The sequence below is a fragment of the Jaculus jaculus genome, chromosome 4, assembly GCF_020740685.1.
Source record: "Jaculus jaculus isolate mJacJac1 chromosome 4, mJacJac1.mat.Y.cur, whole genome shotgun sequence".
Taxonomy (NCBI): Eukaryota; Metazoa; Chordata; class Mammalia; order Rodentia; family Dipodidae; genus Jaculus; species Jaculus jaculus.
In genome coordinates, this window is record NC_059105.1 from 78,516,672 (window position 1) to 78,660,850 (window position 144,179).

The 144,179-nt window shown below is 38.6% G+C and overlaps 1 protein-coding gene across 6 annotated transcripts; it reads right to left on the reverse strand.

The window, feature by feature from the left end:
- Window positions 1–21,171: 21,171 nt before the first annotated feature.
- On the reverse strand, window positions 21,172–98,333 carry Tank (TRAF family member associated NFKB activator). Of its 6 annotated transcripts, XM_045148340.1 has the most exons (10): window positions 98,171–98,274; window positions 95,667–95,778; window positions 71,607–71,688; window positions 71,374–71,521; window positions 58,552–58,663; window positions 56,867–56,985; window positions 30,943–31,019; window positions 30,011–30,129; window positions 23,945–24,525; window positions 21,172–21,551 (listed from the first exon to the last, which is right to left on the reverse strand). In XM_045148340.1, the coding sequence occupies exons 4-10, from the start codon at window positions 71,470–71,472 to the stop codon at window positions 21,375–21,377; spliced, it is 1,284 nt and encodes a 427-aa protein (XP_045004275.1). In that variant the 5' UTR covers window positions 71,473–71,521; window positions 71,607–71,688; window positions 95,667–95,778; window positions 98,171–98,274; the 3' UTR covers window positions 21,172–21,374. The 6 variants fall into 6 exon arrangements, with proteins under 6 accessions (XP_045004275.1, XP_045004276.1, XP_045004274.1 ...); XM_045148341.1 differs by lacking the exon at window positions 71,607–71,688; XM_045148339.1 differs by lacking the exon at window positions 95,667–95,778 and having other exon boundaries at window positions 98,171–98,242.
- Between the last annotated feature and the right edge of the window lie 45,846 nt (window positions 98,334–144,179).

Below are 144,179 nucleotides of genomic sequence, written 5' to 3' on the forward strand. Positions count from 1 at the left end.
TTAACCACTGGAAAAAAAAACAAACACCCACTTCTGTGATAAACCAAAATAAATTGCAGACATACTAACATATTCAATGTATAAATTAAAAATTATATAAAGGAGAAAATACAAAAGTGAGTATCTAACCTTTTGTGAGAAAGATTTTCTAAGTGTAGAAGCAAGAGTAAACTTTTCAATAAAAACAGCTCAGAAATAATAACTAAAGAATGAAAAAGGGCTGGAGAGATTGCTCAGCAATTAAGGTACTTGCTTGCAAAGCCTAAGGGCCCAGATTCGATTTCCCCGGGACCCACATAAAGTCAGAAACAAAGTGACACGTGCATCTGGAGTTTATTTGCAAGTGGCAAGAGGCCCTGGTGCACCCATTCTCTCTCTTCTCTCTGTCTCTGCTTGCCAATGAATATATATATATACATATATATATATAGAACAGGCTGGAGAGATGGCTTAGCACTTAAGATGCTTGCCTGCAAAGCCAAAGGACCCAGGTTCAATTCCTCAGGACCAATGTAAGCCAGATGCACAAGGTGGCATACGTGTCTGGAGTTCATTTGGAGTAGCTGGAGGCCCTGGCATGCCCATTCTCTCTCTCTCTCAAATAAATAAATGAATATAAATAAAGCATTTTATAAAATAAATAAAAAGAATGAAAATTTTGAGTTTTCTAATTTCCCATAACTCCACTCCTACTTTCTTTTGAGCAGCTTTCTATTTTATTTTTATTTATTTATTTGAGAGCGACAGACAGACAAAGAGGCAGATAATGGGCAAACCAGGGCCTCCAGCTACTGCAAAGGAACTCCAGATGCATGCGCCCCCTTGTGCATATGTTTTATGTGGTTCCTGGGGAATCGAGACTCAAACCAGGGTCCTTAGGCTTCACAGAAAAGCACTTAACCTCTAAGCCATTTCTCCAGCCACCCCCTCTTTTTTTCAAGGTAGGGTCTCAGGGTGGCCTCAAACTCATGGTGATCCTCTTACCTCTGCCTCTTGAGTCCTGGGATTAAAGGCGTGTACCACCACGCCCGGCATAGCTCTCTGCTATTTTTAAGTCTTTTTTCTCTTTAGTGCTTCAAACTCTACAATCCCTATAATAAAAATTCTCTAAACTTAAAATAAGAAAAAGTCAATAACAAAATGTGATAAATTAACTTAGAAAAAATATGTGAAATGAAGTTTTACTACATTTAATAAAGATAATATGTTTTTTCTACCCTTATTATATAAGAATGCTCACAGGCTAATTAAAAATCCATGAAAGAAATGGTAAATAAATATGAAATGTATTCCATTTCCTCATTTTATTTTTGGGTTTTTTTTTTTTTTTTTGAGGTAGGGTCTCGCTGTAGCCCAGGCTGACCTAGAATTCACTATGTAGTCTCAGACTGGCCTTGTGCTCACAGTGATCTTCTTACCTCTGCCTCCTGAATGCTGGGATTAAAGGCCTATGACACCACATCCAGCTTAATTTTAAATTTTTAACTGTTGTAAAAAGTGTGCATATTCATAAGGTACCAAGCGATGTTTTGGTATATTTTATAATTATTGTCATATCCATACATTCTTGTATATTTCCATGTTTGTAAGGCTCTTTGATTTATGTATCAAAACTGGTAAAAACAACAGTAAAAATCTTCTAAAAAATATTTTATTTATTTATTTATTTGAGACAGAAAGAGAGGAAGAGGCAGAGAGAAAGAGAGAATGGGTGCACCAAGGCCTTTAGCCACTGGAAACAAACTCCAGATGCATGTGCCCCCTTGAGCATCTGGCTTATGCGGGACCTGGGGAATTGAACTGTGGTCCTTAGGCTTCAAAGGCAAATGCCTTAACCACCAAGCCATTTCCCCAAGCCCCCAAACTTTTTTAACCTTGAAATTTCCATTTAAGAATTTTATCTGAAAGAAATAAATTACAGATATATATATATAAATATTTGTTTAGAATGTAGAAAAATTAAATGGGCTGAGTATGTGTCTTCATTCTAGAGCACTTGCTTAACATGAGCAAGGTTCTGAGTGATCCTCAACACACACACACACACACACACACACACACACACACACACATACTATACACACACACACACAAAGAGAGAATGAAAGTGTGCTATACAGATATACTTTAAAAGATTAACTGAGGGGCTGGAAAGATTGCTCAGTGGTTAAAGCCACTTGCTTGCAAAGCCTGATGGTCTAAGTTTAATTCCCCAGAACCCACATAAAGCCAGATGCTCAAAGTGGCACATGTGTCTGGAGTTTGTTTGCAATGGCAGGAGGCCCTGGCATACCACATATTCTCTCTCACTGTCTCTTTCTTTCTTTTCAAATAAATAAAAATATTTTTTTAAAAAAAAGATTGTGATTCTAGTAGAATTACAGTGATTATCATTTTACTTTTGTTATTTTTAGTTTATGAAATATTTTTGTTTATTTATTTGAGATAGAGATAGAAAGAATGGCACACCAGGGTCTCTACCCACTGCAAACAAACTCCAGATGCATGCGCCACTTTGTGCATCTGGCTTACGTGGGTCTTAGGGAATCAAACCTGGGTCCTTTGGCTTTGCAGGCAAGTGCCTTAACCACTAAGCAATCCCTCCAGCCCTATTTTTAAATTTTTAACTGACGTAAGAAGTGCACATATTCATAAGGTACCAAGTGATGTTTTAGTATATTTTATAACTTATTATATCCATAATTTATAGAATGAATATGTATTACTTTTGAAATAAAAATATTATAAAAATAAGATTTTTAAATGAATGTGGTGAAGACATTATATATGTTTTTCTTCAGGTGATAAGTCTTTTTGCACTATTTTAGCAAAGTCTCAGGTAAGTTTCTAGGTACCATAATTTAAAAAAGCAAATTATCAGATTAAATTTAGATATTGATTTAAAAGTAACAAATATTAAACAAGTAATATTTTCATTTTTAAAGTGAAATGAATGACTATTGTAATAAAAAGAATTCAGTTAGGCATATATATTTTTTTCTTTCTTTTTTTTTTTTTTTTTTTTTTTTTTGACCTGGAGTTCACTATATAGAGTCAGGCTGGCCTGGAACTCACAAACTCACAGTTATCCTGCCTTGGCATCCCAAGTACTGAGATTAAAGCATGTACCACCCAGCAGAAAGAAAGAAAGAAAGAAAGAAAGAAAGAAAGAAAGAAAGAAAGAAAGAAAGAAAGAAAGAAAGAAAGGGTGCACAAAGGCTTCCAGCCCCTCCAAACAGAACTCTAGATGCATACGCCACTTTGCATCTGGCTTTCTGTGGGTACTGGGAAATCAAACTTGGGTTATTGAGCTTTATGGGCAAGAAACACCCTAACCACTTAGCAATCTCTCCAATCATCTATATGTATGTGTATGTGTGTATATATATATATGTATATGTATATGTATATGTATATGTATATATATGTGTGTGTGTGTGTGTGTGTGTGTATGTATCTATCTATCTATCTATAGCTTTTGAAAAATATATTTATTTGAGAGAGAAAGGAGTGCCAGAGGGGGGCGGTATGGGTACCCCAGAGCCTCCTGACATTGCAAATGAACTCCAGATGCATGTTGTACTTTATGCATCTGGCTTTACATGGGTATTTGGGAAATCAAACTCAGGCATCAGGCTTTGCAAGCAAGCACCTTTAATCACTGAGCTGTTTCTCCAACCTTATATCTTTAAATAAAAATTAAGTGAACTTTTCTTCCACCAAGTTATAGCAGGTAATATAGCGTTGTTTTTAAGTAATAGAAACACAGTTTCAATTTCATCATTTAATACTAAACAAGTTTCATATAGCCCAGGCTGGTCTTGAACTTTCTAGGTAGCAGAGGATGGCTTTGAACTTTTTTTTTTTTAAATTTTAACTAAACACTGTATACATTCAATCAAAAACAGCCCCGAGTATGTATGCAAGAGTAGTTATTATAATGACCAGATCCTCTATCAACAAAGAGGTTTAGATTTCTGGTCTGTTGAGGGATCCAAGTCAGCTTGTGACCAAGTGAGACCCTTCCCTGGTGCAATCCCAGTTACCTTGGGTGATTTTGGTCTCGGTCAAGTTGCTGCCTGGGTCGTCGGGCTGCTGTCCTGATTTCTGGAGCTGGGCACTTGCTTTTCCTACGGGGCAAACTGAGCCGCTGCTGCTGCCTCTGCTGCTGCTGTAGCTGCCACTGCTGGAGCCACCACTGCTGCTGAAGCTGCTGCTGCTGTGTCCACTGCCGCTGCTCCCCCTGAAGCTGCTGCTGCCGAGTCTGCCGCTGCTGCCGCTCCTGGGTCTGCTGCTGTTGGGGCCGCTGTTACCGGTGCTGGAGCCGCTGATGTTGCTGCCAAACTCTGCTCCTGTTTGGGTCCCGTTGTCAGCCCAAGTTGGCATGGCTGGGTCCCAGGCCGCTGCTCTGTTTGCTGGAGCTGGGTTCAGGCGGTGGGGGAGGGGAGGGAGCCGCGGCTGCTCTGGTTGTATCGCTGTTCCACGTGTGCTTCTACCTCGCCGTCTGCTCCTCCGTTGCTCGCTGCCGCTCTCCCCTCACGTTTCCCGAGTTGCGGAGAGCGAGGTGTGAGGGGAAAATCCCGCACCTGGCTTTTCCTGCGGCTAGAGCTGAGTCTGGCAGCTTTCTGGTGCGCCGCGGCCATGGCGGTTGGCCGAGCTGCCAGAGCCGCTTTTCCCGCCTGTGCAGGCTCTGGATGCTCTGTAACTCTTCTACTTCTCCGCTGCCGCTTCAATTTCCTATACACCTCACTTTTTAGTAAAAGTGTGTATTTTGCTGAGTTTTTTTGGTCTTTTTCCTCCCTAGGCTGCTTTGGCGTGGTACCTACGCCGCCATCTTAACCGGAACTCTTTTTTTAAATTTTAATTTTATTCATTTATTTGCAAGCAGAGAGAGAATTCCAAGAGAGACAGAGAGAGAATGTGCATGCCAGGACCTCTAGCCACTGCAAACAAACTCCAGATGTATAAGCCCCTTGTGCATTTGGCTTACATGGGTCCTGGGGAATTGAACCTGGGTCCTTTAGCTTCGCAGGTAAATGCCTTAACTGCTAAGCCATTTCTCCAGCCTGGCTTTGAACTCTTGATTGTTCTGCCTCTACCTCCAAGTGCTGGGATTACAGATGTGTGCTACCCACTAAGATTCATTAAACCTATTATTTACATATTATAGCCTATGCATAGGAGACAAAGAATGTCATCAAAAATGATGAGTAGCCTTTATAGAAAAGTCTTCATTTGTTCTTTCTAGAAAATGCCAACTTGAGGACAAACATGTATACATATTAAGTGTAATAAAATTATCCTGAAAATAATGGAAACTTAGTAAAATAGTGAAACATAAAAAAGCCAACTGATATTATCACTGTTGCTTATATGTCTTCTTTCTCTTTCTTCTTTTATTTAAATTAACCAAATAAATTTTAGACAAATCTCAACTGATTTATAGGAAGCTTGAAAAGATTCTTGAGTAGCATATATTGTACGTGCTCTTCTGTTGGAACCTGACGTGTCTAGCAGTATAAACAACAACCTCTATGACAAGGGAACAGGAGGTGACAAATCCCAAACAGAGCCTCAAGAAGATGTGCAGTTCATTTCCCATAAACCACATTAAAACAGTCTCCATTAAAGACCAGGTGCTGTTCCCAGAGGAGAAAACACTGCCCTCCAGTGGCCTTCAGTGCCGAGATAAGAAGAGTTTCCGGTACCATAACTGCAGCATTTGTATGCAACATGCTGCATTTATCTAGACTCACTTCTGGCTATATTTCTTCAGCTAAAGCTCAAGTCTACAGCAGAGCATAAGGACAGAATCTCCAAGATGAATTCCAACGTAAATGTAGTTACTGCAGGCAGGTGGAAATGTTAACTGGGTGTATTTTGATTTTTTGACCCCCAAAGCTGACCATTTCTTTGACTCTCACAATTAAATTGTGCTAGCCCCCTATAGTTTCTCACTTCCCAGCTAAGGAAGAAGAGATTTCATCTCTGTGTTTCCCTTGTTGGCCAATTTTTTAGCTAAAAGACATTTAAAATTGTACAGCAGGCAGAACCCCAGGGGACTGAGTAGTGTTCCAACATCTTTAAAGGCTTTCCATCACTTGAAAAACCAAAATTTTCCTCCTGTTTCTTAAACTAACCAAAGTAGGCAAAAGCAATTTTAAAAGTCTTTGTGTCTAGCATTGGAACTTTCTCATATTTCACACCATTATATAAATGTCACTCTAACCTATATGTATCACAAATGCTACGCTAAATTAGGGCCAAATTTGCAACCTAGTTTAACTGGGTTTCCTCTTTTTGCAAATGCAGTTTTTGTATCTGCATTTAGCAATGCATACAAAACTGGCCGTATAGCTAACTGCTTCAAATTGCTAAATTTGAGGATGAATGTGTCTTTACGCATGTGCCAAACAATGCTGTTTCTCATCCTATCAAGACTACCTAATCAGGTGGACTTCAAGTGCAGTGCTAAAATCATGGACTATTTCTTTACTTAGATTTCAGAAAGAAAACATGGAATTTTAAGAGGGAAAGAATTTTCAAACCTCCTTCAAGCCTCTATGCTTCAGTTATCACAATGGAACTATAGCACATAAGACCATGGTCTTTAGAGTTCTTGGGGCTCACCCAAGTACTAGCTTTACATCTTAAACATGGCATCATTTTCCTTCACAGTAAGACAAAGCTAGTAATGCTGGTCTCATAGCTATTAAAACTGAGTAAGGGGATATAGGTGATATGTCTAGTATAGTTTAACCAATAAATTCTTTTGCTCAATCACCATCCCTTAGCCAAATAAATCTCATAGTGGCATGGTTTTCTGAAACACATCCCACTTGATCATATTTAGTAATGAATCTTCATTCAGTTTGCTACAGAGAAAATGTTCTGAATCCTCCAGATATGGTCTTTAAAACAAGTGCCTTGTGCAAAAGAAAATATTTTAGCACCATATTGCTCAAATATAACACCTTTAAATAGGAATCAAATTTTTCTTCTTTTCACTCACACAGAAGGTTATATCCATTAGATATTCACCTGGATTCACAGAGCCCTTTAGAATTTTAAAATGACAAACATTACAATTATAATTATTATAAAAATATAATATTAGACATGTTTGGGCATATTACAGTGAGTTATAAAGTTTTTGCTCTTGAGAGTACAGAGTTCCATCACCACCTGTTCCAGTTAATTCAGTTTACAACATGTGTATTTCAGACAGAAAAGTGCTTCCTTTAGGAGGTTAACTCACTAATCTCTGAGATGAACAAAAACCCATGTATTTTTTTAAAAGATACATTTTCTTTTCACCAGCTGTGGCAATAAGGCTTTACTGAGCAGTGGTCTCACACCATCGTCTCCTCCCTCTGTGTATATCTGTAATACCACAAAACATAGGGTTTCTTTTTCTGGATAGGTTAAGTATTGTCTTCACTGACCACATATCTTATTAATTATGTCATTATGGCACTTCATGTTATATGGTATAGAATCTTTGACTACACAAAATGTTCAAAGTGGCTCTCTCTTTCTCTTGCTCTATCTCCTTCCCCACCCCCACATTTTTTTTGGGGGGGTCAGTTCTCACTATGTGAGTACAAGCTGGCCTAGAACTCTTGATTCTCCTGCCTCTGTCTGCAAGAGCTGGCAACACAGGATCACAGGTGTGCACTACCATACCTAGCTCAAAATAGTTCATATAACTCAAAACTCAGAGTCAAACTACTTATGATTTCATATATGATGGGGCTGGAGAGATGGCTGAGCGGTTAAGGTGTTTGCCTGCAAAGCCAAAGGATCCTGGTTCCATTCTCCAAGACCCACGTAAGCCAGATGCACAAGGGGGCATATGCATCTGGAGCTTGTTTTTAGTGGCTTGAGGCCTTGGAGTGCCCATTCTCTCTCTACCTTAAAAACGAACAAACCAACCAACAAAAAATCCTTTAAAGTCCTAGTTGAATAAAGCCAAGTAAGTTACAGTTAGATATTGCAATGACATGTGTATGCTACATTGAACTCTGTGAATAAACATTTGCTGTATAAGGATAAATGTAAAGAGAACTGGAGAACTGCTTAGTGTCAAAGCACACACTTAGTATGTGTGAAGCCATGGGTTCAATCCCCAGCACCAAAAAAAAGAGTGTTAGGGGGTGGATAAATTTTGGTATAGCTAATCCAAATTAAAGTCAAACTTTGTATGAATTATGACAAATATTCTGATAACTATTTTAAAAATATATTGGTAACAGCATCAAAATAATCTAAAGTGATACACTTTCTGGATATATTATTATAATTCTCTACCTTGACAGATGACACTTTTAGAACATTCTAAATACAATTTCTTGTATATGCACTAAAATAAAATGTAACAGATAGACAACTCACCATAGTATAAGTAACATTCAAATTTAGTAATTTATTTTCCAGGTGGAAACCAGGCTTCTTGGAAGACTTCAGACTATGCCAAATGGTCTGATTTTACCACAGAGGTAGGCACTAGAGGACTAAATTTACTTCTGTGTAACTTTTGTTAACTGCATTTTACATGCAAATGTCTACACAACCATGTTAATGAAGTTATAGAAAAAGAAATTTGGCATTCCCCTTTTATGTTTTATCCAAAAGCAACTTTTCAATTGACTTGCTCTATTCCCCCCCCCCCCAAGGAAGGGTCTCACTCTAGCTCAAGCTGACCTGGAATTCACTCTGCAGTCTCAGGGTGGCCTTGAACTCATGGTGATCCTCCTACCTCTGCCTTCCAAGTGCTGGAAGTAAAGGCATGTGCCACCATGCCCAGCCATAGCAATTTTTTAAATCATTCTTGATTTAATCATAAGAAAATGAAAGTCTAACAACATATTCACAAATCAAGAAAAACAAGGCTTATGCAAAAAATTTAAACTTGAGACTCTTCTTCCCATACAGTTAGTCTTCTGGACATAGGTGCTTCTGCTGGAGTCAGAAAAAGTCAACCCTGCGTATTACAAGATTACAATTCAGAGTCAGTTATTTAGAGGAAATTTTTTCCTTCTTATCAAGTAACTGAAAGTTTTCTATACTCCATGCTTAATTCACCATCATCCAAAAATCCTTTTTATTTTTCAGGAAATGTTAAATGTATTTAAATCATGCATGGGTGTACTTCCTCTAAAAATGTTGACTTCCAAGCTCACAACCTGTGTTGGCAATGAAAACATACAATATTCTTTCAAATGGAACACTAATAATCCAAAATTTGCCTCAGATTGGAAGTGTCCTGAGTATTAAAATGTTTTTTAAATATATTTTATTTATTCATTTATTTGAGAGAGAGGAAGAGGCAGATTGAGAGAAAGAGAAAATGGGTGCGCCAATGCCTCTAGCCACTGAAAACAAACTCCAGACGCATGCACCCCCTTGTGCATCTGGCTTACCTGGGTCCTGGGAAATCAAACCAGGGTCCTTAGGCTCCACAGGCAAATTAAAAAATAACGGCTGAGCCATTTCCCCAGCCCCTTAAAATGTTTTTTTTTTTTTTAAACCCAATGATGTAGTTGATTTGCAATAAAAAACAGAATGCAACAACACTAGAAGTGTAAGGGTTAAGAGAAGAAAATATAGTTGAGATTCTGCATTTATGGTACATATAGGCAGGTGTAGATAACAATCTTGCCTCATTACATCAAGAAAAGGAAAGTAAAATAAAACCCCTTCACATATTAAAACAAATCAGTATCGTGACCCAAATTCTTAGAACTTTTAAATGTCTATAACTTCCCAATATCAAGGTCTTGGAACATCACAGAATTAAAAAGACCTTCAACCGAGGTGTGACTAATGTATTTGTCTTGCATGGGTGAGGCCCTGGGTTCAATTGTTAGCACTGGGGAAGATAATTACAGACCTTACCTTTGAGGATCAGAGAGAAGAGAGAGGAGAGAGGGGGGGGGGGAAGGGAGAGAGAGGGAGAGAGAGAGAGAGAGAGAGAGAATAGCCAAAGCACTGAGAAAAAGCTTGGTGTGATATATGCCCAGGACCCTTTGTGGGTTGTTGGCCTATTCTTAGTCACGACTACTGAGTGACTATATCAGACAGAGATGGTGTGTGTGTGAGAGAGAGAGAGAGAGAGAGAGAGAGAATATGAGAATTGAATTGGGGTGAAGTAGGAGAAACTAGAATGCTGTTAAGAAATTTAACAAACCCATTTGATTTTTGAAGAAACATTTGAGTGTTGTGTTTGCATATGCTGGGCAGCATAAACCATAAACCTTGCTGATTTCTGTGAACTGCTGCAAGAAGCATATAAATAGTGTTGCTGTCAATGGGAGGAAGAGACAGGCAGAAATCAATTCAGAGACAAGCAGCACCTCCAGGACAGGAAGTTTGTTTCCAGTACAAGCTGCAGAGGATGATGACATCCAGAAGAAAACGTCTTTTTCACAAGGTTGCTAGAGCCCTTGCTTTGTCATCTTTGTGTACAGAAACACTGATACTGGAGAGGACTTAATCTCCCCCTTTCCTAAAATTAAAAATATAAACTCTTTTTAGTTATTTTTAAACTTCTCATGGAACCCATTGTTTTGTTCCAGGAAGCAGGCAAAACTCAGCAAGACAACAAAGACTTGATTTGCACTCAAGAACAAGTCCTCTCCAGAGGGTAATTAATCCTTAGTCACTCATCTTAGAAGTCCCAGTTACAGGGCAGGTTAATGTTCAGGTAGTTCTATTTTCTTTAAAATTTTTTTAAACATTTTTTTTGCCGAATGTTATACTATTAATTGCCAATTTGCATATGTGTGCAGCTGCTGTTTTGGCTCTGAACTCAATCTGATAAGCTTGCTGGAGGTATCGCAGAGCACTTGGCAGCTTTCCTATTTGAAAAGAAAGCCTCTCCCCACCACAGAACAGCTGATCGTCTATCAGCGATAGACCCTGATGGCGTGAATTACAATTACACTACTTTTCACACTAAATCTGGGTGATAGCTACTTGGAAAGAAGTTTCATCATTTTTTACCACAAACTGGAAAAAGAATTACATGGTCATGCTGTGCTTTTAAAGGCAGTTTGGTTCACTTTTGTCTATTTAACACCTAATTCCAAGAAGTCCATAGGCATCCAGAGATCTGAATGGCGTGTAATGAATTCACTGTTTAGATTGAAGATTTTTAAAATCTACCTCAAATTACATTTATTAACAAGGCGACCAGGAAGTGTTAAAGTTGTTAGACGCTTCATTTATTAAATAATTTGTGGGTATTTTCAGTTGTCATATCTAGAGTCATGGGGTTTGCTTATTTTTTTTAATTAGCAATCCAAAACAATGCTACTGCAGTTTAACAATTCATCACATAATCTTGGGCTTTTCCGTTCAGCTGTTAATGTTAGATAATTCAGATTGTTATTTTGATCTGTTTATAAATGATTTAGGTTGAGGAACACCGCAGCCGCCCAGGCAGATCCTCACGGAGGGGCATTCCGGAAAACGCATTTGGGGAATTAGGTTTAACAAACAAGGGATAGGAACCAGGGCACTAAAATAGCTTGATTGATTCTCATTGGTTATTTACTTCATTATTAATGTACCTTTCCTTTCTCTTTAGAAAACTGCGGGAGCCCTTCTCTGTCAAAATACATTTATTCGACATCTCGTTTTCCTGGGGCCTTCGAAAGAAATGTCTTTCCTCTTGCAAGAACCGGCCAACTATCAGAAAACGTGATACTCCTAAGCCACCCTCTTCTCACCCTCCTCTCAGTTCTCCTCCCTCCCGTCTTGCCATTCAAATCCACTTAACAAAAGTTAAACCCACCTCAAGCAGCGTATGTGGAACACATTAATCCTGACGTAGTTAACCTAAGAGAAAAATAGATTTTGTTTTCCTTTTTTTAGTTGCTAGCTTTATTAGATTTCTCACTCTCACAGATTATCCGAAGACTACCCATTGATTGATCGCCCGTAGAGCTGCATTTGGTGTAAAGAAAAAACTCACAGCTTTATTGGCTCCCAGGAGACAAAACAAACAGAACAAGATATTCATATTAATGCAAACAATGCCAAATGAGGGAGACAATCGCCACTGGGCCAGCGTGGCTGGAGGCTGGAAAGGCCTGGTGCTGGAGCCGAGGTTCCGGCCTGGCCTTGGCGACCCCTGCGGCCTCCCGCCGGCCCGAGCGTGCTCGGCTGGGTCCTGCCAGCCTGGCCAGGCGCGTCTCGGCCTCGCGGACCCCGCGGAGACCGCCGTCCAGGCCTCTGGGAAGGCCTCGGCCCTCGAGCCTCCGCAGTGCAGGGCTGGGAAGGACCCACGACTCCCCTTCGCTTTCTCCTTGGCCTGTCCACAGGGTCCGGGAGCCTAATGCGTGAACCTCAGTTCCTTTTCAGCTAGGGCAGAGGTGAGTGAATACAGCTCCTGTGCGCCTGCTGGCTACCTGGGGCAGCCGGAATGGACAGCCAGGGACAGCCAGCGGAGACAGGTGCGAGGGGACTCTGGAAGCAAGAAAGGCTATGACACACATCCTGTCTGTTTTTTTTTTTTTTTTTAAAGCTTACATTATCACGGAGGTGACAATACAAGTTCATATTTAAACACAGGACTTTGTAGCATCAGACGCCAGAGTGGTATGCACAGCCAATGCTGAGATGTATTTACGAGATCCTACGACTTTGAGGAATGGTGAAAAAAAAAAAAATTCCAGGTTCATAGCTATTTCCCCAATCCCCAAACTAAGGAAGAATCTGCCAAGACTTGGTTGAATCTCTTCTACACTCAATGTAATGTTAAAAACAGGGTTGCCCAACAGCATAGGGCATACTTGTTCCCCCACCCCAAATTATTTTTTATTATTATTGTTTTCGTCTTTATCTGAATTTCAGATTTACTGGGCATCTTGTATTTTTATTGGTGAAACCCATGATCCTTACTACAAAACTACTGAAGAAACCATTTTCGAAGCAAGGCTCATTTTCTGCTATAATCCTGACGTTTGTGTTTGGATCCTTGCTTTCACAATGAGCAGCTCTATCACATACTTTCCCAAGCGTATTGTAGAGTGGAGGAGCAAGAACGAGGAGCAGCATGGAAATGTCCATAGATTTTAGGAGAAAGTGGGGGTGCCATTGTTACCTCCTCCTAACAAAATGGCCTTCCTTAAGGCTGCTGGTTCACTGGATCTCACCTATAGAGATGCGTGTTCTGGCCAGTAGAGGGTACCATAGTGTGCCTGTAAGCAGTGTCAGTTACAATGGAACCCATGTCAGGGTTATAAGTAGACTTCCTAAGCCTTTATTACAGAGCCACATTTAGGATTAGCATTTAATTTATTTTGAAAGGACACAAAGTTCCTACTTGAAAACGTTAAAGGTGAAAGAACAAAATCAGCTTTGAATGTTACCAATGGTTATACATCTTATCCAATGTCTTGTAACTGCTGGAAATGTCAGTGGTAAAAACTCAGGAAGGACACTGAACTCCCCCCACCCCCACCCCTGGTGTTTGTGTGTATGTGTTCACAAAGCTGCTTCGTGTAGGATCCTGCTGCTTGCATTTTTCCCCAGCCTGAGTTAGAGAAAGCTTTTTCCAGCAAGCTTTGTCACCCTTCTGGACACTTAAGATTCCCAGTGAGCTCGCCAGCCTTTTAAGCCAATTGCTTGAAGTTATATGAATACACCCACACAGGATGCCCCTTTACCACTGACACTTAGTGCTATTTAACAACTGCAAATAGAGAAACTATTTGTTAATGAGAGTTGATTCACCAACACTGAGAGAAGACCTCTCCTGAGTCAGGCTGTCTCAGACAATCAGGCCAACTGGAGCCAATTGAAATACTTAGTTTGGTTGACTTACTGCATATTTCAGATCAATAATTTCAGAAAATAGGCTTCTTCCAACTCATACCAGCTTGCTTTTTTGTTCTTTCCCCAACAAATTGTAACCCTTGAATTAAGAATTTGAATTATCAAAAGTTAGCATGGTGATTTGGGGGTTATGGTGATGGTTAAGTGAGAATTTTAGAGATTACAAATTCTTTTTATAGCCTATCTTACCTGACTTTGTCTTCCAAACTACAAAACTCCATGTGAATACTTGCTCTGTCCTGACTTGTGCCAGCCTGAGAAATGCTCAACATTCATTTATGGAAGTTCATCTTCCTTCCAGCAGAAACGCACAGGGTTCCTTGTCAAGTCAGTAATAAACTGACAACGCTTAAATAGTAAACCCCACCAAATACCAGGGTCAGGCTCCCTATACTCTTAGCATCTTCCTATAAAAAGACTGGATGATTTAACCTTGCAATTTCAGGGGGAGAGTATTCTTTTCTTTTTAATTATTAAAAATTTATTTTAAGAAAAGGAGGAGAAGGGTAAAGCTCCCAAGCTGAGTAGCTGGGAGAGGGTTTAAGCAGGTTGTCCTACTTTCTTTTTTCTCTCTTTGAGGTGAGTAGGTCCTAGGGAGGGAAAAAAGAGTTAGACTGATGGTCTGGAGAACCTGAGTTGAGTCATAGCTTCTTAAGTATGTTTAAGAAATTCATTTGTTCTCTTTAGCTATAGATTTTTTTCTTTCTTTCTCTATTTGTCTTCACAAAACGAAAGATGAATTAGGGCATCTTTCAGACATTATACTTTTAAAACTATTCTTTGAGTTAATTACTAATACCTTTCTAGACTCCTTCCAACTAATCTCAGGAAGACCGTTTTTGAATGCATTTACTCATGGTAGAGATCTGAACAACAAAGGACATACAGGGAACACTCTAGGGTATCCAGGTTTTCTAGAAGGCCAGGGGACATTCACACGGGCTAGAGTGTTAAACATGAAGGGGTTCCACAGTGAGGTGTAGATTCTCTGGATAGCTGTGAGTGGCTTAAAAATACCTAACCTTGCTTAGAGAGGACAGAGGGATAACATGCTTGAGAACTTGCTTCAGTCCATTTCTATATGTTGCAATAAAATGAGAGTTGAAGCTATTTAGTAAAAAGTACATGGCATCGTCATTTTGAATATACCCATGCTTGGGACAGCCTAGCTGTATGAATTCATCCAAGAAGAGCCCTGAAGCTTGAGGTTGTTGACAATATTGTTGTAAATGGTTCTAGAAATGACCTAGCAATTTGCTTCCTTATACTTTATCATTGATATAGAATGATGTTTCTTTTGATTTGAGGCCCTTCTTGAACCATAAGCTCTAACAATCTTTTGCTAAACAGACTTCATTCACATTCTGAATCTGGTTTTTGTCTCACACATATTAAATTTTACAAAACAGAAAGAAACAATAGAGCTTATTAGGAAAAACTTGTTTTGAATATCAAATTAAGCATAATGGAAATAGGCACATGTTTTAGCATGGTTCTCCCCCCCTTTTTGCCAATTGAACATTTACATCTTTTTCAGTACTGTGATTTTCCCCTTAAGTCTTAAGCTGGCACCCTACACGCTCAACAAATGAGACTTACAGAGAAATCTTTGTAAGACTGGATTCCAAATGCACAGCTTTCTGAAGAAGAGTTTTAGGCAATCACCCTTAAACTGCATGTATCTCTGTGACTGAGGTGTTCTAAGAAGCTAAAGAACTACCTAATTTCAGAAACTTTAAATTCACGGTTGGTGCCTACTGGCTTCAAAGTATGCCTTGTTCTCCATGATCCTGTAAATTCAGAGGTACACCTTACTACAAAGTTTGTTATTAAGGTATATGCCCCAGGTGGAGGCATCTTCAAAGCCAATATATTTCCCTTATAACTGGTGTCAAATTGATGTATATATTAAAAAATCTCAGAAAATGATCTCAAAAAGGAAGTAACAGCCCAATGAGCCATATGTTCAGGGAACCTAACAGGTTTCCATTGGGACCAAATTTCACTTCACCTTTTTGTCCTTATGTGCAAATAAAAACTTATCTATAAATACACCATTAAAACAGGCATGCAAATTTGTTAGGTCTATAGGCTGAAAAGAAACCATATATTAAGCTCATAATATCCGAGTTACTGAAAGTAAATCATTTTTGTTAGGTATTAGAAGTACATAATAGGATCTAGAATTGAGCTAAATTTACTTGAACTCTGTAGACTCACAGTTGCAAATGTACTGCTTCTACATAGTAGTTCATGGAAAAAGACTAAAATATAGTTGATAAATAGCATATTTTTTATGTTGATGGAACATCTGAACCTCAAATTTACATTAATAAATGTAAACTTTTTTTTTTCCTTGCTGTTAGGTATGTTGCTATTTTAACAGACTCAGACACCAGGGAGTTTTCCAAATGCCAGCTGATACTGAGCAATGAAAAGTCTGCGATGTGCTAAGGGCAAAGGTCTGTTAATGGACTTCCAGAGAGCAGAAAACCAAAACCATTAATACTACCCAGCACAAAATACTTCATGTAACCCTTTCAAGATGTTTCAATTGAAAAACTTTTAAATACTTTGTATTATTTTAGTAGGTCCTAACAGTATATATATATTTTTTTTCTTTCATCAAGTAGAAAATTTGTATGGACACATCATGTGTTAGCACTATTTTCCTCCTCCCTGCCCCCATACTGCTGATGACCCTCCTCAGTGTGATTGCTGGTGTTCCCCCTCGGGTTGTTAGTTGTGAGATAGATCCTAATAATCTTGCACTGAGCTGCTTTATTGATATGCTTGGGCATATCCCAAAGAGAAGACGACATTGTGCACTTGTGTAATTTTTCATATGATTCGAATCAATATTGATGATAGAAAGATACTGAGATCACTAGTCATTTTCACTTTATATTTGTGTACTTTTATCATGAGACATTACCAAGTGAAGGGCGAAAACAGTGATATAAGTGGAACCCTTGTGTATGTAAGACTGGGCTTTATCAAGTCTTCACGTTTGGATTATTAAATACATGAACAATATTTGTGTAAAGTTACGCAAAGGTAAAAGTCAGTAGAAAAAAAATTCCACCACAAAGCCATCCATGGTTAGAGAGAAGGTTCATTATGTTCATTTAGCCTGCATTCTCATTCCAGTTCTCTTTTGCTGGGTCCATCTAACTCAAGCCATAATGATGTCAATACTTTTAATCATAAAGGGTAGTTAAGTTTATGTAAATCTGTAAGAGTAAAAATATCCTACTGGTAGGAATAAAAGTGTATTTTCAACTCAATAATCATCTTTACCGCTCAGAAAGTAGGGGCAAGCAGTGTGAAGACCTGGGTTGTGCCCCTAGGATGCCTCAGCTGGGATGGAAGGCTTTTTTCAGGGAAGGCTTTGTCCAGTGGATTCTTTGCCATGGGGTTGTCTTGACTCTGGCCAGAGTGCAGGGAGCCACTGTTGGAGAGCGGTGCCCCAGTTCTACCTGGGCCTCGTCACCCCGTTTGTTCCTGCTGTATGGGAAGGGCTGCTTTGCCCTCACCCGCTGCAGCCATAAGTTGTGTCTTGCGGGGTGGAGAGCACAGAAGGCCCTGAATTCTAGATTTGCGGCGGGCCAGGAGGCCAGGCCTTCATGGAGAGGCCCTTTCCCTGCTTGCTAAATGGGGCTCTGGCGGCTGAGGCACGGAGGGTTGGGTGCTGAGACTGGCTGGGGGCCCGACTTCACCGCCCCTTCGGGCCAGCGGGGTGCGGCTGCTCCCGGCCCCCAGCGCCAGGGCCGGGAGAGGCAGGGAGGGCCTGCAGGGCGGCGGCCTGGCCACGGCGGGGCGGGAGGTCTGTGCTCCACCCCGCGGGGTCTGTCGTCTCCGACCTTGCCCACCCGGGCTGTCCCTCGGCCATCTTGAACTCGCTTGGCTTGCACGGATGGACGCCCAGGAGAAAGCGAACGGGCGCTCGGATGCGGGCTCCCGGGCCTCTCCTCTGGGCCCTCCGAGCCCGGGACGCGGGTCCCACTCGCCAGCGGCGGGAAGGACGCGCGGGAAACCGAGGGAGCAGGAAGCGGGCGGCAGCGGGCCCGCTGGAAAGGAGGGAGCGCGGAGGAGGGAGGCCGGGAGGAAGGAGGGAGCGCGGCAGGCAGGCAGGCGGAGGGAGGGCTGATTAGCATGCAGCAGCGCTCGCGCGCCCGGCTCCATTGTTTTAACACCTCCCCTCTCCTCCGCGCCAATCTGTCACCGTTCAGCAGGCGAACGCTGCTGCCTCAAATGCTGCTCTTCTCAAATGAGACGGATAATTAGTTGCCCCGCACGAATGCCGCACTCTTCTCACCCCTGATTGCTATCACCTTCTTGCTCCTGGCAGTTTTGACACCTCGTAATCAGCCTGCTGCTTTTCTCTTTTCTTCCCGACTTCTGCTTCCCTCCCCCCTTTTCCTTCCTAGTTGATTTATTTATTTATTTATTTATTTATTATTTTACATGAAATCCCGGTGCCTATTTGGGCGAGCCCTCCGCCGAGTTAACCTTCCGCGTGTACATGTGTGCCCGTGTATGCATATGTAAACCAGTGTGCGCGCGCGGGGTGGGGGCTGGCAGTTTGCGGGGAAACACTGCTTTCACGACAATTTCCTCCTAAAGATATATTTTTGGGGGGGGGAGGGGGTGTAGGGGGGAGCTAGGGAGAGGGACGGGGGAATGAGTTAGGGAGACCTCAATTAATGCTTTAAAGATCTCTTAGAAATTAACAAACTGGGGAGTCTCGGAATCTGCTGTCAGCGGCGTGTTTTCCCCGCTCTCCTCTAACAAGCACTGACAGTCTAATTACTGTAGCTACAAGCAGCTGTCGAGGCACCGGCCCGGGAGAGGGGAGAGAGGGGAGAGCGGGCGCCCGGGGCAGGCGGGCGGGCAGAACGAGTGCTCACCGCCGAACCCCGCGCCGGGCCGGCAGCTCCCGCCCAACCCTCCCGGCCCGGCTTGGCTCCAGGAGCATGGAGCTTGGAAGGGCAGGGCCCGGCCCCCGACCGCCCTGCGAGCGCAAGGCGGGCCCGGGGGCCGGCATGCTCCCTTATTGTTTCGTATTTATAAAGCCTTTACCTTGAAGGTTAAAAGATGTGAAGAGGAAAGGAGGGGACTTGGGGGGAGTGGGAAGAGAATCTTTTCTTTCTCCTCGAGCTCTCTCCCTCCCCTGGTGTTGGTAAAATAACCACGCAACCCGGGGCTGAGGGGGCGGGGTGAGCCAGGCTGGAGTGTAAGAAAGCAGATGTCCCCGCTGGCAGCAGCCTCGGCCTCCGGGGGGAAAGCTGCACGGGCGGGGGGCCCTCCCGAGGACATTCACCTCCCACTTCTCAGGCATCCCGCTCACAACTGCCGCGCCTCGGCGGGGGTGGTTTCTTCAGACTCAGCATTTTGCGCGTGCAGCTTTCTTACCTGGGAGCTGTTCTTACCCGGCCACGCTTAGCAGATGCCTACGGGCAGCCCCTGCAAGGCGCAGTAATGAGAGACAGAGGGAGAGCCGGCAGAGGCCACTCCACATTTCAAGCTGGTGCCAACCTCTGCACTACAGAGAGGGACAGGCAGGAATCCACTCTCTGGTGGCCCAAAAGGGTCTCCTCTGCCCTTGGAAGTTGGACTTGGGCACCTCTGGAATTCCACAAAACAGTTCCCTGCCCTTACTAAAAGTGGTAGAGGTGGGAAAAGGGACTGGAGAAGAGGGCCCAGCGGTCCGCTTTGACTCACTTTCTGGACTAGTTTTCTTTGGTGGTCAGCAAACCAGTAGATGTCAAATGTATGAGAGGGACTCTCCTTCTAGACAAGGGGAGGGAAAAAGAAGTAATTCCTATCCTTAGGTATGGTGCTATTTTCTAGCTGGTACACACTGGGAATTTTTTAGTTTTAACTAGGTATGTGTCTGCAGGAGTGAGCGTGGAAGGCTGGGCGGGTGGGAGGTGGGGGGGGAGAGTATCGGATAATTGTCTAGGCATTTCCATTCAGCCCCAGTGGCAATGAAAAAGATGTACATGCCTCAGAACCCTTCACAGTGAATACCTAATAATGGCTATGTCACCTTGGTGAAGAAGATGTCAATGTGATGTGCTTGGCACCCTGAGAAGTCAAGGTATCACTCTCATTCTTCCACAAGTGAAGGCTCTTCACTGGGGACGGGGGCCTCCTCAAATTCCTCCTACCTGAACCCCTCCAGCCTAAAGTATGTGCCTCACAATGGCTTAAATTTGTTTGTGAGGTACAAAAATCAATGATTACTTCTTCTTTTTTTGGTTTTTCGAGGTAGGGTCTCACTCTGGTCCAGGCTAACTTGTAATTAACTCTGTCATCTCAGGGTGGCCTTGAACTCATGGCAATCCTCCTACCTCTGCCTCCCGAGAATGCTTACTTCTTAAAATGGGAAACCTCTCAATTTTTTAAAAACAGGGGAGTCTTAAATAATTTTTCAGCATTGAAAATTTGGTATTCTTTCAAATGTCTTCCCAGTGTCCATCATTCAGGCTGCTAATGATGAATAATAAATGTTTCAACTAGAACCCAAACGTTTCTAATCTAAATAAATACAAAAAGTCCTTACAGGCTGACTTTAATTATATTTGTTCTCATTAAAAGCAATTTGAAAATATTTAATTTGAAAGATAATTTTAAATTTTAAAGTGATCTACTAGTTTGTCCTAAGTGCTATAAACCCTGATCATCACCCTTCTTTCAGGTTAATAGAAAGACATATGAATTGTATAAACTTCCCCAAATGTGACGTTTATTCAGCTCAGAAACAAAAAACACTTGATGATCAAAACAGTAACTCAATATTCATTCCATCATGCAGCTATATACATAGTAAAAATTAAGCCATGTGTGCTTTTAATAGCCTAAAATATTTAAATAGTTATCCCGGTATAACAAATATCTTTGATTTGGTATTATATTAAGTGTTTATGTCATCTGCCATTCTCTGTACCTATAGATTTATTTAAAATAAACATTACCTGTAGCATAATTTAAAAATTTAAAAGAATGTCTATAAGTGAAATCCTAGAAACATTTGGCATCACCAAATTCAATAGCTCTCATGAGGTTCAAACACTAAGGTTGGGTATTTGACACAAACATAAATTATGATTATAGAACTCTAAGTTACACATAATTTTGAATTAGGTAATACTATAAACACAAGTACAATTAATTACCATTTTATACAAAATGATCTTTTAAAAGATAAATGAAAATGACAAGTTTAAAAATTCAAATAGCTGTGACATTAGGTTTTTTTTTTTTTTTTGGTTTTGCGAGGTAGGGTCTCACTCTGGTCCAGGCTGACCTGGAATTAACTCTGTAGTCTCAGGGTGGCCTCGAACTCATGGCGATCCTCCTACCTCTGCCTCCCGAGTGCTGGGATTAAAGGCGTGCGCCACCACACCCGGCTACATTAGGTTTTTTTTTAATAGATGATCTTAAATTTGATTACAATCATAGATATTTTAGTATTACAAACCCCAAACCATCACACAGAACTTGTTATGTTTGTCTGCAAATGTGAATCAAGTCTCCCCATTAAAGTGTGAATTAAGATGCCGGAGGAAATCCCCCCTGGATGTAATGGATGGTGGGAAAGACGTTTGACAGAATTCACATACTCGACGTATGAGGAGTTCTGAATCTGTGTCATTTAGTACCACTAAGTCACTGTCTTGGTTAGGAAAGGGCTTCCACAAGGGCTGCAGGAAACAAACAAAAACATTTTCTGTTACTTGTGTTTAAAATTAACTTACATTAAATTTTAAATCCAAATATCTGAATGAGTACTGTGTGAGCTTTTCTGTCCTATTTAATATGAAAACAAGTATCTTTTCTACAGAGTTAGCATGAGGATGTGGTTCAATTATTTTTTTTGTCCATATATACACAACTTAACTTTTATTAAAAGTCAAATCACCTGGAACACACACTCCTGAATTTCATCTGTACACACCCAAAAATATTTTTTGCACTAGCAATTTTAATATTCTGTCATTTCAAATGAAGTAGTTTTGAAAGAACAGTCAGTATTTTAGACTTTTGAATTAAGTTCTATATTTCTTATTTCATAACATAAATCTTCTTGTGGCTGAACAAAAGCCTGTCAATAGTTGCCCATTACAGAACTATGAAAAATTAATAATTTAATAAAACCATACCAGTTTTCACTCCTTTCAACTTTACTGTAGTTACCTAATTACTAACATAAACAGTATATTACTAATTGAAGCTTGTGAGTTCCAGGACATCACTGATTCAAATTTTACTGAAGTTTAAACAAGAAAGTATAAATCACTCTAATGGGAGATTGATATGGCTATCAATAGATAATTACCTTAAAGACAGTTTTTATTAAGACATATACAACACTGAGAAATTTCATGTTAGCTTCTGAAATTGGTAAGCCAATCTTCTATTACAATTTACCTTCATTGTTCACCATTAAGGAAATATTAGTTCTTCACAGAATTTAGCTGAGATCCCAATTACTGACTCAGCAAAAATAAAAACAGATATTCACATAGAACAAAAGCTGATAGCTCAGTGTCAAACAGCTGTTCTGTAGTAATGATTACTATAAAGTAAAAATAAAATATGTAACTTAAAGTTCACTTCAATCTATGAACAACTCAAGAATTTTGTGTTTATTAAGTGAACTTCATTAGTACTAACAAGAAAGTAAAGTGTTTAAAAAAAACCCAATTTTAAGAAATATTTTTATAATCCCAAACTGTAACATGGCCTTTAAATCAAACTAATTTCTTTGCTTTTTTTCTGCCAAAATATCAATTATCTAACCTTATGCCCCATGTCTTGTGACAGCTCAACACCAATTCTCTTGCATTTTTAAAGCTGAATACTTTTCTATCAAGTTGTAATCACATACCAGCTGTTTCCCTTGCTGCAATATAGGAAGTAAATGTACAATGCAGGGTGCCATCTACTGAAACATGAGTGCACAGACTAACTCGGAAAAGAACAAGCAAGAGACATAATGGAGAAAAGTAACCAGCACTAGAATTGATGCAGTTCACAGCTCCACAGGAATTCTACTTGCAATAAATGAAATTGTTTAATTGTTTCATTTAGTAGCAACTATAACTGAGACTATAATGTGAAATATAGCAGTGTAGAATTTGAGTTTATAATTAAGACTTGTCAGACACTACTAGGGTAAGACTATAGTTTTACTGAAGCTTGAATACACTTTCTTTACATGCTGACTATAAAGTACATAGCCGACAGCAATAATTAAAGTCAAAGGTTAATCAAGTTTTTTAAGTGTCAAAGAGAATCAAATGATTTTTTAAAAGTTATATTGATAATTCATGCTAATCTTTATTTTCAAAAGCTTCCATTTATTTTAACAAACACATTTTTTTATTTGCTTTCAGGTATTAAAACTTTTTTCCCTAACAAAAATTATCTTTCTGTGACAGAATATGAATCTGAAAGGATTAGAATGATGAGCTATAAGTAGTCTTCAAGCTCTAGAAACACTGAATAAGATATTTGATTAAAATCATTCATATGCAGGGATTATTTAAAAAATTTATAAGGTTGCCTGTTCAGTGCCAGATTAGCAACTTAAACCAAAACTAAACTCTATAGATCTATGCACTGGATCACTGAGAATATTATAGAAGTAGGCTGAAAAGCAGTTTATTTTGAATATTCACTGAAATTATTTACTTATGGAAAATTATACATTCATATGAGTACAACACATACAAACTTTTAAATAAAACAACATTTGTCTCACATCATGAAATTTAATAAAGAACCTTATTATAATAGTGATTAAACAAGCTGTGATTAAAGGATTAATAAAGCAATACTGTGTTAAATATGGATAAGGCTTACATGCATTTTTAATTATCTTGTAAATTTTATAATACAGCTTTATTATATTCATATTTTAAATTTTCATATCTTTATTGTAGGACATGCATATTTTACTGAAAGCCTTAGCTTTGGCTAGTCATTAATTTAAAATGGATGTCTGATAACCGAAAAGAGATGCGTATCTGTGCAAGTATGGCAAACTGTGTGTTCACACATAATAAAATATCTGTTAATGCAAAACAGTTACCTGCTGTGGTCCTCGGATGGCATTTCCTGGGGAGTCCAGGGAGGGGAAAGGTGCATCGAAGGGGTCCTGAAGTGGGAATGTACTGACATACAACGCTTTATGGTCTCCAGGTGGCAAACATGAGGCTGCGTCCACAGTTGTCCTGATACAAGTGTTTACAAGAGTGGAAGGTTTTGTTTTGTCAGTTGTTCTAAGGTTGTGGATAGCTGAAGCTATAGGGTCAATTCTCTGAAATTCAAATAAAGTTTCTTCTGTTTTAACAAAGTTTCTTGGGTTGTCTTGGGCCTCCACATTAAATTTTTCCTGGCACACTGCCTCAGCTGTGTCAGGACCAAGGATATCGGGTCTCTCTGGAGTGCTATGTAAGAAAACAGAATCACTGTCCATAGGTGGAAACTTGACATTAAATTTAGAAAGTGATTCAAAAGAGGTGTCTTCTTCATCTCGGACCAGTCCTTGTGGTGTGACAGATGTGGTGCATGGTGCACCTCTATTTATATCATCTTTAGCCTGAGGCTTAAACCACATTGCTTCTTCATCTGCTTTATCTGTACACTGGATAAGCACGGAGCACTGTGTTTCTTGAGGAAGAATACAAAAGGAAAACAGTCACATTTACATCATTTTAAAATCTGTTCAATCAGCTTTGGACAGATGAATATTATTTTTTTTCTGCTGATTTTTATAGCAACTGAAGATGACTGGGATTCTTATGTTTGCTACTGTTTTACACAGAAATATTAGCAGTCTCCAGCAGGTGAACTGGAACACAGCTTATTAGCTGCAATTTAACTACTTTGCTTTTTCCTACTCGTTTTTTCTATAAGCTTTGCATCTCATTCACAGTTACACTGCTCCACACTTTAACAAACATTTGCTTGTAGCATACACGTTTAAACATTTTGTCAGTAACAGAACTGTTAACTATGAGCTTGCTTGGACAAATAAGTTCTAAAAGGTGAAAGTCCTTAACAGTTATACATACATACACATATACATAGAATTAAGGCGCTTATTATTCACTACATGAATTTGGTCATTTATTTCCCCTAATCTCAGTGTGTGTAGCTAAGCATATCATGTAGTCATTGTCTACTCTCAGTAATACACGTGAAGAAGCCATGGTGGGTCAGGAAGAAAAAAAGACAGTGAAGGTAGTAAAAGGACTAAACTCTGGGATGCATGCTACGAAAACTATATGTGAATAGTCTCATACTTAAAAATGCCTCTTCAGCTAATAGGTATGTATGAGGTAGGTATCAGGGCCACTGTAGCTTATTTATCTAAAGGCTATTTTTTTCTAACAAATTCAGCTCTGTGGGACATAGTCAAAAGCTAGAAAGCAAGTAGAACTTCTTGGGAGTCATAGCAATGAGGTCCACAGATATACAACAAATTAATATGTGGATATGAGTTATAAAAGCAGAAAAGAAATCAACAAAAGCTGAATGCGAAATGTAGGGTCTGTAAGAGCTATTTCACATTATTAAAAACAACAAAATTAAAAGCATACAATAATCATCAATACACATTCCATGTTTATGATCCTGAAATATGAGAAAAAGAATTATGCTCCAAAATATCACATCAAGAATGCAATGATGTTGGTAATGTAGTTGTTTGTTTGAGATGGGATCTCATGTAGTCAAAGCTGTCCTTCAATTCCTGATTCTCTTGTCTCTATATCCTAAGGCTATAATCAGTGGTATATACCAAGAGGCCCAGCAGCAATATATTTCTATTCAGAAGATAAATTGTAAAAGTAGAGTTTTATAAAGATTGCCATTAATGAAGCTGTACATTGAAAAACATGGAGACTGTCAATGAAGTAGGTATAAGCAGATGGGTATACACAGCATCTTCCACAGTGCCTGTCCATGTTAATAAGCACCTAACAAATGCTAGTTCCTTTAGATTTCCTTGATCTTTGTGATCTCAGGACATCTCTCTATTTTTTGACATAGCACACTCCAATCCAAGTTATCTTCTGTTAAATATGATACATAGTTCAACTAGTTCACCCTATTATCCTCTACTCTTGCTTTCTCCCACCCTCTGCCTCACTGTTACCCAGACTGGCCTAGGACTCTCAATCCTCTAGCCTTGCTAGTGCTGGTTCTGTGCCTATAGACATGTATCACCATAGGCTTCTCCTTGCTAACTTTTATTTGTCTTTCCTATTTTGGCTTAAACAATTTCTCTGAATGGCTTGTACACGATGCTTAGGTGCTCCAAGGACTGAACACTATTTCCAAGTATACTTCTCTTTCTCCCATTAAAGCAAGCTTCCTTGAGGTGCAAACTTAATTGTTTAGCTAATTTCTTTGACTTCTGAAGATTAAAGTCCATTAACTTTCAAGTAGTCATATTTTTTTCTGGCAGTAGATGTGAGGGTGGCAAGAAATTCTAGGAAACAGTAATCAAATTCTGTAACATCTGAGGAGGAAAGACTTCTTCAATGATCTTCTGCTGATAATGGCAACCACTATTCACATTAACAGCATATGCATGTGCCATGCATCATTATAACTGTGATATGTGCACTAGTTCATTTAATACTCAGAATAATTCTGACTCAGGCACTATTATCCCCACTTCACATGTGTAAAAAGTAGGATGTAGAGAGGTTAACTCCAAGGTTACACATCTAGTGAGTGGTGGGTCTGGTATTAGTATTAGTCTGGTATTAGTATTAGTCTGCTCAGAACGATTATCTAAAATGAACATTGTAGTTCCTATAGAGAGAAGATCCCTCAAATTGACAGAATTATGCTTGGAATTACTTTCCTAACAGCCCAACTATCCCTGCAAAGAACACAGAGGGAAATAAAATAGCTGTGATGAGGCAGGTGTTTTCTTTCAGCATGGCTGGCTGCTATACAAACTCAGCCACATTAAAATAATTTGAGCTAATTTGCTTAATAGTAAATATCTATCAAAAGATTTAAATCTCAGATTTTTTTTTTTTTTTTTTGAGGTAGGGTCTCACTCTAGCCCAGGCTGATGTATAATTCAAGCTGGCCTCAACTCATGATGAACCTCCTACTTCTTCCTCCCAACTACTGGAATTCAAGGTGTGTGCCACCCCACCCGGTTTCAGATTCTTTCTTTTGTTTTGTTTTTGTTTTTCAAGGTAGGGTCTCACTCTGGTCCAGGCTGACCTGGAATTAACTATGTAGTTTCAAGGTGGCCTTGAACTCACGGAGATCCTTCTACCTCTGCCTCCTGAGTGCTGGGATTAAAGGTGTGCACTACCACGCCCAGCTCCCAGTTTGATTCTTTATAGCTACTAGGAATCCAAGTGGTAAGCAAACAGCTTTTCTATTTTGTGTGTTTCAACAACCTTTATTTTTTTGCAAGGAAAATGAAAAATTCTTAGATTTCCAAATTTCATTTATCTGTTTAGACTGCTTTTCAAAGTATTATAAACAATGACATAAGAAGACTTAATGACTATCCTAGTAGACCAAAAAAAAAAAAAAAAAAAAAAAAAAAAAAGGAACGAACCTCCTTTTGGACCAAACAGTTACTTTTTTCCTGAAGATATATTTGCCCCAAAATACATTTCTATGTTCATCATCCTCAAGGTTACTGCCCTAAGTGCATGAGTGGAAAAAAGATAAGAAGATGTAAAATTCTATTGATAATATTTTTCACATAATTGTATCTGCTTCTTTAAAAGTAATAACAGTCTTATTAAATACACCTTTTATATGTATGTATAAATCCTATTTAAAAATAGTCCATCTATGATTTTATTCATTGTAGTATACATACATAATTGGAACCCCTGAATAAATATCATTTTTTTCAAAATTTTTCTTCTTTCTTTCCCTTTTTGATCTATACTGTCATGGCATAATATTTCATATTTTGGTTTTGTTTGGGTCAAGCTAATTTATTTGATTTAACACAGATCTAAAAATTTTAAGAATAATGTTTTAATTACTATTTGTGACACAGTTAATATAAGGAATAAGAATAATATTAGGAGGCAGTTTAGTGGAATAGAAGTTGAAGTTAAACACTCAGTGTTGTAGTTGACAGATGCATACTCAGATTTAGACTAGTGCAATTTAAAAATGGTCAAAGTATTAAGCCACTGATAATAGGGTATGTTCTCTGTATAACAGAGAATATATCACCATTACAATGTTTTGATAAGATGTTGATGTTCAGAAAGCATGTTTATGAATTCTAGGTACTACATTTCACAGCTGGTTTACTTTAAATAAAACATTTCTTTAGACACACCTATCTTTAGTCTATAAAAATATTATTTTCTCATGAACATGACAAAAATTAGGAAGGATAAATCAAATGTTGTTTTTAAATTTTTTTCATTTATTTGAGAGCGACAGACAGAGAAAGAGGCAGATCCAGAGACAGAGAGAGAGAGAGAGGGAGGGAGAGAAGGAAGGAGGGAGGGAAGGAGGGAGGGAGGGAAGGAGAGAGAGAGGGAATGAGTGTGCCAGGGCCTCCAGCCACTGCAAACAAACTCCAGATGCATGCACGCCCTTATGCATCTGGCCAATGTGGGTCCTAGGGAATTGAGCCTTGAACCTGGGTTTTTAGGCTTCATAGGCAAGCATTTAACTGCTAAGCCATCTCTCCAGCCCTCAAATGTTATTTTTTGAGGAGGTAGGAGAATATAAGGGGGAAAACAAATTATGTCTAGTTCTAAAGATTGTCTTATTTTTGTCCTCACCACAATATATAACTTTCCTGAAAATAAATGCTAGTAATTAAAAAGTGAACTTATACTATAAACTGACATTAATAGTTTAGTTTAACTGGGCATGGATGCATACCTTTAATCTCAGCACTCTGGAGGCAGCGGTAGGAACTGCCATGAGTTCTACAGCCAAGAACTACAGAGTGAATTTCAGGTAAGCCTGGACTAGAGTGAGACCCTACCTCAACAACAACAAAAATAGTCTAGATATGAGAGCTATAGGAAATGGAAACTGATTTTTAATTAAAGGGATATCAGTCAACATTGCTGCAATATCTCTCAGAGTGAAAACTGTAAATCACATCACTAGGGAATTATCTGTAGTATATCTCAAATCACAAGGGTAAAAGAGAATTTATTATTATAAATGATCATTTTACTTTCCTTTTGTTTATAGAAGTGTTTGGTTGCCAGATTTTATTCCTGGTTTTTGCTGTTAACATTTATCACCACTACCAGTAATCTAGTCTAGGATGTTTAGGGAAAGGCAGTGCTTTTAAAACACACCGCAATTACCTGGGTGTGGTGGCTCAGGCCTGTAATCCCAGCAGGCAGATGGACTGCTGTGAGTTTGGAGACAGCCTCATTTACAGTGAGTTCCACAGAAGAGGAGTTTTATACTATTCATATTTTGTGCCTTCAATAGAACTGATACTCAGGACAAGTGTATGTGACATTTTATTCTTGAACCAAATTATCAGAAACTATTCATAATACTCAATGAAAATTTGAAGGAGTTAAACACAAATGTGAAAGGCTGGGGATATGGCTCAGTGGGTAGGGTAAGAGCACTTGCTGTGCAAACATGAAGACCTGAGCTTGATCCCCTGCACCCAGGAGTCAGGAGTGTGCAAGCCTGTAATCCCAGTACTGAGGAAGGTTAGGGTAGAAACAGGATTGTTGGGGCTCCCTGGTCAGACAGTCTGACTGAAAAACAGGGAGCTCTAGGTTCAGTGAGAGATTGTCTCCAGATGTATGTGCCACCTTGTGCATCTGGCTTATATAAGTCCTAGGGAATCAAACCTGTGTCCTCTGGCTTTGCAGGCAAGTGCCTTAACCACTAAGTCATAACTTCAGCCCTATTTCATATCTTTTCAAGATGATACTTCTTATTAAACTGGTATGTAATTAAGTCATTTAGTAAATTCCACACAATGTAACATAAAATGAAGACAGATAAAAAGCCAAGAATTATATAACATTATATATTAGAGAACTTAAACATTCAAATATAAGGGGCAAGATGCAGATCCTTTACCTTTAGTAAACATTTATAAGTATTTTCATATTAAAAATGAAATTTATTTTAAAATTATTAAGTCAAATTTTACCAGTTGCTGCAGTGTCTGGTATATTCAGTTTGCTTAAGTGGTCTTTTTGTGCTTTTGCTAGGATGCATATCCTATGAAATTCTTCTTTTAGATCCCAGAAAGTCTTCTCTATAATATCTCTAAAAACAAATCAGTATTTTAAAATTTAAGGCTGTAACTGCAAATATTTTCTGATTATAACTAAACATATACCACCAGTTTGTGAACCACAAATTACTAAAAAATTAAAGGCTAAAATATAATTTAAATTTGTAGAAAATGTCCCCCCAAACAACTCTAATAATTGAAAAGCCAGGCACAAAGGAAGTGAAAAGTAAAGTTCCAACACAAGTGTACTGCAGGTTAGCATATCTATTCATATTTCACAGGGATGTTGGCTGCCTTGTTCTCAACTTAAAACAATTCAATGCTTTGGCTTTTGTTCTTTGTAAACATCAGTAATAGAATATTAAATACTCTTCACTTTGGTAAGGTTCACATCAAGATTCATCTACATCAACTACTATGACTATAAGTAATAGTTTTTGAGAATTTAGCCTGTAGGTCTACTTCTGTTAACTATATGGTTTATTTAGGTAATTTTTATATGTAGAAACATTTCTACATGTGGGTCCATCCCAGTTCTAAAAGAAGCAACTATATTCTTGTAATTGTTAAAATTAAAAACATAAAGTAGCTGGGCATCATGGCACACGCCTTTAAGTACAGCACTTGGGAGGCAGAGGTAGGAGGATCACTGTTGAGTTCAAGGCCACCCTGAGACTACATAGTGAATTCCACGTCAGCCTGGGCTAGAGTGAGACCCTACCTCGAAAAACCAAAACCCAAACCAAACAAAAAAACCTCCCTCCTCCCAAAATCCCCCAACAGATAAAATGCTGCATATTTCAATATTTAGTTTTGAGCTGTAAAGTAAAAGGAAACAGAACTACCTTTCATGGGATAAAGGAATGCCAGGACTCCCTGGTGAGGTTTCTTTTCTAGAAGAAGAAATCTCTTGTCTTCTTACCTTAATGATAAAAAGGGTTATATTTTAAATTATAACCAACTCAAATGAGACTTAATTAACAGAAAACACAATGGGAAATTCATTATCTTCTTTATTAAGAAACAAATCCAGTCAGCTTACATGCAACTTCTTAATTACTACCTCCAATATTGTTAATTCAAGGAATTTTTCATTTTAGTTAGTCAAAACTACCACTTGGATCAGTAAGCACCTCCTAATCTCAAGGGCAAAAAATTTCTGAGTCTTTTGTCTTTTAATATTCTCTAATAATAGCCTTTACATATAAATCCTGTCTTTGTCTTTTGTTATAGATTCTTTGCTAAAATGTGTAGCTGAAATACAGAAAAACAACATTATTTAACAAGCATTTAAAAAGATGTAAAGATAAGGCAAGTTAATATATTTAGGCTGTTTCAACACAAGTTCTTGCCTTTCACTCCCACCTTGTGGCTTTCACTGGTATTACATTTATTATTACACTTAAATTTAATCAACATTATAGAGCATGTTGTAATACACTACAGATCATATGAAAAAGATATTTAGGCCAGGCATGGTGGCACATGCCTCTAATACTAGTACTAGGGAGGCAGAGGTAGGAGGATCACTGTGATTTGAGGCCAGCCTGGGTCTACAGAGAGAATTCAAGGTTAGCCTGGGCTAGAGAGAGACCTTACCTCAAAAAAATAAAACAACAAAAACCCCAAACAAAAAGATCTTTATTCATATCTACACAGTTCTTTGCCCCTTTTGAAGCTATAACTGACAAATGATGAAATTTTAAGAAGTCTTGCGACCATAATCATCAACTAAATTCAGCCAAACTGTATAATTCTTAAATTTATATTCAAACCAGAGGGCATTTAGCTATTTAACTTAGTAACTTTTAGAGTTTATTCTTAATATTTCTAGCTATTATCAAAATATTGTTTCATTTTATCATCCGAGTGTATGACTCTTTATATCTTGCTTTCCAAAAGATTTCTTTTAATTTCTTATGTTTTCCAAAATTAATTTATTTTCTAGTTATTTACTTCTCCAGCTTCCTCCCTTTTCTAGATAAATCTTCTAAAAAATAGAGTATTATTTTCAGTAATTTGGATGTCTTCTGGAGGGAAACTGCTTTACTGAGCTTCATGAAGTACTCACATAAGAAGACATTTTCACATTCAGTTTGCAGCCTAAAGGTTTTTTTCTTTGTCATTGGGTATAACTAGAACCTTCAATGAATGGACTTCATTGTGCAAGAGGACAAAAGGTAGTATTTTAAAGCTAGCCAGTCATTTTAGGACACAGTAAAACTTTAAGAAGATTACATTGTTGAATGTGTATCAACAGCCAAAGAGGGAGATTATGAGAATAAAAACATTTGAATTTAATGTTATACAAAATTCAATAAAGGATATTAAATGAAATAACTTTCTTAAAAATTAGTATTAGAAACTGTCTATTTTATTAGGAGCTAGAAAGAACTGAAAAGAACTTTTAACCTAGATAAATTATAGAAAGTGATAAAGACAGTATCCTCATTTCTAAAGTCCTGATTTTGACGTAAACTACGAATGATCACTTCTGAGAACGTTTAATGGGAATTGGGAGAGGTAAAGGGAAAAAATGGTAAGCTTTTGTTTGTTTAGAAAATGATTGATGGCAGCTTTCTTTTATGATGTTTAGATCTGGTAATGAGTGTAAACATTTCTTGAGTATACTGGCAAGTATATTAAATGAGAGAGCTCATTTAATTAAAGAATTTATATTAAGTACTATTAAGAACTAAGTCTTGGGCTGGAGAGATGGCTTAGTGGTTAAGTGCTTGCCTGTGAAGCCTAAGGACCCCGGTTCGAGGCTCAGTTCCCCAGGTCCCACGTTAGCCAGATGCACAAGGGGGCGCACGCGTCTGGAGTTCGTTTGCAGAGGCTGGAAGCCCTGGCGCGCCCATTCTCTCTCTCTCCCTCTATCTGTCTTTCTCTCTGTGTCTGTCGCTCTCAAATAAATAAAAATTAAAAAAAAAAAAAGAACTAAGTCTTCAGATTGTTTGAGATATATAAAATATATTTTTATTATTACTATTTAAAGTATTATCATACTAAGCAATATGCTAAATCTACTATCACTCATACCAAGACTGTTTCTTTTAATTTATATGCATTCTGTGTATTGAACTAGGGTCCTTGTGCGGGCGAGGCAAGTACTTTACTGACTGACCTTTCTTTGTAGTCCAAGATTTTTTTTCTCCATTTTTATTAACATTTTCCATGATTATAAAAAATATCCCATGGTAATACCCTCCCTCCCCCCCAGCCCAAGATTTAAAAAAAGTACTTTATTTATTTGAGAGAGGGAAAGAGGGGAAGGGAGAGGAGGAGGAGGAGGGAGGGAAAGAATAGGCGCGCCAGGTTTTCCAGCCGCTGAAAACGAACTTCAGATGCGTGTGCCACCTTATGCATCTGGCTTACCTGGGTACTGGGGAATTGAACCGAAGTCCTTTGGCTTTGCAGTCAAGCACCTTAACTGCTAAAACATCTCTCCAGCCCCCGCCCCCTTTTATTTTGAGGTTGGGTCTTATTCTAGTCCAGGCTGAACTGGAATTCACTATGTAATTTCAGGCTGGCCTTGAGCTCATAGTGATCCTCCTACCTCTGTTGCCTGAGTACTGGGATTAAAGGTGTGTGCCACCACACCTGGCTAAGATTTTCTTTTTTTCCATTTATGAGACACAATCTCCCTATGTAGTGCAGGCTGGCACACTATGGAGCCCTACCTGTCCTGAAACTTGAGCTCCCCTTGCCTTTGCCTCCAGAGTTCTGGGATTGCAGATATGTTCCATCACTCTAACCCTTAAGTACAAGCTTTAGACTTACTACTATTCAATAAATTTTCAAAATTGAAATGGATATCTCCTAACATTTGTTGGAAAACAAAAGGCTGAGCAGGTTTCTGATAAGATGTTTTGAGGTAGGGTTTATTTAGAATGGGTTTAACACACTGTCATGTTCCACTGTACCAATCTGACACAATTTTCTTAAGATAATCATTTGTTTTTAAGGAATTAGTATTGATGGAGTCAATGGTGACTCCAATACTCTTCCCAACTCGGACTTTCTTTTCAGCCTCTTCTTTGACAGAAGGTCTCATCATATAGTTTAGAGGCTGGCCTTGAATTCCAGTCTCTTCAGACCATCTCAGCCTCCTAAGTACTGGGATTATAGGCAAGTAATCACATATAGCTTTAATGTTATCTTACCTAATGAAGATTACTGTTTGCTGTGTACCACAGCAGAAAGAGATAATTTGTATTTTTCATTTTCACTTTCATTTTTTTGAGGTAGGGTCTCACTCTAGCCCAGGTGGACCTCGAATTCACTATGAAGTCTCAGTGTGGCCTTGAACTCACAGCAATCCTACATTTCTCCCCCAAGTACTGGAATTAAATGTATGTGCTACCATGCCCAGCTTCTTTTTCTTTTCTTTTCTCTAATGATTATTTATTTGTGAGAAAGAGAAGGAGGAAGGGCAGGAAACAGAGTGGGAAGTAGTATATGGGCATGTCAGGGCCTCTTGATCCTTACAAGAGACTTCAAACTCCCTGTGTCACTTTGTGCATTTGGCTTTATGTGGGTACTGGGGAAATCTAACCCAGGCCATGAGGCTTTGCAAGTAAATGCCTTTAATTGCCAAGCCATCTTTCTAGCTGTTGTAATTTTCTCTCTACTCTCAAATATTATTCAAATAGGTTATTATACTATAGGAAGATGAAGTCATTGTAAGTTCAAATAAGAAAGCAATAGAACTGTGAACATTATTTTATGAGATTTTAAGTGTTAAATTATTCAATAAATAAAGCATTTAAGTCCTAGTTTGGAAATATGGAACTTGTGGAATGAATGCTAAATAATTCTATGTCATACACACTTTCCAGTATGAGGCTAAGGCCTCAAACTAAAGCCATTAAGATAAGCCCATGTGAAACAGTTGGGAGAGGTGAAATGTCTCCTTAAATTTCTTCAATATGAATGGGGGAAATTGTGATTTGGTATGAACCAATTTAGGTTTCTTGTCCTAGTAGGCCATTGTTGCAGTCCGGTTCGCATTGCTGGTAGAAATCACCCAACCAAGAGCAGCTTCTGGGAAAAAGAGGTTTATTTTGCCTTACACGCTTGAGGGGAAGCTCCATGATGGCAGGGGAAAATGATGGCATGAGCAGAGGGTGGACATCACCCTCTGGCCAACATAAGGGGGACCACAGCAACAGGAGAGTGTGCCAAACACTGGCTTGGGGAAAGTGGCTATCAAGCCCATAAGCCCACCCCAACAATACACTCCCTCCAGGAGGCATTAATTCCCAAATATCCATCAGCTGGGGAGCTAGCATTCACAACACCTAAGTTTATGGGGGACACCTGAACCAAACCACCACAGCCATCCTAGGCTACAGTGAAACCCCTACCTCAAAAAAACAAAATAAATGAATAAATAAAAAATTTAAAAAATCACTTTCACTGTTTTTGAAACTTATGAACTAAATGTTAAAGGAAAAATTAAAGTTGAGTATTTCCTTACTCATTTTATGAAAATAAATAAAATGTATTGTGAAATCAAATATTGGATTTGACTGAGTTAAGAAGTCAAAAAAGGCAAAGAATAAGCGAAAAGACCAGTAAAATGACAAGAGAAATATTTGATAAGACTGAATAAAGAGCATTGTAATTAAGTTTTAAGACCAAAATACATGGAAATAGTAATTAGTCTGCATAAATTTATGTATGTGTGGCATCTTTGTTTCTTTCACCCTTGCTAACATTCCTGAAAATCGAGCACACAAGAGGAACAAAATCCTAAAAGTCTTGTCTGTTCTTCCTGACAGTGTGCTAGGCAAACCCACTGCCAGTATGGGAACAACTCCAGGGCAAAATGGGATCTATCCCAGAGTTCTGGAGAAAGTGGCAAGAAAATAAACAATATAAAAATAAAATTAAACACCCCAATTACTTCCAAGTTCTTTACGGAGTTCTGGTTTAATGTAAATCCTCCAAAAATATCTATCAATTCAATGCTACAATAAAACATGCACTTGAAAAGGTAAATCCTTTACCAGTATTTAGCGGAAGTATTATAACTTCAAATGTACTATCATCTTGAGTAACATTAATATTTTTTCTACTAACCTTTCCTTTGCATCTTTCACTTTCCAGTAGTTATGTTCTATACATACCTTCCTGAATTTACTTTCTTACCAGGTACAAATATTTAATTCTGGGGTAAGTTTTCATGTAAAATAGAAATTGCATAATTTTAGTGACCATTTAAAATAAATAACATTTCTCATATTGTTTCCCTAATATTACCTTTAAACTCATTTGGTAAAACCCTTTTCTACAACTACAAATTAAGTGTATATATTACTGTGATGATTAACCTTTGTTGTCAACTTGATGAGGTTTAGAATCACCAAGGGAACACAACTTTGCAAGAAAGTTTAACTAAGAAGGGAAAACCCACCATGATTGTGGGTAGCACCATCCCATGGACTGAGGTACTAGACATAATTAAGAGGAGAAAGTGAATTGAGCATTAACATTTATCTCTTCCTCCTGACTGATGATGCAATGTAATTAGAAAAGTTTAACGGAGCAGGGAAGACCAACCCTGAATTGTGGGTGCCATAATAGCATGGACTGAGATCCCAGACTGAATAAAAAGGAGAAAGTGAGTTAAATATCTGCTTCCTGACTTGCATTGATTATAGCCAGCTGCCAGGACTCCCCACCATGACAGACTGTGAGCCAAAATATATCCCCTCCTTCCTTCAGTTGTTTTGTCAGGTAATTTATCTCAGCAATGAGGAAATTAACTAATACATTTACTATGACCAAAATAGCTATTATTCAAGCAATTTGTATATGAGTAAACTAACAATCCACATAATCTTATATATCAAATGGCTAATTATGTATTATTGATTTATTTGAGGGAGTGAGAGCAACAAAAAGGGAGAGAGACAGAATGAATGAATGAATGAGGATGGCCATGCCACGGCCTGTAGCCACTGCAAATGAACTCCAGATGCATGCATACCTTGGGCATCTGACTTTATGTGGTACTGGAAAATTGAACCTGAATCCTTTGGCTTTGATGACAAGTGCCTTAACCACTAAGCCATCTCTCCAGCCCCTAATTATGTATTTAAAAAAAAAATTTGCAGACACATACACAGAATTGGCATGTCAGGGCCTCAGCCACTGCAATAGAACTCCATATGCTTGTGCCACCTAGTGGGCACACGTGACCTTGCGCTTGTTTCACCTTTGTGTGGCTGGCTTACAGGAGATCTGGAGAGTTGCACCTGGGTCCTTAGGCTTTGCAGGCAAGCACCTTAACCACCAAGCCATCTCTCCAGCCCCTAATTATGTAATTTTTGAGACAGTTTCATGTAATTCAGGCTGGCTTTGAACTAATGATCCTTCTCCTCTTCTACCTGAGTTCTGGCGTTATAAGCATATAGCACCACACCAGATTTATGAAGTGCTTGGAACCAAAACTACACCTTCATGCATGCTACACAAGAGCTCTACCAAGTGAGTTATATCCTCAGTCCTTAATGACAGCTTTTAAGTTTGCTTGAATCTTGGTTTGCTTTGGAGACCTCAAATAATTTGCCTTTAGTCCAGCAGTTAGAGTAGCTGTGACTAGAACATAAACCTGGTCTCATTTTCCTTCTTGGATCTTCTAACCAGAATGATAGCAGGTTTTATACTGAAATTTCAGTCACCACTGCTCCTTTACTACAACTATGGCCACCTTAAGGACAAAACCACTAAATTAGAAATTCATCCTCCCATGAATTGACTCCTTTCCAAAATATGCACTTTGGTCTCCAAAGTTCTCTAAGAGTTGTTTTGTCACATGTTCTTTGGAGTTAGTACCTGGCATCTGTAGATGATTGGTTTCTAAGGTTCTCATTTCTCCACAATGCAAGCTGAATTCCTAAACTCTGCTTTTAAAAATGCTTTCATTTTTCAGAGATTTCAGCATGATTTTTAAAAATATTTTATTTATTATTTATATGAGAGAGGCAGATAGAGAGAAAGGGTACACCAGGGCCTTCAGCCACTGCAAACCAACTCCAGATGCATGTGCCCCCACAAGGGGCCTCTGGCTTATGTGGGCCTTGGGGAATTAAATTGTTGTCCTTAGGCTTTGCAGGCAAGCTTCTTACTGCTAAGTCATTTCACCAGGCCCTCAGCATGACTTTTAAGAGATTCTTTTTTTATTTTTATTTTTGGTTATTTGAGGTAGGGTCTCACTTTAGCCCAGGCTGACCTAGAATTCACTATGGAGTCTCAGGGTGGCCTCGAACTCATGGCAATCCTCCTACCTCTGCCTCCCTAGTGCTAGGATTAAAGGCATGTGCCACTACGCCCGTGGGATGTCTAATAAGTACCCCATGCTAACTGACTGTGCCACTGGCACTCCTTAAAGATGTCTTAAAACAATAATCTGAAGTCATTGTATAAGCTCTTGTTCTGCCTAATTTGGCCTCTCATTTGGCAGCATTTATAGTACTGACCAGCTCCTCAAACTTTTTTTTGGCTACCAGAAGAATGTGAATTTTTTCATTTGTTTCAAGGTCTAGCCTAGGCTGACCTGGAACAAATTGTGATTTTTTTTTTCCTTAAGTTCTGTTACTTTCATTGTTTTTTTCTTCCTGGGTCATAAATGCACATATTGTCTAAGGTTGAGACTTGGATATATCACTCTTGTCTCATTACATACTTTAAGTTGTATCATTCTCATGTCACCTCTACTGAACAGTCATCTCCTAAAGTCTGAGACAGGCTAGGAAAATGCAATAGATAGAGATTTGTCACACTATCAAGGATAAATCCAGGGTTTATATGTGCTAAGCAGCTATTTCACAACTAACTGATACCCCTTAGTCTTGAAATTTTTAATAGATTAGAATTAAAAATATAACAGATAGGCATAAATAACTGGGAAAAACTTAGCAGTATAATTTTTTTTTTTTATTTTTTGTTCCTTCAAGGTAGGGCCTCACTCTAGCTCAGGCAGACCTGGAATTCACTATGTAATCTCAGGGTAGCCTTGAACTCATGGCAATCCTCTTATCTCTGCCTCCTGAGTACTGGGATTAAAGGGATGTACCATGATGTACCATCATGCCTGGCTACAGTTATCATAATTTAATGTACAATAATGTGATGCAATTAATAATAATGGGAAAAGGAATAGTGTACCACGACTTCATGCATTCACAAAGTTTTCTAAAGAGATACTAAAGTAATTTCAGGGCAAGTATTTATCTTACTGAGAAAAAAGAAACAGAATTCTTCTAATAGGAAATTACAACCTAATTAAACCAGTGGTTCTCAATACATGGTGTAGGATTTTGAGGTGGAGGGAGGGTCCCAATATCCTTTCAAGGGATTTTCAGATGGGAGAGGGAAGTCTGATATGAGCTCTGAGTGTCCTTGTACATGTCAAGAGTACAATGCTATATTCTTTATTTGGATTATTTCTCAGGAAATTACAGACAGGAAACTTGAAAGAGCAGGTAATGTCTTCCAAAGAACAAGCTTGCTTGTTCTGCCTACTATAAGTGAAAGATTCCCTAACTCAATTTTCTTATCCTTTACTTTAAGCCGCAGCATGTGCAAGGGTCCATCCTGTGTTATTCAGTACCCTCTAGGAGGGAACACACTTGCTTTGCTTATTGCTTACTGTAAAATGGAAGATTTCCTAAAGCCAGTTTCTCTCTCCTTTACTTTAAGCCACTGCATGTGCAAGCATCCATCCTGGTCTTCCTGGGTTACCCCATGCCTCCCAAGTGAGAACAAGGCAAGTATATTCTTACGGCATTGTGACAAAATGTCCATTTTCTCTAATCTGTTTTATTTTAACAGAACAGGTATTGATATTTACTATTACACTGCTGTTATATTTTATTGCATATATATTTTATTGCTTTGTAGTAAGGGAGGTAGAATAAATACCAAGACTGACATTTGTTAATAGCTCAACTATTTTCATAATACTATTAAGATGTTATTTGCATTTTTACTGTATTGACTTTTATTTTTCACTGATAATGCAAAAGCAATGGCGAGTCAAGCTGCTGCTGCAAAAGCACGCTACCTATTAACTGTTACTCTTCAACACCACAAGGAAGTGAAAAAGAAAAACCAACCAACAAAACCCCAGGCCATTTTCACCTAAGAATATCCTTGATATGGCAATAAAAGTTCTTTATTGTTTTCTTTTCAAGTCCACATCTTTTTACTGTTCCATGTGACAAAATGAGAAATATGCACAAGACATTGCTACTGCATACTGAAGTACACTTGTTCTCTTGGGAAAAAGAACTTGTACAACTGTTTGAGTTGCAAGCTGAACTAGTCACTTTTTTAATAGAATGCCATTTTCACTTGAAAGAATGATTGACATGCAGGCTATGGTTATTCAGACATTTTCTGAAAAGCAAATGAAGTTAGCCTGTCACTTTAAGGAAAACAAGTGTCAAGACTTGTTGCCAATGATAAAATTTGTGCTTTCAAGTGAGAATTAAAATTTTGGAAAACCTGTACCTGTCACAGTCAGCCTGACAGCTGCCCAATACTTAAGACTTTTATTATGAGATCACTGATGATGTTAGATATGATTTTTAAGTATATAGAAAGAACAAAGTCAACACTTGGAAGATCTGTAATGTAAAATTCAGTAAATAAATATTTTCCAAATGATCAATTCATGATGTAAAACCATATATAAATAAAATATAATGTAGTCAAAATATAAGACAGATCAATGGCTTATATAGCAGAGAAGTTCCCCAACAGTTTCATATGTCACACCACAGCTAACATTTATGAAACCATCACTTACCAAGTTTTGGCATAGTATCAAAGAATATTTATAATTGTTGGGCCTTCAGAGGCCCGGGCGTGAGCCTAGTGGAACTTCCTGAGCCTAGCTAAAGTTTGGCAACCTGTCTCTGGCCAGTTAGGACTCAGCAAGACACTTAATGGCTTCTTGCCTGCTACTTCCGCACAGGAGTTGGAATTATCATTTCAATAGTCACAGTTTACTATTGGCCCTTACCTCCCCCACATCCTAGAATCCCCGCCTTCATTCTCAACATTACATAGGCAACTGCTTGTAACAATAAAGCAAGTTCCTTCTTTGACAAGACTCGATTCAGTGTGGTTTTTCTCCAGTGACTAGGAGAAGTTCTGACATTCACCCTTCTTCCTTAACCCCTTGGGAGGAACCAGTAGGCCTCCCACCGGGAAGGAGCCTGGCATATAATTGCTAGAAAGGCTTCCCCTTTTTATTATCTATATATATAAAACTGTACTGCTAGCATAAAATAAACAAAAAGAAGGAAACAAAACATAAGAGATTAAATGTAGAAATACTTCATACCACTGGAAAAAAGTAATCTTTAAAAGAAACTAGATTGCTTTTTTTTTTTTTCGAGGTAGGGTCTCACTCTGGTCTAAGCTAACCTGGAATTCACTATGTAGTCTCAGGGTGGCCTCGAACTCATGGCGATCCTTCTACCTCTGCTCCCAAGTGCTGGGATTAAAGGCGTACACCACCACGCCTGGCTAGACTGCTTTTTGAAGAGTTCTTCCATACCTACTGGGGTTGACAGAAAAATAGCCTTTCAAGTTTTGGCAAGAAAAAAACCCAAGACTGGATAGTATATACTAACTCTATCTTTTATGGGGAGAGAAAGGGAAGGAGTGTGTATGTGTGTGGGGGGGGGGAGGAAGGGGGAGAGGGAGGATAAGATGAAAAAGGGGATTACATGGGGACATGAAAGGAGAAAATCCAGCCACACAAGAGATACTGGTTTATAAGTGGGAGGAGAACTAGGAAAGATGTCACGTTTCATTTTCTCTTTCCAAAAATGAGCTCCAGTATAATAGTAAAGCAAAAACCCTGAAATGATTACTAATGATTCTAATTAAAAAAAAACATAGATCCACAGCAGGTAAGGGTTAAACTGAATTTATTAATATGCTTTACATAACAAATTTTCCTCTTAGAATCTCTAATGCCTTTATTATGGTATTTTGGGAAAAACTGAACTTTAATGAGTGAACTAGATATATACAATTTATTATTTTCTTCTAGAGATTGTATAAACAAAAATTAGGCTTGGGCCTGGCTTAGTAGTTAAGGAACTTGTCTGCTAAGCCAAAGGAGCCAGGTTTGGTTCCCCAGGACCCATGTAAGCCAGATGCACAAAGTGGTGCATGTGTCTGGAGTTCAGCTGCAGTGGTGGGAGGCTCTGGCATGCCCATTCTCTCTCTTTCCCTCCCTCTGCCTCTTTCTCTCTGTCAAATAAATTTAAAAAAAAAGTGAAAAAGAGGAGCAATATGGAAGTGCTACATATGAAAAGAGGGTGTATTTGATCTAGAAATAAGACCAGGGGAAATGCAGTATTTGCTCAACTTGAGGAGACAAGGTGCTCCCTGAGGTACACCATACAAACATGTCTTTTTCTTCAGTTTTCTGAGAAAGAAAAATAGGTCCAGATTGGCATGTACCATTGTATAGCATGCACAATTATTATTTGTCTTATAAAAACAGACAGAAGTGAGCATTAAAGGAATATACATATTTTTAGATACTAAATAGCAAACAGTCAATCTTATTTCAAGTTCTCTTAGAAAATTTATGTACAGCATTATGTGTTTAGATGAAACAAATCAGATTTAACTTTCTTTCTTTCTTTTTTTTTTGGTTTTTGGAGGTAGGGTCTCATTCTAGCCCAGCTGATCTGGAATTCACTATGTAGTCTCAGGGTGGCCTCGACCTCATGGCGCTGGGATTAAAGGCATACGCCACCATGACCAGCCAGATTTAGCTTTCTAATAGGAATAAGTTGGTAGCTAAGTATCTTGATCAAAGGGAAAATCTTTATTATTCTTTTAATTAAGTATATACTTTGTATGGACACATCATGTGTTGGTATCATTATTCCTTCCTCCCTGCCCCCATTCCACTGAGGGGATCCTCAGTGTGATTGTTGGTATTTCCCATGGGGTTGTGTGTTATGAGTTGTGGCAGCAGCAGTCAATAATTATAATGGAGGAGGGGGAATGCTTCTGGGTATTCCCTCCCACCCTGTGGCTCTTACATCTTTCCACCCCCTCTTCTACAAAATTCCCTGAGCCATGGTGGGTGTGTCTTAAGCCTACTTCAGTGCTGAGCTCTCAGGAGCTGCTGAGTTTCTGCTTTGGTATCTGTTGAGTATGGGTCTCTTTTACCTTGTATGCTATGAAAGCAACACCCTTGCTCATTTCACCAAATTTAGTCAAATGATAATAATGTTTATCAGGGCTGGGTGTGGTGTTGCCTATTTAAAATCCCAGCAATGGGGAGGGAAAGAAAGGAGGATGGCTGTGAGTTCAAGGCCAATCAGACTATGCAGTAAATTTCATGTCAGCCTGGGCTACAGCAAAACCCTACCTTGAAAAACGAACAAAAAATATTTCTCTCTCTCTCTCTCTCTCTCTCTCTCTCTCTCTCTCTCTATATATATATATATATATATATATATACACACACACACACACATATAGATATATATAAAAGCATTTACCAAGTACTTGGCAACTTAAACAAATAAATTGTTGGGCTCTGAAAGGCCCAAGCGTGAGGCCTAGTGGAACTTCCTGAGCCTAGCTAAAGTTTGGCAACCTGTCTCTGGCCAGCTAGGACTCAGCAAGACGCCTAATGGTTTCTGGCCTGCCACTAGTGTGGCAATTATAATTACCATTTCAATAGTTAAAGTTTACTATTGGCCCTTACCTCTGCCCCCATCCTAAAATCCCCACCTTCGTCCCCAACATGATATAGACAACTGCTCAGAGTAATAAAGTGAGTTCCTACATCGAAAAGACTCCTGACTCAGTGTGGTTTTTCTCCGGTGGCCAGTAGAGGTATGAGTCATCATCCTTCTCAACCCCTAGGGAGGAACCAGCAGGCCTGGTTCTTCCCTTGGCACTACCTACCAGAGCGGGAAGGAGCCCCGCAATAAATATAGTTTAAGAGACTTGCAACAGAAAGAAAAATGACTAAAGTATTGAAAGAAGCTATGGGTTCCCAAACTCAGATGGATGGTCTTAAGTAGAGGGCATATAAAATACAAAGAGTTCAAGTATGATTGTGCAATCTAACACTAGACCTGGTAGCCTGAGATTTTATAAATCTCAGAAAGCAGAACAGTGATTAGGTTCACAATGCCTGCCAAATCTGTCATATGTATTAACTGAGGGAACATATAATTTATAAATGCTAATCTTAATGAACTATCTATAGAGAAAAACAACAAAGGTAGGGAACACTTTTTCCTATGAAGTCACTATTATGTAATTTAAAAATGGTTATGATAACTAAAACTTCCCAGCCAAACCTTCAGTTTTAGCCTTTTATTTATTATATAATATCCTCCAAAGTGGCCTAGAATAATTCTGATTCTTATGTAGAAATTATCATTTTCTTCTACCAAAACCAAGTAGAAAATTTAAGTTTATATATCTATGCAAATATAAGCAAGATATAGTAAATAAGAACTTTTCTTTCTCCTACTTCAATTAAAATTCAAGCCTCTTGGGTTGGAGAGATGGCTTAGTGGTTAACTGCTTGCCTGTGAAGCCTAAGGACCTCGGTTCAAGGCTCGATTCCCCAGTACCCACCAATGCACAAGGTGGCACATGCATTTGGAGTTTGTTTGCAGTGGCTGGAGGCCCTGATGTACCCATTCTTTCTCTTTCTCTCAAATAAATAAAAATTCAAGCCTCTGCTCAAGTCTACCATCAGCTTACTTGGCTAAGAATCTTTCTCTCTCTATTTTTTTTTTTTTTTTTCGAGGTAGGGTCTCACTCTGGCCCAGGCTGACCTGGAATTAACCATGTAGCCTCAGGATGGCCTCAAATTCATGGTGATCCTCCTACCTCTGCCTCCCAAGTGCTGGGATTAAAGGTGTGCACCACCACACCCTGCCTTTTTCTTAAATTTTGAGCCTTTGCTCAAGCTTGACTTCAGTAATTAGATCAGTTTTAGGTTTTTGTAAATTTTTAAAGGTTATGTTAGGTTAGTATAAACTGTTTATTTTAAATTAAGATCCTTTGAGTTTTTAAAACATATATTTATTTATTTGAGAGAGGGGGAGGGAGTGAGAATGGGTACACCAGGGCCTCTAGCCACTGCAAACAAACTCCAGATGCACGTACCCCTTGTACATCTGGCTTATGCAGGTCCTGGAGAATTGAACCGGGATCCTTTAGCTTTGCAGGCAAACACCTTAACTGCTAAGCCATCTCTCTAGCCCTCCTTTGAGTTTTATCTTGGCCATAAAATTATAGTTGGGATTTCATTTTTGTCACATAATTTGTTCTAATTATATAGCAGGATCAAATAGGATTAAGTTATATGATAGGATTGTACTTCCTATTGAGTTATTTTATCATGCTTGCTAGTTGTTTTAGGTCTCCAAATCTGTTTTCTTTTTAAAAAACACTTTATTTATTTATTTGAGAGAGAGAGAGAGAAAGAACGAGCAAGAGAAAATGGGCGCAATAGAGCCTCCAGCCACTACAAATGAACTCTAGATACATGTGCCACCTTGTGTATCTGTCTTACGTGGGTCTTGGAGAGTCAAACTGAGGTCTTTTGGCTTTGCAGGCAAACGCCTTAACTGCTAAGCCATCTCTCCAGCCTTAAATCTTTGTTTTCTGCTATAGTTCCTTAAAGGGGACAGATTGCTGGCAATGACTAGCAAGTATGGAGAAACATAAGTTTGATGAATACTTTTTGTCTAAGTGATTGAAAAGCAAATTTTTAGGTATCAGCTTTACTCAAATATGTCAGTGCAGTACATTTACTTGTGGTCGCTAGATACAGCAAATCCTACTTCCTGGATGATGGCAACTCCATAGCTACAGCATTCTTCCACTGTTCTAAACTACAAAACCTTGTTTCTCAAAGCTACCATATCTGCTGATTTAATTTGCAAAGTAGCTACATTAGAAATTTGCAAACTAACTGGTACCTTTCAGAAGCAACATTTACTCATCATTACTAGAGAGTGGTGTGCATGCATGTGTAGGCCAGAGGCAGATGTCGGGCTTCTTCCTCAGTTGCCTTTATTGTAAGAGATAGGATCTCTTCCTGAATTGAGAGCTCACTGATTTGGTTATACTAGCAAGACAGTGAGCTCCAGGGATTGACTATGTCCACCTCCCCAGTGCTGAGATTACAGCTGTACACTGCCATGCCTGGGTTTTCAGTGGGTACTGAGATCCAAGCTCAGTCCTCCTGCTTGTACAGTATGCACTGCACTATATCCACTGAGCCACCTCCCCAGGCTCTAATTTTTTAAAAATATTTTTAATTTATTTACAAGCAGACAGAGATAGAGAGAATAAAGACAGAGAGAATGGGTGTGCCAGGGCCTCCAGCCTCTGCAAACAAGCTCCAGATGTATGTGCCATTTTATGCATCTAGCTTTATGTGGGTATCTTGGTTGTTAGGCAAGTGCCTTAACTGTTGAGCCATCTCTCCAGCTCCCCAGGCCCTACTTTTTATTTTTATTTTTTTGTTACTTTTTATTTATTTGAGAGTGACAGAGAGAGAAAGAGGCAGATAGAGAGAGAAAGAGAGGATGGGCGTGCCAGGGCCTCCAGCCACTGCAAAAGAACTCCAGACACATGCGCCCCCTTGTGCATCTGGCTAATGTGGGTCCTGGGGAATCGAGCCTCGAACTGGGATCCTTAGGCTTCACAGGCAAGCGCTTAACCGCTAAGCCATCTCTCCAGCTCCCCAGGCCCTATTTTTTTTTTTTCCGTTTCTTTTTTTTTTTTTTAAATTTTTATTAACATTTTCCATGATTATAAAATGTATCCCATGGTAATTCCCTCCCTCCCCACCCCCACACTTTCCCATTTGAAATTCCATTCTCCATCATATTACCTCCCCATTACAATCATTGTAATTACATATATACAATATCAACCTATTAAGTATCCTCCTCCCTTCCGTTCTCCACCCTTTATGTCTCCTTTTCATCTTACTGGCCTCTGCTACTAAGTATTTTCATTCTCACGCAGAAGCCCTATTTTTAAGTTTCTGTCTAGTAAATGAAATGAAAAGCCACAGACACACATATAGAATAAATTAGATATACAAATACATATAATAAAAAATGAAGCATAGAACTACCCGTTTGGGTATAAAAACATGTAATTTCTATTTATATAGTTTTAAAATTATATAGTTTTTAAATTATATTTATATAGTTAAAAGTTCAAATAAACATATTCTGGATCATAGAGTATGAAGTGATTATAACATTCAATTAATGTCAAGACTTTACATAACCAGATTTAAAAAATGTATCTGGTATATAGCAGGAATTCAGAATTCAGAAAAACAATTCACCAAAATCAAGCTCTTTTATGTGTTCTATTTCTTGGACCTATACATATTTCCTTGTTATCAAAACCCTGCAGAAATTTGTATCACTTCTTACAAAAAGTGGGAAAGACAAGGCAAACAATATCTTTCAAATACTAGACATCTAGTTAGTATTTACTCAGTTTAGCAATCAAACTACCTCCTAGAAGCAAATATAAAAATCTCAGCACACATGCATGCGTGTGCGTGTGCACACACACACATGAAACAGAAGAAAAATATTTTAAGAAGGGCTGGAAAAAAAAGCCAGGTATGGTGGCACATGTCTTTAATCCCAGCACCTTGGTGGCTGAGGTAGGTGGATCACCCTGAGTTTACGGCCAGCCTTGGCTACAAAGTAAGTTCCAGATTAGCCTAGCCTACAAAGTGAGTACCAGGTTAGCCTGGGCTAGTGTCAGACCCTACCTTGGAAAAACAAAAACAAAAATTTCAAAAAGGAAACAAAAAGGTTGGGGGTGGGAAGAAGAAGGTGCTAGTAAGATGGCTCAGTGGTTAAAGGTACTTGCTTACAAGCCTGTTGACCTGAGTTCAATCCTCAGTGACCAGGTAAAAGCCAAATGCAAAGTGGCACAGGCATCTTCAATCCCAATGTGCCTATCTATGGCAATGGGAAGTGGAACAAGAAGACTATAGAAGCTCATAACAGTAGCAGCAATAGAGATCCTGTTTCAAAAGGTGGAAGGAGAAACAGCCAAAAGTTGGTCTTTGACCTCCATATGTGTGCTATGACACATATGCACTCCCCCCTATATAGACATACACACAAATAAATAAATAAGTAATAAATGAAACAACTTTTAAACTCTCCTTTATGGGGATCATAAAAATGCTATAGTATGTTACAATCCTGGTTAGAATGAATAATTAGTAACAACATACAACAGTTTCTTGGTTCTCAAAGTACTTTCTAGCTATCACTCTCTTCCTGTAAAATCTCTATTCATATTACTATCATTTAAACTGTTCTTAAGATGGCGGGTTACAATACTTTCTTTTCTTCTGAGATTAATCATAGGAATTAGAAGCAGAATTTACCATCATTACCACCACCATTTGGTGATGGGGAACGGATTTAAGGGCCACTGAGTTATACTCTAGCACCTAAATTCACTATTCAGTTCTGTCAAGTTCCTTTACTTTTCATTACTATTTATCATAATGTGAATTAAATATCACTCTTCTTCCTTACCCCTTATAATTGATATTCTCTTTTACACACTAAAATCTACAATACTCATGACACGTAAAACATATTTAAAACATTAATATTTCACTCTAAGAGATGGAACCTTAGCCAGGTGTGGTGGCACACGCCTTTAACCCAGCACTCAGGAGACAGAAGTAGGAGGATCGATGGGAGTTTGAAGCCACCTGAGACTACATAGTGAATTCCAGGTCAGCCTGAGGTAAAGTGAGACCCTACCTCGAGAAAAAAAAAAAAAAAAAAAGATAGAGATGGAGCCTTATTCTTTGTTCCTGGAGCACTTGGCCACTTACTATTTTTTAAAAAAAATTTTGGCTTATTTTTATTTGTTTATTTGAGAGCGACAGACAGAGAAAGAGGTAGAGAGAAAGAATGGGCACGCCAGGGCTTCTAGCCACTGCAGACGAATTCCAGATGCATGCGCCCCCTTGTGCATCTGGCTAATGTGGGTCCTGGGGAATTGAGCCTTGAACTGGGGTCCTTAGGCTTCGCAGGCAAGTGCTTAACCGCTAAGCCATCTCTCCAGCCCTTGGCGACTTACTTTTATGAACAGAATCCTGTGGAGGAGAAGGTATGTGACTTTAGAGACTAGATCACAGAAAGCACCTTGCTCTCTCTTCTCTTGGATTCTTTGAGAAAAGTTAGCTGCCAGGATGTGATTAGAAGCCCATATGGCAAGGCCTTCTGCCAGCAGTTATGTGAGTGAGCCATCTTGGAAGTGGATCCTCCACTGGCTAAGCCTTCAGAACCTTTTAATCTTTGCTATCTCCTGACTTCAACCATAAGAGATCCTGAACCAAAGGCACCCAGCTAAGTCACTCTTGAATTTATGACCAACAGAAACTGAGAAAATAAATATTTGTTGTTTTTAAGCTGTTAAGTTTTTATATTAGCTTGGGGTAATTATATAATAATGCAAAAGATATGTAGTATACTGTGGTGTATAAGAGGTAAAACTCAGTTATTAAAGTTAAACTAAACACATTATTTCATGTTTCCCAACTCTTAAGTAGAATATTAAAGATCATTAATGATACAGCCTGTTTACTTAACCTCATTAGGTCCCTTTATGAGAAAAATGATTCTTCACTGTTTCTGTGTAGGAATAACAGGAATAGAAGCTGAACTATAATTTCATATTTATTGACTGAAATGCTACAGATCAAACATAGGGCCCCATGCATACTAGGCAAGCACTATACTGCTCAGTATCCCTCCCTCATCCCAGCCAAGTTTCAGGTTTCTGTTTTTGGGGTGTGTCTGTTCATATGTCAGAATGTGGGACCGTGGACAACCTTGAGTGTCAGTCCTCACCTTCCAACTTGTTGAACATTATTCACTGCTGTGTTTACCAGGCTGGCTGGCCTGCAAGCTTTCAGGATATTCTACTGTCTCTGCCTCACATCTTGTTGTAGGAGCACTGCGATTACAGAGCGAGTGCCACGGTGTCCAGCTTTACAAGGGTTCTGGGATCCAAACTCAGTTACTCATACTTACATGACAAATGCTTTATTCACTGAGCCATCTCTTCAGTCCCTCATGTTTCTTAAGTTAAACATTCAAAAAGAATTTTTTCATTGTTTCTTTCTTCCCTTGTTTCATTTCCAAAGATAGTCACAACCACAATTTGCCACAGTGTCCATAAGTCTTTGTTCTCTTGACTATTCTCAACAAAATCCTAAACAAAACAGTCTAAAGAAAACAAATCTTGGGCTGGAGAGAAGGCTTAGCGGTTAAAGTGTTTGCCTGCAAAGCCAAAGGATCCCAGTTCGACTCTCCTGGCCCCATGTAAGTCAGATGCACAAGGGGGAAGCATGCATCTGGAGTTCATTTGTAGTGGCTGGAGGTCCTGGCGTGCCCATTCTCTCTCTCTGCTTCTTTCTCTCTCTCAAATAAATAAATAAAATATATTAAAAAAAAAAAGAAGAAAGAAAACAAATCTTCAAGCCACTTGCCAAACAGATGAAAGGACTGTGGATGTCCATTAGTAACTTCCTTCTACTGATTAAAGGCATTTCTATTAATTTACTAATTCATTACAGAAGCTAGGCCAACTTATTGGGAATATAACTTCTAGATTTTTTTTTTTTTTAATTTGTTTTTCTTTTTCAAAGTAGGGTTCCACTCTAGTCCAGGCTGACCTGGAATTCACTATGTAGTCTCAGGGTGGTCTTAAACTCACAGCAATCCTCCTACCTCTGCCTCCCAAGTGCTGGGATTAAAGGCATATACCACCATACCCAGCTGGATTATTTTTATTTATATATTTTTTCAATACAGGATATTGCTTTAACCATTTCTTCATGTCTTCTGGTTCTCATCAACTTGGATGCACATTTTTACAAAACTAAAACTAAATAATATAAATATTTTTTATTTTGAGAAAACTAATACAATCAAATATTTCAAAGTTCAATAGGAAGATTTTTTATTTGTATTACCTAAAAGTAGTTTAATTATTTCTAAGTATAGATCAAAACTTATGCCCATGAAAAAAATTTCAATTTATATGGGCTGGACAGAGAGGGCTTAGCAGTAAAGGCACTTGCCTTCAAAGCCTAAGGACCCAGGTTCAAGTCCCCCAGTACCCACATATATCAGATGCACAATGTGGTCATGCATCTGGAGTTTGCTTTCAGTGGCTAGAGGACCTAAAGTGCCCATTCTCTGTCTCTTTATGTGCCTCTTTCTCTTACTCTCAAATAAATACATAAATAAATAAAATATTTTTTGAAATTTCAACTTCTTTATTAGACAATTTTTTTTCTAAATTAGGGCTAATTTTTAAAAAGCTGGTTATACAACCAGCTCTCAAATACTGAATAAATCGAACTTATTCCTTTTCTTTTAGAATATATTTCTTCTCGCTATATATTTAGTGCTCATTAGTACTTTGGCAGAAGGCACATAAAAACAGAGGAAATACAGTTTAATTTTTATTTTTATTAAATGGCACAGCATAGAGAGACTATATTAGTAAGGATAACTAAGATAACTCACTGAATCTCTATTTATTCCTTACTTGGAACTTTCCTGCTGTCCACAAAAATACTGACAATTGAAGTACCATTAGTTACTTGGAAATAAGCTATTGCTGGCATGATTTCTGAAATATACATATGTAAATATTTACCATACAAAATGAAAACAAATGTACTTTTTTTTTTTTTGGTTTTTCAAGGTAGGGTCTCACTCTAGCCCAGGCTGACCTGGAATTCACTATGGAGTCTTAGGGTGGCCTCGAACTCATGGTAATCCTCCTACCTCTGCCTCCTGAGTGCTGGGATTAAAGGCATGTGCCACCACGCCCGGCTAAATGTACTTTTAAAAAGGATTTCTGTGGAGAAGATAGTGAGTGGTTGGATGCACACAGAGGGATCACAATTATGTCTGTACTCTAGCACTGTCACCAACTGTTTTTAAACCAATCAAGTGTCTCATGTTCAAGAATATATTCATTGAACTCCAAGAGTTTGGGCCAAGTTTCAGACAGCAGCATTCACCAGTCTAACTGACTGTGATCTTCCTGAATAGTCTATTGTCTCCACTCTTTCCTGAGTGAGGCATACTGGGATTACAGATACTCATCACAATGGGTAGTTATATGGGGGTTCTGAGGAACTGAACTCAGATAATCATGCTTATGTGGAAAGCATCCTATCTACTGAGAAATTTCCATGTTCTCTCTTATTTTTATGTGGAGCTCTATATAATGATGCAAACTATTATGAACAATTTTATGTCATATATCCCTACATATATGTAATTATATGTATATATAATGTTATAATATACATATAATCAAAATAATAATAATACTGAAGTGTTAGACTGCATAGTTAGTAAGAGTTTATCCATGGAAACCAATTTTCTATATTAAAGAGTTGGTGAAACTGGGCTGGAGAGATGGCTTAGCGGTTAAGCGCTTGCCTGTGAAAGGACCCCGGTTCAAGGCTCAATTCCCAGGATCCACGTTAGCCAGATGCAAGGGGGCACATATGTCTGGAGTTCATTTGCAGTGGCTCGAGGCCCTGGCACACCCATTCTCTCTCTCTATCTCCATCTGCCCCTTTCTCTGTCTGTCGTTCTCAAAAAAAAAAAAAAAGAGTTGGTGAAATTAAAGCAAAAAAGGATTTCTGTTGAATGTTTTCCTTTGACTACTTATTGGCTGAAAAATAAGCTATAAAACCTTAATAAATAGCAAAACTCATCCAAATGTAAAATAAATTATTAATAATCTTAAGAGCTTTGATAACATCCTGTCTGTTCTAAGTATTGCAACTAAAATGCTTTGTGTATACGTATGTATATATACATATCTTTAAATATTATTAATAAATAAAATTAATTTTTTTTTGAAAGGGCTGGAGAGATGGCTTAGTGGTTAAGCACTTGCCTGTGAAGCCTAAGGACGCCAGTTTGAGGCTCGATTCCCCAGGACCCACATTAGCCAGATGCACAAGGGGGCGCACGCGTCTGGAATTCATTTGCAGTGGCTGGAGGCCCTGGCGCAACCATTCTCTCTCTCTCTGCCTCTTTCTTTCTCTGTCTGTCGCTCTCAAATAAATAAAAATAAAATAAATTAAAATGCTTTGTGTATACGTATGTATGTATATATACATATCTTTAAATATTATTAATAAATAAAATTAATTTTTTTTGAAAGGGCTGGAGAGATGGCTTAGCAGTTGAGGCACTTGCCTGCAACGCCAAAGGACTCAGGTTCGATTTCCCAGTACCCATATAACCCATACAAGGTGGTACGTGCATCTGTAGTTTGTTTGCAGTTGCTAGAGGCCCTGGCACACCCATTCTCTCTCTTAAATAAATAAATAAGTAAATAAATATTTACTTATTTACTTTGAGACAGAGAAGGGGAGATACACATGGGGGGAGAGATGCACGTGGGGGGGGTGGTGGAAGAATGTACATACCAGGGCCTCCTGCCACTGCAAACCAACTCCAGACTCATACACCACTTTATGCTTCTGACTTTATGAGAGTACTAGGGAACTGAACCTGGGCCATTAGACTTTGCAAGCAAGTACCCTTAACCACTGGGTCACCTTTCCAGCCCTCTTTGTTATTTTGGACTGAAGATAGTCTATTACCTTTAAAAAATGCTATGAATGGAATAAATATAAGATTTTGATCATTAAAAATTATCAGAAGTTTTTTTTTTTAATTTTTTATTTATTTATTTGAGAGTGACAGACACAGAGAGAAAGACAGATAGAGGGAGAGAGAGAGAGAATGGGCGCGCCAGGGCTTCCAGCCTCTGCAAACGAACTCCAGACGCGTGCACCCCCTTGTGCATCTGGCTAACGTGGGACCTGGGGAACCGAGCCTCGAACCGGGGTCCTTAGGCTTCACAGGCAAGCGCTTTAACTGCTAAGCCATCTCTCCTATCAGAAGTTTTTGACCTCTCCTATCAGCCCTATCAGAAGTTTTTGACCTAAGAAAACTGATTATAGACAGCTTGCTTAAGCATTAAGTATAGGTTAACATTTATAGCAGTTCAATGATTTTACAATGCACTGTAATAGGCCTAACATCAAAACTGTATTCCAAAAGTCAGAATGATTGTTACCTAATATCCTCTCTCTTGCAAGATAAAGACATGTTCCAATGCTGCTGTTCTTTGTAGATGGTTTGCCAGAAATTTTAGTGAATGGAACAAAGAAAATAGAATGACTAAAATAAAAAAAAAATGGCTTCATACCAAAATCATGTAAAAGATAATATAGATAATTTCTCATTCTAAAATTTTTATTCATCAAGGTCTTGGAGCTGGAGAGATGCCCAAAGTTAAGGGTCTTGCTTGCAAAGCCTAATGATGTAGGTTTGAATCTCTAGTACCTATGTGAGCCAGATGAAATAAGTGGTACATGCATATGGAGTTTGTTTGCAGTGGCAGGAAGCACTGGAGCACCTATACTCATTCTTCATTCTCTCAGTCAGTCTCTTTCACTCTCTGATGAATGAATAAAATTTAAACAAAATTTTAAAAAATACCTGAGGCTATGGGAGATTAAAGGTGTTTGCCACCATGCCTGGCCTCTTAAAAAATTAAAAGAAAAAGGAGGTCTTAATATTGGATTTCTCAGATTTGATATTAAATTACAAGTTAATATAGTTTTAGTTGTGAAATATGTAACTCAAAAGACCTGACAAACAAAACTAACATCTCTTACTTTGAAAAATAATTATTTATTTGTTTTCAAGATAGGGCCTTACTCTAGCCTGGGATGACATGGCACTCACTCTCTAGTCCCAGGCTGGCCTCTAACTCAAGTCAATCCTTCTACCTCTGCCTCAAGTACTGGGATTAAAGGCATATGTCACCATACCCCACTCTAATTTCTTTCTTTTTTTTAAATTTTATTTATTTACTTATTTGAGAGCGACAGACACAGAGAGAAAGACAGATAGAGGGAGAGAGAGAGAATGGGCGTGCCAGGGCTTCCAGCCTCTGCAAACGAACTCCAGACGCGTGCGCCCCCTTGTGCATCTGGCTAATGTGGGACCTGGGGAACCGAGCCTCGAACCGGGGTCCTTAGGCTTCACAGGCAAGCGCTTAACCGCTAAGCCATCTCTCCAGCCCTAATTTCTTACTTTTAAGAGGAAAGATCTATATATTGCATTTTTTTTTTCGAGGTAGGGTCTCACTCTAGTCCAGGCTGACCTGGAATTCACTATGGAGTCTCAGGGTGGCCTAGAACTCACAGCGATCCTCCTACCTCTGCCTCCCAAGTGCTGGGATTAAAGGCGTGTGCCACCATGCCCAGCTAAAATATTGCATTTTTGACTGAACTGGTCTTTTTGATAGTATTAGTCCTTATTAGCTGAACTCACAGACATTTCACCCTACAAAGCCCAAATCATTTCCTGTAAAAAAATTCCTCTTCACATGTAGAAAAATTCCAATGACTCAGGAAACCATGGAGAAAATATAGTATTTATCTATGTGTCCACTACCCTGATTTAACAAGTGTTTAATGGCATTATCACACAGATTATAGGTAAAAATGAAGTGTCTTTATTTCACTTCCACATCATCTCCTTTCTCTTCAGCTCTAGATGATCATTTTTCTTTTTCTTTTCATTCTTTTCTTTTCTTCCTTCCTTCTTTCTTTCTTTTTTTGGAGGTAGGGTCTTGCTCTAGCCCAGGCTGACCTGGAATTCACTATGTAGTCTCAGGCTGGCCTCAAACTCACAGTAGTCTTCCTATCTCTACCTCCCGAGCACTGGTATCAAAGGCATGTGCCACCACACCTGGCTAGATCATTTTTCTAAAGAAATTATGTACCTTTTCCAGTCCATATTTTTATACTTTTACCATATATTTGTCTGTTTATATTGCTATATTTTAAAACTTACACAAATTATCCCCATTTTATCATTTTGTAATTGCTTTTACTCAATAAAATCTGATAATTTTTCTAAACTGCTTCTAAAAACATACTGTTCTGCTCTTGACAGATGTTTAAGTTGCTTGTAATCAATATAGCATAAATACCTATTTTGTGCATATATATGTGTACATACGTACGTACATACACATACATACATATATAGATATATATATATAGATATATATATATCTATATATATATGTGTGATACATATGTAGATATTGTATTTCTACATTGTTTCAATTAGACTTTGTGAATCCAGTAAGGTGGAAGGTGGATTCACAACTAAACACAAAAATTTGCAGAAAAAATTAAAAGCTATTTTTCAATCTGGATCATGTGTGTCTTACTGTCTACCTCAGGTAAACTTTTGTTTCTTTGTTAATCATTTACATATGGGTTAAATGCTTACACTATAGAACACTAAGAAACATAGAGACTTGAGTTTTATTTTAAACAGAAATAATTCTTCCATGTAGGAGGATGGATGTCATACTTATATATATAGAGCATCATGGATCACCTCAGGAAAATAAAATGAGGAAGATGTATTGTAGATTGGTATGTAAATGCTGATTTTTGCAGAAGCAATGATAGAGTTTAAAAGAATCTTGCCTATCTTCTGTCCATGACTTGCTTACTCATACTGTGACAGCACACTGAGTTCTATAAGTCTGTGGAACCTAATTTTCTTCAGAGAAGAAACCTGAAGCAAAGTCTACCTTTGAGTGTTTATCTCTTGATGTTCCTGGTTTCAAAACTGTATCATGTAGTTGATCAAGAGTCAAATTCTTCCTTGGTTCACTGTCTTCAAGCAAGGGAATACAGCCATAACTGTTATCTGCAAGACAAAAATCTCTTGGACATCAGCTGAAAGCCTTTACTATTGGTTTCATCAAGAAATACAAAACAAACAAACAAAACCCCCTAAAACCTCTGTAATTTGAAAAGAATATATTTTTTAAGCTCTAGCTTAAAAAAATATTTATGTGATAGGTATCTTGACAAATTGTTTATTAAAAAGTTTTTCAATCCCACTGAACATACTAAACCCTTATTCTATTGAAGTAAATAGTAAAATACATACAGTTTAGAAAACAGAAATATGCTCCTTGCATTTGACTTTTACCAACAATTAAATTTTTATATTGTATTTTGAGTATGCATTTCTTATTTAAGATAATTACAAAACTCTATGCTTAATGCAGGAAAACAGAAAATGCAGACATAACATTAAGAAGGAAAAACCAAAGCTACCTATAATTTCGATTACCTGTGAATTATTACTGTTAACATTTTTAGTTTTTCTTTTCCTATTCATATGAATTTAAATAAGAATGTTTTTCTGCATAAATGAAATAACTGTATAATTATATCTTAACATTGTTTACTTTGCTACATATCATGCACATATTTCTTGCTAGTAAGTTGACATCTATTATCATTTTTCTTGGCTATATAGTTGTTCATGTGGACCACTGTAACTTAACTTTTGGAATTTCCCCTTTCAAAAAATAGTTTTGGGGGGCTGGGGAGATGGTTTAGTGGTTAAAGTACTTGTCTGTGAAGCCTAAGGACCCAGGTTTGATTCCCCAGTACCCACATAAAACCAGATGTATAAAGTGGTGCATGTCTAGAGTTCGTATGTAATGGCTAGAGGCCTTGGCACTCCCATTATCTCTCCCCCAAATAAATAAATAAAATATAAAAATTTAAAAATAAATTTTGGATTGTTTACTGGTTTATTCAAAGTGCACTTCAAAAGTAGAGGTGCACAGGACAATGAATGAGAAGAGGGCACACAGCTTCCATGCCCTCTCTGGGAGCACTACCCTTCAGGATCCTCCAAATGTTCAGCTACCTGGAAGCTCAGACATTTCCATGTTTTTGACTTTTCATAAGCAGAAATTATTCTGTGATGGAACAATCTGTATATTCATTTTTAAGTACTTGCACATTTTTTTTTTTTTTTTTTTTGAGGTAGGGTCTTGGCTGACCTGGAATTCACTATGTAGTCTCAGGTTGGCCTTGAACTCATGGCAATCCTCCTACCTCAGTCTCCTGAGTGCTGGTATTAATGGCATGCACCACCATGCCCAGCATTTTTTCTTATGACATATTCTTGGGACTGCTTTCAATTCGAAAGAAACAGACATTTGAAAAGGCTTTTGCTAATTATTGGCAAAGTGCCTTCCAGGAACTTTTAAAAAAATTAACACAGGGCTCCATTCTATCAAATATGCAGTAGCTCATTTTCTCATATACTGCAGGTTTTATTTAAATGAACACACATGTATATCTATGCTTCATTTGTCAAAATTATTTACAGAAATAGAAAAACTCAAATTTCACCTTTCTTTTCTTTAAAATGGTCAAGAAATACATTAAAAATATAACATGAACATACCTCGACTGGAATTGACAAGAAGTAACTGTGATTGTAGCTTGTCAATGAGAGTTTGTTGAAGTAACAGCTGTTCCTGTTGCTCACGTATTCTCTGCTCATAATTCTCAGTCTGCTGACATGAAAGCCAGTTAGTCTGATATTTACTGATAGACACCAGCATATATTTAAAGTCCATTAATAAATATATAGAAGTTGTCCATAATGCCATTTCCCAGTTACTTCAAAATTTATTTAAGAGTTAACTTCAGAAATGTAGTTGTAATTGTTATAAACATAAGTGATATAAAACAAATACAGCCCTGTAAGACTTTAAAAATGTGTTATTTAGCCAGGCATGGTGGCGCACGCCTTTAATCCCAGCACTTGGGAGGCAGAGGTAGGAGGATCACAGTGAGTTCAAGGCCACCCTGAGACTAACAGAGTGAATTCCAGGTCAGCCTGAACTAGTGTGAGACCCTACCTCGAAAACCAAAAATAAATAAATAAAAATTAAAAAAAATGTGTTATTTAAAGAAATTATAGTCAAGAGTTTAACATTATGATTCCTTAGTTTTTCAGTTAGGATAAAAATTGTAACCTGAAAATTTAATCAGCATAAAATTTTATGTTAAAATTAAATTTTACAGTTTTCAATTAAACACTGCATTATTTTAAGAATACAAAGCCACAGGAAAAGTAGCCAGAAATAAGACTAAGAAAATCAAAAGAAAAAACACAAATTATAAAAATATAATAACCCGAAACAGCATGAACACCATGGCAAATTTTTATTATATAAAATGTTATTTATATTCTAATATGACATACTTGCTCTTATATTTTATCTTGCTATTATTTTGTTATTTTATTACAATGGCTGCCAGAATTAAGTGACAATAATGATACAAGTATGTATTAAGGAATACATATATAGAGATGTGACAACATTCCAGAAAATTTGAAAATATATCACAATCCCCGAATTAGTGAAGTCTTAAGAAACTTATTAGGCAAACATAATATAGATTTCTTTGCCAATTTCTCCCACTGGAGAAACAAATAAATAATTGGCTAGACATATTTACTTGAACATAAAAGAGGTTCTAATAATCTTAGAGCATCCTTTAAATATGTGAAGTTCTATTACTTTCAGAGACCAGTAAACCTAAAATCATAAATTAAACAGTTTTTCCTAGATTCTTAAATATAAATCTAAGAAATTAATGCAAAATACACTTACCCAAATAAATTGTGAGCTTATATGGAAGACACTTCAGAGATGCATCAATAACAGCAGAGGAGTCTAATATAACCTAAGTGCCCTGTTGTCTTTGCATGTTACCTGAGGATATTCTTACATAACTTGACACTCCCCACAAAAAGCATGTGAAATATATTCTTATAAACAGAAAAATGAATCTTGTGAGTTTGTGGCCCATATTTTCAATGACATGTCCAGTGACTATGAGTCTTAGAACTAAGATCTAGATACACAGCCAAATTGTTCAGAATAAGATATTCCTATGTAAGTTAACTTGCAAACTGTTAAAATGAGTGGATAAAGTGATTGAAAGAAGGATGCAAACATCATAGCAAACTAGTCTCATGCTGGCCTAGAACTCAAAGTGATCTTCCTACCTCTGCCTCCCGAGGGATTAAAGTGTGGTACCACGCACGGCAAATTCTTATTGCCTTACAATTACCTGAGCTACACACAATCTTTAGTGCTAAAGAATCAGCAAGTATGTTTACATATTTGCTTCCCAATCTTCTTTAGGAATTTAGAAATTTTCTAAGGAACTTACAAGGTCTTAATAAACATCTATCAGTAATTTCAGTAATTACTTATTCTTTACTATAATTGGATAGGTATATACATCCTACTGTTCAAAGATTAAGTAACCAGCCCCAAAACTTGCAAGTTAGAGAAAGGCTCAGAATAAATGTCTAAATGATACACTTGTTTTAGTGAAGAAAACCAAAAGACTATATATGTTCATTTGGAACCAACTCAGAAAGTTTCTGCCAGTTAATTTTCATTTACTATTCTTTGGCCTACAAACACTTCAGCACAGCTGCTTACAACATATTATAATAAATGAATAATGATGAATTAAATTCAATACCTGGGAAAAATTAACAGATCAGTGCTACTTCAAGTAGAAATAGTCTTTATTTCTTAAATCACTTGATAATATATTATAAAGTTAAACCAAATTATAGAAGCCATTACTATGAAAATATAGCAGGACAAATAAGGAGAGGAATATTCCAAGTTCCCTACTGTACTTTTCAATACATATGGCAACTGCAGTGTTTTAATAGTATTCCAGTCTGACTATATGACTGATTTCCCTATAGACTATCAACAGCTCATGGAGCAGAAATGATTTTTTTTCCTGTAATTTCTAGAGTATCACAGAATGCCTGGCACATATTGAGATTCTCAGTAAATATTAACTGAGTAAGCTAATTAAATTATTAATGAAATTATCAAAGAAATAGATATGTTTTCAAAAGTAACCTGAATACTGGAGGAAGAAATACCTTTGCTTACATGTCTACAAGGAAAATGGGAAAAACAGAAACAAGGTCAGAAGGTGAAAAACATAAAGAAAAATGAAATGAGAAAAATGGATGCAAAAGATAGAAGCTGGGATAAGGAGGAAGCTTATATTGTTAGGAATAAATGTGTGATTTGAGGAGAAAATACATATTCAGGCAAAGTGCATTGAGATTTTTGACTACTGGTTATTAAAGTCTACAAAGTGGTAGCAATTAAAATTGAAAAATATCCAGTAGAATTCAATTTATTTGGCATGCTTAGAAATTAAATAAAACACGATTTGTTTCCCTTTTTAATCAAGTAAGTATTTACTGGATAAGTCTGAACTAACAATATGAAGTCCTTTTCGAAGATCAGTTAATTGTTGCAGTCACAGTATTTTTAAGCAGAATACAATTACAAAGCAAATGCATTCCAGTACTATCAAGAACATACAAAACAGGAAAATCTCTAACAACCACATTGAAAATGTACAACAGCAATGTCTTGTCAACACTTCTGTACAGAGCACAGACATGACAGCTAAAACAGACAGAAGAGAAGATGCTTTTGACAGCCAGAGTGTGTGAGTGATTCTCTGAGTCAGATGGCAGCAACAAGTTACCAACTAGGAGATCTGCATGACAACTAACCGTCCATCTGTATCAAACACCATCTGGCCAGGATGACTCTGGCTTCTGTGTATTTGACACTCCTTCTAATTCCAAAGACTTGCAAAACAAGTGGTCTACTAGCATCTAGAGAGGTAATCAGGCACTTAGAACTTGTGTCTTAGTGGTTTTGTGTTCTTTCTTAGTGTTCAACAGTAAAACAAACAAACAAACAAAACAAAACACAACTGAGGTCAAATGTAGTATACATCTCAAATTTATTAAAAAATAGTTGCCCAAACATACTTTAAACCACCATAAATAAAGCAAAAATCTCGTCTTAAGAATTGCCCTTTTATTAACATAAAATTTTAGTCTTTCTTTTTCAAAACTAAGTACCATATTTCCAATAATTTTGGGCATGCAGCTGTTCATGTTTTCACGAGTTTCATAAATATTAAAATAGTTCCATAAACTGAATTTTTCCTATTGCAGAAACTAAGCATTCTTATTTTTCATGTTCTCCAAAGTGCTTATTTCTTATATTGGGAAAAAAAGTGAAGTGTCCTTAAGTCATCTATAATAGTCTACCATTCATCAAATATTCATTCATTCATTCTCTTTTTATTTTTAATTTTTCTAATCCAGACTGACCTGGAATTTATTACGTAGTCTCAGGGTGGCCTTGAACTCATGGTGATCCTCCTACCTCTGCCTCCTGAGTGCTGGGATTAAAGGCGTGTGCCACCACACCCGGCCCCACATATTATTTCTTCTGGTCTTCAAGAACTAATCTCAATATTCTGAAAACACCAAGGCTTCCTTCCAGTGATTTTTACTAAGGAATTTAATAAATATTCAATGGATAAAACAAAGTCTCAAAACCATTTCAAACTGCTCTGAGATAATAAAAAATATGAGTTTTATTGAGATGGCTATTTGGCTATAAATGTTCTCAACAGGAGCTCCATATTTCACAAAGGAAGATAAATACTAATTATAATACACAGAAATTTAAACAAAAACTAATAAAGACACAATCAAATTAAAATCATAAAGGTTTAGTAAACTAAACATCAATTTCAATTTTTTAAAGTATGAGATCATATACCATGGCTTTGCCTACTATTTTATATGCATCTTCTCCCCCCATCAAAACTTATCTAGAAAATATTGAGCTAGACAGATATCAGATTATCAATTTGATTGTTACTCACAGCACCATCATTTTTCAGTATGTTAAGTGGTAAATTGGGACAAATTATTGTGTGTGTATATATGTGTGGGTGTATGACTGTGGGTGTGTACGTGCTACGACAGACAGGAGTGTCACAGTGCACATGTGGAGGTCAGATGGCACCTTGGGTGTCAGTTCTCATTTTTCAGCTTGTTTGAGGTAAGGTCTCTTGTTCATCACTACACTCAGCAGGCTAATTGGCCTGTGAGCTCCTAGGCATGCTGGCATCAGACACTTGTACTACAGTATCTGGTTTTATGTGGGTTCTGGGGATCAGAACTCAGGTACTCATGCTTGTGCAGCAAGTGCTTTATCCACTGAGCCAATCTTCCTGTCCACAAACTGTTCTTATTTTACATTGGCTTTGATTATTTGCCTCTTTCATCCTTTAGCTTCTTTACCTTTGAAATGAAAATAATTTCTACCTGAAAGATTGAAAGTTATGGCAAATGTAAGCAATCTTGCATATATTTAGTCTTTGCAAATATTCCTTTCTTTCATTTAGTAACAAACAAAGTATCAACACAATATTTAGAATCGTGGGAGCAAGCAAGGACCTCAAAAGAGTCCTCAATAGGCCAATGGGGTTTGGGCCATTGCAGAGAGCTCCTGCAAGGGCAATTCCCAGTGGAGCTGTGGGAGCAGAGTAGCCACTTAGACCTCAAGATGACCAGTAAAGGGACCAGTGTGTAACTTCAGCTGGAGAGAGTCAAAGGCATGTTACTCCAAACTAGGAGAGCGGCATCCAGAAAAGCTGTGGATGCAGGGTTGCCAAGAGCTTCGGTTGCCCAGCCTCTACACTATTAAAATATGGACTCAAAGATAAATCTCAACTTTATGACTAATATTTATCCAGCTGGGTTTTGGTCAGTCCCCATTTTCTTCTTTCCCCTTCCTGTGCTCCTTTGGAATGGGAATATCTATTACAGATCTGTAGTTTTGAAGTGCATAACTTGTTTGATATTATAGGTTCAAATCTGCAAATGAACTTGTTATAGAATGCATTGTACCTTGAGTTTCACATAAGAGATACGTAAGTAAGACTTAATGAACTTCAGGGAGCAAAGGGCAGAATGTTATGGTTGGAATGTGCCTTTGGGTAAAATTCATGCTGAGAAAGTTATTACATCATCAGAAACTCTTTTTATTTTTTTAATTGTTTACTTTACATGGGTCCTGGGGAATTGAACCTGGGTCCTCTGGCTTTGCAATTAACTCCCTTAATTGCTAGGCCATATATCCAGCCCCAAGAGGAACTCTTTCTTGCTCATGAGTGAGTTTAAGGTTTAAAGCTTTCAATTGAGCTAAGGTCATTTTGTCCTTGTCACTTCTATCATGTGAGGACATAGTGTTCATCCCAATGGAGGATTCAGCAAAAGGTGCCATCTTCAAAGGGGATCCTGGGCTCTCACCAGACACTCAGTCTGTTGGTCTCTTATCTTAGACTTCTCAGCTTCTAGAACTGTGAGAAATAAACTTCCATGGTTTATAAATTACCAAGCCTACGATATTTTGTTGGAGCAGCATGAACAGACTCATCAGACACAATGCTTACAGTGTACATCTCTAGACTCACCACACAATCCCTATTCTAAGTCAGTTCTATTTTTTTTTTTCTAGTTTATTGTAACTTAGAGCTCAGAAGGTTCTTTCTGAGAAATGAGTGTGGTAAAGATAAAATAAATAAAATTAGAAAACTAAAATGCAGAAGAGAAAAAAAAAATCAAACTCAATGTGGTACCACCACTGACTTAACATTCTGGAAGCAAGAAAACTAACAAATTTTGGTTGTTCAAAGTTTACAAGAAACAAGGAAGACAAAAAAATGACTAAATGATTTATGACTACTAATTTACTACACATTTACCAAAAAAATACAGAAAGCAACAAAATGGGCACTATGACCACCACTACAAAAATGTACACACAAATATGCGCAGATCTATATAATAAGAAGGAACAGTACCTTCTGTTTCTTTACTTCCATTCCTCCTTGGGAATGGAGCTTCAAACTTCAGTATGTGTGTGCCTATTTTACTTTTTAAAAACAGTGAGATGGGCTAGAGAGACAGTTTACCATGTAAATATGAATAGCCGCATTTGTCTGTAACTCCAGTCCTGCAGGGCAGCAGAGCAGAGAATCATCGAAGCCTGACAAGCTCTGGCATCTGTAAAGAAACTCCAGCTCAAAACAAAGACTGACTGAGCCGATGAGTGATGTAGCAAGCAGAACACCTGATACTCTGCCCCAGCATAGTTGGCAAGTACTCCCCACCAAAGAGGCACCACCCCCCCACACACAAAAGTTAAAGATGAGCAATGTTCTGAAACCATTTTTTTTCAACTCAGCAACATATCATCATGCAGTCATGTCTTTGGGTATTTAATTAATACCTAAACCTGAGTTTTATTTTCTTTATCACACTTATTTTTTTTAAAAATATTTTTTCTATTTATTTATTTATTTGAGAAAGGAGAGAGAGGTAGAAAGAGAGAGTATGGGCATGTCAGGGCCACCTACTGCTGCAAATGACTTTAGATGCATGCACCATTTTGTGCATTTGGCTTTACGTGGGTACTGGGGAATCAAACTTGGGCCATCAGGCTTTATAGGCAAGTACCTTTAATAACTAAAACAACTCTCCAGCCCTCTTTATCCTATCTAATCTTTGAACCAACCTTCCAAGGAGACTATTCTCACATTTTACAGATGTGAAAACTAAAGCTCAATAAGGTATAGAATAAGCTGCCCAAAGTGTTCCAGTAGGTAGAAGAGCCAGGATTTGAATGCAAGTTTGCCTGACCATGAAAGCTTAATCTCTTATGCCACACTATATGACTATGCCTAGCTTTTTCAAGGCCTTCTTTAAAAAAAAAAAAATGAAACTTTAATTTTATTTATTTATTTACTTATTTGAGGGGGGGGAAGGGGAGAGAATGGGTGCGCCAAGGCCTCCAGCCACTGCAAACAAACTCCAGACACAGACACTCCCTTGTGTATCTGGCTTACATGGGTCCTGCGGAATCAAACCAAGCAAGGCCCTTTGGCTTTGCAGGCAAATGCCTTAACCACTAAGCCATCTCTCCAGCCCCAAGGCCTTCTTTTTTCTATATACACTTCCTAGGAGTCCCTCCACATCAGTGGTTGGCTAATGACTGCTAAGTTCTCACAGTCTTGCTCCTGACTGTTTTCAGTGAGCCATTTCCCGATATTCTTTCAATTCTTTTAGACTAATCTTTATAATGTTGGGCCTTGTATTCTGAAAGTCCACCAGATCTTGTCTTTCAAAATATACTTCATAAAAACAACCTCCTAGACTAGTCAAATTTTATTACATATTCTAATAGATTATCTTTCTTTGTGATACAAGAGTTTAAAAGCTGTATCTGTAAGACTGTAACTAGTTTCTGCTTTGCTACTGACACCATCCCATGAAGCAGGGAAGCACGTCTGCTTTATCACTGTGGATTCAGACGTCTGTACATTTCCTGTTGCACAGCAGGTCCTCAATACATTTTTGAATACATTACATAATGTAAGTTTTTATTAACAAATTTCATTGGACATCTATACATTTGTCTAAAAGTTTGGACAAGGGCTGGACAGATGGCTTAATGATTAAAGTACTTACTGGCAAAGCCAAAGGACCCAGGTTTGAGCTAAAGCTGGATGCACAAGGCAGCACATTCAATGAAGTTCATTTTTATAGTGGCTGGAAGGCATTCTTTCTCTTTCTCTCAAACAAATATATAAAATATATAAAAAAATTTCTGGCAAGATATTTCTGGTGATAGAAATTTGAAAGAAAAGATAAAGATCTTTTGTAAAAGAAATAATAATCAGAAACTATAAGAAATTCCTTTCTTGTAATACTTGCAGAGGTTTTTTGTTTCGTTTTTGTTTTTCAACATAGGGTTTTTTTTTGTTCTAGCCTAGGCTGACCTGGACTTCACTATGTAGTCTCAGGGTGGCCTTGAACTCACAGCCATTCTCTTATCTCTGCCTCCTAAGTGCTGGGATTAAAGGCGTGCGCCACCATGCCTGGTGTAAGAAATGTTTTATTGCCATGTACTTGACACAGACAGTATGTTGTTGGGAAGCAAACAACAACAAAAAGAAAAGGTAGAAATCTATGAAGTATTTACATCTTAAATGAAAGTGAAGATTTATTTTTTTCTTAAAGTAGGACTCACTATAAAGTCATCTTTATTCTTTAGGTGAGCTAGAACTAGCTCTTGAAGAAAGCAGCCAAGGCCTCTAGCCACTGTAAAGGTGTGCCACCTTATCCATCTACTTTATGTGGGGTCCTGGAGAATTGAACCTGGGTCCTTAGGCTTTGTGGGCAAATACCTTAACCACTAAGGCATCTCTTCAGCGTGACAAATTTACATCTTATTTGAGGCTTTTACTGGTCATTTAATAAAACCTGTTCTTAGAAAATTAGGTTTTTTGAAATACTATGCATTCTTTGCCTTTCTCATTATAATAAAGAAAAACTAACTCCTGGTATAGCACCTGAACTATTCTATAATTAAGAAGACTGTTTTCCTTTCCATTCAAGAATATGCTTTTGCCGGGCGCGGTGGTGCACGCCTTTAATCCCAGCACTTGGGAGGCAGAGGTAGGAGGATCGCCGTGAGTTCAAGGCCACCCTGAGACTGCAGAGTTAATTCCAGGTCAGCCTGGACCAGAGTGAGACCCTACCTCGAAAAACCAAAAAAAAAAAAAAAAAAATGCTTTCTTTCCTTAATCAACACTGAATAAGAAGGGACAAATTTTATTCATATACTTCTTTCAACACAGAGATTATCTTTTGCTTATGTAATGCAAAGGATGTTTGGATAAAGAGAGGTCAGTTGCAGGAAATTTTCTATAACTTAATAATGTATGACTTATATAAATGGTAGTAAGTTTTAAAAATTCAGGTATTTTATTATTTTATTACTGAATGTTCTTGTGGAAAGATAGATGGTCAAAGAGTCAGTGAAGTTACTTAAGTCTTTGCTAAATGTATTTGGGTTTTCATAGAACAGTGACAGAAATCAATGATAGGCAACTTGGTGTGAGTAATAAAATATTTAATTCCACATTATGGAATCTTATATGTGAAACTCTGCAGCAATTTCAGCACAGTCAGCCAAGAGCTGTACAAAACGACTGCTAATTATTTACCATATCCACTTTCATATCTCTTTTAGTAATACAGAATTTTAGCTGGGCACAGATTCACCATGCTACAGGACATATTTGCTAGGCTGCTTTACTACTAGGTGTGACCCTATCACTAAGATCTTGTTAGAAAGCTGTGAAAGCCGGGCAAGGTGGCGCACGCCTTTAATCCCAGCACTTGGAAGGGAGAGGTAGGAGGATTGCTGTGAGTTCAAGGCCACCCTGAGACTACATAGTGAATTCCAGGTCAGCCTGAGCTACAGTGAGACCCTATCTCGAAAAACCAAAAAAAAAAAAAAAAAAAAAAAAAGCTGTGAAAAGAAGTGACCTTTACAAATAGAAATCTATACACAACATCATTAAAAGACAGCTGTCCACTCTTCATTTCTTTTCATCTTCAATGGGAGGGAAATACATAAGTGAGGAAGCCACTGTGATTCAAGAGAGGTAAAGTACATTTAATGAAGACACAGGACCACTATGTGGTACATGCAAGGTACTTACAGTCTCTCACTTCTTAGCTATACAAACATGCTCTGAGTATTAAATAAAGGTACTACTCCTCTTGTCTGCAACACTCATCTCCCCCAGCTCCCTAAGCGCTTCCTAATCTTAGCCCACACATCAACTCACATAATGCTAATGTCTTTTGTTGAATCTTCAACCTTGTTAACCTTTTGTTCCACATGGTATGAGTTAGATACCTCTTCTCTGTGTCCATATATTATATATCCTGATCTTTATTGTAGCATGTGGTACACAAAACTACTACTGATCCTCCTTTCTAGCTCTTATTTTATTGTGAAATATCTATTTTATTTAATATCTATTTAAACTTTAAAAAATTTATTTATTTATTTGGAGGGGGAGGGGAGGGGAAGGGCACACCAGGGCCTCCAGCCACTGAAAATGAATTCCAGACTCATGCGCCCCTTGTGCATCTGGCTTATGGGGGTCCTGGAGAATTGAACCAGGATCCTTTGGCTTTATAGGTAAAATGCCTTAACCACTAAGCCATCTCTACAGTCCTCTATTTAAGTTAAAAAAATATTTTGTTCATTATTTATTTATTTATTTGAGAGCAACAGTCAGAAGAGAAAGAGGTGGGGGGGAGGGGGGGGGAGACAGACAGAGAGACAGAGAGGGAGAGAATGGGTACGCCAGGGCCGCCAGCCACGTGCATATATATATATATATGCATATGCACCCCCTAGTGCATCTGGCTAATGTGGGTCCTGGGGAATCAAGCCTTGAACCAGGGTCCTTAGTCTTCACAGGCAAGTACTTAACCACCAAGCCATCTCTCCAGCCCTATTTAAACTTTTTTTTTTTTTTCAAGATAGGGTCTCACTCTGGCTCAGGATGACCTGGAATTAACTATGTAATCTCAGGGTGGCCTTGAACTCACAGTGATCCTCCTACCTCTGCCTCCCGAGTGCTAGGATTAAAGGTGTGCGCCACCATGCCTGGCTTTATTTAAACTTTTAATAAGGGCATAGACTTTGTTTTACTTTAATAGTCTCAAGACTTCATCAAAGGCCTAGTATATAATAGGCACCCAATGTTTTCTTTGAGGTAGGGTTTCACTCTAGCCCAGGCTGACCTGGAATTCACTATGTAGTTCAGGATAGCTTCGAACTCACAGCAATCCTCTACTTCTGCCTCCCAAGTGCTGGGATCCATTCAGTTTTTTTTTTTTTTTAAATGGAAGAACAGATTTTCTTTCATCCATTTTTGAGTACTTGACAAACATCAACTTCAAAAAATATGTATTAAAAGGTTTCCTTCTCATTGTTTGGGATCTATCCTAATACAAGCAAAAGCATGGTAGAAAGGGTGAAATTACCGTTGTTTACAGTCCAGGGCAAGAAGAGGAGAAAATTCCTGTTTCTATCTTAACCTATGAATATAATAGTCTTCTTCCCTAGGTCTGTTTCTAGGCTTTTCTAGACCACAAATAGAATTGTCAAAAATTTGTTAATGAACCTAATTGCAAAACAGGAAGAATAAAATCTGGGAGTTTTTAAAAATTTTTATTCATTTCATTAATATTTGAAAGCTCATTGTATCATGCCCAATTTTCTCTTAGCCACCTAAAATGACAAGACTTAGAATTTTTGAGTCCACTTATATAATGAAGTAATCTTTTGAAAACCAAGGGAAAAATCATGGAGAGTAAACATGGATTCTGTAGGATACAGGAAGGTACATAACAGTGGTTACCAGTAGAGGACTCAACTAAAAAGAAGAAATTCTGTAATTGATATACTATATTTACGGAGGGGGGATTGCCTGGCTAAAATATATCTTAAGTCTTTGAAATTTTCCATGTTAATAAAACAAAAACAAAAACAAGACAAAACAAAACAACAAAAAAACCCCTGTTTAACTGAAGGAACTAATGTAAGATTCCCCAGCTTTCAACTGCCAGCACAGGAATAAGTTAAAATTATAGGCTGAAGACTTGTATATATATTGTATAGAGTTCCCCCAAAACAGAAATTCCAGTGTAAGAACTCTCAAAAGCAAAAATACAATTATTGAAGTAACTCAGTTTTTATGTGTAAATGAGGAGTCAGGACATATATAATACATGTCATATTCAAACACTATATTAAGTCACTTTCCCACAAAAATTCAAAACAAGAATATATCTTTCTACCTACTCACTAATTGACCTCATACTCAGAATTACCTTTTCTTTTCTTTCTTTCTTTTTTTTTTTTTTTTTGAGGTGGGTTCTCACTCTAGCCCAGGCTGACCTGGAATTCACTATGTAATCTCAGGGTAGCTTTGAACTCATGGTGATCCTCCTAATTCTGCCTCCCAAGTGCTGGGATTAAGGGTCTGTGCCACCATGTCCAGCTTAAAAGGTGAAACTATTAATAAGTCATTAGCAATTTCACTGAAACTGTCTACTTTGTGATAAAGAATGGAAGATTATAAATACCAAATTTAGTTCTAGAATAATCTGGCATAAAAAATGAATTGTTTTTATATTTATGTCTTATTCATTAAAATAGACTGATCTTTAAAACTCATACATAGAAAATAACATTTTCTATCTTTCTTAAACATAAACTCCTTAAAACCAACCCATCAAATTCTTCCCATAGGTTACAATGTGTTTTCAATAGAAATCTCAAATTGCAACCATTATTATATCCCAATGTTTTAGTAACCATGGTTTTTTAAATAGTTTCCAACAATGTAACTTCCAGTGTTCTGAACTTCTATTTGCTAGAAAAAAATTGTTTTTTCTAAAACACAAACCCCCTACCTTTTGCTGTAGCTCTTTTACTGCAGAATCTCTATCCATGCATGCCTGTCGGAAGGCTTCATATGCTTTATTGAGCTGCTCACCAATATTTTTATCCATTCCGCTTTGTCCTGTAGCATCACTATAAAGGATGGAGTAAGTGCCAGGTCTGGAAAATAATCAGAAAAACTTAGTTACTAAATGTAGAAAGCCACAACCAGTAAAGCCATTGATATAAGCACAGCCATATCTACCTCCAGCTGAACCAGCAGAGACTGTTGTGGGGTCACAGCTCCTCCTTAGTCCCTCCTCTTGGACTCTTTGTATAGGCCTGACCTTGTGCAGAAGACAGAAAAATAGTCTGTAGGAATGAGCCATCATTCCCACATCATCTGACCTAGCTGCCCATTCCCATGCTTTTTTGATATTTGATAAAAGAAAGTTGTTGGCAAAGCTTTTCTACATGCATATAAGTTAAACTAATGCTGGTTAGGCAGTGCTGCAGTGTCTCCATCAGAGTCTGCAGACCTCCCAATCCCAGTTTTCACTCTATTACTTGAGTCTGTCTGTCTTTTCTTCTAATCCTTGAGTCATCCCTAATGGGTCATAGCCACGCTGGTCACAACAATTAAAGTTATACAATTTTTTAAAATATACCTAACAGGGCTGCAGAGGTGCATAGTGGTTAAGGCAATTGCCTGCAAAGTGTAAGGACCCAGGTTCGATTCTCTAGTAAGCCAGATACACAAGGTGGCACATGAGACTGGAGTTTGTTTGTAGCAGCTGGAGGACCTGGTGATCCCATTCCCCTGTCCTGCTCTCTGCTTGCAAATATATAAAGAAAAGTATTTGTTTAAAATTTTCATCTGAACTGGGTGTAGTGGTGCATGCCTTTAATCCCAGCAATTTGGGAGGCTGATGTATGAGGATCACAGTGAGTTTGAGGCCACCCTGAGGCTACATAGTGAATTCCAGGTCACCTGGGCTGAGTGAGATCCTACCTAACAAAACTAAAAAGTTTCAACTAAAATCTTGACCTGAAAATATGAAATCTTCTACAATTTTAAAATATTCTTTACTAATTTTCAAGCTAATAAAGCAGGTACTGTTTATAAACAATTTACTTTGAGGACAGTAATATGCATAATATAAACAGAAATATAAAAGACCATTTTATTATCAATTTTTATTTTATTATCAATACTTTATCATAAAAATATAATATCATGATTATATATATATAACATGATTAGCAAGGTAGGAAGGGATTTCATTTTACTAAACGGACGGTTACTCCCACTTACAAGGTGAATTCTTGCTGCATTGAAATTACAACAAAATTAAATCCATAGTAAGTGTTTGTGGATGGAGTTCACACTGTTGTTATCACAGAGCAATTAAAATGTGTGAAAATGCTCTTATTTTAGCACAAAATCTAGGGAGAACTGCTGTTATATTGCACATTAAAAAGAAAAATCACATCCCTCCAATCTCAGCCCTGCTACCTATTAGTTTTCCAACCTCCCTGCTGTTTGTGGACTACAGATGATTTTCTCAGAGGAGGTAATTTGGTTTTATCATTGCAGCTTGCCTAACATCTCTAACTATATTCCTTGGCTCTGAGCAAAGAGAGCTACCTAATGATTTGGATTCTTCTATATAGCTATAAAAATACCACCAAGGACCTCTCAGTCTTCTAAAAGCCACAGAAGAGACAAAATTCTCTACTGATTGTGAGGGCACCAAGTTATTCCAACTTTGAGGAAATCCATTATAATCTCAGCTTTTAATCTGTCATACCATCGTTCAATTTATGTCTATGTATACAATGCTTTTTGTTCTTTATCTTTTCAGTTGAGAAATTATTCATATAAATTTATCATTTTTAAAATAAACTTTGTTTGCAAACAGAAAGAGAGAAAAGGAAGTATGTGTGCACCAGGGTCTCCTGCCCCTGCAAATGAACTCCAGATACATGTGTCACTTTGTGCAACTGGCTTTAGGTGGGTACTGGAGAACTGAACCCTGGGCGGTCAGGCTTTACAAGCAAGCACCTTTAACTGCTGAGCCATCTCTCCAGCCTATGTATATACTCCAATACTTCTTAACACATTTATGATGTTGAACTGTCATAATTCTGTAATTTCAGAATTTTCATGATCCCACACAGAAACTCTGATCTTATTAAAAATTAGTACCAATTCCCCTCCCACCAAACAAAACACAAATCTTTTTGTCTGAATGGGCTGGAGAGATGGCTTAGCAGTTAAGGTGCTTGTCTGTGAAGCCTAAGGACCCAGGTTTGACTCCCCAGAACCCCATAAGCCAGATATACAAGGTCAAGCATGTGCACAGTTGGTGTAGGCATATGTGTCTGGAGTTCGTTTGCAGTGGCTAAGGCTCTGGCATCCCTATCTCTCTTTCTCATAAAAGACATTTTATATAAGTGGAATCATATATGTACTCACTTATAATTATATATGATTGAAAATGTGACTCAGTGATAGAGTGCTTACCTAGAATCCTCAAGGTTCTAGTTCAATTCCCAAATAAATAGAATCAAAATAGAATAGAAGCCTATATGTCTGGTTTCTTTCACACCAGATATTTCTGAGGTACATTTATTTTATAGTATGTAACAATAATCCATTCCTTTATATGGTAAAGTAATAGTCTATTGTATGACTATACATAATTTTATACATTCTTCAATTGATAGACTTTCATATTGCTTCTACTTTTTGGCTATTATGAGTAAAGTACCATGAGCATGTGTGTATATATATTTTTGTATGAACATATGCTTTCAATTATCCCAGATATATAACTAAGCATAGGCCTGCTAGGTCAGATGGTAAGTCTATGTTTAACTTCTTGGGAGACTACACATTTTCCATAGCAGCTGTACAAGTTTACATTTCCACTAGCAATGCACAAAGGCTCCAATTTTTCCACATCCTCATCAACATTTCTTATAGTCCATTGTAAAGTCACAGCTGTATTGGTGGATATGAAATGGGACCAAATTGTGATTTTGGTTTTCATTTCCCTAATGACTGCTGGTATCAAGCATTCTTCTATGTGCTTGCTGGCCATTCAAGTCCTTTGCCTACCCTCTGTAAGCTTTGCATGCCTCTTGGTTAACAGAGGAGGCAGAAGCAGCTAACATATAAAACTGTGTTTTGCACATGGCTAAAAGACCATTTCACAGCATCCTGAGCTACTACATGAGGTAGGAAAACTGGGGTTCTGCATCTTTTTCTTCTTATGTTTCCTTTTCTCTTCTGGAGAGGGATAAAGAAGATGACTTGTGAGAGGCATGTTTTCAAGGAAACTGCCACTGTTGAAAAACTCTCCTTTCTTATATGTCCTTTGGCACAAGAAATTTTCAATTTTTTTTTTTTTTTTTTTTGAAGTAGGGTCTCACTCCAGGCAAGGCTGACCTGAAATTCATTATGTAGTCTGTTCCTGAGGCTGGGATTAAAGGCATGCATCACCATGCTCAACTGAAATTTTCAATTTTGATGAAGTTCACTTTGTCTCTACTGCTCTTATGCTGCTTACACTTTCTTCTGGTGCCTCACTAGGAACTGTTACTTAACTCAAAACCATGCAGATATTCACTTGTGTTTCCTTGAAGAGCTGGATATTTTAGCATTAATATTTGGTATTTGATCCATATTGAGCTAATTTTGTATATAATATGAGGTAGGGTCCAGATTCATCTTTTTTGTGTGTGAATCTATCCAGGTGTATTGACACTGTTGATTTAGTTATTTCATCCCACTGATTAAGTGTGGCAATCTTGTTGAAAATCAACTGACCAACTAAATCAGTTTTTTGTTTTTGTGATGCTGGGGATGAAACACAGGGCCTTGCAGACATGCTCTATTGCTAAGCTATACATCCCTAGTTCCCACCATGCTAGCTTCAAAGCTAGCAGCCAAAGTGTTTCATTTTAAGACACGAAACACATTCCATTTGTCAGACTTAATAAAAGAGTGACTCTAAGGTTTTAATTACAACAAGCACAGTATCATTAATTTCTGAAAAACTGAAGGAATGGTTAATACTTTACTGATTCCACTTAGGAAGTTAACTCCCCCTGCTACCTTTGATAGATAAAAAATGAGTCCTATTAGGATAATTATTTGGCTGAGACTTCTGCCTACCAGCAGATCATTAATGACATATAAGCAATTAACATTAATATAAAAGTATCATTTTGAGCATTTTATTTAGACACTTTCTCATTCAGAAAAGGATTTAAGGGCTAAAGAGATGGCTTAGTAGCTAAGGCACTTGCCTTAGCTAAAGGGCCCAGGTTTGATTACCCAGGAGTCATGTACACCAGATACACAAGGAGGTGCATGCATGTGGAGTTCGTTTGCAATGGCTGGAAGGGCTGGTATGCCCATTCTCTCTCTCTCTCTCTTTTTTTTTTTCTTGTTTTTTCGAGGTAGAGTGTTGCTCTGGCCCAGGCTGACCTGGAATTCACTATGTAGTCTCAGGGTGGCCTCAAACAAATGGAGATCCTCCTACCTCTGACTCCTGAGTGCTGGGATTAAAGGTGTGCCCTACCATGCCTGGCTTTTCTCTTTCTCTCGCTCTAATAAATAAATAAAAATTAAAAATTAAAAAGTATTTAACACTACTTACAAAAAGGAAATTAAATATATCAAAAGGGCAAGCAAAGTATAGGCAGTCCACTGAACTACAGTATACTCAAATGTGCTAGGTCAAAAATTAGATATTTGAAGTGGCAAAGTTATCTTTAAAAGCTGTATATGTCATGGCAATTTGCCAATGCAAACTACACCTGTATTTTAAAATCTGGGACAGTAGAGCCTTGAACTGGAACTCTATCTAGCTTTATGCTTTGTGCTATTACTGGTTGACCTTTAGTATGTACCTCTACATATTTTTGTGACCTAAGTTTCTCTTCAGTACAAAAAGTTTTGAGTTAGATTTCTATATAACATCTTTGTTCTACAGTTCTTGAATCTGTGAGTGAAAAATGTACATCTGTTCTATCAAGAAGGTGCATTCTTTAAAAAAAAATGTAAATGTAAGGATGGGGAAAAGGCTCAGTGGGCCAACGAGTTTGTCACACAAGCACAAGGGCCTGAGCTCTATCACTGTCACCCATGTAAAAAGCTGATGTAGCCACATGCACCTATAATCCCAATCCAATGGGGGGCAAAGAGAGAATAGCTAGGGTCTGCGGGTCAGCAAATATGAGTGAAAAAATAGCAGTTCCAGGTTCAATGACAGACTTCATCTCAAGGAAACAACATGGAAGTCTCATAGAGGACACAGGGTGCTCTCTTCTGACTTCTGCAAAATGTACTCAGGGTGTGAACATCTATATACATACATGCATACATTGGATACAAGATGGAGAGGTCAGCATCACAAGACATTTACAGTCAAGGTCACCATGTATGATTGTGCTGCACTGCAAAAACTCTATGGCACATATGATGGTTTATATTAATAGTTTGACAAGAGCTAGAATCTCCTGTAAGGGATGCAGATTAGGTTAGCCTCTCTGCCTCTAAAAGATTATCTTGATTAGGTTAATTAAGGTGTGAAGACCATTCATGACCTGAGGTCATGGACTATATCAAAAGAAGAGAGCTGGCTGAGCAGCAGCCCTCACTGCCCTGTTTCTTCACTGTGCCAAAGGTGACCAGCTGCCTCAAGCTGCTGTCATTGTTCCTTCCCCACAATGATGGACTATTACCATGAACTATAAACTGAAATAAACTCTTCTTCACTTAAACTGACTTTAGTTACTTTTAAAAAAATAAATTATTTATTTATTTGCTGGAGTTGAGGCGGGGTGCATGAGTGGGCCAGGGACTCTAGCCATTGCAAATGAACTCCAGACATGTGCACCACCTTGTGCATATGGGTTTATGTGGGTACTAGGGAACTGAACCTGAGTCCTTTAGATTTCCAGGTAAGTGCCTTAACCGCTATGTCACCACTCCAGTCCAATATGTGTTAGTTTTCTTTTGTTCTAGCCAAGAGAAGTTGATGAATATAGCATACCATTCATAAGACTATGATTGGAGTGAAGCCCCTTGGAATTGCAGAGTGCAGTAACTACATAAACCTCATACACACTCAGTTAAGGAAAGGTCATAGCACTAAATGTTCCTTTAAAAAAAATGTAGGCTTTATGCATGTTTTCTCTCATAGGTGGATCCTAGCTTCAAATGTTTAGATCTGTATGTGAGTTGGAATAAAAGTCAGTAGTAGTGGGCTGGAGAGATGATTAAGGCACTTGACTGCAAAGTTGAACAACCTGAGTGACCCAGGTTCAATTCCCCACTACCCATGTAAAGCCAGATGCACAAGATGGTGCATATGTCTGGAGTTAGTATGCAGTGGCTAAAGGCCCTGGCATGCCTATTCTCTCCCCTCAACCCTATTCTCTGCTTGCAAATAAATTTTTTTTTAAAAAAGTCAATAGCAGAGACCAGGAAGCTAGAAATGGGCTATGAGGGAAGGAAGAGAGGGGAGGGCTTAAGGGGAGGATACAGTAGATACATCAGTAGAGGGGCAGAATACTGGGGAGGGGAATGACCTAAGGGGAGGGGGTGAAGGACAGGAGGGCATGGCAGGAAGATTAATCAAAATTTGAGATTTATGAATAAGCCATATGTCATAGTCAGTTTTACATTGCTGGGATGAACTTCCAAACCAGGTACAGTTTATGAAAGGAAAGGATTTATTGAAGCTTACAGATCCAGGGGAAGATCCATAATAGTGACAGAAGCTGGTCCCCTTTTACATGTCCACGCAGAGAGAAATACTACCACCAGCACCAAAAGCAAGCAAACTCTTAGAACTTCAGGCAGAACTCAAACTTTCTGCATACCTTTAGGTTGGAATTCAAATCTGCCCCCAGTGACACCTCCCCCAGCCAGGTGACCAGCAAACCTAATTACAAGCTTTAATAAACTCCTGAATCTTTTAGGGGACATTCATTCAAACTACCATACCATATGAAAACTACTTCTTCCCCCCCCCCTCCAAGATAGGGTCTTACTCTAGCTCAGGCTAACTTGGAATTCACTCTGTAGTCTCAGGGTGGCCTTGAACTCATGGTGATCCTCCTACCTCTGCCTCTTGAGGAGAGTGCTGGGACTAAGGGCATGTGTCACCACGCCCGGCTGAAAACTTCTTCTTTTGAGCTACTATTATACATGTTAAAAGAGAAAATCTGGACAGAAATATATTGTGGTGGTGGGTAATTCTGTGCCCCAAAGCCACAGATTGTTATTAGAAAAATTTCAGTGCTAGGGGAGGGATACTTTCCAGTATGCTGTTGGTTAGGGAGGACCCCAAAACATTCAGGTGTTAACCAGCAGTGGATCTTTCAAGATTTAGGGCTGGCCAGCCAGACCAAATGTACCATCTGGTGTAATGGTGGCATGCCTATTATGGGGGAAGCCAACTGCTCTCTGATTGGACTTGAGGGCTGCTTGGAACTAAAAAACCTAATCAAAAGCCTATGAATTAGAAGGTCGTAAGCCCTAAAGAGGAAAGTACTATTGTTGTCTGACTAAATGGATATGTTATACCCATCAAACTATCCTCTAAGTACTTATGTTTATGTCCATATATTAATGCTACTCTCACTTTTGGCTAGAGAAGCTTCTCTTTTCAGATGGTGGTGAGCACTGGGGTGATTCAAAACTCACCAAAGTGCTAAGAAGTGACAGTGGAGTATTCAGCACAAATTGTACCATTCCTACTACACCCTCCAAGGCTCAGGGGCCTACTGTGGAAGAGATGGCAGAAAGGGTGTAAGTACAAAAGGAAGAACAGAAATGCTTACAATACTGACTTCCAGATTAAAAGTAGCCTTGATATTCATGGCCTCACAATGGCTGACACTACCTACCAAGATCTGTGTAACAGGAGGGAGAAAAATGATGACATCAAAAAGAAGAAAGACTAGTTGGGAAGAAAGAGAGAATTTGGGAGTTGGAAAAAGGAGGTAGTGAGAAGGGATTATGATCATGGTCTATCTGTCTGTCTACCTATGGAAGTTGTCAATGAAATAGTTTTTTAAAAAATTTAGGCTTTAATCTGTGACACTAAAGGTAACAGAGTTTCGAAGCAGGATATGACCATGTTTTAAAAAGGAAAACCCCATTTCTCAACTATTCAATTCAAAAATTATAAAAGAATGAACAATTTTTATGAGGAAAAAACAAACAAACAAAAACTAAAACAAAACAACAACCTTGGCCAAGAACAGACTACTCACTATACTCACTATACCAAGCGAGCAAACCTATTCATGACATAAAATAAGGCCACACTGTTGTGTCTTGAATGTGAAATGTCCTCCATTGGCTTGTATGTTTGATCACTTGGTCGCTAGCTGGTGGCACTGCTTTGGAATGTTGTACAACCTTTAGAAACTAAAACCTTTAGTGAGTCACTAAGGATGGGGCCTTGTTCCCACTTCCTATCTTCTCTGCTTCTTGACTAGGGATCAGAGTGAGCAGCTGCCTCACACTCCTTTAGTCATGCCTTCCACACCACAATGGACTACTTCCTTCTTAAACTAGAAGTCAAAATAAACCCTTCATCCTATAAATTGCTTCTGGTTAGGTATTTAGTCATAGCAACTAGAACAGTAATACAGCCATTAAGAATTTTACCATGTGAGCTGGGTGTGATGGCGCACACCTTTAATCCAGCACTCGGGAGGCAGAGGTAGGAGGATTGCTGTGAGTTCGAGGCCACTCTGAGACTGCATAGTGAATTCCAGGTCAGCCTGGGCCAGAGTGAGACTCTACCTTGAAAAACCAAAAAAAAAAAAGAATTACAATCCCAGTACTTGGGAGGCTAAGGCAGGAGGATTGCTATGAGTTTAAAGCAGACCTAAGCTATATAGTTAAGTCCTGTCTCAAAACAGCAGCACAGCAACAACAACAACAAAAACCCCATAAGCACACATGTAAACAAAAAACAAAATAAAAAAAAAAAAGAATTTAACATGTGAAGCACAGTAGAGCCAAGAATGTCTGGGGCATCTTTTGAAGTCTATGTGCTTCTCAGACTGTATGACTTTGAGTTCTGTAATTCACAGCAAGATGGTTAAAAACTGATCTTATGAAATGAGCAGAGACCCCTGCACCCTGACTTAGACTTGCCAACAAAGTTCATGCAATGTACTTAGTTCTTAGACTGAAAAAAGAAAAACCCATTTATATAAAAATATAATAAAACGTAAGTTATTATTTTAAGAGAAAAAAAGGAATACTGGGTGTCAGCATGAGTAATTACAAAGGAGACAATGTAGGAATATCCCACAGGAACTATTGCTATATTTGAGGTGAAGGTAGGAATTATCAAAGTAAAGAAAATGAAATATGAATGGATTCAAGAGACATTTGAAAGGCTAAATTAAGAGGATTTGGGATAGTCACATTGATAATCACAACAGGTAGGTAGGAAAGGAACACTCAGGTACTATGATTCTGAACCAGTTAGGAAAGGGGCCTCAGAATCTGTATTTTAATCATCGAAGTATTTCAGATGGCCCACCAGTAATTTTCCAGATTACTAGGAAAGCAGCTGTGAAAGACACAGAAAAATAGGAAGAAAATTTGACGGGGTGTGGGGAGACTGAATTCACTTTCGGACAAAAGTGCTAGAAGAGAAATAATAATGAGGAAGAGAGGCTGGAGAGATGGCTTAGTGGTAAGCGCTTGCCTGTGAAGCCTAAGGACCCCAGTTGGAGGCTCGATTCCCCAGTTTCCATGTAAGTTAGATGCACAAGGTGGCACATGCATCTGGAGTTCATTTGCAGGGGCTGGAGGCCCTGATGCGCCCATTCCCTCTCTCTCTCTACCTATTTCTCTGTCAGTCACTGTCAAATGAATAAATAAATAAAAATAAACATAAAAAAATAATGAGGAAGAGAACCAACTGAGTGATAATCAACAGGAAGGGCCGAAGGTCGCATATGGCTTCCCATTGTTTTTCTTGATATGTTTTGAATTGTTCTGTTGTATTGGTATGTGTTTCAGTCAGGTTCCCATTGCTGGTAGCTTGTGGGAAAAAAGATTTATTCTGGCTCACAGGCTAGAGGGGAAGCTCCATAATGGCAGGGGAAAATGATTGCATGAGCAGAGAGGGTGGACATCATTCCCTGATCAACATAAGGTAGACAATAGCAATAGAAGAGTGTGCCAAACACTAGCAAGGGGGAGCTGGCTATGACACCCATAAGCCAGCCCCCAACAATACACTGCCTCCAGGAGGCGGTAGTTCCCAAATCTCCATCAGCTGGGAACCTAGCATTCAGAACACCTAAGTTTATGGGGGACACCTGAACCAAACCACCACAGTATACCTTTGGATAGTCATGTAAGCCAAAATATTCTTAACAAGAAAATGTAGAAAAAGTCCTTCTGAGCATAAGAGAACATACTGTAAGAAATGTCACAGACTACACAAGATTCATAAAGGACAACTTTCTAGACCAGTGGTTAAAAATCTTATGAGTTGGGAAATTAGTTTCTCATCCAGCATCCTTGAGTTACTTGCTTCAAGAACAAAATAAAAAGAAAATACAAAGGAAAAGAACTCCTCTATAAAAAGAGTGAAATTTCAGGAGACAGAGGATCTTTTCACAAGAGGCCTATTTTTTCCCCCTTCAAATCACAAACTTAAAACTGCTGAGCAGCATTTAGCCTTGAGAACAACACACTGTTAAACACGAAGAGGAAAGGGCTTTGTAATGATAAAATTGTATTTTGCTCTTAACCACTGGCACAACTCTTCATACTTCTCTCTGCTTTTAATTTCCCTGGGGACACCTAGAGGCTGTTGGGCAACAAGAAAGTTACTGCTGCAGACAGGGTTGGCTGATCACTTTTTCCACATGGCATGGGCAGGGTTGCAAGTCACAACTTGTTTTCTTAGAAGTAATTTTGAGAGTCTAATGAGGAAATCAATAAGGTTTCAGAGATTTCAGATCTCCCATTTTTAGTTATTCCCAAGATGTTTAGAGTATCTCTGTAATTGTCTAACTTAAGTTTAAAGCTATACAACATACTCTCTCACTTCAGCTATTAAGCCAAAAATCCTTGAGTAGCCTGACCACCTTTCAAACCTCCATCTGTGTCATAACTACCCACATTTCCACCTTTTTTCAAGGGTACATAAGTTTTTCTTAAATATGAAGATTGAGATTATTTTCTCTTTTGTATATGTTTGTGTAGGTAGTGTGCATGTGTGTTTGTATGTATGTGGGTACATGTGCACATATTTGTGTGGAGGCCAGAAGTTGACACGGGGTGTCTTTATAGCCTCTCCACTGTACCTACTGTGGCACAGTCTCTCTCTGTATTCATAGCTCACTGATACAAATAGCCTAATTACTAGTCAACTTGTCTCAGAGATCCACTCAGAGACTACCTCCTGAGTACAGGGATCACAAGTATTTCACTATGTCTGGCATTTATATGGGTTCTAGGGTTGCAAACTCAGGTCCTTGCCCTTTTGTGAGGCAAGCTTTTTCCTGATTGGGCCAGCTCCCCAGCCCAAGATCAAATGCAAATTCTTTCTATGCCATCCTGCTGTAGAAAAGCAAAGTTGATTTAAAATTTGGGGGATGGAGAGATGGCTTAGCAGTTAAGCGCTTGCCTGTGAAGCCTAAGGACTCCAGTTTGAAGCTCGATTCCCCAGGACCCACGTTAGCCAGATGTACAAGTGCGTGTACGCATCTGGAGTTCGTTTGCAGTGGCTGGAGGCCCTGGCGTGCCCATTCTCTCTCTATCTGCCTCTTTCTCTCTCTGTTTGTAACTCTCAAATAAATAAATAAAAATGAACAAAAATATTTTAAAATTTTAATCCACTGCTTTAGTTCCATTTGTCTCTGAAAAATAAATGCTATAAAAATAAAAATTATAGACAATAATGTTAAAGTGCCTTTTGTATGAAATATATTAATTTCTCTAGACAACTTGTAGTTTAGAGTATCAATCTATGGACTTTCCCATGGATCTCCTTTATCAGCCAGTTTAACATGTCTGGGATAGAGTCATGCTATAGGATGTGGTTTCCCAACTAGTTAGTACATTATAATCATCCAGAGTTGTTTGGAAAAAGGGATCAGCAAACTCTGCCTGCAGCAGTAACCTTCTTGTTGCTAGGATGAAACACCCAACCAATAGCAACTAATGGGAGGAAACGGTTTATTATTTTAGCTGACAGTATGGAGAAGTTTCATCATGGCAGGGAAAGCATGGCAAAGCAGAGGCGGTGGGTGTCACACCTTGCAACAGTATCAGGCACATTTGGCAGACAGAATCAAGGGTGAGCTAGCTAGTGATTACCCAGTCAAGCTGAACTAATAAACCTCAAGCCTGTCTCCAGTGACAAACCTCTTTTAGCAAGGCTCTACCTCCCTAAGGCTTCACCAGCTGGGGATTTATTAGTATGAGGCTTAACTAAAAATACATGAAATATTGCAGGACAATTCATATTCAAACCAAGACACTGTCCAAGACTTCTTGGATACCTGTGTATTGGGGACAATGTAACACATTTAAAATCACTGCCATAAGGGGGTCTAGTCATATCTGGAATAGTACTGTAAAACACTATACAAATATACACAAATGGAGAAAAATAGGTTTCATAGAGTAGCTCTCCCCTTCCTCCACAGTGATCCTAGTTTTGAACTGTTCTTGAAGAATAACATAAAATATAGAAATAAAAATAGCAGTTGCTAAGACTTTCTCTCTTTTTAAAATTTTTCTTTCTTTCTTTCCTTTTTTTCCCCCCGGAGGACCTGGAATTCACTATGTAGTCTCAGGGTGGCCTCAAACTCATGGCGATCCTCCTACCTCTGCTTCCCAAGTGCTGGGATTAAAGGCATGCGCCTCCATGCCAGGCCTTAAATTGTTTTGATGCTTTGGCTGATGGCCTAGAACAGCACTTTGTTGATCTTGGTTCTATAAAATTCCTATAGCTCATCACAGCATACAACAAATATTTTCATTGTCAATGACATTCTTGTAGAGAAATTTGATTGTGACTACAGCTCTTCTAGACCAAGCACCCATGATCCTTTTAAGTTGATGTTCTTTCTATCAATACTTCATTATCCCAAGTCCATTTAAAATTCCAATTTATAGGTAACTGAGAACACAGATCCCAATGACATGTTTTGAAAGTCCAAAGAGACACATAGTCATGAAACAGAAGGTCAGTTTAAGTCCTCTGAACAGCATTCCAACAATGACAGTAAAAGTTGCTTCTTAGGGCTGGAGAGACAGCTTAGCAGTTAAGGTGCTTGCCTGCAAAGCCAAAGGAGCCATGTTCAATTCCCCAGGACACATGTAAGCCAGATGCATAAGGTGGTGTATGCATCTGAAATTCGTTTGCAGTGGCTAGATGCCCTAGCATGCCCATTCTCTCTCTACCTGATTCTTTCTCTCTCTCTGAAATAAATATGAAAAAATTTTAAAGTAGTTCCCTAAACCTAAGTCAATATAATAAATGTTCCAGGCTATACAAGTGTTTCCTGTTTCCTCACAGGAAACCAAGGATACCTATGTGGCCAGATACTTTAATAAATCACCACATTTTTTTTCTTTTTGAGGCAAGCTCAACAGACTGTTCTTTTAAAAAAAAATTGTTTAATTTCATTTATTTATTTGAGAGCGACAGAGAGAGAACAAGAGAGAGAGAAAGAGAGGTAGGGAGGGAGGGAGGGAGGGAGAGGGAGAGAATGGGCATGCCAGGGCTTCCAGCCACTGCAAACAAACTTCACATGCGTGCGCCCCCTTGAGCATCTGGCTGGCATGGGTCTTGGGGAATTGAATCTGGGTCCTTTGGCTTTACAGGCAAACGCCTTACAATTAAGCCATCCCTCCAGCCCAGTTTTTATTTTGAATCAGAGCAAAACAGATATGTTAATGAGTCAAATAACTGCTAGGTTTAAGAAAAACAAGTGTCTTTTGCTTTCCCCTGCCCCTTTCCTGCTGTACCCTGGCAACAACTCTTTTGGGCTGAGCTTTTACATTTATGTCTGTATCGCTGTGCAATACTGTCACACTGACTTTTCAGTTTTACTTGTCTTCCCACTAGGCAAAAGAATTCTGCTGTCTTTAAATGACCCCTTCTCCTTTCTCTCTCAATTTACCCATTTATACAGTTATCTTGTTGTTAGATGAGCATTCAAGATTCACTGTCCTTTCTGATTACATAATACTGTTCTGACTATGTAATGTACTAATCCATATTAATATTATATGGCTGCTTTCCTTTCCTGAAAAAATCTGTTTGCTTTACTTTCTATCAAGGTATTCTATTAAAACTCAATATTCAGGCACACAGGCTAGTTTACCAAGTTCACCTTCTTAGAGGAACTTTTCCTGAGCTTTCTGATGTAATATACTGCTTGTACTCTTGTGCCTCATGGAAAGCTGTCATCTTGCAAGTTTCACCTTGAAATGGTAATTCCCTTTCTCTAGTTAAACCTCTCATCATCAGTGTCCTAATCATTTTTTGTTTTATATATACATTTAGTGACTCGAATATTTAGGAGCTTCTTGAGAAAGTATTTTTGGAAAGTGAAACTTTTGAAACCTTGTAAACTGAAACACTTTTACCTTTGGGCTAAGCTGATAGTTGGTCAGATTAAAGAGTTTTAAGCTGGAAGTGTTTTTTTCCTCAGAATTTTGAAGGCTGTGCTACCTTACAGCTTTCATTTCTTTTGGTGAAGCTAATACCCATTATGAACTTGATACTTGATATTTAATCTATTTTTTGCCCTTTGGAAAGTAATAGAATTTTTTCCCTCTTTGTCCTCAGTATTCTGAAATTTACATCTATTGCAATGGGAACTTGCTGTGCTTTTTCAATCTATAAATTCATCTTTCAGTTCCTGGAAATTTTCTTAATTTTTTTTTAATTTTTATTTATTTATTTATTTGAGAGCGACAGACACAGAGAGAAAGACAGATAGAGGGAGAGAGAGAGAATGGGCGCGCCAGGGCTTCCAGCCTCTGCAAACGAACTCCAGACGCGTGCGCCCCCTTGTGCATCTGGCTAACGTGGGACCTGGGGAACCGAGCCTCGAACCAGGGTCCTTAGGCTTCACAGGCAAGCGCTTAACCGCTAAGCCATCTCTCCAGCCCAATTTTCTTAATTTTTTAATTGCTTTCTCTTGTTTCCGTTACCCTCTCTGGGAATCCTATTATCTAGAGGATGACTCTTCTAAACTGATACTGGTGTTTTTGCTACTCCTCTTTAGTTTGTTTTGTTGTGTTTTCCTTCCAGACAGGGTCTTGATATGTAGTCCAGGCTGGCCTTGAAGTTGAGATGCCCCTGCCTTCGGCTTCTGTGCTCCTAGCCTTTTAAAATGAACTTTTCTTCTTATTTTCAGACACAATAGCTTATGTCTGTTTTCTTTGGAGCCAATATTATGCTGTCAAATGAAGTCAAGCAATCCTGGATAAACAAAGTAAAAAATCAAAGATAAGTTGGGGTGCTTGGAGGTGTTTAGCTCCTGCTAAAAATGTTCTACCTCGGGCTGGAGAGATGGCTTGGAGTTTAAGGCACTTGCCTGCAAAGCCAAAGGATTCAGGTTTGATTCCCCAGGACCCATGTAAGCCAGATGCATAAAGGGGCACACATATCTGGAGTTCATTTGCAGTGGCTGGAGGCCCTGGCACACCCATTCTCTCCCTCTCTCTCTTCCTGCCTGCCTATTTCTGTATCTCTCTCTAGAATAAAAATCAGTAAAGTTAAAAAAAAAAAGTTCTACCTCCAAGACCCCAATTCAACTAGATTAGCTGGACCAAAAAAAAAAAAAAAAAATCACGTGTGTCATGGCAAGTTTAAGCATCTCCACCCCACAGTGGCATGGCATTCTTTAAGGTCTACTTTTTTATAAGGTAAAGGTAAGGGTTAGGGTAAAAGGCAAGAATGGGAGATTTGGGAGACAGGGTAGGCTTGCTGCTGAGTTTCCCCTACTACTGAGTACTTCTAGGTAAACATCCACATTTGTAGTGAGAGGCCAATTCAATTCCAAAGAAGTTTGAGGATGGGGAAAGAAAATCACCTTGAAAAATTATAACGCCTTTCCCTTTGCCCCAGAAGAGAAACCAGCCTTTCCCAACTGCTTTGAGGATGAATAATAAGAATTCACATTGTACTCAAGAAAGTTGCCACATGAGTAGAGGAAAAGGTGAATAAATGATTAAAAAGTCTTAACTATATCTTGCTCTTCTCACAAAAAGCAAAAAAAATGAAAAAAGAAAATCTGGCAACCAGAGTACATACATGTAAATTCAAATCTTCTGTCTCTGATGGGGAAGGCAGACCTTTCAGGAACGTAACAAAAACAAGCAAAAACATTTTCCTTACTTGAAGGAAGAAAATGGAAAGTATCGTTTCTAACATGTATTTATAATCACTTACCCCTTTTAAAACATATATAACACAGGTAGAACTATATAACACAAGTAGAACTATATAACACAATTCTTCAAAATATAGTTTGCATTTCTAGTCTTTACAGGTTACAAACTTTGGTCATGGTTATATGCGTAGCACATTGTACTAAACCTTTTCTGTGTTTTAGTTATGCAGATAATAAATAGTAATTTAAATTTATAAACCCAGCAGTGTTAAAATTTGAGTTTTATATTTTTCTTTTTTTTAAATTTTATTAACATTTTCCATGATTATAAAAAAATATCCCATTGTAATTCCCTCCCCCCCACTTTTCCCTTTGAAATTCCATTCTCCATCATATTACCTCCCCATCTCAATCATTGTAATTACATATATACAATATCAACCTATTAAGTACCCTCCTCCCTTCCTTTCTCTTCCCTTTATTATCTCCTTTTTAATTTACTGGCCTCTGCTACTAAGTATTTTCCTTCTCACGCAGAAGCCCAATCATCTTATATTTATTTTCTATAAGCTGGCTGGCTAAATTTATCTGCATAAGGGAAGAGAACTCTACCAACTAAATCCAAAGATTATCAAAGTATCATTTTGCTGAATGTTAGGACTTGGTAAAAATTTCTTCTGTCTTCTAAGAGAGAAAAGGTTTCACAAAGTCCACACCCATGAGTTTAAGTATTATCCCATCTCCTTGTTTTCCCCATATTACACACATGAGTTGCTTAACTATGAGGATATGTTCTGAAAAATATGGTGGCGGGTGATTGTGACTTGTGCAAATGTTATAAAGAGTGCTTAGAAAAACCTAGATGAAATAGCCTAATACTCATCTAGGCTGTATGGTAAGTATATGTGGTCCATCTTTGATCATAGGACACATAAGCATACTTTCTCTCAGACTTTTTTAAAAAAATTTTTATTTATTTATTTATTTATTTATTTGAGAGCAACAGACACAGAGAGAAAGACAGATAGAGGGAGAGAGAGAGAATGGGTGCGCCAGGGCTTCCCGCCTCTGCAAACGAACTCCAGACACGTGCGCTCCCTTGTGCATCTGGCTAACGTGGGACCTGGGGAACCGAGCCTCGAACCGGGGTCCTTAGGCTTCACAGTCAAGCGCTTAACCGCTAAGCCATCTCTTCTGCCCTCTCTCAGACTTTTTATCAAATGCTAGAAGTTCAGGTGTATAATTAGACAGTGTAACAGCAGAAGGAAAATGGCATGTGATATTCTACCCCTGAAATAAACATAAAATTGCATTGCTCAGTAAACTGTGCTTAGGTACATGTTGCTGTTAACGTGTGGGTGAGTGTCTGTGTGTACTTGTGACAGGTTTTCTTATGTAGCCCAGATGGGCCTCAAACTGCAAATTGCCTGAACCTGCTGAGTGCTTGGATTATAGGCATATGACAGCACAACCATTTCACGAGTATCTTGAATGGGTATAGTAGGGCCCATGTTCGAATTTGGAGGTATAGGATGGGAACATATGACTTTAAATAGTTAATGTAAACTGTTTTCAAAAGTCATATGAATCATGGACATTCATGGATGAGGAACCTAGCAAATGAAGTTCGTTATTCACTGTGGGGAAGTACAGAGAATAAGTAAAACTGTGTGGGAGAAGCAGCACAAATTAAAACATAATTTGAGATACTTTCTCTGCAAGAAACAATAATTTTTCGAAGTTGACAAGTAACATTAAAATAAAGACATTTCTATTTTAGCGATGCCAAATATGTGAAGTCAAAAAGTATTATCACAGTAAATGCAATACAGTTAATAGTTATGACACATAAAACCATTTGAATATCCTATAGTAGCAGTTTGTCTATTGACTGGTTTTAATAAATTTTCTTCAAAAAATTTAAAATAATGCACCCTTTCCAGGCGTGGTAACACACATCCTTAATCCCAGCACTCGGGAGGCAGAGTTAGGAGGTTCACCATGAGTTTGAGGCCACCCTGAGTCTACATAATGAATTTCCAGGTCAGTTTGGGCTATATAGTAAGACACAAAACCTCACAAAACCAAAATAAATAAATAAATAAATAAGAGAGAGAGAAAGCCAGACACCCTGCAAACAAGTGAGTGTAGTGACGCACACCTTTTATGCCAGCACTTGGAAAGCAGAGGTAGGAAGATCACTGTGAGTTTGAGGCTACCCTGAGCCTACAAGGTGAATTCCAGGTCAGCCTGGCTTAAAGTGAAATCCTACCTCAAAAAAACTAAAGGCAAGAAATGCATCTTTCTATTGAAGGCTAGGCTTTTGTTTTCTGTCCTTACAGCAAGTGAATCTCTGTAGCAAAATTATTTAGTTTCACATGATCTGCTGCTCCATAGAATAATTTTCTATACTTCATTCTGCTGTAAATATGTCAAGGGTTCACACTTTCAATTTGTTAGATAAGTATTAAAATAGAATTCATGTTTCCTTAGTCCATTCAATTTCCAGTAATTCCTTACTTCAATGACTTAAAAGATAATTTTATTTTCCTTGTTAGCAAACTATATTCAGTAGACTGTCCTTTTTGTGAAAGAAAAATGTTGGCAGTAAATAAAAGTTATTGCAGACTATTGGTACTGCAATTGTTTACTTTCATCACTCATTAATGATAATTATCTTAATTATCTGTTGTGGAGAGTTGATTTCTAAAGGAAGCAAAGTCAGGTTACTTTCCAGGATATTTTCCCATGAGGTAGTTATCATTTAATCCTCCAAACTCAACTATTTTTCTCAAAACAAACCCAAAAAACAAAGTCCCTTAAAAAATTGTTCTTGCTGAACCTTTTAGTACAAGTGTGCAATTCCAGCTGTGGGAAGCTAAGGTAGAAAAAATACAAGTTCAAAGCCTGATCAAGGCCAGTCTGGCAGTTTATATTTTATTTAGTTCCAAGGAGAAAGAGTAGTGCAGAGAGCACAGCAGAGAAAATGGGCATGAAAAGGACTTCTAGCCACTGCAAATGAACTCCATATATGCATCACTTTGCTTCTGGCTTTTCATGGGTACTGGGAAAATGAACCCAGGAAATTAGGCTTTGCAGGCAAGCACCTTAACCTCTGAGCCATCTCTTCAGCCTCTAGTCTAGCAGTTTAATGAGACCTTGTCTCAAAATAAAACAAAAATGTACAGAGGGCTGCGCAAGTGGTAAAGTGTTTTTCTACCATGTACAAGGCCCTAGGTTCAATCCCAAACCATTGTTCTTTGGTTGCACAACAATGTCACACCCTAACAGTACTTAACTGTAGGCTGGTACCACGCCCAGCCCGATTTCTTTTTCTTTACAGCTGAATAAAACTCCACTGTGCATCTATTCCACATCTTCATTATACATTCATCAGTGGATAGGCATTTAGGCTATTTCCTAGCTATTGTTAAATACAGCAGCAATCAATATGGATGAGCAAGCACCTCTAAAGTAAATTGTACAGTCTTTAGGGTATATGATCAGCAGTGGCGTGACTCATATGGTAGATCTATTTTTAGCTTTTTGGGGAACATCCACAGATTTCCATAGTGGCTGCATCAGTTTACACTTCTACCAACAGTGATTAAGGGTTCCTCTTTCTCCATGAGTTGTTGGTCATAGAGGTCCCTAAGGTCCCCAAGACAATACACGCTAGTGTTCTTGGATGCCTACCAGAATTAAATACGACACCGATGACCACATGTGTCAGTAGCAGGACATTGAACGTGAAATCAAACTGGAACTGAGCTGAAAGTCTCCTCTCTCTTGGGTAGCTGGCCTAGTAGTGGAAAGTGCTATACAGGCTACTATGGGAGAAAATTCATCAACAAGCTTACCCAACTGCTGAATAACCCTGTGTGTCATAACCAACTAACCAGCAAAGAACTGTCCACTATAGTAATAGTGGCATAACTGGCATGGGAGTAACCAACTACTACTCTCTGATTGGATCTGAGAACCACTCCATGGAGAGAATATATGCTTGGTACTAAAAACCTAGTCAAAAGCTTATGGTAGAGAAGCTCATAGATCCTAGTGGGGGGAAGCCACTACTATTGACTAACTAAATGTATGATATATGGTGCCCATCAAAATGACTTTTAAATGTTTATATTATGTCTATCCTCATAGATTAGTCCTGATCACACCTTTGGTCAGAAGTTTCTTCTTGTGGATGGTGATGTTTGGGGAGACTTAAAACTCTCCAAAGTGCTAAAAATAAGTGAAGGTTGAGTGCTCAATGCTAAATGAGAGACATTCTTATCATACCTTTAAGGCTCAGGGGATATTGTGGAAGAGGGGGGCAGTAAGAACTAAGAATCAGAAGAAGGGGAGGGGTACTTTGGGACACTATCTTCTGGACATAAAGGAATCATTATGTTATGACCTTATAGTTGCTGTTGCTACTTCCACAAAATTGAGATCATCATGTCAACACAGATGATGGAGAAGGGAAAAAAAAAAGACATCAAAAAAGAAGTGTTAGAAAACACTGTTCAGTGAAGGTAGAATGTGTGGAGGGGGGAGGAAATAAATAAAGTATTGGGAGATTATGGTCAAATTACATTATATTCATGTATGGAAATTGTTAATAAAAAGTTTTAAAAGTCTTTCTGGCAGGCACAGTGGCACACATTTTTAATCCCGGCACTCAAAAAGCAGAGGTAAGAGGATCACCATGACCTCAAAATCAGCCTGAGACCTGAGACTACATAGTGAATGGATTCCAGGTCAGCCTGGGCTAGAGTGAGACCTTAACTTGAAAAATAAAAAATAAAAAATAAAAGGCTTTTCTTAAGCCCTCAGATGTCAACAATTATTTGCTACATAACAGACTGTATATTAAAATAATCAAATAAACAAGCATTCATATAATGTCTGCATTCTACTAAAATGGCATTTGTGTCATATTATCTTACTAAAAATAGTACTCATATGTGATGCATCCTTCATAGTTCAGAGCTATCAATTGCTAAATTACATTCCCCCCCCCCCATCAAATGTTTTAATTGAATGTCAGGGATGCTTACAAAGATACATTAAGTCTTATATCAACAATAGACTATTATTAAAATTAATGTCAGGGCTGGAGAGATGGCTTAGCGGTTAAGTGCTTGCCTGTGAAGCCTAAGGACCCCGGTTCGAGGCTCGGTTCCCCAGGTCCCACGTTAGCCAGATGCACAGGGGGCGCACGCATCTGGAGTTCGTTTGCAGAGGCTGGAAGCCCTGGTGCGCCCATTCTCTCCCTCTCCCTCTATCTGTCTTTCTCTGTGTGTCTGTCGCTCTCAAATAAAAAAATTTAAAAAAAAATTAATGTCAGCCTTTAGTCTTTAAACTTAAATGGGAAAAAGAATGACTGCTTTCCTCGAATGCTAAATTGTACGTAGAGGTTAAAAAAAATAGAGGATTAAGATGATCCAGATCTGGACTTACTCTTAAAATAGAGCCTACAACATTCTATTGTATTGAAAGCAAGAAAAATTAAGGCATAAAGATCTGTAAAAGTGCCTTGAGTACCCTATAAAGGATTAAAGCTATGAAGCAGCAGAAACAGAGAGACATTTCAAATATAGTAAAGAGGATGTGGCAATTTGAAATGTTGAGCAGAAGTGTTTGTGTGTGTACCTGGTGGGGTTCAAGAAAGTGGTTCATGGTAGAGATATAAATGTGGGAGCCTCCAGGACATCCATGGCATTTAAAATGCTAAGAATGCCATGAAGACGAGGAGCATGGTATGGCACTCTGAGCTGAGGGGTTGAAAAGAGGAAGATGATACTGAGAAGAAATGACCAGAGATGAAGAAAATGAGCCCAGGGACTGGAGAGATGGCTTAGTGGGTAAGGCATTTGTCTGCAAAGCCAAAGAACCCAGGTTCAGTTCCCACAGGACTCATGTAAGCCAGATGCAAAAGGTGGTGCATGCATCTAGAGTTTGTTTGCAGTGGCTGGAGGCCCTGGAATGCATACTCCCTCTCTCCTAGTGAGTAAATATTTTAAATATTTTTTAAAAAGAAATGAAGTCAAGTGTGAGCAGCTTCCTGGGATCCAAGAGTATGAAATATTTTAAGAAGGAAAGAGTCATGAAGGAAGATGAGTCTGAAAGCTGGTCATTTGATTTAGCAAGACAAACTTTAGTGAGGTTGAATTGAAAGGTAATTGATGAGTTAATTTGGTAAAGTACCATGGGCTAACCAATTATGCCACTGGAGGTCCCTGTGGAGGAAATTTCAAGATAGTACAACATTCAAGCTGTGACATGGTTACTTCTCACTCTAATTATTCAGATCTATAACAAAAGAGAGCAAAAAGATCCAGGGTAAATGAAATTTAAGGAGGAAAGGCTTGTGAGCCAGCTTAATGTTCTACGCAGGGATACTGTTACCAGTAACTAATGATAAGATTAAAGAGATTAACTGAATTAAAGAGAACCCTCACTCTCTTCACTAGGGCAATAGGAAAAGTCAAGATTTCACCCATTAAAGACTCTGACTTATAAGAATGAAATTTTTTTTTTTTTTAGTAAAAGATTTTTTTTTTTTTTTACTTTATTAATTAGAAACAGAGAGGGAGAGAGAGAGACGGAGAATGGGTGCACCAGGGCCTCTAGCCACTGTAAAGGAACTCCAGATGCATGTGCCCCCTCGCATCTGGCTAACGTGGGACCTGGAGAATCGAACCACGGTCCTTAGGCTTCACAGGTATGTGACTTAATCACTAAGCCATCACTCCAGCCCCAAGAATGCAAATTTTTTTGAAAGGAAAAAGCCTGGAAGGAGAATGCTGCCTATGGGATCCCCTGCCCAAAAACAACTGACCAGGAAAGTGGTTCCTGAGGTTAAGCACCCAAGGCTCACAGTAGACATTACAGCTGTGCCCATGGGTGCCAGAGTCCATCCTGACTTAGTAGCAGAAATTGGCACATTGTCTACATAATTTAAGTTACGTTCTTGAAAGTAATCAAAATTGCCTGAAATAATAATATTCAGAATTTATTATTTCTATAAAAGATTAGTTAACACTATTACTTATGCTAGAAAACTACTAGTAAGCAATAAACTGGCCTTTTGTTAGCTGACTAGCTTGTTCAGCTCTGCTCCATGAACATGCATAAATACATCATACTTACTGTCCCATTACTTTTTACTTTATATTAAATATTATCTTAACCTACTGACTCTGAGAACCCCCCCATGAAATCTTGTCACTTTAGAATGACATCTTGATTATTGCCACTAAAGCAAGAAATATCCAAGCAAAATTGGAAAGCCAGTGACAACAAAGTTACACAGATAGTTTCTTTCATGGTACAGAACTTGCCCATGTGAAATATTTTTTTTTTTTTTAAGAGGACAGAAATAGTAATTAATTCTACTTGTAAGTCTCCACCTACCTACAGAATTCCTTGATAGTGAAAAAAAGTTTTGTGTGGCAAAGTTTGCTTCAGGGATGGGGGGTGGTTGATTGACCAAGATTAATAAACCAATTCTTTCTCTTGATTTTATTTATGTCTTAACCTTTTTATTCATTTGGATTTACTCTAATGATTTTTTTAAGTTCTGCACAATTTTGCTGAATATTATTGGTATTCTATTCTTAGAACAATGTATTCTCAGACCCATGTGGTCCCATGAATTAATCTTTTTGAGATCTTCAAAGAACAGAGGTATCTTGCTATGGAAACTATTTTGTTATTTTAAAAATATCTTATTTATTTGTTTTTAAGCAGAGAGAGAGAGAAGCCATACAGAGAGAATGGGCATGCCAGGGCCCCAGCCACTGCAAACGAACTCCAGATGCATTTGCCACTTAGTGCATCTGGCTTTGTGTGGGAACTGGGGAATCAAACTTGGATTGCTTGGCTCTGGAGTCAAGTGCCTTACCTGTTGAACAATCTCTCCAGCCCTTGTAACTATTTAAGAACAAAGACAGGATCTTCTCCTAGGTTCCTTGTAGATAGCAGAACTTGACATAAAAACCATGACACAGACAACACTAAAAAAGATGAAATACAATTACTGATTTTAAACAAAAATATTGTCAGTGCTTGGGATACAGGACTTAGTGGTAGACCACTTGTGTAAGGTTGGCTCATAAACAAACTAAAAACACACTAAAAAAATTTGTAATAGGGCAATTTTTATTAAATTCAACTGATAAAAATGTTAAGTAGTAATGAATAATTTCTCTATACAATGAGAAACATTCACACACTCAACAATTATTTAAAACTGCTCTTGAAGTGGTAGCAAAAGCAAACAGACTCTGGATATACCCCGAACACACATTCTCTCTAAAATACTAGTAAGTTAGAAATATTAAAGGAAACTTTCTTAACCAATAAAATCATTTAGAAATCAATACTAAACCTCATATTTAGTGATAGTAGAGTAAAAACATCTTCAAACTAAGAAACAAAGACAACCAGAAGTATGAAGATAAGATTATATTAGCTGGGCGTGGGGGCGCACACCTTTAATCCCAGCACTCGGGAGGCAGAGGTAGGAGGATTGCCATGAGTTCAAGGCCACCCTGAGATGACAGAGTTAATTCCAGGTCAGCCTGGACCAGAGTGAGACCCTACCTCAAAAAGAAAAAAAAAAAAAAAATTATATTTATAGTTTTTCTCAAAAATTCAAGAAAATTTATTAAAGTTAATAAATTTTAGAAATTTACCCAGGTATATATTCATCTATATACCAGCCATAAAAAAATCAGAGAATATGACCAAAATCCCAAAAGGATTAGATTAATGGAACATGGACAGTTTGTTTTATTTTGAAAGAAAAAAAAAGGGACCTATGAATTACTAGAACCTGTCATAACCAATAAAAACGGGTATTTGAACAAATAAATTAAAGCAGTACATGAGTCTAAATAATAAGACATATACATGGTAATTTATAATGCTAAAGAGGTATTTCCAGCCATTTATTAAAAAACGGATTCTAATATGATTTCTAGAAAATGGTTGCCCATTCATAAAATAAACTAAATCCCTATCTTGGACAACGTACCAAACCATGTTCAGATATTTAATGGAGTGAAGCATTACAAAAGAATTGACAATATAGGAAAAGATTATAATAATTTGAGAGGGACCATCCATCATTTTAGATCCAAAGCCTAGACACTTTAAATCAAATAACAGTTCTTTAATATAGTTGAGACTTTACAAAGGATTAATATAACTGTATCTTAATGACAAAAAATGTAAAATGAGCAAAACAAGAGGACAGGGTATAGTAAGTAAGGAGTATCTTAAGGTGCATCCAGACAAAGGAATGCCATGGTGTTATTACAAAAACTAATGCTATGTATTTTACCTAAATTTTTATCTGAAACAGGAGATCATAGAATAAGCGTCTTCTTTGTGTAAGAAAGTAACATAACATAATTATGCACTTTTGTGATGTGGAAGGCTCTGAACTGCATATGCTTGGCAATGTCAGGATTCCACCCTCTGTTCTAACAGGACTGTATCGTTTGATCTTCATTCACAGCTCCTCTCAAAAGTGTGTCAAAATCATCTCTCAACAGATCACAGCGCTCCTCTGCTACCTCTCCTTTGTATGTGTACCCCCAACCCTGGTAAGAAGGCCGGCCATTATCTTCCCCTTCAATCTCACATCACTTGACTATCATTCTCTCCCTTATGATAACTTGTCAAAAGCATCGGTGAGGGCTTGGGACTGATCTCAGCGGAAGAGTGCTTGCTTAGCGTGCACGAGGCCCAGTACCACAAAAATAAAGCATTTGTGAGAACCACGACACCCCCGTACAGCGTCACGGTGAAGGACCACAAGTACTCTGTGGTGGGATATCTCCCCCCTCTTGCTGCTTCTGATAAGTGACTCTGGCCGGTCGGTTTACACGAGGGACGAGGGTGACTCTACCTAACGTGTGGGTGCTTCCACCCTTTCCTCCCCGGCCACCCGTTCTCTGGGGACCCTCTGGGAAGCTGCTCAACTCCTCTCAGCGACAGCTCGGACGACGCTACGGAAAGCAGAGCGGAACAGTGCGAGGGGGGTGGCCCCGGAGCAAGCGCGGCCGTCCCGGCTTCCGCGCGGTCAGTCCGGCACAGTGCGGCCCGGGCCATCACGGGGCCACCACCCAGCCCAGGACGGCGCCGGGCCGGCTCGCGCTCGCCGTGTCCCCGCCGGCGCAGGTCACGCGGCCCGGAGCGTCCAGCGGGCTCAGGCCGGGGACGCGGCGCGGACCCGCGGCGTCTCTCCTCTGAGCCCCTCGGCGCCCGGAGAACCGGCGGTGTACGTCGCCCCACAGCTTCCCTCGCGCGCTCGCCCCCGCATACACGTCCTCCGTCCCGGGCTCGCGGCTGCACACACGAGAACGCTCAGACCAACTTTTTTTTTTTTTTTAAACTCACAGTTCAGGGTTTCCGCCACACTCTCTCACCGCGGGTCGCCGGCTCCTGGCCGAACGACTGCAACCGGAAGCTGCTTTCCGTTCCAGTTCAGAGGGCAGCGCCTGCGCGGAGTCATTCACCTTCCGTCCGCCCGCGGCGACCACAGGGCCCGTCGGGTTTCGCCTCTCACGAGAGCCACGCCCACGGGAGCCACGCCCACGGGAGCCACGCCCACAAGTTCCACCCACCTGCGCCACGCACCGAGAACATCTGCGGGGTAGGGAACCCCGTGTCTTCGTTTAAAGGTCATTTGACTGTCTTGGCTAGAATTCTGCCCCCAAAATAAGCAGTTCTAACATCAGCCTGTACGTAGGTTAGAGGACATATAGGTCACCAAAAAAATATAAGATGTAGCTCCACCAATCAACCCTTAGCGATTCCCGCTCCAGAGCTAAAGGGAAGCCCAGGGAACTTACATTTTCACCGGATCGTTACGTGGACTGAAGTTCACAATTTTAGAAACATACACCCCTGTGGGTTTTCCCTAACTTGCAACACTTTTTAATAAGCATATGTTCTGAAGTTCAGTTGTGGACAAATGGAGGTGGAACTTTATTAAGAAATGCCCCGTGGACTAAAATTTCATTATTCCATATCCACGCATGCTTGAATATTACTCAACGTAGAAATTTCAGACAGACCAAGCGAGAAAAGTATCTTTTCCTTGTTAGAACAAGATGATGAGGACCTGGCTGCCTCAGTTTCTCTCTGTACTCTAACATTTACTTTTTTTGTTGTTTTGTTTTTAGGTCAGTAATACCAAGGATTCATAAACCTGCCAAGTTCTAGCACAGTCAACCAGGCTAACTAAAATACTCGGCTTACTTTTAAAGGTATAGCCATTTTTAAAAAAAAAAATTTTAAGCAGAAAGTTCTCAATCTAATATTTGGACTAGTTGAATATTTTCTTGCAAAAAGTAACTAAGTATGCAATTCCAGCACTGCTTAAATTAAGCACTAGTTTTTTCTAGAGCACTTTTAAACCCACAGCAAAGTTAAGAAAATGCTCCCATACGCCCTGGATCCTCACACTTTTAAGCTTCTCACATTATCAACATCCTTCAGAAAAGTGATGTTGAAAGCCAGGCATGGGAGGGCACACCTTTAATTGCAGCACCGGGGAGGGAGGCAGAGGCAGGAGAATCACTGTGAGTTTGAGGCCACCCTGGAAATACAGAGTGAGTTCCAGGTCAGCCTGGGCTGGAGAGAAACCCTATTTCCAAAAAAAAGAGGGGGTGGGGGGCTGTTGAAAAGTTGCCATAAGAAACAATGAGCTTTTTGTGAGGAAAAAATATTTCAGTTTTAAGTTAAATATAGAACAAATACAAAAGAATTATTGCTAATTCACATGGTAGGAGTATGTTTAGAGTTTAAAAAGTTGGGCTGGAGAGATGGCTTAGCAGTTAAGCGCTTGCCTGTGAAGCCTAAGGACCCCGGTTCGAGGCTCGGTTCCCCAGGTCCCACGTGAGCCAGATTCACAAGGGGGCGCACGCGTCTGGAGTTCGTTTGCAGAGGCTGGAAGCCCTGGCGCGCCCATTCTCTCTCTCTCCCTCTATCTGTCTTTCTCTCTGTGTCTGTCGCTCTCAAATACATAAATAAATAAATAAATGAATAATTTAAAAAAAAAAGTGCCCAGCTGGCTTCTAAAGTGCTTAGACTGCTTTGCATTGATACCAGCAATGAACAAGAAGAGTTCTTGTTTCTCCCAGTCTTTGGCAGCATTTGGTATTGTCAATGTTCTGGAATTTTGTCATTCTAATGGCATGTAACTGTTGTTTTAATATGCAATTTCCTGATGACATATGGTGTATGTTTTAAAAAATATTTTTATTTATTTGGAGTATCTTTTCTGTGTCATAATCTATCCTGATTGCCATTGTTCAAATCACCACCAATTCATAATTATCAGAAGATCTTCTATTCTCATATCCTCTCTTGCCAAATTTTAATATTGTTGTGTTCCTATATAATGTAGAATCACTTTTCATTACCTTAATATGAATCCAAACAGTAAGTCTGGAATGAGTCTTCTTCCCGTATCTATAGAATATAAACTCTGTTCATATTTTTTTTTTTCAAGATTAGGGTCTTAAGTTGTATCCCAGGCTGACCTGGAATTCACTAAGTAGTCTCAAGCTGGCCTCAAACTCACAGTGATCCTCCTAGTTCAGCCTCTCCAGTGTTGAGATTAGAAGTGTGCACCACCATGCCCAGGAGAGAGAGGGGGAAGGAACGGAGGGAGAGAGGTCTGGTCATTGCAAATGAGCTCTAGATGCATGTGCTATTTGTGCATCTGGCTTTATGTGGGCACTGAGAAATCAAGCTCAGGTGGTTAGGCTCTGTGGGCAAGTGTTTTAACAGCTGAGCCATCTCTCCAGCCCTCTCCTCATATTTAAACATCTATTTTTTCTTCTTCTGTACAGGACCCATGTAAGCCAGATGCACAAAGTGGCACATGCATCTGGAGTTCGTTTGCAGTGGCTGGAGGCCCAGGTGCACTCATTTATATTCTCTCTCTCTCTTTCTCTTTCCTCTCCCCTCCCTCCCTATTTCTCTCTCTCAAGTAAGTAAATAAAAATAAAATATTTTAAAAAAATCAAAAGAATCATTTTTAAGCAAAACGAATCTCCATTATGTGACAAAACAGCATAAAATTTGAATCAATCAGTAATAGAAGACATTGTAAAAGTTCTTAAAGAAAGAATATTGAATTACTTCCAAGAGGGGCTGCCAAAGCCAAACAGTGTTTCCTAAACATTTCAAGGCATGGACAACATCTACTAAGCTTTTGTTAGAACATGGAACATTCTGGTATTTTATTATATTACTTTATGAAGCTAGCCTAACTTTAATATGAAAACCCACCAATGGTGGATTCCAGAAAATGACAATAATACAGATTCATTTCACTGATGAAAATGAATGCAAAAATTTTCATTTAGTCACAAACATCTGTCCTTCAGTACATATTTTCTTAATATAAACTAGATACAAAATAATCAATTTGGACTACACATTTTGCATAACCTATGTGACTGAAGAAAGCTGTTTGCACAAAGTGTAGGAACAGCTGCTTTCTTGTATATCTGGTTGGTCTGCATGGATAGAGTTCCTTGGCTTATGCCACATTGTTTTCATTCTTTTCTCTTAGTTTGAGTTCTGAACTGAATTGTGAAGGCAAAATAACAGAGAATCATCTAAGCATGTAAATTGAAGAGAAGGGGGAAATGTATAGGTTTTGGTTTGGCTTGATTTATTACTATTATTTTTGGTTTTCTGAGGTAGGGTCTAGTCCAGACTGACCTGGAATTCACTATGTACTTTCAGGGTGGCCTCAAACTCATGGCAATTTTCTTACCTCTGCCTCCTGAGTGCTGGGATTAAAGGTGTGTGCCACCACGCCCAGCAAATCAATTTATTATTTTAATCTGAGCAACAAAAAAATATAGCTTAAAACTGTGAATCAGTTTTATTATAAAGTGCTCATAATAGTAAAATGATTTTGATAACAAAATTTTAAAATCAATTGCTGTTTTGTATTATGGTACAGCACTATATTGTTTGAAGTAGTTAAACCATATAGCTGTCATCAGTGATCCCCAAAAGACATTGAATATAGTTTAAAATAAAACGTTGATACTTTAAATTAAATGCACCTTCAGTAAACTAGGATATTTGGTAGTTGTTTGTTTTTATGATAAATATATTTAGCTCAAATTACCAGCAAATGTTCATTCGTAATATTAACCACAAGGGAAATTCCCACTGAGATCAGGAATATGTCAGCATTGACTGCTCTTCATTATTAAGCTCTGTTCCAGCAATTCTAGCTTCTGTGATCAGAAGACAAAAGAGAAGAGCCATATTCATATTTTTATGTAGATGACATGTGAATTACTTAAAATAACTTAAAAAAACAAGAGATCAATAAAATGGCTAGATGAAAGACATTTTTTTGAAATAAGATACTTATAGTAAGTAAATATATATATATATATATATATATATATATATATATATATATATAATAAAAAGAATATTTTGGTCAAGATAATACTCCTACAGTACCTGTAAGAAGACAAAACAAATGTCTTGGAATATATTCTATAATAAACAAGGAATATTTACATTTACTGATGCCTTCATTCACGGGAAGACATAGAGTGGTCACAGAAAGAAGGTTTCATACAGCATTGATAATCGTATTCTTTGTTAGTATATGTTTCATAAAATTCCAGTTAGAACTTTGTCTCAGAGGAAGTTAACAGACTTGTTTTGAATCATCCAGTTAGCCATCTCTCATGGTCACATTTGTTTAAGAGAAATAACAGGACTTTGGTCTAGAACCCCATTTGGCTGCTGAGCATGAATCTTAGGCACTTTAAAACTGATGTTTATAGTTCCACACCCTCCAGAGCCAGATAGGTGTGCTGACCTATATACACATGGACATGTACACTGGAGAGAATAAGGAGACTGAGAAGGGAGATGGTTTCTAGGAATGACATGATTATTCTACAGCTTTGATGAAAACATTTTCTCCTTAGGACAGTTTGGGTAAAACATCCCCCAAACACAGTTTTAATATTGCAAGCAGGCAGAGTGATGGCAATAGAAAGCCAGGAAGAAGCTGGGCATAGTGGCACACGTCTTTAGTACCAGCACTCGGGAGGCAGAGGTAGAAGTATCACTGTGAGTTCAAGGCCACTCAGCCTGGGCAAGAGGGAGACCCTACCTCACCCCCCCAAAAAATCCAGGAAAAATAGAAGTGATATAAGTTTATATTTAAGTTTTACCCAACTCTGCCACTTAAGAGTCCCATTGAATAGCCTGTGTCCATTTCCCCCCAGCAGACACTCAATAAATAACAGCTAGTAAATATAATAGTGATTAGGGTTCTTGATGTTTACTATAGAATTATTCTCAAGAAAATAACTCAATACTGTACAATTTTAATATCCATTTTAATAGTGAAAATAAAAGAATTTGTTGTGTATAGACCAAGACTTGCTTATTATTCTAAAGTGAGTCTATAAATTTGAATATTCTCAAATAGGAAATACAGAATTGCTTAAAATGTTAATACTTTTCTGTCATGAAATATTATCATGTATTTCTTATGAAATGAAAAAGTACTATACTTAATGTTTGAATAGACACACTTGATAAGCCTTGATTTTATTTTTAAAAATATTAACAAAAGTGTATGAATATATTCACTTTTAATTTATTTTTCAACCTAGTAAGCTTTATTCAACCTATCTTAAGCCAAATATCTTTCAGCTTTATATGATATTATAAAAATCACTAGTTTGAGAAGGCTTATATATTCCAAATATAAACTTTAAAGATTCATTTTATTTAAAGACATAATAAATTCCATTTTAAAAGTTAAGAACAATTACAAAAGATCACAGTATTTTAAATTCTCTTTGGATCCTGGCATTTTTTTTTTTTTTCGTTGTTGTTGTTATTATTTGCTTTTTTGAGGTAGGTTCTCACTACGTAGTCTCAGGATGGCCTTGAACGCGTGGTGATCTTCCTACCTCTGCCTCCCAAGTGCTGGGATTAAAGGGGTGAGCCACCATGCCTGGCTAGATCGTGGCATTTTTAATGCCAAATTTCAATGTGTAACAATGATTACAGTCATTATTGAATTGTGCCATGAATTACTTAGAAAATCTACAAGTGGAATGAATTTTGTAATACATAAGATATCTGGCCACCTTGCTATGTTAAAAATTGATAGGAATTTGCCGGGCATGGTGGTACATGCCTTATTGCAGCACTCAAGAGGCATAGGATTACTCAGTTTGTAATCAGTGAGTTTGAGAACAGCCTGGAACTACAGAATGAGTTCCAGGTCAGCCTTGGCTAGAGTGAGTCCTACCCCCAACAACAACAACAAAAAAAGATAGGAATGAATAAAAATTGATTACCTCTTTTTCAGGTCCCAAGTCTTCCTTTGTAGACTATTTCTTTTTAAAGATGTAAATAGTTAACATTCTGGGAGCAATTTGCACAGCTCTACCAATGCAGATCAAACTGTCCTGAACTCTCCCTTGTGTTGAGCTGGGAACTTCCACTGAGAAATCCCCTGACTTGAAGACTTCCTTATTTGTAGCTATCAACGGCCAATTGTGGCAAGATACTGAAATGAAGCAAAAACTACCAGAAAATATTCTGAAACCATCTGTGACTGCAACTCTGACTTCCTTTTGAGGTAAAGATACTTTACCTAAACAGTTAAGGCATTTTAACAGAAAAGCTAGAAATTATAAGTGAACAATTTTTGATGAAGCATATTTCATGTTACAAAAGTAAGCTCCTTTATAAATGGCCCCTCAGAAGTTGTATCTTTGTTTTCAAATATATTTTATTTTTATTTATTTATTTGACAGTGAGTGAGAGAGAGACAGAGAGAGAGAAAGAGAGAGGGGAGGGGTAGGTAGGTAGGTATGGACACACAGGGCCTCCAGCCGCTGTAAATGAACTCCAGATGCATGTGCCACCTAGTGCATCTGCCTTACATGGGTCCTGGGGAATCAAACCTGGGTTCTTTGGCTTTGCAGGCAAATGTCTTGACTGCTAAGCCATCCCTCCAGTCCAGAAGTTACATCTTGGTCTTAGCATTTTATTTAAAAACAGCAGGTGAAAACCAAATTTGAGAGTGATTTTCCTTGCTTTATAACCTACAGAGGTCACTTAAATGAAGCCTAATAACAACAAAAATAAAACATTAGAGCTGGAAATGGTCTTAGACAGCATCTACTGCATTTCCTTGTTTTTACAGATGAGGAAACAGGAGAGGGTAAATGCTCAAGGTCACCAAGAAAGTTGAAAGCAACACAGAGATTGCCTCCTAAGCCTTTTGGTCTATGGCCATACTACTGTGAACGCACTGGATCTCATCTTAAGTATTTGGGATCTGAGTGCAATTTCTTACTTATTGCAGTATGCTCCCCCATGTCAACTCATTGAGCTGGATAGAGATTAGCCAGTGTCCAGAGGAGCAGTCTGTAGAAGCCTCACTCAAAATGCCAGTTAGTTAAAAACTAACATTTGCAATTTCTGATTTATAGTCTAGTTTACTTTCTACTTTAAAATACCATTGACTCCTAAAAATTATGTTAAAACAATCTGAGACATTTCCATTTATAATGAAATGATTCTGTAAATGGAGGTACCTAAAGTGCTAGGTAAGCTTGTGATTAAAAACTGTCCATTTGGGCTGGAGATGGTTTAGTGGTTAAGGTGCTTGCCTGCAAAGCCAGAGGACTCAAGTTTGACTCCTCAGGACCCACATAGGCCAGAGGCACAAGGGGATGCATTCATCTGGAGTTCGTTTGCAGTGGCTGGAAACCCTGGCGTGCTCATTCTCTTCCCCCCACCCCCCACCTATTTCTGAATTTCTCTTAAATAAATAAATAAATAAATAAATAAATAAAAACAAAATATTTTAAAAAACCTGTCCATTTATTCATCAAATATATAACAAAGGATTAAATTTCCTTCAGCACCATGTGCCCTATGACAATCTTACTTATGAAATATTTAACATTCTTTTAGGGCTGGAGAGATGGCTTAGCAGTTAAGTGCTTGCCTGTGAAGTCTAAGGACCCTGGTTCGAGGCTTGATTCCCCAGGACCCACGTTAGCCAGATGCACAAGGGAGCACATGCATCTGGAGTTCGTTTGCATTGGCTGGAGGCCCTGGTGTGCCCATTCTCTCTCTCTCTCTCTCTCTCTCTCTCTCTCTCTCTCTCTGCCTTTCTTGCTCTGTTGCTCTCAAATAAATAAATAAATAATGAACAAAAAAGAATTTAAACATTCTTTTATGTCATAGAAAATTAAATATGATAAATAGACTAATACTGTAAACACAGCAAACAAAACACCAAAAAATGAAAAAATCACTGGTGAAAGAAAGTTATTTTTCAAGAGTTTACATTTTTGAGGTAAAGTTTTAAAAGCATAGCTTTTTGAAAAAGCAATGTTTGTGTCTTAACTGGGAAGTGCCCCTTTCTTTGGTCTCTTTAGCAGGTGTCCATTCCCTCTACTATTTACTTTGGCAGTTGAGTTTGGCTGACACCCAGGCTCCAGAAAATCTAGCTATTCCTTGGATATTGGTCTCAGTCTGGTGGGACATTGCTTGAGAAAGGCTCCTGGAACTATGGCATAGAAGCTAAAGTTAGAAATACTCTTTGAAGAAATTATGTTTGAATGCTTAAAAGTAAAAACTTATACCACTGACTAGTTTAGGCAAATAATGTGAGGTAGTTGGATTTTTAAAAAATTTATTTATTTGAGACAGACAGAGAGAGAGAGAGAGATAAAGAGGCAGAGAGAGGGAGAGAGAGAAGGGGCATGCCAGAGCCTCCAGCCACTGCAAACAAACTCCAGATGCATGTGCCCCCTTGTGCATCTGGCTTACCTGGGTCCTGGGTAATCGACGGGGTCCTTTGGCTTTGCAGGCAAACACCTTAATCATTAAGCCATCTCTCTAGCCCAATTGGATGTTTTAAAATCTTTGTTGTAACTATTGGCTCCTCTTCCCATTCCTCTCATTAACTCTACCTTCATTTTTTCTCACAGAGTCATACACCATGTGGCTAGGGCAGAAATGCTGATAGTCCTGTAGGAGAGAAAGAAAAGTGTCTTTCATACCCTCATGTGCTTGTACTTGATTCCCAACGGTTGCAGCCTTGTTGAAGTAGGTGTGCCTTGGGCCTATATAGTCCACCCTCCCCACTTGCCAGGGCTAACAAATTCACACCTTACTGATATGTGATAATGTGAGCCAGCTTCCTGTTCCTGCTATGCTTTCCCTGTGGTGATGAAACTTCCCCTTGAAAATGTAAGTCAGAAATAAACCCTTTTCTTCCCTAAGCTGCTTCTGGTTGGATGTTTTTTCCCAGCAATAGGAAGGCAACTGATGCAGAGAAGAAAAACAACAAAAAACAAGTGGATGCCAACCAGGATTGGCATGGTTTAGATTATGGTGACTCAGCAGTAGAAGAAAAAGGGATGCCAAGCAAGTTGGAGGGTAGGAGAAAAAAGCCAAGTTACCATTCACACAGAAACAAATGGCCAAGAGTTTTGTTAACCAGCCAATAAGGAGAGCACTCTTGTGGGACAGCAGAGTTCTCAGTGCAGGTCTTTGTGGAGCGCTTTGTGTTGACCAATCCTTATATAGTAGAGTCCAGTCTTCTCTAGGGAGAGCCAGGTATCTTAATTGCTAGCTAGGGTTCAGAGAGAGACCCATAGCCTTGTGATGTGGTCCAAGAAACTCATTAGGTACATGGGATGGAAGTTTGATTGAGAAATTTCACTTGGATTATCAAATCAGAACTTGTAGGATGACCTTGTTCCAAGCATGTGGGAACAGAAAAATTCTTCTAGCCTCTGCTTGATGGTAGGCTAATGATCCAGGATTTTGTTGGCCTATGGCCAATAGCTAGGCTGACCCTGAGATTTAAGTTACTATTAAAAATGAAGACTGAAGAGATCGCTTAGCAGTTAAGGTGGTTGCCTGCAAAGCCAAAGGACCTAGGTTTGATCCCCTAGGACTCATGTAAGCCATATGCACAAAGTGGCACGTGTCTGCAGTTCGTTTGCAGTGGCTGGATGCCCTGGCATGCCCATTATTTCTGTCTCTCTCTGCCTCTTTCCCTCTGTCTCTCTAATACACACACACATACATACATACACACACACACACACACACACACACACACACACACACACACACACATGTCCTGAAGAGATGATGGATGATCCTTATTTTAGAACTACTTTCCTCAAATCTGTAAACTGAAACTGTCTACTGGAGAGTAGACATACTGATTTTAGTTTGCAATTTAACATAAATTAATGCTAAAGTATTGCTTTCCTAGAGGGGATATTTGTGTTTGGTACCCCATTCAATATAATTTCTGGTTATTATGAGAGGATGATGGAAATTAGGAGAGCAACAGGCTTGGAGAAATGTCCTTACAATTCTTATACTTAAACTGTATGTTAGTGATTGACATTGTATCAGTATTTGTTCCATACTGGTTGTGGGGATTATTAAAGTGCATTGTTTATTTTTTTTGGTTTTCGAGGTAGGGTCTCACTCTAGCTCAGGCTGACCTGGAATTCACTATGGAGTCTCAGGGTGGCCTCGAACTCATGGTGATCCTCCTACCTCTGCCTCCTGAGTGCTGGGATTAAAGGTGTGCACCACCACGCCCAGCTGCATTATTTATTTTTAAAGAGCTCATGGTCTTAAGGAAGAGACATGCAAAGAAACACAGTTTAGTGAAAGTAGGATGGGTTAGTCATGGTGAAAAAATAACTGAGAACATAGCTTGAGGGAGGAAGGATTTATTTTAGCTCATGTTTTCAGAGGCTTCAGTTCATGGTTAATTGGTTCTATTGCTTTTGGGCCCATGTCTGTGAGGCAGAACATCATGGCAGGGAGCATGTAGTAGGCCAGCATATCATATCAGACAGGAAGCAGAGCACAACAAGAAGGGGCCAGGGATAAGATACACCCTTCAAAGATGCACTCACAGTGACTTACTTCCTCCAGCCAGTTTCCACCTCCTAATGCTCCATTCAACTATAAATTCAGTAATAGGCTAATAGATTGATGAAGTTAAAGCTTCCATGATACAGTCAGTTTTGAAAAGCTCACCAGCTGACAATCAATCCTTTAGCAATTAGCCTTTTGGTGGGATACTTCAAGTCCAAATTACTTCACAGAGGTATGTACAAGGGGCTTTGTGGCTAAAGGCAGTTTTCAGGGTTGGAATAACTCACGAAGAGATGCTTAGGTAACCAGATATGGGATAGGCAAAGAAACAAGGGACTAAACCTCATTTTGTATCCTTTTCTATATTCTCAATGAATTTACTGTTGTTTTTCTTTTTGTTGTTGTTCAGTTTATGGCCTTCTACTTGTTTCTATTGCTTTAAAAATATTTTTAGTTTTTTTTTTTTTTTTTTAATGCAGGGTCTTGCTGTAGCCCAGGCTGACCTGAAATTCACTATATAGTCTCAGGGTGGCCTCAGACTCACAATGATCCTCCTACCTCTGCTTCTTGAGTGCTGGGATAAAAGTCATGTGCCACCATACCTGGCTTAGGTTTTTATTTGTGTGTGAGAGAAAGAGACACAGAGAGAGTATGAGCATGTCAGAGCATTTTGCTGCTTCAAACTCCAGATGCATGCACCATTGTGCATCTAGCTTTACATGGGTACTGGGGAGTTGAACCTGTTCTGGCAGGCTTTACAAGAAAGCTCCTTTAACTACTGAGCAATCTCTCCAGCTCTTCTATCATTTTCTAAGTATTGTTTTTAATTTTTAAAGACATTTTCTTTAAAAAAAAAATCTCAATTTGCTTTTTAACATTGTAGAGAGTTATTAATAGTTTTGATGATAAACAAAATTTAAATTTTTTTATCATTTTATTTATTTATTTATTAGATGCAGGGGACAGAAGGAGAGAGGGAGAGAGAATGGGCACACCAGGGCCTCTAGCCACTGCAAACGAACTCCAGATACATGTGCCATGATGTGCATTTAGCTAACATGGGACCTGGAGAATTGAACCTGGGTCCTTAGGCTTCACAGGCAAATGCCTTAACCGCTAAGCCATCTCTCCAGCCTGATAAACACAATTTTAAAATTCTTGGCACCTATTTTAAAAAAATATTTTTCTTTTTAATTTTTTATTGACAACTTCTATACTTACAGATAATAAACCATGATGTTTCCTCCCTTCCTCCATCTCCCCCTTCACAACTCCACTTTCCATCATATCCCCTCCCTCTCTCCATGAGTGTCTCTTTTATTTTGATGTCATTGTGTTTTTCTCCTATTATGAGGGTCTTGTGAAGGGATTGCTAGGCACTATGAGGTCATGGATATCAAGGCCAATTTCTATCTCAGCAGGTGCATTCTAAGGAGTGGTACCCCTACTTTGGCTCTTAGATTCTTTCCACCACCTCTTCTGCAATAGACCCTGAGCCTTGGATGGTGTGATAGAGATGTTTCAGAGCTGAGCACTCCTCTGTCAATTCTTCTCACCATTGTGTTGCCTTTTGGGTCATCACAATGGTCACTACCATCTGAAAAGAGAAGCTTCTCTAGCCAGAGGTGGGTAGCATTAATATATGAATATGAACATTAAGTGTCGTGTTCTCAGGGCAGTTTGGTGGGAATAATATACGCATTTAGCATGGGGCTATCACCCACAATGAGCTTTTGATCAGAGAAACCTACAAGGTTTTCTAAAAGAATAACAGATTTCTGTCAGAGTACTTGATGACCCACCAAAGGTTAGTGGTAAGACCCTATTGCTGAAGACACCATATGCAGCTGACACGTAAAATGGAATGGCATGGCTGGAAGCCAGGAGTCAGTCCCCAGACAGTCAGCACGTCTAGTGCCAGAAGGTGCTACATGGGAGACTGGGGGAAAATGACCAATATCTGTCCAAGCAACTCATGGTCCAACCTACTTAGCAGAAAATAACCTGGTGTGATGCCCACACAAGTGCAACAGTGGCCCACAGCCATGGAGGGGAACCAACTGCTCTTGATGCGGCTAACTGATCCCCTCAGTGGTATGGGACCCATAGCTGGAGCTGGGAAACAAGTCAGAACCATATCCAAACATAAGACCACTCTCCAATATCAAGCTACCATCAATCATGGGCTACAAGAGGGCATACACCTATGAAAATCTCTATAAAAAAAGAAATAAGGGCTATCTCATTTGTCCTGGTGCTAACTTACTCTCCAATGGAGAATCTGCTTCTCTTTTTCATATAGATGCAGATCCATAGGAGAGAGCCATCCCATCATACCTCCAAAGGGCCCCAGCTGAAACTAAGGAAAATTGGCGAAATAAGCAAGGGTGCTGTTTTTCTGATGAACCAGATACAAGCACAAGGGGGGAAGGAGACCAATACAGAGAAAAATCAACGTCTACCAAATCAGAGAGCCAGAGCCCCAGAGGCCCCCAACACGTCATCACTGAAGCAGACCAAAAATGAGCTCAACGTGGCTCAGGGAAATTTTGCGGAAGAGGGGGCAGAAAGAATGTCAGAGCCACATGTTGGGTCATGATATGCAGAGATATTTATCATACCAATAACTGGGCTAACTCCACAATGCACAACCCATATACCTCAACAAGGAGGGACCAATGGGGAGGGGATAGGTCACGGATGAGCCTAATAATGGTACCAAACTGCCTGTACTTGCAGAATAGAAAACTAATTAAAAAAATATATGTATTTAGCCAGACAAGAGCAGGCTTTATACCTTCAAGGCACGTAACTTTCTCTGCCATAGGCTTTTGATTAGGTTTCTAGTACCAGGTGTGTATTTTTTTCCCTTAGAGCAGACCTCCTGTCCAATTAGAGAACAGTTGTTTCCCCTAGAGCAGACATGCCGCTATTGTACTTGTTCGTTCATTTGGCCTGTCTGGCCAAACTTGAGGCTTCCAGTGACCACTGTTTTCACCACTGATGACTTCTGGTTCCCATAACACTGCATGTAGCTTGGCACTTGTTTTTTTCTTTTGGTTTTTTGAGGTAGGGTCTCACTCTAGCCAGGCTGACCTGGAATTCACTATGGAGTCTTAGGGTGGCCTCGAACTCACAGCAATCCAACTACCTCTGCCTCTTAAGTGATGATATTAAAGGCATGCGCCACCATGCCTGGCTTGGTGCCTACTTTTAAAAAATCAAAATTTCGAGGGAAAAAGTGAGCTGTTAAGTACCTTGGGAGCATTATGTTTTAGAGTAGAATCTTTTTGGAACTCTGGAACTCTCTCTGTAGCCCAAGTTGGCCTCAAACTCAGGGTAATCATTTTACCTCTGCCTCCGGAGTGCAAGGATTCAAGCTGCCAAACACAGCTTAAAAAATTAATTTAATTTATTATTATTATTATTATTTTGGTTTTTCAAGGTAGGGTCTCACTCTAGCCCAGACTGACCTGGAATTCACTATGTAGTCTCAGGGTGGCCTTGAACTTATGGTGATCCTCCTACCTCTGCCTCCCAAGTGCTGGGATTAAAGGTGTGTGCTACCATGCCCAGCTTTGTTTTGTATGTATGAGAGAGAGAGAATGGGTGTGCCAGTGCCCATGGCTACTGCAAACAGACTCCAGAAACACGTGCCACCTTGTGGACCTGGTTTTATGTGGCCTCAGGGAACTGAACATGGGTCCTTTGGATTTGCATCAAGCACCTTAACTACTAAGCCATCTCTCCAGCTCTTTTTTTTTTTTAAGCCCAAGTTGACCTGGAATTCACTATGTAGTCTCAGGCTGGCCATAAAACTCACAGTGATCCTCTAACATCAGCCTCCTGAGTGCTATAAATAAAGGCGTGTGCCATCACACCACATTTAAAAAAAATGATAGGGCTGGAGAGATGGCTTAGCGGTTAAGCACTTGCCTGTGAAGCCTAAGGACCCCGGTTCAAGGATCGGTTCCCCAGGTCCCATGTTAGCCAGATGCACAAGGGGGTGCACGCATCTGGAGTTCGTTCGCAGAGGCTGGAAGCCTGGCGCGCCCATTCCCTCTGTCTCCCTCTATCTGTCTTTCTCTCTCTGTCTGTCGCTCTCAAATAAATTTAAAAAAAATTAGAAAAAAAATGATAATATAAAACCCAACCCAGGCTCTACTGCATACTAGGCAAGTGCTGTGACACTGTTGCAGTCAGGTTCACATAGCTTCTAGAAATTACCCAACCAAGAGCAGGTGCTGAGGAAAAAGAGGTTTTTTTTTGTCTTGTAGGCTAGAGAAGGAAGCTTCACGATGGCAGGGAAAAAGAGAGCATGAGCAGAGGGTGGACATCAACCCCTGGCCAACATAAGGTGGACCATAGCAACAGGAGAGTGTGCCAAACACTGGCATGGGGAATCTGGCTATAACACCCATAAGCCTGACCCCAACAATACACTGCCTCTAGGAGGCATTAATTCCTAAATCTCCATCAGTTGGGAACCTAGCATTCAGAAAACCTAAGTTTACACCTGAATCAAACCACCACATTCTGCCCTTGGCCCCCATAACCGGATAACCATCCATGATATAAAATACAATGCATTCAGTCCAAATTTAAAAGTCCCCAGAGTTTTTATCAATTGTAATGATGTTCATACATCCCCATAGTTCAAGGTCTTTTAACTGAGCCATAATATCAAAAAACTCTCCCCAAGCCCATAATGACACAGAATAAACATTCACACTGCAGAAGATGGCATTGGGCATAGCAAAAAAAAAAAAAAAAAAAAAAAAAAAAAGATTCAGCCAATACAAGATTTAAACCATCCAGAGCAAACATCAGACTCTGTAGTTCCAAGTCCAACAACTCTAGCCAGTGACAAATCTTTAAGTCCGATAACTCTAACCAGCAACAAGTCTCTGGCATTCCAATTCTACCCTCCAGCTAGGTTACTCACAGTCCTAGAAAACTTCATTGGGGCTGGCAGCTTTCCTTAGTAGCCATCTCATGGTCCTGGCATCTCCACTGGGTGTCCACTGCAATCCACTTTCATTCTCAAGGCCCCATGTGGTCTCCATGCAGGCATGCAGCAAACCTGCTTCATACTGCCAATGGCCATTTCCAAAACACAACACCAAGTTGCAAACTCAATGACTCTCTCTTTCCTACATTTCTTATACCCCACAATACCAGGTAGGGTGCCAATTTGTTAATCTGGAGCCGGGAGGTGGGGAGGATAAATCAGACTTTGAAAAACAGGACACTCCTTGAGCACTTAGGCCCCTTCAAAAGAGTCTACATTCTTTTGTTGCCCCAGTGCAGGTCAGCTGGTCCAATCTCATCGGTTGTAATCTCAACTGCAACTGAATGGGCAGCAGTTCACCCAAAGAATTTTTTTTTTTGGTGCTGTATCCCTCTGCTCACACCAGTTCATTTCTACACAAAGCAACCCTGCAGAACTTCTCAGGATACAGCATAACAGCAAGCCTCACACAAACTGCTTCTAGGCCAGTCCAAGCAAAGCTCTTTTTCACCCTCATAAGCCAAACCTCACAGTCCATAGTTCTTACTGTATTCAGGTCTATCAACTCTGACGTGAATAGTCCATCAAGCTGTACTTACAGCACTTCAAGGCATCTCTTAGGCCAAGGTTTCAAATCCTTCCACATTCCTCTTGAAAATTGGCTCCAAAAGGCCAAAGCTACACAGTCAGGTATCTAGCAGCAACCCCATTTCTGGTACCACTTTACTGTTGCAGTCAGGTTCACATTGCTGGTAGAAATCACCCAACCAAGAGCAGCTTGTGGGAAAGAAAAGAGGTTTATTTTGGCTTACAGGCTGGAGGGGCAAGTTCCACAATGGCAAGGAAAAAGACAGCATGAGCAGAGGGTGGATATCACTCTCTGGCCAACATAAAGTGGACCATAGCAACAGGAGAATGTGCCAAACACTGGCAAGGGGAAACTGGCTATACCACCTATTAGCCAACCCCAACAATACATTCCCTCTAGGAGTCATTAATTCCCAAATCTCCATCAGCTGGGAACCTAGCATTCAGAACATCTAAGTTTATGGTGGACACCTGAATTAGATCACCATAGACAACCATATTCTTAGCCCTTTTGAAAAAAATTATTATTATTATTATTTTGAGACAGGATCTCACTCTGTAGCCTGGATCTCACTATGTAGCCCAGGGTAACTTCAAACTCATAGCAATATGTTAAAGATTCTGACTTGATTTGATTGGAGGGGTGCTAAAATGAGCTTTTGGTGAAATTTCCCTTATTGATGCTGGCCAATTGTAGTGGGAACAGAGTGTCAGGTGGTTAACAGAAGCTCACAGGACAAAGGAAATTCTCTACTTTTATAGCCTTTTACAGGGACAGGAACTAAAATAAGGCCTTGTTACTTGTTGTTAGTGTTAGTATCCACTTAAGCCAGCTGCACATGGTGGTGTATGAGTCTGGAGTTACTTTGCAGTGCTAAGAGGCCCTGGCATGCCCATTCTTTCTCTTTCTCTTTTTTAATAATAAATAAAAAGATGTAAAAAAGGAAAAAAGTAGGATCCCAGGTTCCCTAATACTCTAATATTCTCTTTTATGTGATAACTCTGTATTAAGATTGACAAGAAATTAATGAACTGAGAAAACACTTTCATTCCCTGCTATGTACCAGTTTGGTTCTTGGACAGGCAGGTAAGCATAACACAATTGGATACAGTGAGAGGACGGTGAGGGGGAAAGAGGGTAATGCAAAAGGGATGTTCTTGTTGAGAACTAGAGAAGCAAATAGGATTTCTAGCCCCTTCTTGAGTACCAGTTTGGGAAATGAGGACAGCTTAGGACCAGTCAATCCTGCCACTTAAGGAAGATGACTGTCCACATTCTGTTCCTTCAGATCTATTCATTTTTCTGCTTTTTAATTCATAACCTATTATGTATAGCTTAGTAGTAATAAAAATTCCATGACATTTCTAAAGCAGACAGGGTTAACTGAGTTTTTGTTAAAAATCTCTATACGTTGACAGAAATTCATCAGAGAGTGAAACATCTTGTTATAGAAGGGTCTGTTTCAAGCATTATAAAGTAGATTTTCCCTGTTAGTGGACAAGGTATAAATACATTTAGTTTATTAACAAATAATGCTGTTGTTTTTATCTATGTACTGGAATTACTCCTGAATATTAGTGCAAACCATCAAACAAAATAACGTGTCTCAGTGTTTTCTTTCTAAACTGAGAAACCTAGTGTTGCACTAAGGTTCTCATTGCTGGTAGAAATCACCTGACCAAGAGCAGCTGGTGGGAAAAAAAGAGGTTTATTTTGGCTTATAGGCTAGAGAAGGAAGCTTCATGATGGCAGGGAAAAAGACAGCATGAGCAGAGGGAGGACATCACCCTCTGGCCAACATAAGGTGGACAATAGCAACAGGAGAGTGTGTCAAACACTGGCAAGGGGAAACTGGCTATAACACCCATAAGCCCACCCCAACAATACACTACCTCTAGAAGGCATTAATTCCCAAATCTCCATCATCTGGGAACCTAGCATTCAGAACACCTAAGTTTAGGGGGACACCTGAATCAAACCATCACACCTAGAAATGTGATTTAGACATTAGAATGAAATATAAATTACTGGACTCCCTTTATAGAGATTCAGAACTTATAAATGTTATGGTGGTTTATATTAGGTGTCCCCCATAAACTCATATACTTTGAATGCTTGGTTCCCAGTTGATGGCAATTTAAGAGGTGGAACCTTGCTGGAGAAGGTGTGTTGCTGGGGGCCAGCTTATGGGTGTTACAACCAGCCATGCTTTGCTAGAGTTCTGCTCACTCTCCTATGGCTGTTGTTTGCCTGATATTGGCCAGGAGGTGATGTCTAGCCTCTGCTCTACCATCTTTTCCCTGTCATCATGAAGCTTCCCTTTGAGACTGTAAGCCAAAATAAACAATGTTCCTCCCATCAGCTGCTTTTGTTCAGATGATTTGTCCCAGCAATGTGACAGTAACTACAGTATGACAGAAAACAAGTTTGTAATACCTGAAATACATTTCTGTTGGATTCATAAATTCATGAAATTTAAATTACTCTGAAATGTCTAAGGACATCAATAATTTTCCCTGTTAGTTCACACAGGCAGTAAATCAGTGCTGATATAGCTCCTATTATAAGTATTAATAGTCCATACCTTTAACTCCCTGTAAATGGGGAGATTTAAAAATATGTTAGCCTATCAGCAACCTCCAAGTCACAATGAGAGTGAGAGAGGAATCAGAAAGGAGAAGAGAAAGACAGAAGATACGGAAAGGAAAATTGACGAATTCTGGGTTTATCTATGATGTCAATGAAACAATCAGACTGTCAAAGAGATCTGATAGAGGAATGCTGTTTAGCTTGACTGGGGAGGATGTTAGGAAGGTTAACTATTTGAAGCTTGTAGAGTGATTTCAAGTTTCCTTACATGTGATTTATCCCTTGGCTTATTAGTTACGTTCTTTTAATTTGATCTTATTTATCAGTATGCCAGATCCATGATGGAAGACTTAATGAATATGATTTCCGAGTAAAATCACAAACTATGGTTTGAAGGGGAAAAGTTTAGGTAGTACTTGAGGTGTAGGAATACTTGTGGGTAGAGAAGGAGACTGGCTATTTCATTAGATAACTTGGTTGAACCTCTTTGCTTCAAAGAAGAAGAAACAGACAGGAAAAGATTAATTTTCTCAATGTTAAACAGCCTTGTGGTATGAGAGATTTGTGTTTGGCAATGACTGTATAATCTAAACATGCTATTAAGATTTGGAATCTGGGCTGGAGAGATGGCTTAGCAGTTAAGGTGCTTGCCTGCAAAGCCAAAGGATCCTGGTTTGATTCCCTAGGACCCAAGTAAGCCAGATGCACAAGGTGGCACATGCATCTGGAGTTCATTTGCAGTGGCTGGAGGCCCTGGTGTGCCCATTCTCTCCCTCTTTCAAATAAGTAAACAAATGAAATATATTTTTAAAAAAGATTTTAAAGCTAAAGATATGCTATGAAAAGGTAGAAGCTAAAGGGGAAGTGAATAGATAGTATTTTTAAATTATTTTCTTAGAGAAACACTTTTCTTTTTTGTCTTTACTCTTGATATTGGGTTTCAGGTTTTAAAATATTGTTTGCATGGAGAAAATAAAACCTTCCAGGAACAGCTCTTTGTCCTGTTATGCATGTAAACATTTATACTATGTTCATCAGTTGTGTTGGTTATCTTTGGAGAGGAGTCATAGAACTGAGTTCAATGGCATTTTCTCTACTATGTTATAACAAAAACATCTCTCTCTCTCTCTCTCACTTTATCATCTACCTACCTACCTACCTATCTATCTATTTGAAATACCTATATATTAAAAAAAAAACCCTTTTGGGATGAAGAGATTGCTTAGCAATTAAGGTTCTTGCCTGCAAAGCCTAAGGATCCAGGTTTGATTTCCCAGTACCCATGTAAAGCCAGCTGCACAAGGTGGTACATGTGTCTGGAGTTCATTTGCAGTGGCTAGCGACCCTGGCATGCCCATTCTCTCTCTCTCAAATAAATTAAAAAATATTTTAAAAATACTCTTCATTTGAGTGGCAGTCTAGCAAAAGAATTTGGTATTCCAGTATTGGGGCTATATTATATAGGATCCAAATCCTGACTGCACCCTTGATTAACTTGTCGAGGTCCTTTTGGTTTTGTAAATTGAAAGAATTAGTATGTGTAAAGCACTTAAAACCCTGAGCACATGGTGAAACTACACAAGAGGATTTTGTTTTTGCTGTTTGTTTCATGCCATATTGTTTTTATTTTATTGCTATATCAGTAACTTGATAAAATCCTAATGTGAATTCATACAAGTATTATAGGAAGACTAAATAAAAAGAAAATTACATAAGTTAAATAAGATATTTTTGACTATTTACATAACATCCATATTGCCTTTCCCCCCTTCTTATTGCCTATATGTATTTATGAAGTTAATTCCACTCCACTGATTTAAATTAGACTGACTTAAGTTAGTCAGTGTACTACATTTCTCTGATTTTGCTATTGGCTCAAGGGGAGCATATGAACTAAACAGTCTGGTCTGAGTGAAGCCCTGGACTCTTGCTTAGAATACAGAGTTCTCTTCCCAACTGAGAATAAATGGTGAAGCACACCCCTCATTTCAGACTTAAGATAAGTCACCACCATGAGATAAATGGGGGTGGGGGTGGGGGAAAGCAGGTCTTTAATGACATTGCTGATTAGCCAACCTCAAGCTCCCTCTGTCTCTTGACTTTCCATTATGAAATCCCCAAGGTTCGTTGTCATTTAAGTTAATTTGAATTGGGTACTAGCAGCTGTAACCTTCTTGCTACAATAGTCCTGTATAAAAGTGATAAGAAATACAGTATCCACAACACTTAGCCTTAACTCTGGCCTTAGCTATTGATCATTACTGGAGAGAGAGAGAGGGAGAGAGAGAGAATAATGCTCAAACGTTGAACCCATGTGAAAAGTACTATGACTGCAAATCTCTTACTTCCAATATTGCTGTTTGTGGCCTAGTTTGCACCTATATTTTTGTAGAAAACAAATTCTTCTCTTTCCTGATTTTTCCAGATAATTTTTAAAATTACGGAAGTCATTAATTTGGCATAACAAGACTGAACTTTGACAGTTAATTAAGGCCATTAGACTTTAGTTTTTAGTTTGTTGAGGATTTTGTTTTATTTTAGGTGGAAGGTTTAATATTAGGACCTATCTTTCTAAAATGTGAATTATTACTTCTTTCTATTTCATTTATTATAATCAAGATATTAGGCTCATTTAAAATAAAAAATTGGCAGAAAATCAAGCTATCTCTTTGTTTTGTAAATATTTTCAGTTTTTAAATAAATGTTTTAAAAGTTTATTCCTTATAAATAAAGATGTTCTCCATCCCCTGACATCAGTCAGGGTCTAATTAGGAGGCAGAAACTGTATGGTAATATATTTTTTAAATATTTTGTTTTTATTTATTATTAGAGAGAGAAAGAAGGGGGGGGGAAGGCAGATAGAGAATGGGTGTAGCAGGGCATCCAGCCACTGCAAATGAACTCTAGATACACACGTCCCCTTGTGCTTTTGGCTTACGTGGGTGCTAGGGAATTGAACCTGGGTCCTTTGGCTTTGCAGGCCAGTTTCTTAACTGCTAAGCCACCTCTCCAGTCCCGTATGGTAATTTGAACAGGAAAGTTTGTTATAGAAAATTATTATATGCCAAGTGATGTTCTATAAAAAGGTAAAGATAACTTAAAAGAATACTCTGAGGCTATGGGAGGTCTTCTAAGCAAGGAACAGTGTGGAAAAGAGCCCTTTTCCCCAAGACTGGAATTCAAACCACATTGGTAAAAGGATGGTTGTGGGCCACTGTGTCAGGAAGTTGACTTGCTTGTTCACACCAGAACTGATCCACAAATGATGGACAAGCAAAGACTACCTGTTGTACTTACCTTTACCTTGCTGCTTCAAAAGAAACACCCAACCCAAAGCAGCTGATGGGAGGAAAGGATTTATTTCAGTTTACAGTCTCAAGGGAAACTTACATCATAGTATGGAAAGGATGGTAGAATCAAGGCTGTATGTACATCAGATGTTACCACCACAGATAGCAAAAAGCAGCCAGAGTGAGCTGAGCAAGGGGAAGCTAGGCTAGAACATCCCTAAGCCTGCCTCTAGTGACATACCTTCTCCAGCAAGGCTCCAGCTTACAAGTTGCCACCACCTGGGGACCAAGCATTCAAAAAACATCAGGCTTTGAAGGACATCTGATGAAACCACTACACTGCACCTCCAGATGCAGGTGGACAGGGCTTGGTAAGCTGACTTTACCTGTGAGTTTCGTTTGGAATCTGTCAACAGAGATGCCACTGAAACTTAATGAGAAGCCAGCCATATGTTTGCTATTACAATTTGGGGAGAAAGATCACCAGATTAAATGCCTTCTAGACAAGTGCCAGACACAAACTGGGAAAAAGAAGTAAATGGGAAAACAACAGAACAGGAAGAAAAGCTTTGATGTATTTCTAGTGCCTTTTTAACTTCCCATACTGAGAAAGACTGACATTGGGTTCACTGAAAAATACACACACACATGTACGCACACACGTACATACACACATATTTAAATGTTCCCACTTTTGCAGAGAATACACTAAAAGATGGCATTGGATCAGGAGGATAACACATTTTAGCTGGTACACTTTTGTATACATGGGGTTAGTTTCCATTATACCATGCTATATCAGCATTCAATGCTAGCTTTAATATAAGTATATTAGCTATATTATTTGAGGTTGGAGAAGCCAATGTTAATAAAATATCTTTTAGGGTATAGTTGCACTAAAGTATTGACACATCAAATTCTTCTAATCTGTTGTCTAAAGTAGGATTAGCCCTAATTGAAATGTAAGAAAAATTCGCCTTGTATTGCTATATAGAATAGTAATAGTAATCTTACTATTGAGACAACTTAAACATACATATTACATGCCAGCTATATATACAAATAGAACAATATAATTTGAAGCATGGACATGTTTTCTCCAGGAATTGCTTTAGTCACTGTGGTTGGACAAGTTCGGTGTGTAGAACTAGTCTCACAGACTTTCATCATTCTTTCAGGGTGATTCCCATAGGCAGGGAAATGGATACACTAAGAAAATGGCAATGATTTTGTAGACCAGTATCAATGGAGATCATTTACAACAGATTTATTTAAGTTCCGACAGGCTTTCTTTCCAGAGAAAGCTGGAATCCAGGGGCTTTATTTAGCACTCGTCCTTTCCCTCTGGTCTTTTATGTTCTCGACCCTTAAATAATGATGTAATTCTGTTCTACTGTGTTCCTGAGCTATTTTTGCTTTATTTTTTATTTCAGTAAGGATGTTCCCAATCCTGAATGCACAATCCTTCCTGCTTCTCCCTTGCTTGTGGCCTGGAATATGCTTGACTTTATGATTCATCTCATTGTCTCACAACAGGAAGGATGACCTCTGCTTTTACAGCCTGCTACTAGTAAACAATTCAGAAGTTAAGTTTTTCATTTCTAAAGACTTTCTTTGCTTTCATCTTTACTGTCACTAAACTACTTTTAAAACATGGAAATGTAGACACACATGTACAATTTTTCCTTCTCTATGAAGTCAACATCACTTCTTTTTTTAAAAAAATATTTATTTATTGGAGGGAGGAAAGAAGGGAAGGAGGGAGGGAGAAAGAGAGAGAGAGAGAGAGAGAGAGAGAGAGAGAGAGAGAGAGAGAGAGAGAGAGAGAATGGGTGCATCAGGGCCTCCAGCCAGTGTAAATGAAGTACAGATGCATGTGCCACCTTGCATCTGACTTACATGGGTACTGGGGAATAGAACTTGTGTTCTTAGGCTTTGCAGGCAAGCGCCTTAACCAATAAGTCATCTCTTCAGCCCCAACATCACTTCCTAAAAGGCAGAATTAAATCATGAGAGAGACTGAGGAACCTGTTCCTCTCTAGGTACTCAGGTGGACAATCATAAATACAGCCATACCATGTAAAGCTGTCAGTGGCAACTTGATAGAGCTCAGAGATTCCCATTCCAGAAAGACTGAAAACATAAAAAAAGTTACCCCCTTTCTCTGCTCCAAAATATCAATTGACAGAAATGCCATAGCTTTGATATGAGAGAATCTAATAATGTGGACCAGCAGGTAGGAGAAGAAAGAGGTGATGGAACCAATAGACATGGAGACTGGGCTCCAGGAATACCTGGCTATCTACTATGCAGAGAGCATAAAGGATGATCAGCAACATAGTTGAGGTTGGTACTGGTTTCCAAACTTGGTGCTGCAGACTGAATCTTTAATACCTTCCAAAGCCTATGTGTTACAAGACTTTGTCCCCAGCATGGCACTATAGAAAGACAGAGGAGACTTTGGGGGCTATGGTCTAATGGGAAGTACTTAGGTCAGTGTGAGCATACCTTCAAAGAGGTTTCTTGTTCCTTTCTCCTTTCTCTCTGTTTCCTGGCCATTAAGTGACAGTATTGTTTTGCCATGTGCTCCTACCTGATGTGCTGCCTCAGGTGTCACAATTTAAAAACATAACCCCAACTGGTTGTTATATGTCATCAGGATTGCAAATTATGTAACATTTTATTTAAAGACCTGGAAGGACTTCCAGGTAAGATGCTAGCATAGAAGTCATGCTAAACCAGCCTAGGGAGGAATTTAAGCAAAACCATAGCAAAATACACTCTTCTTCTGAAAAGTGAAGGTGTATAGGTTACTATTTGCCACAGCAGAGATGCAGGAAAGACCAAGATCTACCAGAAAGGAGGAAACCAGCCAGAATCTATCCCACTGAGGCACTTGCAGCCCCAATCCATGTGGATCTGTGTGCCTGCCCAGCATGGTGCAGAGCTGCAGAAGAGACCAATCAAGGGGATTTTCCAACTGCATCAGCCACCTTTCAAAGTCAAGAAACCTGAAGGGAGGACAGCAGAGACCAGCTGAGGATCTGCTGAATGGGATACAGGCAGGACCAGCTCAGCAGTTTCAGTACAACTCCAGGCTTCCTGCATTCTCACTTCCCCCAGCTGTCAGAACCAGGAACCCCCTGAGAACTCATTTAGGGTATCCAGCACAGCTGATCAGCACACCAGATCCACAGCACAACCCAAATGAGGTGGGCAGTCAGCACTGATGAGATTGGAAGCCACCCCAAATGGTAATAAGGCCAACTGACAAAAAAGCAGGTACACAGGCCTGTACTGGAAGTGCTAATCTCTTTTTCTATGTCAGGGCAGGTTATGGGTTAGGTTACATATTCATTGTTGGCTTTACCATTTTCTTTTTTTTTTTTAAGAGTTTTTTTTTTTTTTGGTTTATTTTTATTTATTTATTTGAGAGCAACAGACAGAGAAAGAGGCAGATAGAGAGAGAGAGAGAGAGAATGGGCATACCAGGGCCTCCAGCCACTACAAATAAACCCCAGACACATGTGCCCCCTTGTGCATCTGACTTACGTGGGTCCTGGGGAATTGAGCCTTGAACCGAGGTCCTTAGGCTTCACAGGCAAATGCTTAACTACTAAGCCATCTCTCCAGCCCAGCTTTACCATTTTCAATTAAGCTGAATTTGGGGGTTGACTATTGTTGCCTTTGATGTTTTCAGATTCATAGGATCTTTGTCTTTTTCTTCTGTCATTATTGGGGGCAGGGTCTTATTCAGTACCCGGTTGACCTGGAACCTATTGCAGAACAGAAATCTCAGCCTCCCAGCTGATAGGATTAAGGGTGTAGAGAAATGCACATCCTTAGAGATTTCAGCTTTATAAGGTTATCTGTTTGTTTTAATCCCCACACCTGCATACTCTGTGCTGGTTTTTATTGAATGTGTATATTGCTCAGTTGAATTTTAGAATTTGCCAGTAAATTGCACCACCCAGCCCACTAGAATACTTGAATAGCAGGGAAACTCAACACCTAGGACTACTTCTGTGGTTGGATTAGAGTACAAGAACTATACTTGGCACTTTAAACTCCTACCTTGAAGGAATATAAAGTTGGATTTCCATGTCTAAGAGCACCAGAGATAATTAGAAAACCCACCCATCAAATCAACTCAGGATGCAAAAGTTGCTACATTATAATACAAGAAACACAAAGAATCAAAACAGTACAATTCCACCAAAAATTTTAAATACATCATAAATGACCCCAAATGAGGCTGTTTTAGATGAAATGCCTGACAAAGATTATAAAAAACAAAACAAAACATGATTTCATCTGTACTCAAAGAAATCAAAGAAGAAATCAAAGGGATCAAAGAAGAAAACAAAGGAATTAAAGAAGCATACTCCTGAAGGAATCCCAAGAGAACACAGGAAACCTTAGTGAAATAAGGAGGTCATTACAGACATGAGTAAGGAAATAGAAATACTGAAGAAAAACCAGGCAGAAATACTAGCACTAAAAAACACAGATGGTCAAAAAAAAAAAAAAACAACCCCCAAAAAAAACCTCTGTGGAAAGTCTCACCAGTAGAATGGGTGAAGGAGAGAACAGAATATTTAAACTAGAGGACCAGGTGGCAGATCATATACAGCCCAACAAAGAGAAAGACAAGCTAATAGGAAGGTATGAATGAAAATTTCAATATATTCAGGATACTATGAAAAGATCAAACATAAGAATTCAGGTGTAGTAGAAGGAGAAGAATTTTACTCCACAGACATAGTAGTAATTTTCAACAAAATCACAGAATAAAACCTTCCCCAAATTGCAAAAGAAATGCCAATGCAGATTCAGGAAGCTTTTAGAACACCAAACAGACAAAAGCTGGAAAGAACCTCTCCTCGCCATGTTATAATTACACTACTGAACACGCAAACCAAAGAAAATATGTTGAAAGTAGTTAGAGAGAAAAATCAAGTCACCTATAAAGGCAAGCCCATCAGGATCACAGCAGATTACCCAATACAAACTTTAAAAGCTAGAAGGGCTTGGAATGATATATTCCAAATTCTGAAAGATAACAACTGTTAACCAAGATTACTATGTCCTGCAAATATATCTATCCAAGTTGATGGAGAAATAAGGACATTCCACAACAAAAACAGTCTAAAGGAATTTATGACAACTAAGCTAGCTCTACACAAAAAACTTGAAAGAATCCTTTGCACTGAAGAGAAAGCAAAGCTCACATATGAGGAAACAGGAAAAAATAAACCACACTCAAATCACAGTTGAAACAGGAGAGTAAAAGGAAAATAGGAAGCACTACAAAATAAGAATGGGAAGAGTAAATATATACTTTTCAATAATAACTCTTAATATCAGTGGTCTCAATGCCTAACCAAAAGACATAGGCTTGTGGACTGGATTAAAAGGCAGGATTCTGCCAGGCACTCGGGAGGCAGAGGTAGGAGGATCTCCATGAGTTTGAGGCCACCCTGAGACTACATAGTGAATTCCAGGTCAGCCTGAGCGAGAGTGAGACCCTATCTCAAACCCCCTCCCCACAAAAAGCAGGATTCTGCTGTTTGTTGCCTTCAGGAAACTTACCTTCAATAAAAAGACAGACACTGTCTTAGGGTGAAAGGATGGAAAACACTACTTCAAGCTGGAAAAAGCTGTACTGCATGCAGCCTTATGGGAGACAGAAGCCATAGTGGTGAAAACAGTGGACATTACAAGCCTTAAGTTTGGCCAGCCAGGCAAAATGAGCCAACAGGTGCAATAGTGGCATGTCTGTTATGGGGAAAACTATCTGCTCTCTAATTGAACTGGAGACCCTCTCTATGGGAGGGAATACAAGTGAAAACCTAACCAAAAGCCCATGGTAGGGGAAGTCATGAGCATTAGGACTATAACTCATGTTCTAAATGCAACCTGCCCTATAAGCACTTTAATTAATGATCATACCCATATTTTCATGCTACTCTTACTTTGGGTTAAAGAAGCTTCTCTTCAGATGGTGGTGACCACTTGGTTGATCCAAAAGGCACCATAATGCTGAGGAGACATGACTGAAAAATGTTATTATGGTTTATTTTCTGTAAGTTTGGAAGCTGTCAATACAAAGGGAAAAAATAAACAACAAAATACAAACCTGGGCTGGAGAGATGGCTTAGATGAAGCCTAAGGACCCTAATTTGAGGCTCGATTCTCCAGGACCCATGTTTGCCAGATGCACAAGAGGGTGCACATGTCTGTAGTTTGCAGTGGATGAAAGCCCTGGTGCGCCCATTTTTTTCTCTCTCTCTGCCTCTTTCTTGCTCCCTCTGTTACTCTCAAATAAATAAATAAAAATGAACAACAACAACAAAAAATAAAGACCTGAAGGGGGGAAAAGGAGTACTTAACATCCACAAAAAATTAGCTCTACTGTAGCACAAATAAATACTATACTAATATGAAAATCACAGTAAATATTTAATTAGAAATATTTTAATTATATTAGAATATTTGTAAATATTCTACTTACATTAGAAATTAGGATGAAGGGGAGCCTAAATTCAAAGATCTACATGTGATTTTAGAGCTGCAGACAAAAAATTGAGTTGTCATTTTTTAAAAATTTCGTGTTGCAAACAGATACTCAGACGTATAAATTGGGAGTAAGACTCTGGAGGCCTGGATATACCCTGCGACCTCCTGCTAGTGATTAACTGTTGTTGAAACTGATGAATGTGTGGGTGAAGGTGAAGATGGGTGTTAATTAGACTGCCTTGAAGTGGAACAGCTCCATAAAAGGCTAATCTTGGAAATGTGGAGATTTTTTTCATTACTTTAACACCTAGTTTACAAATTTCAGTAAAGGAAAGGAGGAAAAAGATAAGTTTTATTGGATATCTATTCTGGGTTGTACCATTTCAAAATTACTCTGCAAATTAGATATTTTTCAGAAGATAAAGCAGACTCAGATATAGATAGTAAATGGCAGGTGGTGTTTCCAGGGTTTGAGCTCAGGCATATCTGTCTCCTGGGTCTTTGAATGTCATATATATGTTGTGTTTCTCAGAGAGCTTATGAGGGCTCATGGGTTTGTTGTAGCATGCTTATTTATAACCATAAAGATCTAGCTCACTGAAGAGATAGATGGCAACTGTTTCTTTAAGAATGAACAAATAAGTTGCATATAAACCACACTTTAGGTAGATATAGATAGATGTGTCTTCCATCATGGCAGTGGACCATAGATCTCTGTCTCCTCTCACTTCTCATCTTCAATCACTCTCTTTCTGTAAATCTTTTGACTGCTCCCATTTGGGGATATGTTCCTTCTTTCTCCGTGAATCTAAAGGGCAAATACTGTCTGATATTTCATGAATTGTTTAGCTACTGATCCTGACCTGACATCTAGATGGAGGTCGGATTAGCCCAAGTGTGGAAATGGCTAACAGATTCATTGAGACGGTGGTATTTGAATATAACTTCAAGTTAAATCTGATGAGAATTGAAATAGGATTATAGATTCTGTTGGATCTGAGAACACCATAACTCAAAATATGGCACCTTGCCAACTGTAAACACTATGAGAGTAGGACCGTCACTCTCTATTAGAATGTCCCAGGGGAGCAGGATTGATAGAATTCATAGCTAATTGCAAGAGATGATTTATTAGATTGGCTTACTTGATCAAAGCCAGTAAGCTGCTTAGCCCAAGAAGCTGCAAGCCTTAGATGAGAGGGAACAACAGGGTAGCCTCGGACCAATGCAGAAGGCCTGTGAGCCCTCTTGAAAGTAGCTAGTATAAGTTAGTGTTCAAAAGCTGTGTCTGCAGTCTAGTGTCCACAGGCAATAGGGCCGCAACAAAGACCACATTTGCTCAATGATAGTTGAGTATTCAAGGGCCAGTGAAGGCTTCTTAAGTTTCACATTCCTTCTTGGATTTCCATGTATATAAAGTGCTGGCCATATTTAGGCATGTATTCTATGCTGATTGTTCACTCACTTTCCAATCATCTCTGTAAACAACCTTCACAGACACACCTGGAATTGTGTTTTACAAAATTTCTAGGTAACTCTCAAAGCCATTAGTTGACAACCAAGATTGAGCTTCATGGAGACCTTCTTCTGCCTTTTTCCCCTGAAAGTTGATCATAAAAAATTCTGGGCCCTATGCTCACTGAAAGTAGGTCCACCTTACACACAAAAGGCAAAAATGTCAGAAAGAGGCATTTCTGAGCACTGTCCCATGGCTATGACTCTTTGGTAAGACCTTTTGTTTGGCAGTTTTATTTCTCTGGATCTTCATTCTGAAGGCTCCTGTGTTCATGTGAATTTCTGTAGTTTTCTCTTGTTAATATACCTTCTGTTGCAGAGCTGTTCAGCCATGAATCTTGTGATAAATGAGACGAAGCATTGTTCTACCCCTACAGCTCTCACACTGTAAATCAGATTAGCCTAGGGTTAGCCCACAATGGTTAACATCATGATTCCATAGATGATGTATTTCTGAAGTTTTGATGGGATTGAATAAAACAGATCATCCTCAAAGGTTTATTCTGTGGATTAATTTGCCTATAGTTTGTTGCATTTAAGACTGAGAAAATCATTAAGGCTAAATGTGAGGGAACTTTTTTTATAGCAACTTCATGAAATGGATAATGAATACCTACAATGAAAGCTGTAGTCTTCGTTGGGTCAGAACTGTAAAGTGTGATAAAATGAACAAATCTAAGAAAGCATTAGTTATTAAAGAATTAATGAGTTGTAAAATGGGTACCCAGAGAGAGGCAGTCTTGTAGTGGAATAAGAAAGCTATATGGGTATGTGATGGTCACAAGTTATAAGTTTCAATACTGAGCATAGTGTGAAAAATATGGTTTTGTAACTAATGTAAAATTTACTCATGCCTTACTGTGGGTTATCCCCATCTCTAATTTCATGTTTTGATTGACTTCCTCTTTGTTTAGTATTTACATGAGAGAAACAATAATGATAATAATGTTTATGACTCATTAAAAGCAATTATTTTATGTACTGTGTTGGTACTTGTATATATTAACTCTGACCTTCAAAGTTCATTAACAGAGAGGACTCATTACGGTTACATGGTGCCAACTTTTATATTTTGACTCTATATCTTGAAGGAGTTGTGCTCCTTCCAAAGATACTGATATTATCAATACTGTGCATCCCTGGAAATGTGTGTGGTAGGACAGGTGTTAGAATTGAAAACTGCTGTTTCCTTTAAGCAGGGAAGTATGAGCCAGGCTCTGTTAAGAAGTCTGTGTGCACTGAAAAATGTCAAACACTGGAATAATCTTTAGCAGCATCTCATCCTGCTCCTTTGTTTGCATTATGGTCAAGAAAGGACTAAAATGGGAACAATTACATATTCACAGGTCCTTAGTTATATTGAAGGCTTGGGCAGGCATTTTTGATGGGGTGAAAATATAGTCAAGGAGCTTTAAAAACAGATAAACACATTGTAGATTTTTTTTTTTTTCTCCCGACAAGTGAATGTGTACTCCCAGGTGTTACATCAACAAAAGAACAGATCTACTGAGCAGAATTCTGGCTGGATGTTGGCTGCCACTCAACCTATTGCTTCAGCTTTTGTGTAGTGTACCTCCCAAACAACATTTTATGGTATTCCTGACACAAGGCATATGCTGTTTGAAAAATAAAGGCATGACAGAGTATTTCATTTGAGATTCTCTAGTTTGTGTGTTTGTAACTAATAAGTAGAAGAAAAAAAAAATCTCTTCCTAATTTGTAAGAAGAGCAACAACAACCACCACCATATATCCAGTTTTAATAGGCCAATTAGTGGCTTTTGCACTGTATAACAGAATGTACTATAGGTTCTAAAACTTGGCCACATGGCCTTGTGGGTTTTCAGAGAGGGAAATGAGCATGGATCTCTGTGTTACTACTAGAGAAACAGCAAAAGACTTGCAGAGGCAAGTGTTTGAGGCCATTATGGGAGGAAAAGGTAGAAGGAAAGCATATGATTCTTAGGCTGACAAGTATTCAAGGTCCTGAAAAGTGGCTAGACATTAGTGGGAAGGTGATGGAAAATGTTCATAAAGCCAGATGTACAAGGTGACACACACATCTGGAGTTTGTTTGCATTGGCTAGAGGTCCTGGTGTGCCTAGTCTCTCTCTCTCTCTCTCTCTCTCTATTAAAAAAATAAGTAAATAAATAAACAAATAAATATTTTTTAAAACTTTAAAAAAAGGGCTGGAGAGATGGCTTAGCGGTTAAGCGCTTGCCTGTGAAGCCTAAGGACCCTGGTTCGAGGCTCGACTCCCCAGGACCCACGTTAGCCAGATGCACAAGGGGGCGCATGCGTCTGGAGTTCGTTTGCAGTGGCTGGAGGCCCTGGCGTGCCCATTCTCTCTCCCTCTCCTTATCTGCCTCTTTCTGTCCCTCTCTGTCTCTCTCAAATAAATAAACAAAAATACAAAAAAAAATTACAAAAAAAAAAACTTTAAAAAAAGATTCCTAAGTTTTGCTACAGGCTATTTCTTTAGCATAAATTGTAGAAATAAATATATTTTCAGAAAAATGTGGGGACGGGACTCATGTATAATCTCACAACTCTGATGTTTTCTAACTTCTTCCAAAGATCCATCTAAATATTCATCTATTATTACAATCATCTGCACACAGATTTGTGCTCTTCATTTTTATTTATTTTGATGATGTACCTATTATATTTCTTGATAATTTTCATAATGATAATTTATAACAACTTCAAAATATTCTCCTGATTAGATGTAATACATCTAAGACATGTTAATCAACTGTTTTCCCATTGTTGAATCCTTTTAGCAAATAGCTACTTATGAACATCACCAAGATATACTTGGTCTTTGGAAATTAATTTCATTAAAATGTGCTTTTTTAGGGCTGGAGATGTGGCTTAGTGGCTAAGACATCTTCCTGCAAAGCCTAAGAACCCAGGTTTGATTTCCAGTACTCACATCAGTAAAATGCACAGGGTGGAGTCTATGTCTAGAGTTCATTTGCAGTGGCTGGAGGCCCTGGCTTGCCCATTCTCTCTCTGTCTCCAATAAGTAAATAAATAAACAAAATACTTTTTAAATGTGTTTTTATAAACAAATGGTCTATGTTTGTGTCATATATTCTGTAATAAATAAGGTAAACATGATTATTGGAATTCTATTGGTGATTATTTTTAAATGAGTGGTACTTAAATTCTACTGGCTATCAGAATTCCTTATTTTTTGAAAATAATTTTTGTTTTTATTTATTTATTTGAATTTGTTTGGTATACAGAAATAATTTTATTTTCTTTTTTTTTAATTTTATTTTCTTAATGCAACACATAAACATATCAATATTATTTTCTAGAGACTGCAATACATAAATTATTCACATTAAAAAATTAAGAACAAAAAACTTCATATACAGAAAATATTTATAAACATATACCTAATTTTAATCAGTTTTGATAATATATGCTAGGAGATTTACAAGTCTGAATAACTATGACATGACACACATTGCATGAGTACATGGATCGGCCCGTTCCAATGGTTATACTACATACAACTCACTCTCTTATTTATTAAAAGATAAGTGTGCTTCACTCTCCCCTTTGGGAATTTAGCTTAAAAACCAGCACATCCCTCTTATAGGAAGAACCATACTTTTATATTGCTAAATTGTATTGTTAAATTTAGGCAAACCACTTCAATTACTTGTTTCCACAGAAGGAAAAATGGTATGGTTTTTGCCTAATGGTGAACACCCTAGTGCTGGAGTTTGGCTTTATTAAGTCCTAAAGTTTTACTCTGAGAAAGACCTTTTTCTCTCTATTTTTTTAATTTAAAGCTTTGTTTTTGAAAACTCATTTAAGAGGGCAGACCTGTTTCCACACCAGTTGCAGGAGAAAAAGAACACTGTCCAGGATGAAGGATGTATCAGACCACGGCACTCCCAGAAGAGAAGTCCTGTACTTCTTTCCAACCCACCTACAGTTCCTCCAGTACTGCAGTAGTTTCTACTCACATGTTGGACAGTTATATCCTTCCCATCAAAATTTGTACAGCCTTCTAGATTAATCAAACTACCCATTAACTTTAACATATTCTATGAAAGTTTTATTATTTCAAGGGACCTGAATCCAGGCTTTTTTAAACTACGACTGTATCTAGATTGTGAAAAGTATTTCTTAAAAAGATTTATTTATTTATTTATTTGAAAGAGAGAGAAACGGAGACAGAGAGAATGGGTATGCTAGGGCCTCCAACCACTGCAAATAAGTTCCAGATGCATGTGCCACCTTGTGCATCTGGCTTATGTGGGTCCTGGGGAATCAAACCTGGGTCTTTTGGCTTTGCAGGCATGCATCTTAACTGCTAAGCAATCCTCCCAGCCTCTATCAGAACTACTTTTAATGCCCATTAAAATACAAATTTTGGGCTCCATCCTTAGATATTCTGGGTGAGGTGATTTAGAGTGTGGGCATAGGCATTCTCATGTTAGGGATTATAGATTATATGTAGAAAAACACTTTCTAGAGAAATGTAGGTTCTGTTAACACAGTTGTTAGTAGAATTAACTGTAGAGTGATCGAGGTTCTTTACTTGCATACAAGTAAAATTGAGAGGCAGGTTGTATAGTTTCATGATTTATTTATTTATTTTTGCTGGAAGTACAGAGGTGTGCCACTATGCCCATTTTATGCAGTGCTGGGCATTGAACCCTGAATTTCATGCATGCTAGTTGAGCATTCTACCAACTGTGCTACAACTCTAGCCCAATGCCATGATTCTTGTATCTATAAGTTTAAAGTCTAGTTTGGCTTTACACTGCAGCCTACCAGACAGAAGAGAGAATGTTAAGCCTGAAAGAGTGAAGAGAATATCCAGCCAGTCACATGGATCCAATGATGAGGAATGTGGGGAAGATGTGGGGGAAGACCCACGGATCCCAGGTCAGTGCTATTTTCCAGGTAGAAGGTTATGTCTTTTATTTTATTTTGATTTTTTGTTTTCGAGGTAGGGTCTCACTCTAGCTCAGGCTGACCTGGAATTCACTATGTAGTCTCAGGGTGGCCTCGAGCTCATGGTGATCCTCCTACCTCTGCCTCCTCAGTGCTGGGATTAAAGTCGTGTGCCACCACGCCTGACAAGTTTATGTCTTAAAGAGACAAAAACCTGTCTAGGTTTTTAAAGAAATCTAAATAGTGGCTTTAATAATAACAGAATATTTAAATATATCTTTTCAGCTTTTTAGCCTGATAAATCTAATGGCTTGATTGAATACTCAACATTAAAAAATAATATTTTAACTTATCAGAATAAAATACCTGTATGTTTATCACACTTTCCCCCAAAACAACAGAGAATAAAAGTGTGATTGGAACCCAGTATATTTGTATATAATGTTCCCCTACTTAAGAGTGTCCATCATGAAATTCAAAGCATTTGTCAAACTGTTCTTTTCTCTTTATTTCTCAAAATAAGCCATGAGTGGGAAGATATTTCTATTGTATAATCACAGGAAGGGAAGCTTTGAAGAGTGGAGTTCTTTGATTGTCATCCCATGTCAGCTAATTCAAGTCTTTTATGGAATTTTTGAAGAACTGAGGTCATGCATTTTTAGCCTTTGTAAACACTATAGTACTCTTTGCTCTGCTGGGAGACAATTTTCTGTGGGTCTCTGATATTTCTGCATGTCTTAAGAGCAAAGATTCAAAGTGTTTTCCTGGAATGTGTTTTCAAGGAGACTGGTGTTACAGTCTTTAAAGACAGACAGTCTAAGTGACAAGCATGCTTGTGTGACATAAAAGATTTGGGTTCTTTAAGTTTAAAATTCCTTTCTTGAAATACAGCCCACTACATGTACAGACATACATGTGAGTCCATCTTCATGGCCTCCAGGACACAAATGGAAAAATGTGTTAACTCAATCAACTTTGTGGCCATCAGTTATAGAATCCATTGTCTCTGACCTAAGAGTGAATTCATCAGCTAACAGCATCCATAAAACTGTGGCAGGTAACTTGTTAATACAGTTAAATATTTTAGCTCTCATAGTTCTTGACTACAAAAAGTAGAGTTCAATTAAAGATTGTGAGGCAGAAGTGTGACAAACTTAATACCCAGTAGACTCTAGGTCCTCAGACTGAATTCATGGTATGTGACTTACAAAACATAGCCAAAAGAGAAATGAGGGAAACCAAATATTTAGAAAGAATAGTTTTTGAACAGAATTATTTAGTAACAAATATGGTGAATCTACTTTCTTTGTATTTGAAATTTCTAGGGATGGGGAGATAACTTAGACAGTAAAGTGCTTGCCTTGCAAGCTTGAGGACCTGAATTTGATCCCCAGAACCCATGTAACAAAGCCAGACCTTGTGGTGGACTTGTAATTCTAGTTCTGGGGAGACAGAGACAGGTAGATCCTTGGCGTTCGTTGACCAGCCAGTCTAACCTAATTAGCTTAGTCTAATGAGAGAGATTCTGTCTCCAAAAAAGGTAGATGGTAAACTGGGAGTGGTGGTGCACTCCTTTAATCCCAGCATATGGAGGCAGAAGTAGGAGGATTGCCATGAGTTCAAGGTCACCCTAAGACTACATAGTGAATTCCAGGTCAGCCTGAGCTGGAGTGAGACCTTACCTCTCAAAATAAAAAAGTAGGTGTTACCCTATTATCTGAGGTTGTCCTCTGTCCTACACACACAAGTGTGGGGAGAAGGAAAGGGAGAGGAAGGGAGGGAAGGAGAGAGAGAGAGTTTGGAATCAAATTTGCATGAATAAGAAATATTATATTACTTTATTTCCTTTAAGTTTCTGAGCTGATAAAAAAAAATCCAATCTTTGTCTGTTCTGTGCTTCTTTTTAAAAAACTCTCCTTAAAGATATTTGAATTTTGCCCACGAAATAGGGTAGAGTCAGTTTAGCCAGTTATGGTAACCTCTCACCTGCTTTGGTCTAAGCCACCATAGTGCCCTGGATGCAGCTGGTCCTGCTGTTTCTGCAACAGTCTTGGCCATGAGCATCTCAGCTAAGGTCCTACCCAAGGAAGAAGACAGATCTCACTTGTCTTACTTCTTTCCACTTTAGGAAGAGTTTTCTCTGTTTTGTCAGTTTTTTTCATCCCCACAGCAAATCTTTAAGAAGCTCATGATGGGGCTGGAGAGAGGGCTTAGCAGTTAAGCGCTTGCCTGTGAAGCCTGGTTCGAGGCTCAATTCCCCAGAACTCAAGTTTGCCAGATGCATAAGGGGGCGCACACATCTGGAGTTCGTTTGCAGTGGCTGGAGGCCCTGGAGCGCCCATTCTCTCTCTCTATCTGCCTCTTTCTCTCTCTGCCTATTGCTCTCAAATAAACAAAAATAAAACAAAAAACCAAAAAATTTTAAAAAGAAGCTCATAATGTTTAGAAAGCAGTAAAAGAAAGAAAATATTCTGGATCAAAGGGTTTCTTATTGTTGTTTTTTGAGACGAGGGTCTCATGTATCTCAGACTAACCTTGAACTTCCTGTCTAGGTGGGGATGACTTTGAACTTCTGATTCTCCTGCCTCTACCTCACAAGTGCTGGGGTTACAGGAAGCTGCCACTAAACTGAATTTAGAGTCCAAAGTATTTGGCTCTTTCTGAAGAGGTAAAATTGCTTGAGAATAAAGCATAATTTAATGTTTAAATAATTCATTGTACCATACTCTATTTTGTGTTTTGTCTTTTATATTCTTTTTGACTTTTTCTCCTAATAAAAATTGGTGACAGGGATGGAGAAATAGCTTAGTGTTTAAGGTGCTTGCCTGCAAAGCCAAAGGAGCCAGGTTCAATTCCCCAGGACCCACATAAGCCAGATGCACAAGGTGACAGATGTGTCTGGAATTCAGTTGCAGCAGCTGCAGGCCCTGACACACCCACTGTCTCTCTCTTCCTCTCTTTCTTTCTCTGCCCCTTTCTCTCCTCCCTTTCTCTCAAATAAATAAAATAAAAAATAAAATTCTTAAAAACTTGGTGACAATTTTCAGAGTGCCACATGGGCCACTTTAAGGTTTCAAGTTTCAGTATAGTAGCCTAGGGTGGAGCTTAAGGAAAGAGGTACAGCATGTAGGTTGCCTGTAGGTTTATCCCTTATGCCTAAACCTTTGTTCTCTTTAATTAATCATTCTTTCACTACCAGTCTATCAAGGTAAAAATGAACCAGCAAAATGCCTGCCTATCCCACACTTTCCTGTTCCAAGACTATGTAAATGACAATAAAACACTGGCAGTATGTGCAGATTCTCTTGCATACTAGATTCAGAAAAGAAAATATGGTCTGTCTTGACTCGCACTGCTGTCAAGTGTTTAAATTGTCCTTCCAGCATATATTTAAAACACATTGTCATTGCAATGTTACCAAACAGTGAGCAAGTCAATGTATCTGAGACCACACAATGATTGACATTTTAAAAGTCAAACAGAGAGACATGGAACCTCATTCTGTGACTGCTGTTTCCAGCTCTGAGGGCTGCGGATACAGTTTTTGACAGTGTAGAGAGATGTGTAATGTTGGTTTATAACCACAAGCTGTAGAGTCAGAAGGTAGCCTCAACTCCTTGGTGGCTTGGCACATGGTGCTGTCTTGGATGGGAGAGAGATGGGACAAAGACAGTGATGTCACTTGTAAATTTTCATGCAGTTGTTCCTTTTTAATATAATTACTCTTTTTAAATTTTATTTTATTTATTTGAGATAGAGGGGAGAGAGAGAGAGAAAGAGGCATATATATATATATATATATATATATATATGGAGAAAGAGAGAGAGAGTTAATGGGTGCATCAGGACCTCCAGCCACTGCAAACTGCAGTCATTTGCACCACCTTGTGCATCTGGCTTACATGGATCCTGGAGAGTTGAACCTGGGTCCTTTGGCCTTGCAGCCGAACACCTTAACTGCTAAGCCATCTCTCTAGCCTCAGTTGTTCTTTCTTGTGTGATTATGTATGTGCAGAAGGGGTCTGATTTTAGTGTTTTCCATTCTTTTACTTTACTGGGGCTTAGAAAAGCTAAGCATATCTTGGAGATATGTTCACTTACCACTACTTATAGGATAATAGAGTAATGCAAAGGGGAGATATAAACTTGTGAGGTCACATGGTCACAGATGGGTGAGTATTCCTTGCCCTCAAAATCCTTTAAGTTTTTCCTAAATTACCAGAGGGATTTATTCACCTGAGATTTAACTTAAAAAGTTGAATTTGCACCTGAAATGAAAAGACAGACTAACCTCAGTTAGAATGAAGGTCTGTCTAAGCAACTGCCCCAAACACTCCTTAAATGGGGTAGGGTTGATCATTTGTTTCCATCCTTAGATGTAAGCCATTGGAATAGGAGGAAGCAGCATTCTTCATTCTTTTTTTTTTTTTTTTCCTCCTGAAGTAAGGTCTCACTCTAGCCCAGGTTGACTTGGGATTTATTGTGTGGTCTCACGGTGGCCTTGAACTCATGGCAATCCTCCTACCTCTGCCTCCCAAGTGCTGGGATTAAAGATGTGCACCACCATGCCTGGCTCTTCATTCTTCTTTCTCTAAGTGTAGCTCAGTGCCTGACACAAAGTACATGCTCAATAACTCCTCTCAAGTGAGAAGAATAAATGAATGTCAATAATATAATGGCAGTGGAAATATAAGGAGCTTTTCAGGCTTCCAGAGTCTAATTTTCAGAAGTTACATTTTTTACTGTCATTTTAAATCTTTTGGTTTTTTTCCTAATTAATTTTATCATGGCCCATAAACTCTCAGAAAATAGCACGGGTTTCTCAATCCCCAATCCCTTAATAAGCATCCTTCCCCAAAAGGACTATTATATAGATTCCATAGTATTTAGATGGAGAAAGAAGAGAACAACATGATCAATGAAATGAAAGCGTTTGCATAATTAGGGGAAAAACACCCTTTGCTTGGCACTACTTCAGTCTTCCTTGTCACCAGCTGCTAACTCATTTTCCTGTCCCTGGCTGCTTTCTCCAAGCACAAACACACCTGTTCTCCCAGCTCGGTATCCATTTCATGCTGGCTCCTCGTGAACAGGGGATGTGAGTATGTTTGACTTGAATTAGACAGCTGAATAATCATCTTTATTCTGAGATGGCAGTAGTCCTCTTTGGCAGAGATAGGCAGCAGAGTACTGGCCAACCTCAGAATCTCCCTTCCCCCCCCCCCGCCACTGAGACTTTGAACAGGGTAGTTCACTTTGCAAACAATTTATAGGATCACTACAAGCTTGAATATTGTTCTGGTCAACTTATTGATGCATTAATCTGTGAAAACTCTTTTGGCCTAGTTGCACTTTATGTAATGGCCAGAGATTAGTGTGCCAGACCACAAACCACTATGTTTGTGCTTCCAAATTTGCTTCAGATGAAGTCACCAACGGTCTGGGCGATTGGCAGCCAACACGACACCTTTTGCCCTGGCACTTGAGGAAGGAACTTGATCTAATGCACAAAGTCTGCACAGTTTACATGCAAATGGGAACAAAGTAAAAGCAAGCAGCACAGCATGAGATTAAGGGAGACCAATGTTAGGGCAACTGGTATGCTGATTAGTAGTATTTGGCAAAAGTAAGGGCAATTCCCCTTCCTGCTATGCTTTTGTGCTTCCATCAGGTACAGATGAACTGCATGAAATTCAAGGGTTTTAGCATGCAATCTCCTTAAGGTTTTTTCATTCCAGAATGCTCAGGAGTGACTGACTCATTTTTTATGGAAATTGCTTATAGGTCCCTAACCCCAGATGATTTATAGTAGTTGCCAGAATAATGGTGTCATTTTGAGGATTTCTTTCCATTGTTCCAATCTGGATCCATCCCATCTGGCTAGTATACCACTCATCTTAATTAGTAAAATGCCATCCTGTCTAGTTCTCCCTTGCCAGCAAGTCATTCAGTTCTGAAATAACTTCTTCACCTCCATCATATAGTTTAGTATTTTGCAACAGGAAAACAGTAACATAGCACATTCTTCCCCTAACAGAGAAAGTGAAATCATTTACAGCAATGCTAATTAAGCAGAGTTTAACATTAGCTTTAATTTAAATAACCTCTCCTGAGACTTCCTAGCATATACCCAGGGTGTCATAAAATATGAAGCCACACTCCCTCTCAATTAGCATCCATTTATTTGGGAACAACACCAAGCAGCAATAAACAGGCACAACCTGTTATTTTCTCTCATATTCTGCCCAGCAGCAGCCTGCTCATTGGATACTTGATTCAAAAGCTGTGTCTTTCTCGAAGTGACTGTATTAACCCAAATTGGGGCAAGATAAAGTATCTTCCTAGGCATTTCCCTCTCAACTCTAAGGTGTATTTTTAAGTGTTAAGCTGTATCACAATAGTGAATTAATTACAGAGGCAATTTATGTTGAAAGGAAGAGTAAATCATCCTCAAAGTAAAACTGATTTGGCCGGAGGTGATTGTAAGCAGAAAGCAAACTGGTTTTGGAGGGTGATAGGCATGAATGACATCATGGCACTGCTGGCCAGTGTTTCCTTAGCTGAGTCGTTCTCATCTCTCTCCTTAATTGATCTGTGAATTACCTGCATGTATCTGGTAATAGTACCCTATAGCTTTGTCTATAGTGTTCATGTTAGACATCACTGTTAAGCATTTTAGTTGTAGTAGGACTTTAAAATTGTTTTTTCCCTCCACTTTTATTTCATAAGTATTGAGCACAAATAAACACTTGTTTATTTTTAAATTGAAAGATACAAATTATACATAATTATTGCATATAATACCATAATTTGAAACGTGTATGTTGTAGAATAGGTAAATCTAGGCAATCAACAAATGTGTTACTGCATATAGTTATTTTTGCAATAATAATATTTAACACCCCCTATCTTTACATTTTTCAACAATATAATATAGCATCATTACCTACATTCAACATACTTGAATGTATTGTTCCTAACTGTACCTATATAACCTTCAGTGAGTATTTCTTGCTTATTTTTTAAATATTTTTGTTTTATTTTATTTATTTATTTAAAAGTGACAGAGAAAGAGGCAGAAAGAGAGAGAATGGGCATGCAAGGGCCTCCAGCCACTGCAAATGAACTCCAGATGCATATGCTCCCTTGTGCATCTGGCTAACGTGGGTCCTGGGGAATCGAGCTTCGAACCTGGGTCCTTAGGCTTCACAGGCAAGTGCTTAACCACTAAGCCATCTCTCCAGCCCTATTTCTTGCTTTTCATCCTCCAACAACCCCAGCCTCTGGTGACCACCATGAACTATTCTCTTAATTTATTCAATATTAATGTTCTTCAGGTTCACCTATGTTGTAACAAATGCATTTCATTCATTTTATTTGTGGCTGAAGAGTATAAGTTTTATATATATATATATATGTATGTATATATATTCACATTTTTTTTATTTCTTAGTGGACACTGAAATTGATTTCATATCTTGGCTATTGACAACAGTGTTGCTATGAACATACTAGTGTAGATGTCTCTTTGACATACTGATAGCATTTCTTTTGGATATATACCCAGAAGTGAGATGTTAAATCATATGGTAGTTCTATTTTGATTTTTTTTGAGGACTACTCCCTAAAGTATTTCCATAATGGGTAGGCTTATTTACATGTACACCCACAGTGTGTATGGATTTTTTTGCTACATCAATGCCAATGCCAAAATGGAATGTTTTTTTCTTTTTAATTTTTTGTTTTTGTTTTTTGTTTATTTGAGAGCGACAGACAGAGAGAGAAAGAGGCAAATAGAGAGATGGAGAGAGAATGGGCGCACCAGGGCCTCCAGCCACTGCAAACAAACTCCAGACGTGTGCGCCCCCTTGTGCATCTGGCAAACATGGGTCCTAGGGAGTAGAGCCTCAAACTGGGCTTTACAGGCAGGCGCTTAACTGCTAAGCCATCTCTCCAGCCCCCAAATGGAATGTTTTTAAGCAAAGGAAAGCGACTTACAACCTAGCCACTCACCTGCATCATGTCCTAGCATGTTAGTGACTGACTAATCCAACCTTCATTTGTCCCAACTGTGTAGATCTTTGTGCATATCCAAATGCAAAGTTTTTATACTGTATGAATAAGATGATCTTGGCAAGTTCAGTCCAAACAGAAACCTTCTGTTTTTTTTCTTATTATGTAGATTAGAGCTAAACTTTCAATAAATAATCAGAGAGGTGGGAAGATGATAAAATTCAGAGGAAATACCAACCACATTAAGCATCATCTAGGTCCCATCTGCTGTGTTGCAGAGAGCCCTAATAATAGTACTTGAAATTTACATAGCACCTTTCAAACAAAGAGCTTTGCCATCACTAATTTCATCTATCTTTATAATATTCTTCTTCTTCTTTTTTTTTTTTTTTTTTTTTTTTTTTGGTTTTTTGTGGTTGGGTCTCACTCTAGCCCAGGATGACCTGGAATTCATTCTGTAGTCTCAGGGTGGCCTTGAACTCACAGCGATCCTCCTACCTCTGCCTCCCGAGTGCTGGGATTAAAGGCGTGTGCCACCACACCTGGCTTCTTTATAATATTCTTGAAGTAGGTATTAGTACCCATGTTTTATGAACAGAAACAACTTGACACAGGGTTCAATAATCAAGCAAGATCAGGCTCAGCCAGCGAGGATATAGAAATATGTACCAAATGCTGTAACTATGACACTATAAACTAAAGATCTAGGTGGACCTAGTTCCAGCTAGATTTTAGTGATCTACAAAACAATATCCATAATCTTGTGGGAAAAGTTCAGGCCCTTTGCTTAAGGGATAGCTGATTTCATGTATAGGAACACATATTCTTTGAATATTCATTAATAAATGTCGTTTGCTTAGTTGAAAATACTTAAAGGTCTTCCCCTAAAATACATTTTACCCTTTGAGGGAAATCTGCTTATCATAGTTAGCCACACGTATATTGGTATGTGTTTGCTCACAAGTGTATATGTTTAGGTGTGGAGCTTTTTGTTGGTCAAATCTGAACCTAACCTATTATGCTTAAAAACAAATTTACACAAAAACAGCAATGAAATCTGGTTAGAGACAAATATGCAACCAAATTCTGTTTGTCTTTGATGCACTCCCTAAAGGGGGGTGTCATTTTCTATTGATGGAAAAATACTCCCAGTGGAGGTCTTAGTAGGCTTCACTGTCAGCAAGATCATGGTATCTTATAGAAGAACAACAGCTCCTGGGTATTCCAGAAATGTTGAGGAGATCAGAAAATAAGAGCAAACACATGTTTGTAGCTCTGGAAACAAGTATGTAATAGACTCATTCAGTTCATCCAATTAACAAATGTTAATTAAGTTTCTTAATTAACATTTTGTCAGTGCTGGAGACAAAGTTACAAAATCTCTTAGTCCCTGTCAGCTACAGAAAACGAATACACAAAAATAAAAGAAATAAGATTTTATGAGAGAATGAGAGTGGGAGAGAGGGAAAAACCCCTTTTGCACAGGTGGTCAAGGGGCATATTTTGAGATTATATTGAAGATGTGGCCTAAAGCACTGCTAAAACATCTGTGCTATTTATGTGTTTCTTAATCTCTATTGGGTCCCATATGCTGTAAAAGTAGAAAAGCATTTTACCCCTGATCCTTTTAAAATAAAGCTTGATACACAATGTACACTTAGGTTCTCAGATGCAGTGGTGGTTCATAAACTTTAAGCTATAAAACAAAAACAACAACAACAACAAAAAACTATTTGGCTATGCAGCCCAGACTAGCCTTAAGCTCACCATCCTCAAAGACTGATCCACATGCCTCTGCCTTCCAAGTGCTGGCATTACAGATATGCATCACCACACCTTTATGGTATCCTTACGTTCTTCACAACTTTTGAGGACTTCTCCAAGTAGGTTATTGTGTGAGATAAATTAATATTTGCCATATTAGAAAGACTTAAGCATATTTATTACTTTTTGAAAAATAATACATGATGAGTTTATTAGCATAGTAACATAATTATGTACTACACACACATATAGAAATATAATTTTTTTTAATTTAAAAAAGTTAGTATAGAGAGAGGCATTGTTTTACATTTTTGCAAATTTCTTTAGTGTCTGGCTCAATAGAAGACAGCTGGATTCGCATGTCTGCTCCTGCTTTCAATCTGTTGTGAAATGTTGTTTTGGTTGAAGTGTGTATTTTTAAAATTCAGCCTTACACAGCTATGTAGTTGGATAAAGGAGGGCTTCATGTTCCTTCTGAGAACCCTCTGTCACCGAATTGCTTTTGGCTCAATGTACATATGTTGTCATTCTAGGAAAGGTGAAAAATATTCACAAGACGGTCTTGATCATCTACACATATGCTATGTTCAAATGATTTTCCTTTCTTTTTTTTAAATTTTTTAATTTTTTTTTTAAATTTTATTTATTTATTTGAGAACGACAGACACAGAGAGAAAGACAGATAGAGGGAGAGAGAGAGAATGGGCGCGCCAGGGCTTCCAGCCTCTGCAAACGAACTCCAGACGCGTGCGCCCCCTTGTGCATCTGGCTAACGTGGGACCTGGGGAACCGAGCCTCGAACCGGGGTCCTTAAGCTTCACAGGCAAGCGCTTAACCGCTACGCCATCTCTCCAGCCCAAATTTTTTAATTTTTATTTATTTATTTATTTGAGAGCAACAGACACAGAGAGAAAGACAGATAGAGGGAGAGAGAGAGAATGGGCGCACCAGGGCTTCCAGCCACTGCAAACGAACTCTAGATGCATGTGCCCCCTTGTGCATCTGGCTAACGTGGGACCTGGGGAACCGAGCCTCGAACCAGGGTCCTTAGGCTTCATAGGCAAGCGCTTAACCGCTAAGCCATCTCTCCAGCCCTGATTTTCCTTTCTCATTGCTTTGGGCATGCACTGGGGTAAACTCATATAGCAGAAAATAATAGTAATAAAAAACAAATATGAGTTCCAGAGGCTTATTTTTTCTGTGTAATTTGGAAAGTGGATTTACATCTCTGAATATCAA

Excerpts from the sequence above, each read along its gene's own strand:
- Tank (XM_004651880.3), bottom strand. The coding sequence starts at position 71,472 with ATGGATAAAAATATTGGTGAGCAGCTCAATAAAGCATATGAAGCCTTC. Across the intron at positions 56,986-58,551 it reads TCTTGTCAATTCCAGTCGAG|ATAACAGTTATGGCTGTATT; the intron begins GTATGTTCATGT and ends TTTGTCTTGCAG. Across the intron at positions 31,020-56,866 it reads CAAGAGATAAACACTCAAAG|GTAAGAAGACAAGAGATTTC; the intron begins GTAGACTTTGCT and ends TTTATCATTAAG.